This window comes from Hevea brasiliensis, chromosome 18 (assembly GCF_030052815.1).
Source record: "Hevea brasiliensis isolate MT/VB/25A 57/8 chromosome 18, ASM3005281v1, whole genome shotgun sequence".
Lineage (NCBI taxonomy): Eukaryota > Viridiplantae > Streptophyta > Magnoliopsida > Malpighiales > Euphorbiaceae > Hevea > Hevea brasiliensis.
The window spans coordinates 37,807,272-37,941,881 of NC_079510.1; the positions used below are offsets into that span (position 1 = coordinate 37,807,272).

The 134,610-nt window shown below is 32.4% G+C and overlaps 12 protein-coding genes and 3 pseudogenes across 14 annotated transcripts; 9 read left to right on the forward strand and 6 right to left on the reverse strand.

Annotated features, from left to right (window-relative positions):
- Positions 1-17,253: 17,253 nt before the first annotated feature.
- On the reverse strand, positions 17,254-18,116 carry LOC110662830 (BAG family molecular chaperone regulator 3). Its single transcript, XM_021821961.2, has 2 exons — positions 17,679-18,116; positions 17,254-17,587 (listed from the first exon to the last, which is right to left on the reverse strand). The coding sequence occupies exons 1-2, from the start codon at positions 17,935-17,937 to the stop codon at positions 17,376-17,378; spliced, it is 471 nt and encodes a 156-aa protein (XP_021677653.2). The 5' UTR covers positions 17,938-18,116; the 3' UTR covers positions 17,254-17,375.
- Positions 18,117-23,209: 5,093 nt separating this feature from the next.
- Positions 23,210-26,614, forward strand: LOC110662900 (protein LOW PHOTOSYNTHETIC EFFICIENCY 1, chloroplastic). 2 transcript variants are annotated; one of them, XM_058140847.1, is made up of 2 exons: positions 23,210-25,768; positions 26,062-26,614. In XM_058140847.1, the coding sequence occupies exon 1, from the start codon at positions 23,466-23,468 to the stop codon at positions 25,761-25,763; it is 2,298 nt and encodes a 765-aa protein (XP_057996830.1). In that variant the 5' UTR covers positions 23,210-23,465; the 3' UTR covers positions 25,764-25,768; positions 26,062-26,614. The 2 variants fall into 2 exon arrangements, with proteins under 2 accessions (XP_057996830.1, XP_021677748.1); XM_021822056.2 differs by having other exon boundaries at positions 26,053-26,613.
- Positions 26,615-28,949: 2,335 nt separating this feature from the next.
- On the forward strand, positions 28,950-34,018 carry LOC110662898 (uncharacterized membrane protein At3g27390). Its single transcript, XM_021822053.2, has 11 exons — positions 28,950-29,501; positions 29,607-29,781; positions 30,158-30,266; positions 30,353-30,545; positions 30,640-30,776; positions 32,059-32,347; positions 32,448-32,554; positions 32,638-32,770; positions 32,932-33,127; positions 33,333-33,576; positions 33,662-34,018. Exons 2-11 carry the CDS (start codon positions 29,688-29,690, stop codon positions 33,909-33,911), a joined length of 1,752 nt encoding a protein of 583 aa, XP_021677745.2. The 5' UTR covers positions 28,950-29,501; positions 29,607-29,687; the 3' UTR covers positions 33,912-34,018.
- A 139-nt stretch (positions 34,019-34,157) lies between these two features.
- LOC110662899 (early nodulin-like protein 21) lies at positions 34,158-35,367 on the forward strand. Its single transcript, XM_021822054.2, has 2 exons — positions 34,158-34,601; positions 34,684-35,367. The coding sequence occupies exons 1-2, from the start codon at positions 34,418-34,420 to the stop codon at positions 35,043-35,045; spliced, it is 546 nt and encodes a 181-aa protein (XP_021677746.1). The 5' UTR covers positions 34,158-34,417; the 3' UTR covers positions 35,046-35,367.
- A 1-nt stretch (position 35,368) lies between these two features.
- On the reverse strand, positions 35,369-36,432 carry LOC110662829 (protein NOI4). 2 transcript variants are annotated; one of them, XM_058140745.1, is made up of 3 exons: positions 36,185-36,432; positions 35,842-36,033; positions 35,369-35,745 (listed from the first exon to the last, which is right to left on the reverse strand). In XM_058140745.1, exons 1-3 carry the CDS (start codon positions 36,191-36,193, stop codon positions 35,722-35,724), a joined length of 225 nt encoding a protein of 74 aa, XP_057996728.1. In that variant the 5' UTR covers positions 36,194-36,432; the 3' UTR covers positions 35,369-35,721. The 2 variants fall into 2 exon arrangements, with proteins under 2 accessions (XP_057996728.1, XP_021677652.1); XM_021821960.2 differs by having other exon boundaries at positions 35,842-36,036; positions 36,185-36,428.
- An 11,276-nt stretch (positions 36,433-47,708) lies between these two features.
- On the forward strand, positions 47,709-50,160 carry LOC110662897 (succinate dehydrogenase [ubiquinone] iron-sulfur subunit 2, mitochondrial). Its single transcript, XM_021822051.2, has 2 exons — positions 47,709-48,499; positions 49,790-50,160. Exons 1-2 carry the CDS (start codon positions 47,826-47,828, stop codon positions 49,965-49,967), a joined length of 852 nt encoding a protein of 283 aa, XP_021677743.1. The 5' UTR covers positions 47,709-47,825; the 3' UTR covers positions 49,968-50,160.
- Positions 50,161-52,841: 2,681 nt separating this feature from the next.
- On the reverse strand, positions 52,842-54,868 carry LOC110662896 (uncharacterized). Its single transcript, XM_021822050.2, has 2 exons — positions 54,680-54,868; positions 52,842-54,078 (listed from the first exon to the last, which is right to left on the reverse strand). Exons 1-2 carry the CDS (start codon positions 54,706-54,708, stop codon positions 53,076-53,078), a joined length of 1,032 nt encoding a protein of 343 aa, XP_021677742.2. The 5' UTR covers positions 54,709-54,868; the 3' UTR covers positions 52,842-53,075.
- Positions 54,869-59,913: 5,045 nt separating this feature from the next.
- Positions 59,914-61,684, forward strand: LOC110662836 (cystinosin homolog; annotated as a pseudogene).
- A 1,116-nt stretch (positions 61,685-62,800) lies between these two features.
- Positions 62,801-66,451, forward strand: LOC110662894 (cystinosin homolog). The gene is made up of 8 exons (XM_021822048.2): positions 62,801-63,038; positions 63,143-63,275; positions 64,792-64,881; positions 64,977-65,101; positions 65,269-65,311; positions 65,615-65,732; positions 65,820-65,869; positions 66,118-66,451. Exons 1-8 carry the CDS (start codon positions 62,920-62,922, stop codon positions 66,262-66,264), a joined length of 825 nt encoding a protein of 274 aa, XP_021677740.2. The 5' UTR covers positions 62,801-62,919; the 3' UTR covers positions 66,265-66,451.
- Positions 66,452-67,166: 715 nt separating this feature from the next.
- LOC110662895 (uncharacterized) lies at positions 67,167-68,362 on the forward strand. The gene has a single exon (XM_021822049.2). It carries the CDS (start codon positions 67,527-67,529, stop codon positions 68,229-68,231), a length of 705 nt encoding a protein of 234 aa, XP_021677741.2. The 5' UTR covers positions 67,167-67,526; the 3' UTR covers positions 68,232-68,362.
- A 5,500-nt stretch (positions 68,363-73,862) lies between these two features.
- On the reverse strand, positions 73,863-76,866 carry LOC110662893 (protein WVD2-like 7). The gene is given in 10 exon segments (XM_021822045.2): positions 73,863-74,086; positions 74,089-74,262; positions 74,371-74,481; positions 74,573-74,635; positions 74,740-74,842; positions 75,157-75,231; positions 75,326-75,384; positions 75,481-75,843; positions 75,930-76,466; positions 76,608-76,866. Coding segments are annotated over 10 exon segments (1,611 nt in total). The 5' UTR covers positions 76,683-76,866; the 3' UTR covers positions 73,863-74,035.
- A 4,739-nt stretch (positions 76,867-81,605) lies between these two features.
- Positions 81,606-86,824, forward strand: LOC110662892 (DEAD-box ATP-dependent RNA helicase 17). Its single transcript, XM_021822044.2, has 10 exons — positions 81,606-81,877; positions 81,971-82,043; positions 82,194-82,303; positions 82,896-83,039; positions 83,718-83,826; positions 83,912-84,270; positions 84,352-84,425; positions 85,063-85,367; positions 85,521-85,767; positions 86,111-86,824. The coding sequence occupies exons 1-10, from the start codon at positions 81,748-81,750 to the stop codon at positions 86,360-86,362; spliced, it is 1,803 nt and encodes a 600-aa protein (XP_021677736.1). The 5' UTR covers positions 81,606-81,747; the 3' UTR covers positions 86,363-86,824.
- A 1,847-nt stretch (positions 86,825-88,671) lies between these two features.
- Positions 88,672-93,376, reverse strand: LOC110662890 (peptidyl serine alpha-galactosyltransferase-like; annotated as a pseudogene).
- A 7,208-nt stretch (positions 93,377-100,584) lies between these two features.
- LOC110662827 (uncharacterized) lies at positions 100,585-121,062 on the forward strand (annotated as a pseudogene).
- A 3,547-nt stretch (positions 121,063-124,609) lies between these two features.
- LOC110662826 (myb-related protein 315-like) lies at positions 124,610-125,852 on the reverse strand. The gene is made up of 3 exons (XM_021821959.2): positions 125,675-125,852; positions 125,420-125,549; positions 124,610-125,332 (listed from the first exon to the last, which is right to left on the reverse strand). The coding sequence occupies exons 1-3, from the start codon at positions 125,805-125,807 to the stop codon at positions 124,753-124,755; spliced, it is 843 nt and encodes a 280-aa protein (XP_021677651.2). The 5' UTR covers positions 125,808-125,852; the 3' UTR covers positions 124,610-124,752.
- Positions 125,853-134,610: the final 8,758 nt, after the last annotated feature.

Below are 134,610 nucleotides of genomic sequence, written 5' to 3' on the forward strand. Positions count from 1 at the left end.
CCACGACAAAGCAATCTACAACCCCATTAATCGAAATCAATGAGGGAGGTAGCTAGCTAGCTAATGAGTACTCATCCGATCTCAACCTCAACTGGTAAGCCAGAGAGGGAGGAAAATAAACGATCTCAACTCCATAAATGGAGGAGGAATAATGTGATACTGTCAGGCTAAGTGTGAACACCAAATCAATTCAAAACAATTTATTCAAATAATTTATTAGAAATTTGGTAAATTTTCAAAGTCATATTCACAATCATAAATGGCAACACAATTCATAATTAACTAAAAAAAATCAAATTTTCAAGAATCATATATTTAAACAAAAATTACTGTGCACAAACCTGACGTGAGTCGCCTCTAGGCCTTGACTCAGTCTCTCCGAGCTTCCAAGTCTTTTTCAGCTGAAACACACAGTTTCATAGTGTTTCAGTATCATAACTTAACATAAATCCAAAAATAAATTTAACTTCACTTTTAACTAGCTCTATTGTGCTAAACTCGACGTTCTTGAAATTTTTGTGTTTCGGGTTACTATTCACTACACTATTCAAGTCAATTTGTTGACTTTCTAAAGCTTAATAGGTATGAGAACTCCAACTTCACCCACATGCCACATTTTGGTCATTAAATTTGTTGGTTTTGGTCATTTTCTCAAAGCTTAAGTCCTTTTGACAAAATTATCAAATTTTCAGTTTTGGTGCTCCTAGTTGCACTGTTCTATTGATAATTTTACTGTTAGAATTTGGCAAAACTTCCTTCATAGAAAATGTTCCTTATTGTCTTAAGTTTATTCTAATTTTTGGATTACCCCAATTGGAGTTTTGTAGCTCAAGTTATGGCCATTTGAACCATGGCTGCTGGATTGGAAACAACCCAGATTTTCTAGGCAATTTTGGTGCTGGCAGTTTTGGGTCACCAACTTGGGGTGGCCAAATGACTTGGTTTCTGGCAGAATTTGAGTTTGTGTTCTTCATGAAAGTTTTAGGTCAATATCTCATCTAACCACTGGTAAAATTTCAGGTCATTTGGACCTGCCTAGCTCGAGTTATGACTAAATGAACAAACATTGTTCATTTGGTCAGTTTGTACAGGGCAGCCTGCACTTATCCAACTTTGGTCAATTTGTTCACTAGGTTTTGGTCACTTTTTGGGCATGGTTCCTAAATGAAAATTGTGTCATTTTATGTCTATTTTCATTCCCAATTGGTCCCATATCAATTGGACTTGTAAAATTTTATTTTTGGTCCTTCAAAGTTGACTTGGTCATGTGCCAGCAGCATGACCACACTCCCTCTGAATTTAGCTTTCACTCCAACCATTCCAACACAACTCATTTGGTCATAAATGACCATTCTTCACTTCACAATAGGTCAAAGACACCATTTACTCATTTCTTACATTTTTGGTTCATAAACCCTAAGTCTCAAACCCTAACCACACTAATTAATTGCATTTAGCTAATTTCAAAGCTCTCAACCATAATCATTCCACTAATGGAGGTTCATGAACTCATTCAAATCCATCAAACCATAATTCATATAATGGCTGCTGAAATTTAGAAATTTCCTATCCCTACAAATTTCTTTTAATTTCATATCAATCTAATTTAATTTAGCAAACTTGTCATACTTAGAAAAGAAATAGAAATAAATTAGTGCACTAACCTCTTTAAACAATTCTTGAGCTTGTAGAAACTTTGGAATTTCCTCACTTTTTGATAATCAAAGTGTTCCTCTTGGTGTGAGGATAAATTTTCATGAAGGGTGTTTAGGGTTTTGGGGAAGAAAACTTAGGGAAAATCAAGGTAGAAAAAAATAATAATAATAGCATGGAAGAAGAGGGAATCGGCCATGGAAGCCAAAAATGAAGAAGATGACTATTTTTAATAAATTTTGTCTCATTTTAAACTCTTCCTTATCCCTTTTTATTGTGTGTTAATTGCTCATTGGTTACTTTCTCCTTTAATGATGTCATTATAAATAATTCTATTTATTTTTTTTTAATTCTTTCTTTTTCCTTTTCTTTTCTTTTCTTTTCCTTTTTATGTATATTTATCTTATGGAAGAGCAAGATATCTAATTAATTGAATTTATTAATTATGGAATTTATGGCATCATGCATGATGTCATGCATGATGTCATCTCCCTACACCTTTTTCATTTTCTCTCTTTTTTTTTCTATTAGTTCTTTAATTTAATTCCCGACTCCGAAATTTTCTTTTCTCCGATTTTATTTGACAGTTAGGTCAGGAGTCAGCTCTCGGGGTCAATTGACCAAATTGTCCCTTGCCGGTTTAACCCGGTTTGCCAATAATTCAATATTTCTTCCGGCTCCCTGACCTAATTGTTTGACTGACTTAACAGTTCTTTTTCATAATTTTCTCTTTTCCACTGTGTTCATAAGGGTCCTAAGGACCGCAGCGTCACATTTTACGGTTCGAAATTTGAGTTTAAAACTACTTTGCAGTCCTTCCCGAAAAGGTCACCCATCGCTGTGACTCTCGATTCGTTTAACCTCTTATGTTTTGTTTTTCTTACTTATACTTAACTAATTGGCAATTACTAATTATTTGTATTTATGGCTTCTCTAGTTGTCTTAAGTGTGGCTCTAATCCCCGTAATTGTCCGGACTAACTCCGGTCACTGGAACAGTGAAATATACCAGGCTATATAAATAAGGGTGTTACATTTAGGGTTATGGAGTTAGGCTTTTGATGGTATGAAACCTAATTGATGCTATTATATGTGTATTATGACCATTTGAAGTGTATTTGTTGAGAAACAACTTTGGTTTGATCAAGAAATTAATGAAATTAAAATTGTGCTTGATGTGTCATAAATGTTGAATCTGAACAGCTTGAGTTCAGTAGGTTTATTAGCTCGTAACTCCAAATGAGGTGAAACTAACGGGAAATGAAACCTAAGACAAAATGCTAAAACTTTCATGTAGGACACTTGATCAGAAAATGGCCAAAAGGTACCTCAATTAGGGCTAGAATCCGGCAATGAAAACCTGAAACCTGGAAAACTGACTAAATGAACAGTACTTACTTAATTAAGCATAACTCACTCTACAAAACTCTAAATTGAGTGAATCTTGAATCTATGTAATCCTAAGACACAAGAGAACAATTCATATTGAGACCATAATGCCAAATTATGGTTTTAACCCACTCAAATTAGCTAAAAAATGTAGGACTAAAAACCTGACTGGATTCTGGAACTAACCTGGAAACCTGAGAAATTGCCACTTGAATAGTTTTGGCAAAATGACTATAACTAAAGCTACATAGATGCAAATTAGGTGATTCCAAAGCAAAAAAAAAAACCATAAGACATAGAACTACAACTTCTATGTTTTGACCTAGTCCTAGATGTAAGGGCAAGGTGGTTGAAATATTAGAGTAAATCAGAACTTCAAAATTGAGAATTTCCTGCAACTCAGCAATTTTGCCCTGTGACCTCTGTGTGGTTAACAGAGCATAACTTCATTTGTATATCTCCAATTGAGGTGATACAAAATTATTTTTAAACTTAAGATAAAGGCCTAAAACTTTGTTTTAGAGACCTGATACAAATTCTGAGCATAAAAGGTGCTCGATTATGGAATGCAAATTTAGGTGAAAATTTGGAAAAACCTGAGAATCGCAGGGTAACATACCTTGGAGCAGTACCTAGTATTTTGACCATAATTGATGACCTAGACCTTCAAATTAAGTGATTCAAAATAGAAATTAAAGCTAAAACATAGATGAACAACTTTCATGAAGATCACTTTGATGAATCATGACTGAAACTAGGTTAAAATTGAGTTTTAAAGTCAGGTGCAAATGCTGCCCTGAATCTAGAAAAGTTGAAATATGTAGTTAGTTTAGGAATTTTACTAGGGATTTATTTGATTTGTTATTGGGGACATTAGAATGAGTATTAAAGCTTTGAAATTGTGTATTTTCAATGGAGAAGAATACTTGAAGTGAAAGGGAGAATTAAGCCAAATAAAGCGAAATTAAGACAAGGTTTGTGCATAACTTGATTTCCTTGTGTTTTAAATTTCAAATGAAATGAATAAACTTTCTATAAATCAAATTTGAGTTTCCTTTGTAATTGTGAATTATTTATAGTGTTTTGAGAATATTTGAATGCTGAAATGAGTTATTATTGTGTTAAAAAGGCGGATGTTGGTCATTAATGTTATTGTAGTAAGGGGGTGGCCAGAATGAATGTGTTTTAGAAGTGTTTGAGAAATTATTGTGTTGCCAACCCTATGTGTTGAATTATGATTATTTGAAATGCTTGGGTATTTGAATGGAAATTATTTAAATTGTTTTGAAACCACATTTGGCATGACAAATTTATTTGCTTCCCTCATTAGTAATGGCTAGTGAGTTTGAGATTGTTTATATTACCTCCTTCTCTGGCTTGCCAGTTGAGGTTGAGATCGGATGAGTACTCATATTTGCTAGCTAGCCCTCCCTCATTAATAACAGCTAGTGAGGTTGAGATAGCTTTGTCGTGGTGCACAATACGGCATTGATCGTGAAATTTTATATCATGGCTTAAAATGTGTGATTGTTGGCAACACTAATTGTTTCTAAATGTTATTTATGACATTGACTATTTTTACATGATTTGAGAAATGTGTTATTGAAGATTTTGATATTATTTGTGTTTTATGGAATTGTGAATAAGGAAATATTTTGTTGTGAAATGATTTCATGGTTTATGCTGATTTTATAAATTATTAAGTTATACACCACTGAGTGAAATACTCAACGATAGTTGTTTTCATGTTGTCATAAGTAAAGGAAAGAAAAAAAACTGCAGAGTGAGAGCAGTTGAAGCTGTGTTATTTTGGCACTCGGGTATATCTTAGTTATACCCTTTTTGAAGTTTGTTTTTGATGCAATGATAACTATATGTATATAAGAATCATTTGAACAATTGTACAAAAGTTTTGTAATATTATTTTTTTGTAACCTCTAATGATTGTAAATTTGTAAAAAATGTTTCTTTGGGTTGTAAATGGAAAAGTTTTACTCTTTTAGCATTGAATGAAGAAAAGCCCTTACTTGAATGTTGATTTGAGAAATTTTTGATTTGATGAGTGATTGTGAATTATATATGTTGTATAATTTTTGACAGGTTTCAAATTTTTGGTTAATCATGTTTTTAGCCGTCACTACGCCGGTTTTCCACTAAATTTCTTAAAGTTTTAAAATTTCTTGTTTCTTCTTTTAAATAAATTTCATGTTATTATCTTAATCTCAAAACCACTAATAACCTTTTTATTGAAAATTTTAAATTGGAACATGAATTTGAATTTGTTTTAAAATCCCTTGTAGTATGTTTAATGGATTATCGATAGACAGAGTGTGATAATTCATTAGGCATATTACGGGATCATACCATGTCTTACGGAAAGGTAAGGTGTGACAATACCATTCGTAGGTATCGAGTGTCTGATATGGTTATCCCTTATTCATTATTGCTTTGAATAATCATTGGCAGGCACCGAGTGTCCGATATGATTATTCTCATCGATTTTATGCCCTATTATATTGCATACCCAGCAGGCACCGATGTGTCCGATGGCATGATTGCCCAAGGCAACGAGTGTCCAGCGCCAGTAAAACCCGCGTATCCAGTCCAAAGATCAATATTACTTTGGGCACCGAAAAAAATTAAGAAATTTGAATATTGAAATAAAGAAAAGGAAAGATCCTATGAAAATAAATATTTTCAAAGATCATGAAAATATGGTAATATGAGAAAACGAGAGAAAAATATTGTGAAAGGTATCCAAAATTGTTACATAATTAAACAAATGAAATGACTATAAAATTTTGATGTTATAAATTCTATATTCTTTTTAAATGATTTATGAATATTTAAATGTATATTTTTCCTTATTTCATGCAAGCATGAAAATTATTTTTGTTTGTATATTAGACTTTTATTATGTTAGTGCACCACTAAGCAGAAATGCTTAACGCGATAGTTTCTCCTCGCACAGGTCCAAGCTATAGGACCCAGTAGAGATAGGGATTTTGGACTGATCTGCAGTAGTGGTCATTGTCACCTCCGCATATCATTCTGATAGTGATCATTGGCCCACAGTAGTGCATGATCATATGTATTGTAATTAAACACAAAGTTTGTAATTAAATTTTGAGATATATGATAAATGTGCACATTTTGTAAATGAATGTAAATAAAGAAATTTATGTATAGAAATGGATGTGAATAGATAAGGAAATATGAGTTGTGAACTTGAAATTATTATAAATTTGAGACTTTTCAATAGGGATAATTTTAACAGGACAATTCTTCAACAAGTAAAATATTAATAATACGAGGAAACTCTTGCAGTTTTCATTTAAAATTTTCTTAATTAAATTATGATGGAATTAAATTGATCATTAATTTAATAATATAAGATTAGGTGCTTTGGCACAGAATGTGACATTCTTTTGCTCGGCTACACTGTAGATCAAGTAAGGAGGTATTACAAAAATTGTGACTTTTTTTAATCAAATTATCAATTTGTGTTTATATTTAAATATAAATTTATTAAATTGAAGTAACAATACTATATTCAAATTATGATTTATAATGATTTCTAATTTTTTTTTATACATATTCACTATTTACCAAGCTAGGATAACATAGTATTAAAAAATTTAAAAAAAATTATATTTTTTTATATGTACAATATTAACATTTTTAAACTTTTAATAATGTATATTTTAAAATAAAAAAAATAGTATTATAAATTATAGTCATCCTATTAATTATATTAATTTTATAATTAAATTTAAACTTAACATATTATATTAATTATTAATTTTTTAAATAATATATGTTTATTTATTTAAATGTTTTTCTTATATATATAAATTTTGTTTTTTTTATAATTTGTACGTAATTATTTATTATTTAAAAATTTTAAATTCATATAATTTTAATATATATTACATACTAATTAAATATTTTTTATAAATCAACAAATATGAATTTTATAAAGCTTATCAGTTAGTAGTTAGTAGTATTTACATAAAACTTATAAATTCAATTTCAGTTAAAACTAATTTATACATTAATGTAATAATTAAGAATTTTAGAAATATATTTATAATTAAGAAAAATATATTTTTTTATATGAAATTTTTTTAATGAACTAATAAGAAATTAAATTAAATGAGAATTTCAAAACTATTAATAAAAGAATTCATATGTTTAATTGACAAAAATTAATTTTTTTTTCTTTTTTTTATGTAAATTGAAATATAATTGTATTAAAATAAATTTATATAAATAATTATAAGATAAAAATAAAAGTTTATTAGGATTCATTAAAAAAGTTATTCATATAAATAAAATACCTTCTTATTTTTTCAAATAATATAAATTATGAAGGTATTTTTATAAAATTTTATTTAAAATTATATTATAATAAAAATTTAATTAAGTAGACTGTTAAAATTAAGAATTTTAAATTTATATAAACTCTAAAATTAAGTTAAATATTAAAAATATAATTGCAAATACTGTATATAATAAAGACAATTTAATCAAAGCCAATGTTCCCTCCTTCATACATTTATATATTATATAGATAAATATAAACCTTTACTTTGATTGCTGATTATATTCAAAATTTTTAATTTAGAACAATTTAATCATAACTTTTAAAATTGAAGAATTTTTATCCAAAATTCAGAAATCAATTTTGGGATTTTGATTTTTATACATGGATTTGCTATGTGCCATGCCATGTCATATTTTCTAATTATTTTTTATTTAATTCATCTCTTTCTTTCTCACTGTTTAAAGAGAAAGAGGGAGGGGGAGAGAGAGGGATATAAATCAAATAAAAAAAATTAGAAAACTTGACATGACATGTCACATGGTAATCCGGGTTTAAAAAGACAAAATCTCTAAATTGATTTATGAATTTTGAATAAAAATTTTTCAATTTTGAAAGTTATAATTAAATTATCCAAAATTAAAAGTTTTGAATATAATCAACAACTAAAGTAAAAGTTTGTATTTATTTGAGCAATAGGCCTAAAAGAAATAAAAACCATACATAATTATTCAAGAACTCATTTAAAAATTGTTCTTGCAAATGATTTTTTCTGAAGGAAGGTTAGGTTTCCTATGGGGACTTTGTTCCAATTTCATCTTTGAACACTACTTTTCTCCCATCAAACAAGAGGTAAGAAAATAAAAAGGGAAATTTTCATTTTTAATTTTTGTTCAGATTTTCTTAATCTCATCCATTTTTTTAAGGGTGTAAAAGTCATTAAATTGCAATCACATACTCTCTTCCTTCACTTCTATTTATCATCCATCGTTTTTTAAAAATTATTTATTTAAAATTATTTATTATTTTGAAAAAATTAAAGAGTATTAATTAAATTTTTTAATTTTATTTTTATTTTTGTTAAAATAATAATTATTTATATAATTTTTTGAAAATTTTTTTATTATCTTTATTTCTTTTTAATAAGGTTAAATAAAAAATATTTTAATTAAATTAAAAAGTATTTTATTGTAATTTAAATAATTTAATTAATATTTTAATAATTGTAAAAATTTCAACAATAGATAAAAGGTGGAGGGAGTACTAAGTTAACGTTGAAAGTAACTCCCACTAATTAACGTGTTGAGTTGTAGGATTTGAGGATGAGCATTAATTAAGTTATGAAGTACAATTTCTTAATTACTCCCTCTCTTTCAATAGAAAAAAAATATATATATATATATATATTATTTTAAAAAATTAAAAAAGTATTAATTTTTTTAATTTTATTTTTATCTATTATTATTTTTAATGCGTTTATTTTTTTAACACATTTTCTATATTTCAATAATATTATAAGAATATTTTAATCAATTATTAATTTTTTTTACAAAAATAATATTATTCATTTATTTTTTTTTAAATTCTTGTGTAAAATTAAATTATTGATTGAGATATATTTTTTTTTAGAAATATCTTAATTGAACATGAATCATAATATTAAATATAGTGATGAACTTAAAACAATTAAAAAAAACTAAGGAAAAAAAAAACCTTCAATTAAATTACCAATAAATTTTAGGTTTGTAATATTGAAATATTTTTAAGGTGGTAGAGAATAAGTTGGAATCTCAATTAAAATTAAATGAAAAAAAAAAACCTTCAAGTTGAAATATATTCATAATACAATTGTACCTAATTTTGCAATTACTAATGCTTGCATATACGACACTGATCAAAACCACCCCAGTGATCTAAAATCTAATCAATTATGGCTCAGATTATGGGAAACATTTCTCTGCTTATGGTTCTATTGAAAGAAATTGATTATTGCTGCCAAAATCTTTTTTATGTATCAAACAATGAGGATCAGAAAAAAAATATATATATATATATTTTCCAAGGAAAAAATTAAGAAGCTCTGTCTTGTTACCTCCATTTTTTAACACAAGCTGTAGCCTGTAGCTGATGGCCTGGAGTTGAATAAAACAGCACTCGTTCCCCAAGTGACCCCTGCATATCTTGTTAAACAGGGAGGGGAAAAAAAATTGTACACTGAAACTTTGCAAGAAATACTGCTTCTGCTCTTGCCTTAATTGAATTAAAGAAAAAGACGCTAATGATGAGGAGATGAAGATGATCTTGGAAGAAGCACACAAAATTTTCTGCTGACAGAAGAAAAGAGAGCACAAACCTGCACATACACAAACCTTTCTTGGGAATGTTCAGCTGTGCTCTCTATCTTCTGTCAACAATTACATGCTTATGCCTGCATCTTTGAAACCACATAACCCATGCCTCAGCGCTCTCTTCCCTCTTAATTTGTATCAACATATATACAAACACAGTAGTAGCTAGGGAAGGGGGAATATGGAAAATATATAGCAATTAATTAATCGTCGCTGATCAATTAAGAGAGTTGATCCCCACATCTAAACTAAAAAAATTAATGGAATTCAATAGTTAGAGTGTAGCTTGAAGTATAACATTAATTTGAAGTTGCTGGAAATTTGCATTTGGTGACTTCATCATATGCAAAGTTGTTCTAAATTTTGATCTCGACGTGTATGTACGTAATCTTTTGAATTTTATCAAATTAATTATTTCTTTTTAAAAAATATTATTTTAATAGATATTTTCTAATTAAATGAATTAGATCTAATTTTACTCACGTTGAAAAGATCTATTATAAAGATAAAAAACTTTTAATGAATTTTTTTTTATTGAACACTTAATTTTATTTAAGAAATATAATCTTTTATTATTTATACTAATGCTGTTGATAGAAAAGTATTTTTTTTTTTTTGAAATGATAGAAGCGTATTACTTTAGGTGAACGGGAAAGATAAAAATTTATAGTTGAGGCAAGTGGAATCCTTTTGCTGTATCAACGTCACATTGATTGAACAATTACAGTAAAAATTAAATGTTGCATTAGCTTTCATTTTCTGGGTAGATGATGACTTTCCTAGAAAGTGAAATTTTAGAAGGCCCAGCACACTCTGGTGTCAACTGTACAATTATAATCAAGATGATATCATTACTATTAATGTATTATGATTAATTAATGCTATTATTATTATTATTATTATTATTATTATTATTATAATAGTACACTCTACAACTCCAAGTAATTAACTAACCTATGCTACTTATTAGATCCTCATTTTCAAAGAACTGTTGGAGGTTATCCATTAGTCAGTGGCCGCCCTACGTAATATGTCATGAGACGGGAGTTCTAGCACCGTGCGGCACTTAGGTCCGCCTAGGTCAAGGCCCCCAGGTCAGCCTCCTCCTGTCTGACAAGTTTGCATAAGTCCAAATAATAAGCATCTTCGAAGTTTCTGGCACGTACCTGTACAGATTCATACTAATTAGCTCCATAGGGTAAGAGACAGCTTGTGACGGCCTTGTCAACTGCCAATAATAGGAGTGGAGAACTTTCGAACCGTTACAAATAGCTTTGTAAATTATTTATATATATATTTACGATTAGAATATTTTTTAAGTAATTTTTATATATATTGAGATTAAATTTCATCTTTAAATAATTTTAAAGTCATATTAACTACTAGGGCACCTTTATTTTAAAAAATATAATTTATATATGAGTATATAAATATTTTTTTATAGAAAATATTTTTTATTATTTAATTATAATATTAAACTAATGTAATATATCTATATCATATATGTATAAGTATTTTAATAATTTAATAAAATTATTAAAATATAAAAAATAAAAAAATGATTTAATTTTTTCCTTTGATCATGAAATATTTTTGGTTGATTTATTTTTTGAGTATTTCAAATACTAAAAAATATAAAAAAATATTTTTCGTAAAATAAACGAAACCTAAGTTTAATGCAATAAAAAATACATAATAATGATTTTGATGTTAATATTTAAAATCAATGTTAGCATCACCCACTACAATAGAAGGGGGCTTATAGCTACAATTTTTTTTTACCGACATTAATAAAAAATATTAGTGTATTAATAAAATTCTTGACATTAATTAAAAAGTGTTGGCATATTAAAATATTTTCAATGTTAATAAAAAAACTTTGGCCAAAGCTCCCTATGAAAAAGGGTAATAGTGACTTTGATGTTAATTAAATTAATAGTAGGAGTATTTTTTTTCATACAAAATAAAGATGAGGGACCTATTGTTACAATTTATAAAATTAAGATATGATTATGAAATTATAGTAATTTTTTTTTATGAAACTCTAAGAGAAAAAATGAATTACGAATTAATTATATATATATATATATATATATATATATATAAAAGCTGAAACTTAAGAAATCATTTATGAAATTGTACCAACTAATTTAATGAAAATACTTTAAAAAATTGCTACATGGGGCATATTAAAACTCACAAAATTATGCCATCTATAACTTAATAATTATCCTTAAAAAATTGCCACATGGCATATTTATCCTTGAAAAATTGCCACATGGCATATTAAATAAATATAAAATTTATATAATTAAAAAATAATCTACTAGTAAACTTATTTCAAAATTTAAAATTAAATAATATGTATCTTTATATTTTTAGCAAATACAAAATTATAATAACTGCTATTAAAAAAATTATTTATTAATGCTTGAAATTAAATTCATTATTCACTTCTCTTAAATACTGGAATAGGGATTATTAAAATCTTCTTCTTTTTCACTTATGAAATTTTTGATTGGAAAAATAAGATGAAAATCTCAAAAAAAAAATCACAAAGTAGAAAATAATTATGACATTTATTATTATTATTATTATTATTATTATTATTATTATTATTATTATTATTATTATTATTTTATTATTTCCTTAAATATTATTACAATATTTAAGAGTATTTTTAAACATACTTATTATTATATTTACTATCATGTATGCATTTTTTTTTATCACACATATCTTTTTTTTCAATTATATTATACATATATTATGTTGTTACATTCTTTTAGAAGAAAATAAGCAATAACCATTTAAAAAAATTAATTTAATTTTGATATACATATAATTATTTAAAATTTTAATATAAATTTATATTGTATTTAACATAATTAATTAAGAAATTTATCAATTTTGTCTTAAAAAATTAAGAAATTGATCATTAACAAAATTTTATAGTATGATTTTGAAATAAAATATTAAATTATATTATTAAAATAAAATAATAATAATATCATGTTGTGCATTGTGCAAGCACGTAAACTATAAAAAACAAAGCAAATATATAAAATATTAATATTTACATTATTCAACCGTTTTATATATAGAGAGCTACATCCACAAAAATACTATCATCCACTATAATCAAATAATAAATCAACTATTACAAGCTCCAAACTAGCTACTCAATTACATTCAAGAGAATCTTGACATCATAACTACTCATATTAAATATATTAATTAGTCATCTTAGTCTCCTCTAGACATTACTCAATATATTTATAACTTTAACTACTATACTACAAAGGATGTTTTCAACTATATAAACAAGAACCATCTTACCAATGAATAAAAATTCATTTTTTCTCTTAAACTCTATGTTTTTTCTCCACCTTAGACCCAAGTCTCTTGCCCTCCATAAAACTGTAATGGGCAAGAGCCCTCATAAATGAGCAAAGCAAAATCCTAAGTAATTAGTAAAGCCCCTCTCTGTAATGGGCTACAACTCCATCCATAAGCTGAAAGCCACTCTCTCTTCAATAGGCGAAGCCACTCTCCATGGGCAAAGTCACTCTCTTTAATGGGTGAAGCCTTTTTCCATGGGCAAAACTCCTCTCAATGGGCAAAGCCACTCTCCATGGGTAAAGCCACCCTTCATAGGTAAAGCCACTCTCTATAAACAAAGCATTTCTCCATGGACAAAGCGTCTCTTTATGGGCAAAACTAAATAACATTTTCACCATTCTTTTATTTATAATATTAATTCCCTCAATCCTAATCTGATTAGGAGTTTCACTCAATTTATGAACAACACTAAAATAAGAATATTACTCTATATAGGAAATATTCCTTTATCCTATTAAGGAATATTTTTCCCACTCAAATTAGAAAAAGAGTCTTCAAAATCAGCTAGGATTTTGGATCATAAATCTAACAATTTTCACATTGACATAAAATATATTAACCATTGCATACCTCAAATTCTTGGGTATCATTAAATTATCAAATTTTAATGCTTGAGCTTGAATCCTTCAAATCTTTAAATCTTCAATCTTCATCTTGGGTGTAACTTGCTTATTTCTTCAAAAGATCCTCACGTCATCAATTTTTTTGATTTTGCATCAAGAGTTCCACCTTAATTTCAACTTTCCACCATCACCATTATTGCATGTGTGACTTTTTATATTTTGTAGCAACTCCACCTTCAACCAAACTTACTGTGATCATTCCCATGCTCTAATACCAATTATTATGTACCGTAGAGGCATGTAAACTACAAAAAAAAAAAAATTAAAGCAAATATACAGAATACCAATATTCATATAGTTAACCCTTTCCACATAGGGCTACAGCCACGGGTATGCCATCATCCACTATAATCAAATAATAAATCAACCATTACAAGTTTCAAACTAACTACCTAATTACACGTAAGAGAACCCTAACATCATAAATGTTCAATATAAGTACATTAGTTAGTCCTTTCAGTCTCCTCTAGACATAACTCAATATATTTACTACATTAACTATTACACCACAAAGGGTGACTTCAACTACATGAGCAAGAGTTCTCTTACTAATAGACAATAATTCCTTTTTTTTGAACTTTATGTCCTTTCTCCACTTTATGCCCAAGCCTCATTCCCTATATAGGACTGCAATGGGCAAGTGCTCCTCATAAATGGGCAGAGCTAAATTCTCAGCAATTGACAAATTTCCTCTCTACAATGGGTGACAGTCTCACTCCATGAGTTCAAAGCCACTTTCTCTTCAATAGGCAAAGCCACTCTCCATGGACAAAGCCACTCTCCATAAGTAAAACCATTCTCTTCAATGGGTGAAGCCTCTTTCTATGGGTAAAGTCTCTCTCCATGGGCAAAGCCACCCTCTATGAGCAAAGCCACTATCTGTGGACAAAGTCTCTCTCCATGAGCAAAGCCTCTTTCCCTCGGCAAAGTCAATTAACATTTTCACCATATTTATGAATAATACTAAAATAAGAGTTATATTTTATGTAGAAAATGTTCCTCTATCTGAATGTTCCTTTCACTCGAATTAGGAAAAGAGCCTTCTAAATCAATTAGGATTTTGGATCATAAATCTAACATGTCATTTGAGATACCTTATTATCAACTAAGACAACTCATAACCTGATAAAAGCGATATTATCAGAGTTAATTCTTGCCATCTAAGGTCCAAATCAATTGGGTCCCTACCCCCTTAAACTCATAAGGAAGCAACACTCACCTTGAAATTAGGCAAGGATCTTGGGTTGGTCTTTGATGGTGAGGAAGAGATCATTATTGTACATTTGGTTAAGAGGTCAGACGCCTTTTCAACAATTTGAGCTGAGTGCCTCTTTTGTTGTTTTGTTGGCTCTCATCTTTCTCTTGATGCCAAAAGAACTAGATATTTTGTTTTCTATTATAAGCTGATGGGCTTGTTCCTCCTTTGTGTTCTTTCGGGTCTCTCATTTTTTATAATGCGACTTCATTTTTTCAATTTTTCGGCTTTGATGGGTCTCAATTTTTTATTTTTATGGATAACAGTTTTGGTTGATGAGTTATTTTAGAGAGTTTATCTAGTTAGGTGGTTTTAGGTGGCCTAGTTGGTTGTTTGCCTCGCTGTTTTCTCTACGGCAATGTGTCACTTTTTTGGCTTCTAGTTGTTTGTTTGGGTGGGTTAAGTGTTTTGGTGGTATATATTTCTTTTTTTATGATGGTTTGAGTTGGTTTGATGTCACATGCTCTTTCTCCGCAGTGTTACTATAGTCTATCTAATTCCTGTTTAGGTTGGAGTTATTTTGCATCCTTAATTATAACATTATCTTTGTTCTGTCATATTCGTTGATCTTGCTCTTTGTATTTTCAGTTCCTATTGTTCTTGGGTTCCCTTTTTGGCTTCAATTTTTATCCTTATCCTGACGGCACTCCTTTTGCAACTTTGGTGTTGCTTCCTATTTCGAATATTTCTTTCTTGTCTATAACTGCTGCTTAAACTTAATTATGGGTTTTCAATACTTATTAGTTGGAGGTGAATTAATTTTAGTATAGTAGCTTTGCTTGGGATGTGTGATTTGGTCATGATGCTTCCCCTTTGGGATTATTTTTTGGATGCTCTATGTTCTTCCCTTATTGTCTTCTAGTGCATTTTTTGAACTCTTGCTGGTCTTATAGATTAGTGTTTGGGGGCTTATAAGCCTATTGAGTCCTTTTCATATATTGGTTCAACCTGTCTCCTCAAGGTTGTTGTGCTAAGTGGCTTGAGTGTTTGCAATTGCTGTATCAAATCTCCTTCTATTTGCTATGGAAATTTGTTCTTGGAGGCATGGGTTTCACTTTGCACTATTGTTTAAGCATGGATGGGGTGGTTTTGGTTTGATTTTGCAGCAAAGTCTTTGGTTTGATGTTCATTAATAGCTTCTGGCTATTTATCTCTTCCGGGCTGTCCATCTTTTTTGTTCGGTTTTTTCAATTGGTTTTGTTTCTTTTAGGATAGTATTTAATTTTTAGTTCTCTACAATTTATCTTTTGGAATCCTATTTTTGCATTTTTGCTGTCCTGTTTTTATCTTAATCCCTTTGCCAAGTCTCATGTTTTCATTCCTGTTTATATTGTTCAATAAAATTTTTGCTTATGAAAAAAATCAACAAAGAGAATTCTCAATCTAACTTTAATTTATTTATAATTGATGACTAAAAATCTAAATTTAAATCAACTACTGTTAATTTTATTTTGATTTCGATAATCATATAATTATTTAAAATTTTAATATAAATTTAAATTAAAATTAATATAATTAATTAAATTTTTTCACATTAACGGAATTATAGTATATTTTAAATATAAAAATAAATATTAAATTACATTGTTAGCATACATAAAGCAAAATAAACAACACTATTTTGATCCTTGCAGACTAATGATTTAAGGGAATTGGACCATTGGTTTCATTAATGAAAGAGACCAGGGAAGTAGTTTTTTTTTTTTTAAGTAAGTGAAAATAAGGAAAAACTTAACATAAGATATCAGAATTAATCTCCGATCGACAAATCTCCCTAATAAATTCAATCTGATCGATAGATCTTTCTAATAAATTCAATATGAGATTAATATCAGGTGGATAGACCTCTCTTAAAAAACTAACCTAAGATGAATCATGCGAGGAATACATCCAAACCTTTATGTGGGCGCCTGGTAGATCTCTCCCTTCTGGCATAAGCATCATAAACAGGGGAAGCTAGCTCATAAAAATGCCACAGCTCCCTCATTATATTTTCCTCACTTTCTCTACTTTTGCTTCACTAATAAGAATAATAACAATAATAATATATTGCATGTAGTTATGCACGCATGGATCATTGAAATATTAATCTTAGCATGATCACTTTAATAATCCTCACGAAAATATTATATATAATTAATTTTACAATTAGGAGAATCAACATTTTTATAAACATTTTTATAGTAAACTATGAACATGACTAGGAAATGCATTAGCTTGCACATATTAAATTGGTCAAATTGGCAGAATAATAATACAATTAAGTCAATGATCTAATACTCAAGTTAAGAGAGAAAACCATCACCATTTTTGGGCAATTTTTTCTTTGGTGGTTAGTGATGAAAGGGACAGCAGTAATAGGTTCTTTTTAATTAATTAGTATTATACACTTATTGTACAAGGAGTTCCATCTGCTAAGCCATGAAGTTTTCTTTCTTTGATGGCTGGATCCTCTAACAAGAACACCTTGTCCTTGTCCCTAACACCTACCATGTGTAAGTATTCACTGTCTTCTCTCTCTTTACCTTTGAACAATATCCTTTGCTCTCTTGGCTCCAACCCACTTACCAATGACAATACCATCTTTAATTCCCCTACATTAATTCAAGAATTAAACATATATATGTAAGTCTCAATCTCCAGGAAAAAGGAAATTAAGAAAGTTAATATAGTAAAAGGGCTTACCAAAAGTTGAAGTTGCTTCAATGGAAATGTCATGCCATTGAGAAAGAGTTGAGACTCTAACTGAAATCAACTCTCCAACACTATCTCCACTTTCTCTCTTTTGAACAAGCATTCCACCAGGCCTAAGCTCCCATTTGATTTCACTAAGGCCTCCGCAAGACCCTGCTTTGTCACTTCCTTTATTACTATTGCCATTAGCACCATTGCCACCAAGCTTAAAACTCGCTCTGCAGAACATCTTTGACCTCAACTTGATCATACTTAAGTATAGCTTCTCTCAAGAACTAGAAAAGTGAAGGGGCGAGAGAAGCTGTTAGAGATAAGCTAGCTATATAATAGGAGAAAGCATACAACAGGACAAAAGAAGCTTGTGAAGCCGTCCCTGGTGTTACAATAGAATGCAAGACTCATTATAATGAGGGAGAGAGAACAAATTGGATGATGCCACATGGGCTATGGCATGGGCAGATATAGTTTTAGTTTCTTGTGCTAATTTTATGGAGAAGCTGAGGCCTAAAGGCACATGGCAGTGGGTGCATTCTAACACGCTTGCTTGATTAGCGGAACAAACACAATCACATCATGTGGTCGGTTGGTCTTTTTAAAAATAATTTATGGAATTTTGATCATTTTGCTTCCAAGTTTCTTCATGCGTATATATATTGAGTTTGTGCAACAATTGAAACGATAATAAATTTTGATAATCATGAGATTGTGTTTGTGCAAATATAACTTTTTTTCTCTGTCTTTTCTTGTCTGGAGATGGCGTTAATAACATATTTTATTATCTGTGAACTTATTTTACCTTAATTAAAAAAATATACGAGCTTATTTAACTTAAAACTTAATTTTAAATTTATTTAACCCTTTATTGAAAGTTTAAAGACCTATTTTATCTTTTTTTCCTTTACTAATAGTATGGATTTTTCAATTTATTAATAAAATTAAAAATTCATTTTTAAATCCATTATAGGATTTTTATGTCCTGAATATTAATGGGAATGCATGTAAAACATATTTTCATACTTATATAAAAAGTGTATTTAATTAATACCTTCAAATTCTAGTAAAGCAAAAAAAATATCATAATCAAATGTTTGACTATATATTATTACAAAAATACTTTAAAAAAATATATTAAAAACTTTCTTTACTTCTACATTTCCATCTTATCCAAAGTTGTAATTATTAGTATTATTATTATTATTATTATTATTATTATTATTATTATTATTAAAGGCTCTGGATCTTTTACAATGATAAGTGGAATATATGTTTCCATTAAACAAAAAGAGCAAAGGTTTTGGTCTTCATTTGTTAGGCATTGTTAGGGTTGTTGGGTTGGTCCAAAGGGTATCAACCCATGTGGGAGATTAATTAAAAAATTAATCTCACCACTTTCATATTACTTGTCCTTAAATTTTCTAAGCAATTGTATCCCAACTTTCCAATACTAAAAGCTAGCCCTTTAATGCATTCAAGGGATAAGTTCCCCAACTTTAGCTACAAGATTCACCAAGTTTTGGTTTCTTGCTCCCTTAGTGTGTATTATATAAATAACCCACCATGAACTTTTCTTCTTTAATTAATAGAAAGTATTGATAGATAACTTTTAAAGCAAACAAACTAATATAATAATTTGAATATTTAAGTTTTTATATGCAAATATTCAACTAAAATTACTTATTTGATGGCATGAATGATGAAGCTTCTTTTAAAAGATGAGAAACACTGAGAGCCATTACTGCATAATGAATTTATAAAAATCATTGTCAATATATACTTAAATTGTAGCCATAAATTAATAATAGAATAATAGTTTAACAACCTTTGCTTCTGTCTTTATTGTCAGAGTATAAAGTAATAGTTTAAATATATATATTTTCGCAACAATAAAAAATCGCTACCTCAAATAGATATAAATTATTATTATTATTATTATTATTATTATTATTATTATTATTATTATTAAAATTTTGATATGATTTATTAATTAATTTAATATGCAATAGTGGGCATATGCTTTAAAACAGTGGAATATGATCATATTCTCGCAGGTTTTATTAAAAGGCACATACTTTAGTGGCTAAAGTTGTGAGGAACTGAAAGGGGATTGTATATATATATATTATATATGACACCACAAATGTTTGTAGCAGAGACATAATATAACAGAGGTAGTGGTTAGATATATGAGCACTTGTTCATCAAGTGTTGGGGAGAGCAGTTTTCGGTTTAAACCGAAAAATCGAATCGAATCGATTCAATTCGGTTTAATTGGTTCAGTTTTCAATTTTAATCGGTTCGGTTTTGTTTATAATTTTGATAATTTCGGTTAATCGGTTCGGTTCTGTTATTTTCATATAAAAACAAAAAAAACGAACTGAACCGAAATTATTAATATATAGGAAATTAAAGAAAATCGAACCGAATTGAATCGAACCGAACCGAAATCAAAGAAAACCGAACCGAACCTTAAGATTTTTTAGTTTTGATTTCTAATTTTTTTTGGTTTTATGTTTTTATTATTTAGATTTAATGTTAAAAATATGAAATTTTATGAATTTCGATTTGATCGGTTTAAAATCGAACCGAACCGATATTTATCGGTTCGATTCTGTTCGATTTTCTCTCATTAATCGGTTCGGTTTTTAAAATTTTTTATTTTCGATTTTCGATTTTATCGGTTCGGTTCGGTTCAGAACCGAACCGACCGTTTGCACACCCCTAATCAAGTGTATGTGGGATATGGGCCCTAATATTTGGGACATCAGATTTTAATTCCTAATGTTTTGTCATGGGTATATATGCCCCCAAAAAAAGTGTTGTTTCAGTTCATGCAATTTGTTTTTAATTAGATTTTTAGGCCATTGAATTAAGTTCAGTGGCCACAACATCAATTTTCATAATGCACCCGATAAATATATTAGTTAAACTCATAATGAAAAAAAAAAAATCTAGCTCCTTAATAATTTCTTTTCTCTATATATATATATATAAAAGAAATTATTAAGAAGCTAGGCTTTTTTTTTTTTTCATTGTGAGTTTAACTAATATATTATTATTATTATTATTTTTTAAACTGTTTTCATAAATAAAACACTATAAAGTTTAAATATTAACAGAAAGTCTATCATTTATTTTTTAATACAAGTTATAATTATTTAAAATAATATTAATAAGTGATGATGGCAATAATAATCATATGAACTCTATATATTGCTTTGTGAGGAGAATCGTAAGTTTAGTGAAGAATTTTTTTTTTATAAATTATTTACAGTAATATTTTAATATTAAGGATAATTATAAATTTATAATTATAAGGAGAAATTATTACTTTATAAATTTTTTTTTCTTTTTTACTTTATGATTATTATATTTTGAAAATTTATATTTATTATTTTTTTTCATTTATATATATATAAAATTTTTTAAATGAGTAAAATAATATATGTATATATAAGTTAAACAAAAGTTTTAAAAAATATTTATGGGATCGAAGATTTGTGATCCTATATATGTGTCCCTACTCTAGCAGAGAATATCATTTATTAAATCAAGGAAAATTATGGTGGGAAAACGTGGAGAATTGATCGTATATAGAGAAGTTGTTATTAGAAAGAAAACATGCATGGTGAAGTAGTGGAGTAGGGTGTAGCACAAGATGGATATTTGGACATCTTCCCAAAAGATTTGCTTGGTGTTGGCATGCTTAATTAATTTGGAAGATTTACCCTTTTGGGGGAATTCTTTTAAAGGAACGAGAGATTTTTTAAATTTTAGAAATTTAAATTTATGTTTGAGAGAATATAAAATTATTTTAAAGTATAATTTTTAGAGGTTCTTAAAATTTTTAAAAATCTCAATTTTTTAATATATCAAATTAATGAATTAATAAGATTTTCTCTTTAAAACTTTTAAATACTTTAAAAATCTTTCTCATCGATCAAACACTAAAAAATTAAAAATCGATGAAAAATCTTACTTTAAAAATTTTACTTTAAAAAACCTTACTTTATAAACCTTAAAAGAAAAAGTTTTCATAGAAAATATTTTTCTTATTTTTTAATATTTGAGAGAATTTAAAAATTTTGATAAAAAAAAAAAGTTATTGATTAAAAGAAAATAATCTCAAAATAAAAGAAAATGACTTTCTATTTTTTAAATTGGAACTGACATCTCTAATATAAATTTTATAATACTTGATTTGATAAATTTTGTAAATAATAATATAAGATACTAAAAATATGTCAAATAATATAAAACATTTAAAAAAAAATGTTTTTATAAAAAATTATTTTTTATATACAAATTATTTCTAGAAGCCTGCCACATATTATTTTATGCCCATCTAATCACATAATTAATTTTAATCTCAATGAGAAAATTACAGGATGCATTTCTTTTTTTTTTTTTTTGGACTGCTTGCATTTTTTTGTTTTTTTTCATATAATTATAGGTATTTTAATTAATCAATTATTTTTTAAATATATATTCTTTTATATCTATTTTATATATTTTAAATTTGTAAATAATTATATTTTTAAAAAAAATTAAATCTTAATTGATGAAAAAGATATATTCTCACCTTATTAATTATAAAATTAAAAATAATTTATAATCAAAATCTCAAAAAATATTATAATTTCGTAAATATTCATTTGATAATCAATATTTTTAGTTTAAATTACTAATTTATTAAAATATTGATTATAATATACATTGATTTATTTTTATAAAATTCAATATATTAAAATAAATATAAATAAGAAATTAATAATAAATGCATAAAAATTAATTAAGTACAAGAGATAGGACCTGAGAAAATCATACATTTTTTATTTGTACAAATTAAAATAATATATTTAGAATAAAGATAGTATTTTGATGCCTCAATTCTCATTTTTCTTATTTTTTTATAAATTATTATTATTATTATTATTATTATTATTATTATTATTATTATTATTATTATTATTATTATTATGAAATTCATTAAAAAAATTAAAACGGTGATTTCAATTATATATATGTATGCTTATTTTTCTTTTCTTTGAAGGAATCAACATAATTTTTAATTTAAAATGAAAATTAAATTAAATTAATAAAAGTTAAATTTACTAATTAATGAAGATTTTATTTGAGGAGGTACTGTTTTAAATTCTTAAAAATCATATATAACAAATATTAGCACTGGAATTGTGCTAATTTTTCCTAATAATTTTAAACAAAACGAAAGCAATTCATGTGTCATCTTTAAAATAGGAGTAGGAGGAGTAACAGGGCCAGCTCTGGCCCATTACTTTGTCCAAGCTTAGCCCATGGCAGAAGATTGCAGATTGGATTCGCTTTGCCCATTACTTTGTCCAAGCTTAGCCCATGGCAGAAGATTGCAGATTGGATTCGTTTTGCCCATTACTTTTTCCAAGCTTAGCCCATGGCAGAAGATTGCAGATTGGATTCGTTTTGCTGTTGTCAGACACGACGTAGTTTCTTTCTTTTTTGCGCTCCTTATTGTGAGATGTGGGCCATTGTTGTATATCCACACCATACACACTGACAAAAACAAACCTCATAATTTCACTCAAAAATCGCTCCCAGCAATTCAGGTATGCACTGATTTTTTTTGTTAGATGCTGAACCAAATACGCTAGGTGCAGTTCTGTTTCTCTTGTATGCAATTACGGTGCAAAAAATCTTCCATGAGAGTGTACAACACGTTTTCTTGTTCTTTAACTGGATTTTGCATTCTGGGTTTTCTTTTTTGTTGCTGAATTATCTGGAAAAATGCAAGTTTTGAGTATGTGGCCATCGAAAGGTGGCTTATGCACAGTGCCCCAGTTGGACTTTGAACTGTGTTCTAGTTGTTTTCCAAGCATAAGAGGAAGACGGAGAAAAGGATGGGGTCTTGTGGATACTGTTTTTCAAGGTACAAGTTCTGGTCTTTTAATAGTTTCTAGCAATTCCAGGTATTCTAGAAATGAAACTGGTGTGAGTTCAAAATTTGATGTGCAAAGTGGATTTTTCTCTAAGTATTCTGAACTGAAATTTGTTCTCTTTGGTAAGCCAAAGAAAGGTAATTTTGGGTCATCTGTTACTATGGCTTGGGCATTGGAGCAACAACAAATTAGGAGTGAGTGTCATGGAGGAAACTCGAGTTTAGATGATGGATTGTCAGGAAAGAGTGAGAATAATGATACTGATTCTCATAATTTGGATAGAGTAGAAGATAGTCATGACAATAATAATCCAGGAGAAATTAGAGTTTTAGATTATGAATGTGGGGATGAAGTTGAGAAAGGGAGGCATAGAAGAATCGATGTTCAAGCATTAGCTTGCATCTTGCATTCTGCTAAAACAGCAGATGATGTTGAAGAGGTTCTCAAGGACAAGGGTGAATTGCCTCTTCAAGTTTACTCATCCATGATTAAGGGTTTTGGCTGGGACAAGAAAATAGAGTCTGCATTTGCTCTTGTTGAGTGGCTCAAGAGAAAGAAGGAAATTGGCAGTAATATTAGTCCAAACCTTTTCATATATAACAGTTTATTGAGTGCAGTGAAAGAGTCTGAACAATATGAAGAAACAGAGAGAATCTTGAATGATATGACTCAGAATGGAATTTTTCCTAATGTGGTAACTTATAACACTTTGATGGCTATTTATGTAGAACAAGGACAAGCTACTAAGGCCCTTGATATTCTTGAGGAGATTCATAAGAAGGGTTTTACCCCATCCGCTGCATCCTATTCCACTGCTTTGCTGGCTTATCGAAGAATGGAAGATGGTTATGGTGCTCTGACATTCTTTATAGATATAAAAGAAAAGTATCTGAAAGGTGAGATCGGAAAAGATTCTGATGAAGATTGGGAAAGGGAGTTTGTGAAGCTTGAGAACTTCATAATTCGTATTTGCTACCAAGTGATGCGGAGGTGGCTAGTGAGGCATGATAACTTATGTGCTGATGTGTTGAAACTTCTAACAGATATGGACAAAGCTGGGCTGCACCCTGGTCGAGCAGAGTATGAGCGTCTTGTGTGGGCTTGTACCCGTGAAGATCATTTTGTTGTCGCTAAAGAATTATACACTAGGATCAGAGAAAGGTATTCTGAAATAAGTCTTTCAGTCTGCAACCATCTGATTTGGCTGATGGGAAAGGCTAAGAAGTGGTGGGCAGCTTTGGAGATTTATGAGGATTTGTTGGACAAGGGGCCAAAACCAAATAACATGTCATATGAATTGATTGTCTCTCATTTTAACATCTTACTTAATGCTGCTAGGAAACGAGGAATTTGGAGATGGGGTGTTAGGCTGTTAAACAAGATGGAACACAAGGGCCTTAAGCCGGGAAGTAGGGAATGGAATGCAGTTCTTGTTGCCTGTTCGAAGGCTGCAGAAACTTCTGCTGCCGTGCAGATATTTAGGAGAATGATTGAACAAGGTGAAAAGCCTACAATTGTTTCCTATGGTGCATTACTTAGTGCGCTTGAAAAAGGTAAACTCTATGATGAGGCTGTCCGTGTGTGGGAGCATATGCTTAAGGTGGGTGTGAAGCCCAACTTGTATGCCTACACCATTATGGCTTCAGTTTTTGCTGGACAAGGAAAGTTTAGGTATGTTGATGCCATAATTCATGAGATGGTTTCATCTAGCATTGAGCCAACAATTGTCACATATAACGCAATAATTAGTGGATGTGCACAGAATAATCTGAGCAGTGCAGCATATGAGTGGTTTCACCGTATGAAAGTCCAGAACATCCAACCAAACAAGATTACATATGAAATGCTGATTGAGGCTCTTGCTAAGGACGGTAAACCTAGGATTGCATATGAGTTGCACTTGAGAGCTCAAAATGAAGGCCTTAATCTGTCTGCAAAGGTATATGATGCAGTTGTGCATTCCTCTAAGGTCCATGGAGCTACTATTGATATACATTCTTTAGGACCTCGACCAGCTGACAAGAAGAAAAGAGTACAGATCAGGAAAACTTTGATGGAATTCTGTAATTTGGCTGACGTTCCTAGGAGAAGCAAGCCATTCGATCAAAAGGAAATTTATCCGGCACAAGTAGAAGGAAACAAATAATTAATGTGAGTGTGAACTCTATGTCATACTATAATCTTTTGTATCTTTGTATATTAAATTTGGAGGCAACTGCAAATGTAGTGTGAGTTTTAGGTTGTTCAGTTGTTGAAACAAGATGATGTATTTTCTCACATATAAAAATATATAAACTTGATTACTAGCTGAATTGTCGCTTGGATATAAAGTAGCAAAGATTCTTTCCTCGAGTTTACTGCTTCTATATATATATATATATATATATATATATATATTCTGCTATGATCCTACTGGCAAAGTTACTCTCTCACAGACCTAGCAGGATGAGGTTAATAGGGTGAGGTCCACGAACGCCACTGAACTCGGACAGCGCTTCCTGATGATGCAAACTATGAATGCTGCCAAGTTGGGAGCAGGAGCAGAGAAGAAATGTAGGCATTAGTTGCCAGTTTGAGAAATGCAAACAACTTGCATTCGTATGTTGGTGATCACAGAACGCACGGTTGGAGAAAAGCCATGGGGCAGAAGGCAGGGATATCAAATTCTATATCTAAAAGTGGAAGGTGATGAAGAATCCGGTTGCATTATTGCAGAATCTCACTTGCTTTCTGTTATTGGAAGTCTGATTCAACATATGAATTGACTCAACTGAATGGTGATGCCAAAGCCTTAAAGGTATTGCTTGCCAAACTAGCTTTTCCCTACAAGTGTTAACTTGATCATGACTAGGGTGCTCTTTGGGTTTGTTTATTTATTTATGAAAATAAGAGTCATCACTGTCGACAGGGAATATTGCGCTTACTATTACCCATAAAAATTTAGAGGGATTCTATCTTGTAGACTTGTGGCACGAACATCCAATAGAAATACAGAATTTAAACTCAAAGAAAATCTTGTGTGAATTATATTTTATAAAGCCTTTTAATTGTTAGAGAAGAGAAAATTAGGTAGAATGAAATTGATCTGACCTATATTTCTCAACTAGCATACCTAATGACGTTCATAATCATGAGCGAGCTGGCTTGCTTGAAAGGGTAGGTATTGTTACAACCAACAATCTGGCAGTTATGGTTGCAACGTACAATGCCACTATTTACTTTACCTTTTCAATTATTCTTTGACCAGGTTAACAAAACAAGTAGCCAAATTAACATTAATCATTAATCACGTAGTCGTAGTGCCTAAGTATTTATAAGGGCATGTTATCTCTATCCCAAGTTGATACGAGATATTAACACACCCCCTCATAAGAGGTCCAATATCAGTTGGGGAAGTTTCAATACTATTTAAAAAAATGGATCTTACTTAACTCACTTACAAAAAATTAATTGAGAGAAAAAAAGAGTCGCCAAGACTTTATGAGTGACATTATTTTTATCCCAAATTAATATGCTGTATTAACATATAAATTACTTATGTATTGATACATTATATAAAATAATTAGTTAAAATAAATTCCATTAAGGAAACCTAGAGGGATCATGATCATTAAAGTTTGAGTTGCACCAGCCTTTAATGCCTGTAGTAACGGTGTAGCAAGACTCTTAAAGAAGACATGAAATAACTTTCTGCAAAAAGTCTAATACATTAGCTAACCTTCATGATAAACCATGTCCACTTGCCTCACAAGGAAATTACCTGACGAATGTAACATGTATATTCGCCAATGCTTCATTCACTTGCTCTGACATTTACAGGTGGCACACTTTCATTAGTAAAGATATCTAAATCGTGTATGAGGAACATTACTCATTTATTATTTTTCTTATTCATTTCTTATATTTATCTCCCTTCTCTCTCTCTCTCTTTATGCTTTCTCCTTTTCTAATTTGAGCATCAGGGAGTCTTTGCTAAAGGTGTCTTTAGTGGACCTCTGACTCAATGAAATTCCTATATAAGAGGTAGATTTTTGGCTGCATCATGCATATATGTTAAATACAATACGAGAACGCCCATAAGTTTGAAGCAAATTATAACAATAGGAGCAAGAATAAGATGCATTCGGTCTGGAATGAAATTTAAGTAATTTTAATAGTTAATTTACTTTACAAATAATTTATGTTTTATTATTAGTCAAGATTGTACTCTTATTGAGATTGTTATAAAGATGATTCTCAAACTTTATTCGTTATAAAGAAAAGAAAAAAGAAAAGAAAAGTTGTTGGATTGGATTATGGGTAAACCAAACAAAACCTCTACTTTATCATAAGAATCAACTTGAAATTTTATTATTTTAGAGATTAAGAAGCTAAAGCTTATGATTTTAAAGGTTAATTAATTGTTAGTATGGAAAATTATTAATGACAACTCATGCAACCATTATTCGTTCAACAAAGGCAGAGAACACGATGCTAATTAAGAAGGTCTTTAGTTCACCTGTTTAGTGTAGTTGATAGACATTTAAACAGATGAATTAGAGTATTTGATAAGTTTAAAAAAATAAAAATGATAAATTATAGGTAACTAATATAAACTATATTTTTAAAATTATTTCTCGTTAGCTAATAGTTTATTTATTTTTATTTTGAACATATTTTTTTCATTTAATTCAAAAATTAATACTTTTATTTTTTCCATTTATAATTTTAACATCTTAATTAAGCATTTTAACTTTATTAAAATATTTTTTTATTAATAACATAAAATATAAAATATTTATTCACATCTAAAAACTTAAAATTAATTATAAATTTTTTTTTACCAATAATAATAATTATTTTATTATCTTACCTATATTTTTATAATTATTTAATTAATTTTTAAAAAATTTAATTATTTTCTTATTCTAATAATAAAATAAATAATATAATATAATAAATTAATAATTATATATTTATTTTAATAATATAATAAATAATATAATATATTAATTTAATAATTATATATTAAATTTAATAATAATATAATTTTAACAAATAATTATTATAAATCAATCATCATTTATAAGCTAATAGTAATAATTATTAACTAACAATAACAGCAACCGATTAACAGTAATATAATAAGCCCAAAGCTGTTAATAAGCGTTTAGTGTAAGATTGTGATCAACTATTTATTTTTTAAATGATTTTTAGAATTAATGAACTATTGGAACTTTTTAATCTAAAATAAAAAAAAATCGAATGATAATTAATAAATTAAACAACAAATTAAGAAAAGTTTGATGAAAAGAAAAAGCATAAAATCAATGTCCAGAAATCAGTTTAGATGTCTCTCTTAGGCTCAGGTTCTTGGAAATATTCTTGTCCTCGAAATTTCGAAGTTGATGAAACTGAAAGAGATAAGCTACTAGAACTCTCTTTCTCGCTCCACAGCACACGCTTATCTCTGCTACAGAACTCAGCCCTTGCCATTTCCCTGTCTTTTCCCACCCCAACTAGACATGTGTTCTCAACCTCGCACGAGTATCAGGAATTCGACACGTTGTAACAATACCCCACTTTGCTTTGCTTTTAGTTTAAGCACAAACCACAGTAGAGCCTCGCCAAGGAAGCAAGGATTCTTCTTCTTCTAATGTCAGTCTTTTGTTTTTAACTGATTTTTCAGTGCATTATCTCATTTTGAGGCCTTTTAAGGACGGCTATTCAGCACTCAACCGCTTGCCGTTTAATCAATAATTCCCTTGTGTTACGCTTTTCAAAACTTCTTCCTTATTCAAATTCCAACGTCTAAAAAGAATGTGAAAGTGCAGTTTCTCTGCGAGACTATGGTCATTTCGTGCAGGAACTTGAGCAAATTCTAGCCTTTGGGTATCTTCGAGAAGTGGGTTTTCATTTTAGATATCTGGGTTCCTTTTTTGTTGGTTAATTATGTAAATTTTTAGTTTGCTACTTGTGTTGGCTGAAGTTGGGTCTTTGGTGTTTGCAGGGAGCAGTTGGGGCAGTGTTTGAGATGGGTTTGTGGTAAATTTGTGGAGATCTGGTTGGCTTTGGAGTCTACAGAGGGGATATGGAGCCTCCAAAAGGGTTTTCTGCTACTCTGTGGAATCTTATTCGCTTTCTCCCTTTCTTCATTGGCCTTCTGCTTCTGGGTACTATTAAAGGTTGGTGTTATCGATTTTGATTCTTTATTTTGGGCTTGTTTTGTTTCTTTCTTCTGCTAATTGTTCCATTCTACTAAAAAAGGCTGTTATACTGATCAGAAAGGCATTTGCTCATAAAAGTTGTGGAATGTAATCAGTACCTTACTGTACCTATCATGTTTATATTTCAAATATGAATGTTAATTCTCTGCAAGTTAGCATTTACCGGATAAATAAATAGAAATGATAATTATTAGTTTCATGCTTATAAAATGTTTTGAAGGTGTTTACTTCCATAAAATAGAAAGGGCGTCCCTTTTGCAATTCTAATCAGTAAATGCATTTGATTGGAATATAGTCTATTTTGAACTTATTGGGTGCCGAACTTTTTGTGCAGGTATCATTTTCTGCCCATTGGCATGCCTTATCATGGCAGTTGGAAACTCTACTATTGTATTAGGTCTTTGGCCATTCCATACTTTTTGGACATATTATTCAATTATAAGGTGTTTTTTCTGAACCAACAGGAAACTCTCTGGCATCTATATTTGTTGTAGCATTCTCTGATTCTCTTAATTTCTTTAATGGGCAGAGCTAAACAATTAGGGCCACTTCTGAAGATTGTTCTCTGCCTATTCCTACCAGTTCCCTTGATTTTGTGGCTGGTGTTCAGCATTGTTGGAAGTATTGCAGCTGGAGCACTGTATGGCTTTCTTTCACCAGTATTTGCCACTTTTGATGCAGTTGGAGAAGGGAAGACTAAGGAGCTTTACCACTGTTTTGTTGTGTGTATTAGTACCATGTATTAATGATTTTATTATCTATTTGTTCCCATTTCACTCCTCACACATAACACTTTTTATGTTTCTATATTTACAGGATGGAACTTGGGACACTGTTAAAAAGAGTTGCACTATCGTCCGTGACTTTGGAGATGTTTGTTATCATTCTTATTTATCATATATGGATGACCTGCAACAACAACAACCTCCCGATAGGAAATATTATGAGATCAGGTCTGCTCTTTTCCTTTTTCCTTTTCTTAAGAGAAAAAAAAAAAGAAAAAAAAAACTGCTTTATTTCTGTTCCGATTCATTTTGTTCACTCATATAAGCCAATAAATCCATTGCTTCGAGTATGACATTAATAATTCTCAGCAATTTGTGTGGTGAACCATAGCCTTCAATAGAGTTATCTTAGCCAGTAATTCAGGACAAACTCCTAGTCTGTGATGATCGAAGTAATTTTACATTGCATGTTGATGAGTTTGATGACATCTAACTTACAAGGTCAGAATAATTGTAAAAACAATATTTGTGATAGACAGGAGCTTTAGAAGATTTTTTAGCAAACAGAACAGGTGCCAACCCATATAAGACAAAAACTATCTACGACGCAAAAATTCAGAGAATTTTTAAGGCAGCCTGTGCATCCTCAAATTGCTGCCTCCTGAATGAAAATTTTACTTTATTAAGCCACTTTTCTTTTAGAGCCAAGAAAGAACTCTTCCCCCTCAACTTATCTTCTCCTTTTTCTTTATAAAATCTGAATATCAAATAGCGGAATTAAATGCAAGAAATTTTCTCTGTACAGAAATATATGCCTCTCAAACCCTGCAAGCCTACAATTGATTTTCAATCAACTCTGTGGCCACCCATGAATTTCCTATTAAAGAATGAACTAGTTTCCAAAGTTATCTTGGTCAATACACCTCAGTAGTTTGTGTTGCATCAACTCAGTTTTGTCTTTACTATGACAACATATATTGAATATGATATGCCCTCTTTTTTGGAATTTGTCAATGCTCAAGAAGCTTCCCAAATAGAAATAAGTTAACCTCAAAGTAGTAAGATTGTTCCAACTCAACTTTCATCACTAGGGTCATCTTTTTTGACCAGCCCAATCATAGGACTTCACATAAAGTAAATTCCTTTTCTGTTGACCTTTCATCTATTTCTATCTTTTTGCATATATGTAACCACACTATATGACAAGCTATGAGATTTGGAGGAAGTCTATGATTTCCAATCTTGGGCATTCCTGACAGAACTAGTACCCAAGACGTGACATCAGTAGAGAATGGAACACAATCACTCTATATGTAGGTAACAACATAGATGTTAAGATATTGGGATTTCTAATTGGAAATTTTGAAGCTGAAAAACAGAAACTTTCTGATCAAGGAAGGCAATTTCATTTCAGTTGATTTTCCCTTACAATACATTAATTAAGTGTAAATTTTTTATTCCTCAGAGGCAGGACATTGGTTTACCTGCTGTTTTAATCAATATTTTGCAGATTGCTTTATCTTCCTGGTGCTATTATTGCTGGTTTACTTGGTTTCATGCTCGACTTTCCGCTTATTTCACTTATTGCCCTCTGCAAAAGTCCGTACATGCTCTTTAAGGGATGGCATCGTCTGTTTCATGATCTTATAGGAAGGGAAGGCCCTTTCTTGGAGACAATATGTGTGCCATTTGCAGGTCTTGCTATTCTTCTTTGGCCATTGGCTGTTGTTGGGGCAGTTTTGGGCTCCATGTTATCCAGTATCTTCATTGGTGCTTATGCAGGAGTGGTAGTTTATCAGGTCAAAAATCTTATTTTCACAGTGGTTTTAGTTTGTTTGCTGCATTTCTTTTATCTTTTTAGTTTCTAGGTGTGACTGGGCTTTGGGCTCTGGATTGCAGGAATCCTCATTTTGGTTTGGGCTTTGCTATATTGTTGCATCCTGGGCTATTTATGATGAATACAGCAATGACATTTTGGACATGCAAGAAGGATCTTGCTTTCCGAGGTTTTGTTTAGTTTTCAAATACTTTATGGTTGTGATATGGGGCTTATGGACTTACAAGTTCCATAAATTTCTGATGTCAATAGGCCAAGGTACCAAAAAGCTGAACTGACAAAGAGTGCATCTCGTGCATCCTCTTTTTCAAAGCGTAATTCTTTTCGAAATCGTCTCAACCGTGCAGATTCACTAACACCTATGCTCGATCTGAAACCATTTGCGGTATTTTCTATTTGGCCTATTTAGTGAACAAGATTCTGCATTTCATTTTCTTCCATGTGATGATGATTGGTTTAGCCATGCAGTTTTGATGCACTCAAAATGCATCTACATTTAGCTAATAGTTTGCGTACTCAATAAAAATGTGTTTGCCTTTTGTTTAGCTGCTTGATGGCTTATTTAAGGAGTGTAAACACCATGGGGAGAATTTTCTTTCTGAAGGATTAATAACACCAAAAGACCTTGAAGATGCCATGCTTAAAAAGAGTGCCACAGTGGTTAGCATTGGCTTACCGGCTTATTGCCTTCTTCAGGCACTACTGCGCTCTGTGAAAGCCAATTCTGAGGGTATTTTGTTGGGTAAGTGTATGCTTTCTTTGTGACCTTCACAACCCACCCCACCCCACCCCACCCCGCACACACCCCCCCCCCCCAAAAAAAAAAAAAAAAAAAAAAACTCTCCACTTCTCTCTCTCTCTCTCTCTCTCTCTCTCTCTAAAAGAGATATAATTTTTGCTATTTCCTTCAACAGTTCTAAGTTACTTATATATGCTTCATCATTTAGGCGACAATACAACTGAGTTGACAATCTCAAACAGACCAAAAGATGCCTTCTTTGAGTGGTTTGTTAACCCCTTCATAATAATGAAAGATCAGATTAAAGCACTAAACCTCTCTGAGGCAGAAGAGGATTATCTCTGCAAACTAGTATTGTTGAATGGTGACACTACGAAGTTGAAAAGTGCAAATATTGGTCCAGCTCCAGAGTCTGAACGCAGACGAGCTGAACTTGATGCACTAGCTAGAAGGTAACAATGCAAAACTTGTATAAAATCCTGAAGTTCTCATAATGGTGTAATTTTCTTTGAATTCTTCTTTTATGTGACAATTCAGGCTTCAAGGAATTACTAAATCTATCTCAAGGTATCCAACATCCAGACGCCATTTCCAAAATTTTGTGAAGAGACTGTTAGAAGATCTGGTGAAGAAGAATGTTGACAGCAAATCAAGCAATGGAACTCCAGCATTTTCAAGATCAAAAAGTGCCCTTGCTATCTTCCAGAAATCTTTTAAAAATAGATCAAGCTCCAATGACTCTGATCAAACGCCACAACCAATTGAAAGAGACGTAGAAATTGTATAACAATGTGTTAGTAGCGGAACAGAAACCATCTCATTTTCAATTTTGTTTTGGCTAAGTGTAATTATTATTTTAATCATCTTGGCTCAGGGAGCTACATTTTGTTTTCATCTTCCTATTGCTGTCACCTTAGGAGATTAATGCAAGTCCATGCATGAAATCAAAATTATTATTTATTATCAAGTCTCTGAACTTTTGATTTGGTGTCTAAGTTATAGGAAAATTCACAATAATTCGCAAAGCAAAGAAAAAGATTAATTGCTACTAAAAAAAAAGAAAAGAAAAGAAAAGATTAGTTGATTTTAATTGGATATGCGTGTGGATGAAAAGGAGCAGACCCGGCCAAAGAAAACGGTTACCCCCCACTATCTCCATCTTCATTCTCCACTCTTCACTCTCATATAACTGCCATTAACAGTTTAACGCCATTATTAAACCCATAGCTCTTCCCACTTTCGTTTACCTTAAGAGCAAAAGAAAGATATAGAAATTGCTTCCTGTTTCACGCGATGACTCCCACCAGGCTCATTCTTCTTCTCTTCACCATCTTCTCTTCTCTTCACTGCTTCTCTGTTTCTTCCTTCGAGTACCAAGTTGGCGGTAATAGAGGTTGGTTTGTCCCTCCTGCCAATGACACCAGAATTTACAACGACTGGGCCTCAGAGAACCGCTTCCAAGTCGGCGACACCGTCCGTAAGTTCATTACGTTATATAATATTCACGTTTTTAATTATTGGGGTGCTTCATTGCTTCTTTTGTTTCTGTTTCTGTGCAGGATTTAGGTACAAGAAGGATTCTGTCATGGAAGTAACCGAAGAAGAGTACAAGAAGTGCAACTCTAGTCACCCCAGTTTCTTCTCCAACACAGGCAATACAGTGTACAATCTTGACCATTCAGGGGCTTTCTACTTCGTTAGTGGAGTTTCTGGGCACTGCGAGAAGGGACAGAGGATCATCATTAAGGTTATGGCCCCTGAAGAGGATTATCCTTCGCATGGTGGTACCGAAAAATCTGCAGCTTCTCGTTCCATAGTTCTACATTCTGGAGTTTTTAAACTCGCTGCTTGTGCTCAGCTTCTTGCGTCTTATGCTGCTTCTCGTGCCTTTTACTATGTTATTCATTTTTCTGTTAATTAATTTTATGTTGTTTGTTTTTTTGCTTCTGTTCCCAGTTTAGAGTTTTTCCTCCACTCTTTTGTTTAGTCATCTGTTTTCAGATTTTTAGCTTAATTACCCCCTTAATGAACATTTGCTTATTTGGGATTTATTTGGTTTATTAATTAGTTTTTTAATCTTTTCATTATTGGATTGGCAATTTCAGTTGAATTATGGATATTTAGAAGAGATACGCAATAACAAACAACTGTTTATATTATATATCACATATTGTGTGGAGCACGTACATATCTGGTTTAGCCTTTTATTTTAAGAAAAATTAAAAATTTTGCATCAAGAATTGGTGAAGCCAAAATGTAGAAAAGAAAGACTGCCATAATCACTGGTGAATAATACAGGGTTAGCTAAGCTGAACTAAAGTTGTATGAAATTACAAGAACATTAGGAAAGGTTAATCACAGTTATACATGTTTTATGACCAAATTGTTCTTTTCCTAGATTACATATATATATATAAGAAAATACTAGGAGAGAGAACATGAAACAAATCAGTTAAAGATCGGATGGGAGGGGTAAGGTTGTAACCAGCATTTGTTCCCAGGCTGCTGTGAATTGGAAAGTACGAAAAGCTTCAACTTTCATGGCTCAATTGTCAAATTACATTCTTTGTTTTTTTCATCTCCAATGTATCACAGTTTCAGAAACAGCAAAACCATTTCTTCTGCAACAAAAATAGAAAATCAGAAATTGGGTTAGTTGTTTGAAATGTGAACCTTATAGATTTATAGAAAAATAATTAGAAAAAAAAAAGTCATACTGCTGGTGGATCCTGGAATTTTTCTTCAGGTTTGTGGAGATTATTGTTCCTCTGTGAGGCTGCTCCTGCCCCTCCTGTTGCATTAGATTTTTTCTCATCTCTGGCTTTGCTAAATATTACAGTAAATCCTTCAGCAGATGCAGGATTATTCACATCCCATTCTCCAAATTTCGGCAAAGGCCGACCCTTATCCTGCTGCAGATCAAAAACTATATATATAAGTCCATTACACAATATCCATGGCAATTAGCTAGCCACCATTGAAAAGTTCATGTCATGGAATCAATCAACATCTCATTAAAATGGATTCAGAAAGAAAAGATCAGGATATATATAATCTTACCGTCGACATGAAGGATTTATTGCAGCAACGCCTAGCAGGAAGAAAAAAAAAATGCAGATAGAATAGAAAAGGAGAGGAGACAAAAGAAGAGAGAGAGATGGAAAATTAAGCAGGATGAGTAAGACAAAGAATAGAAAGGGTGGAAGGGAAAAAAAAGAGAAGAGAGGGAGCGAGTATTAAGGGATATGTTAATTGACGTTAAGACACTAGCGGATATTAATCATCCCTCATTCTTTCTTTCATGACCTCTTACAGATCATTTATTCAATGTACTGTTATATGTAAACGAATACATTTCCGTTGATTATGGTGAAGCTCGCCATAATCAATAGTTGTAATAAAATTATATTTTAAAATTTATCTAATAATTTTTCTATTTTCCTCTTTCTAATCCTGTATCTGTTTTATAAACGCTTTCTCAAGCCAATCAGGCCATACCTAAATTTGTTTAATTTTTATCTTATTTCTATGCATATACACTCCATCCAACCAGAATGTACAGACAAAATTATTGCATTCAAACATGTATTTCTTGTCTATACTCGATTTATAATGAACTAAAAATATAAATATGTAAAACTTATATATATATTTTGTGCCTTAAATTTATAATAAATCTAATTTGGTCAACAAAAAATCCTTATTGACATATATAATACACATCATTGGAATTTTTTCACTTTTGATTAATGAAGAGTTGTTAAGACTTGTAGCTAATTTTTAACAGTAAATTATCATTTATTAGAGTCTAAAGGTTTATTTGGTTTAATTGTTGAAGCGAGTGGTTGATAGCTTATTTTAGTTAATGTATACTAAATGTTTGATAAATCTATATCCAATTATTACTGATACATGTAAAATGACTAATAAAATTATACTGTTATATGTAAAATGACTAATAAAATTATGTAACTTATTATTTATTTTATTATCGAAATAAATATATAATTATTAATTTTATTATGATGTATAAAAAAATGTAATTATTTTTAAGTGTACATAAAATAAAATTAATTCTTACCAAAAAAACATTATATTATTATATTTATACTATTTTATATTTATTTACTATTTATTATAATTTTAAATAATCAAAATAAGTCATATTATAATAACCAAAATGATAATAAGAGCCAAGTAACCAAATAATGGGTAACATGCAACCCTACTACTAGACAGTTGAAGAAGAAAGTTACTTGCCTAACTATGCTAGCGATGTTCAGGATCACTTTAAAGATAAAGATCCCAATCTATCCGCTTTAATTAGAATCCCATTCAAATAAGAGCCTAGTTAAGCAGATTCTTAACATTACTCAACTATAGAACTCCTAATCCTAATACGAGACTACATCGAAGATCTATATAGAAGCTATCAAGTATGCATCCCATTGGTTATCTAATTTACTAGGTGCTCTTCTTCCTTGTAGATCCAATCCCCATATCCAGCATCCATATGCTGGCAGAGAGAATAACAGCATTAATAAGTTAATATAAACTATAATTGATGGATATCCTATTAATTAGTTATCAGTTATTAGCTCTATAGAATTTTATCAAATATCTTGATTTAATTAGTTATCACCTGCACTTAAAATGTGAACCAAACACTTCATTATGATTTTTAATCATTAATTTAAAGTTTTTGATACCTCAACAATTGAGGTTAAAGTTAGATCATTGTATAAATTGATAATTATAAAGATATATAAGATTTTTTTATAAATATTTTGTGTAAAATAATATTTTCCATATTCAAACTAATTTCATTATTATTTAAAAAATAATTTCATTATAATTTTATTTTTAAATTTAATATAACAATCATAAAATTTAGACAAAAAGAAAAATTAAAAATCTAAAATTATATGCTTTAAAATTAATATTTTTATATAAATATAATAGTTTATAAAATAAATAATGTTATTAAGCATAATTTTAAATTACTAAATATTCATCTAAATAAAATTTTGATTAAATCTCTTAATAATTATGATTTAATTATATTCAGCTGTTATGAATAATTTTCTACAATATAATTTTATATAATTATGATCAAGTTTTTTTTAATCAAATGGTCTAGCATTTCAAAATAAATTAGCATTTAATTATATTTTTAAATTGTTAAATAATAAATATTGAATCGCTTCTTTGGAAAAAAAATTATTTATAAAACATCTTAAATTCAATGGTTTTTATTATTTATTTTAATTAAAATAAATATGTCACGACCCAACCTATGGGCCGGACCGGCACTAGGACCTGGGCCAGCCTAAAGCCCCCGAGGCCCGTAGTAAGCCTAACTGTTCATTAACCCAACTCTAAGGCCCATTTGGGCCCAATTTCAAGAAACCAACCGGACAGAGCCCGACCATAAAGTGGACCTTTCAACGGGGAGTTTTTGACTCACCCGACCTGTAAACAAAATATATCATCAATTGGGGAGCTCAGCTCACCCTCCACATACTCATATCAGCATAAAAATAAATGGGAGCTCAGCTCCCTCATCCAATCCATCAAATATGCATATAATTTTACAGGTCCACATGACAATTTATATTACAGACCCGAATCATTTAAATATTTCTAACACATGCGGAAATTCTAGGAGTAAATAAAATTACAAAACTATTGATAAACAACCTGCGAAGGAGAAAAGCAGGTTAACCACAATAAAATCCTCCTGTAGTTTGAAAAAATATTGAGCAGAGTGAGCGTCGACTCAGAGAGTAAAATATCAATTTTAACCATAATCTCTATAACTATCTAGAACTAATGCAACTGTGGAGTGAAATGCAACAAAGAACCATATTTTCACATCATAACAACAAAAGGTAATTTGGAGCACTCACGCACTCGTAACATCAATCATAATATATGGAGCCGATCCCTATACGACTCTCTTAAATCCAACTGGTGCCAAGAACTCATTTCGGACTTCCACTTAATAACCAAATCGGGGTCCCAGCGAAGAACTCAAGCCGTGTCTACCCCGAAGGACCGGGTCCCAGCGAAGATCTCAAGCCGTGTCTACCCGTCCTATCCATAGTCCACACCACATCACACGCACGCCAACGCACGCACACTGCTCCAAATTACCACAACAACATCCATGGCACGCTAACAGTTATGAATGTAACATAAATCGTGTCTAGAGTTTAACTACATAAATATTTGCATATAAGTGATGCATGGGCATGCTTGAAAATATAATAATATCGAAATTACAATTAAAATTAATATTTTACTCACAGACTTGACGGCAATCACTGTGGTGGCTGGGTGGAGGAAGAAGGCTGTCCCGGCTCACCTGACAATTATATTACAATTATTTAATACAATTGACTCAATACAAATCAAGAAAAGACCCAATATGTCCTAAGTCGTGCCGAAAATCCGGCAGAGTCTCCCCTATACCTAGGACCTACCCAACCTGCAAAAGGGCTCAAAACACACTTCTATATCCACACTCCATATATCCACAACTCAATCACATCACACACTCTCCCGCCCATCAAATCAATCATCCATCACAATATGTAAAATTTCAATTTAGTCATTATAATTGATCATTTTTGCAAAAACTGCTCAAATAAGCTCTAAAAATTATAAAACTCTGCCTCGCGGTCCTTAGAAATATTACTAAGCTATTGCAAAAAGAATCGTAATTTTCTAAGCTACCACGAATATTTTATGGATTTAAGCACTAGAAAATTACGGAAAAGCAAGGTTCGGGTTTACCTTTGCCGATTCCGACTTCGGGAACGCGCTCGGAATGCATGACAATGGTGGGGTAGCCAAAACCTCGATCCAATTCGGAGACTTTTCCGGTAGCTGGTCTGTCTGGCCGGAAATTCACAGATCCGGACAACTGTCGAATTTCCGCGAATTGAGGATACCTACACGAAGCCCAATAATAATATAAAAAAAATCAGGGGTGTTACATTCTTCCCACCTTACAGAAAATTCGTCCTCGAATTTTACACAAGGCAGAATAAAGTACATTATTACACATTGAACAGATAAGGGTACTTGCTACGCATGTCCCGCTCGACTCAGTGCACTCTTCCACTGACTGGCTCCTCCACAAAACCTTAACCATAGGGATCTGTTTTGATCTTAGCTGTCTCACTTGGTAGTCCACTATGACTACAGGTTGCTCCTCAAATGTCAAGTTCTCCTTTAGTTCTATTACATCCGACTGTAGTACATGAGAAGGATCGAGAATGTATTTCCTGAGCATGGAGATGTGAAACACGGGATGAACATGAGAAAGGTTGGGTGGTAGCTCCAACCGTGAGGCAACGCTCCAACTCTATCAAGAACCTCAAAAGGTCCAATATACCGAGGTGCCAACTTGCCCTTCTTTCCAAAACTCATGACTCCCTTCATTGGAGAAATCTTGAGAATACATAGTCGCCATTGCAAACTCCACATCCTCCGTCTGGGTCCGCATAACTCTTACGCCTACTAAAAGTCAAGTTGCTCCTCTGATTAAAGGAACTATCTCTGAAGTGTACTGCACTAGGTCTACATCATGCACATTCGCTTCCCCCATTTTCATCCAACACAGAGGAGACCTACACTTTCTTCCATATAGTGCCTCATAGGGTGCCATCCCTATGCTGGAGTGGTAACTGTTGTTGTAGGCAAACTCCACCAAAGCTAGCTGCTCATCCCATTGACCTCCAAAATCCAAGACACTCATGCGAAGCATGTCTTCCAGTGTTTGGATTGTCCTTTCGGACTGTCCGTCTGTCTGAGGTTGGAAAGCCGTACTGAAGTTCAATTGTGTGCCAAGTGCCTCCTGCAACTTTCTCCAAAACCGAGAAGTGAACTGGGGCCCTCTGTCAGATATTATGGAAGCCGGAACTCCATGCAATCTGACTATTTCTCGAATGTAGAGCCGGGCATACTGTGCCACAGAGTATGTAGTCTTTACAGGCAAGAAGTGAGCTGATTTGGTCAAGCGGTCTACAATTACCCATATCGAATCATATCCTCGCGTGGTACGAGGCAACCCAGTCACAAAATCCATAGTGATCATTTCCCACTTCCATTCTGGGATAGGGAGCTCTTGCAGCTTCCCTGACGGTCTCTGGTGTTCAAACTTCACCTTCTGACAAGTCAAGCACTTGGACACAAAGTCTGCTATGTCTCTCTTCATACCATTCCACCAGTAGCTATCTTTCACATCATGGTACATCTTGGTGGAACCTGGGTGGACACTATACAGTGTGTAGTGTGCCTCTCGCATGATTTGATTCCTGAGGTTGTCCACATCGGGCACACATATCCTAGAACCTTGCACTAGGGCACCATCATTAGCAAATCCAAACTCACCACCTTCATCTTGCTGTACTCTTTCTATGATCTTCATTAATTGTTTATCTCTGTGTTGGGAAACTTTAACTCTATCTCGCAAGTCTGGCCTCACTGAAAAATGAGCCAACAAGACCCCCTCATCTGAAAGATCTAGGATTAAACCTTGATCCATCAACTCATGTACTTCCTGAATCAACGCTTCTTCTCTCACGAAATGTGCGCCAAACCGCGTAAGATTTTCTCGCTTAAAGCATCTGCTACTACATTGGCCTTCCTGTGGTAGTACCGATGGTGCAATCATAGTCTTCCAGAAGCTCCATCCATCTCCTCTGTCTCAAGTTTAAATCCCTCTGTTGGAAGATGTACTTCAAACTCTTATGGTCGGTGTATATCTCGCACACTTCACCATACAAGTAGTGTCTCCAGATTTTTAGTGCAAAGACTACAGCCGCCATTTCCAAATCATGCCTCTTCAGCTGCCTTGAAGCACAAGCCACTACTTTTCCATTCTGCATCAAAACACACCCTAGGCCAACTCTGAAGGCGTCACAGTACACGGTGTATCCTTCATCGCTCATAGGTAGTGTTAACATAGGGGCAGTGGTTAGACACTCCTTATCCTCATCATTATAACTGACTCTATCTAGCTCTCTTCCTGTCCTTTGCATCTTATCCACTTCCCTTTTCCTATTTTTGGTATTGTTGGTATCTTTTTAACCTGCTGTACTTATTCCTTAATTTTAGTCCTATTTCATCCTTACACCTTTTCCTTCAAAGATGTCTATCCCATCATCAACTTTAACTTTCTTTTTATTTCTTAGTCTTATCTTGATTACTAGTTTCATTACTTCGAGAATTCTAACCCTATGATTTACTCCTACCAGCACATTCTTCACCTTATGTAACACTTATAATTACCCATAGAAAATTTTTCTTGTATCCCCTTTTTTCCAACTTAACTATCAGAACATTATCATTCCCTACCAGCCTTAGTAGGAAATTGCTTATCCTGGATGAATATGAGCCCCATAAACTATAAGTTCCATCTGAACTAACACGGCTGTAGGAAATATTGGTCATGCCTTAATTCCAAATAAGATACTTCACGTGTTCATTCTCCTTAATATAATCATATATCGCCCATAGCTTTCTAAACTTCAACCTCAAATTACCCATCAAGAACAATTTCATCTATTGAAACTCATCCATAAATAGTACTTCATCTAGCTCATAGTTTAAAACAATGCAAGCCTTAGTAGCTAACTCAATTTAACTCCTGTCATTACTCTGATCGTCCTTTCATACTTAACACTAGGTATGCACTTACTGTCATTCTCATTTCAGGAAATTGTATATGAATTGGTGCCTATCAAAATCTCAAATAACTAGGTCTCCTTGCCTCAGTCTCTGCTCCTTATATAACGCTCTGGAATCAAAAACACGAGCTAAACTTGAAAAGAAAGAAAATATCCTCTTATATTCAACTACACCCGATTGTCATATTATAACGTTTCACCTAAGTTTCTTGGTCTTTCTCTCCAAATTTCATCATCTCCTAACACAATTATGCTCTACCTATAAGGTATCATCTGCATGAACCCTTTACCGTACCATTTTCCTTCTTGACATAATATTTTATAATTTATTAACTTTACTTATACTCGACCTATGATTCATATCTATCATCGTTTTTATTGTGCCCTTAACTTTTGTTGATTCCTGAAAGATTTCTCTCACTAATAAATTCTTCCAACACTAATTCCACCCTTATCTAGGGTCATTAATTTGATCCTTGAACTTTCTAGTGATTTATAACCATCCAGACTTGTTACTTTTCGTTCTACCCCTACTATTGTCCTGTCGTTATTGCTTCACTACAAAGTGATTCTGTTGATCACACTAAAAATGTTTGCCTGACATTCATAACGAACCTCTAACTACCTTCTCACTATCTCAAAAGTCTAACCTAAAACCTATGTGTCATTATCTATCATTCTTTTCCTCTCATCATACCTATTTGATCCCTTAGACTGACTTTTATTCAACTTACTACTTACTAACTTCTCTTTCTCTACCTATTTAGGTAGTCCGCAATACCATCGCACACCATCTAACATTTACTCATTATTATTGTATTCCATACCTCCACTTTTCTCACTAATGTGGTCCCATTTTGGGTTTTCCATCCTTGTCATTCTCCTTGCCAAGAATAACACTTAGCCTATCCTATATCTTAATTTTGTTCCTTTTATTATGCGCTCTTTAGGTTGTCCTTTCATTTATTTCCTTTGTCTTACCCAAAATAGAACTTGACTATTCTATCCCTGGTTCCATTCTTCTTCCTAACATAACAAATTGTACTTGCTAACTATATCTTTCAGAGTCTCTATCGCGTTATCATATGTCTGTGCTACTCAGATTTGGTCCTTTGACCACTCTAGCTAGTACTCCCACTGGCACTTAGATTATATTGCATCTGTAATCAATTATCCCAATTTTCATTCTACACTTTCTCTATCTACTGGCCTTCTGTGATTTATCTTCGCTAATTTATTACTCTTAACACTATTATAATTAGATTATACTACTGTTTGAACAATATGAAGTCAGAAAGGAACTCAGGAAATTGCAGTCATACCTTTATCGTATGATTTCTATTCATATCCTTTAGCTTACATAATACCCTTACTACCTCGAGAACTGATTCTACAGTAATTTTATTTATTATTATTTTTTTTATTATTATTATTTTCCATGTTTACTCAATTCCAAAACTTAAGATTTCGGGCACCCAAACCCGTCATCCAATTCAAAGGATTTACATCCATCGTGATCTGATTATATATGATTCCTATAATGGAACTTTTATCCTCTCCAGGATACCCAAGCCAACTACTCTCTACCACACTCTACAGTCCCATCTGGGGCACTATTTTGTGGGTCACCATTATTAGTAATAACTTTCGATCCATTCTGAAAAGATAGGACTATACCCTAACTTGCTGCAACAAAGGTACTACATTTACCACCTTGCCCAAAACCATGTCAAACTAATGTCTCTCTTATCATATCATAGCTTTGTAAATCATATATTCATAGTTTCGACCTTCTCTAGGTAGTAAGGTTGTACTTTATTCCATACTGATACACACAAGGTATACTATTCTCACTAAGCTCTAAGCAAAATGTTTGTCATACTGCAAAAACCATCCAAAATTCCATACCGAAGACTAGATGGTCTCACTCTATAGGTGTCACATTTACTTTGCAACTCTTACTGTAACTCTAGCTCATGCTAGGGTAACTGGGTCACTGACTCTAGTTACCACCCAACTGTGACCTTCGATATTCTAACTCTAGATCCCTAACCAGGAGTTCCCAACTCCTTTGCAGATATAGAACTCTGTTCTGGCATTACTGTACCAAAACAGAGATTGCCTGCAACATCCTCATCATAAGCACTACAGGGAAGTACGCAGCTCTACACAATAATCTCATGTCGGTACTATAATCTGCAGCTTACAGAGCAGACATCGAGAACATTGTATAGTTACTACGATACGTCCTGACAGACTAGGTCTCCTAATTTCTTATCTCTCCTGAATCTTCTATTATCACAAACTTATTCTGACTAGGTCATCTACTGATGACTGCCAGTAGTGGTATCCTCATCCTTATCTAGGGCAACTGTACTTTTAAGACTCACTTTTATGTACTTGTGCCTTACACGAAATGGGCACACCATTTAAACCCATACTGACAAAAATATAACATTTCTTGGAGTACGTATCCTCATGATAGACCTCACATGTCTACTAACTCTATTTCACATTTCTGTATACTCTACCAAAATCAAGACACTAACTGAGGTAATCTTATATTTCCCGAGGTATAAAGTATAATCTAGAAACAAAGAATAACATGAAAAGACGAAATGTAATCCTATACTCCGCATGTGACTCCTAGTAGACTCTTCCCAATACTTAGATAATTTTTCCTATGAATGGAGCCTAAGCTCGATACCACATTTGTCACGACCCAACCTATGGGCCGGACCAAGACTAGGACACAGGCCACCTAAAGCCCCCGAGGCCCGTAGTAAGCCTAACTGTTCATTAACCCAACTCTAAGGCCCATTTGGGCCCAATTTCAAGAAACCAACCGGACAGAGCCCGACCATAAAGTGGACCTTTCAACGGGGAGTTTTTGACTCACCCGACCTGTAAACAAAATATATCATCAATTGGGGAGCTCAGCTCACCCTCCACATACTCATATCAAAGATAAAATAAATGGGAGCTCAGCTCCCTCATCCAATCCATCAAACATGCATATAATTTTACAGGTCCACATGACAATTTATATTACAGACCCGAATCATTTAAATATTTCTAACACATGCGGAAATTCTAGGAGTAAATAAAATTACAAAACTATTGATAAACAACCTGCGAAGGAGAAAAGCAGGTTAACCACAATAAAATCCTCCTGTAGCCTGAAAAAATATTGAACAGGAGTGAGCGTTCGACTCAGAGAGTAAAATATCAATTTTAACCATAATCTCTATAACTATCTAGAACTAATGCAACCTGTGGAGTGAAATGCAACAGCAACCATATTTTCACATCATAACAACAAAAAGGTAATTTGGAGCACTCACGCACCCTGTAACATCAATCATAATATATGGGAGCTGATCCCCTATACAGCTCTCTTAAATCCAACCTGGTGCCAGCGAAGAACTCAGCTCGGACTTCCACTTAATAACCAAATCGGGTCCCAAATAAGAACTCAAGTTGTGTCTACCCAAGGACCGGTCCCATAAGATCTCAAGCCGTGTCTACCCGTCCTATCCATAGTCCACACCACATCACACGCACGCCAACGCACGCACACTGCTCCAAATTACCACAACAACATCCATGGCACGCTAACAGTTATGAATGTAACATAAATCGTGTCTAGAGTTTAACTACATAAATATTTGCATATAAGTGATGCATGGGCATGCTTGAAAATATAATAATATCGAAATTACAATTAAAATTAATATTTTACTCACAGACTTGACGGCAATCACTGTGGCGGCTGGGCGGAGGAAGAAGGCTGTCCCGGCTCACCTGACAATTATATTACAATTATTTAATACAATTGACTCAATACAAATCAAGAAAAGACCCAATATGTCCTAAGTCGTGCCGAAAATCCGGCAGAGTCTCCCCTATACCTAGGACCTACCCAACCTGCAAAAGGGCTCAAAACACACTTCTATATCCACAATCCATATATCCACAACTCAATCACATCACACAGCCCCTCCTGGGCCCATCAAATCAATCATCCATCACAATATGTAAAATTTCAATTTAGTCATTATAATTGATCATTTTTGCAAAAACTGCTCAAATAAGCTCTAAAAATTATAAAACTCTGCCCCGCGGTCCTTAGAAATATTACTAAGCTATTGCAAAAAGAATCGTAATTTTCTAAGCTACCACGAATATTTTATGGATTTAAGCACTAGAAAATTACGGAAAAGCAAGGTTCGGGTTTACCTTTGCCGATTCCGACTTCGGGAACGCGCTCGGAATGCATGACAATGGTGGGGTAGCCAAAACCTCGATCCAATTCGGAGACTTTTCCGGTAGCTGGTCTGTCTGACCGGAAATTCACAGATCCGGACAACTGTCGAATTTCCGCGAATTGAGAATACCTACACGAAGCCCAATAATAATATAAAAAAAATCAGGGGTATTACAAAATATATGATTAATCGTTGAAAATTATAATTATAATATTAAAAATTAAGATTTCTTATTATTTATTTATTTATTTAACTCTTCATTAATCTTGCACTAAATGTGAAACAAGCAAATACGAAAAGACATTGGGCTCAAATGGGCCTTTGAGCTTTCCACGTGGTTGTCACTAAATGGACAAGACCGTGGTGGGCACGCGCCTACAAAATATTAAGTTGAAAATTTTAAAAGAAATATAAAAAATAAAAATGAATTAATGACTGGTATTTCAGTCGAAAAAAGGAAGAACAAACGACTGTCGTGTATAGACCCACGTCACACCATCATGTAGCGATTCAAAACCCGCCACGTCATCTAAAGTATGCAGAGTCGAACTAATCCACGACACGCAATAAAATCCTATGAACCTGGAACAAATTTTAGCCCCTAAATCCCCAAACTACCCTTACATTTAGCGTTATTCTCCCTCTACTTTACATTTCATTGCCCAAAAAAGCCCGTCACTTTCTCTCTCTAAAACCATTTCTTGTTCTTTCTTTCTTTCTGTGGCCGCAGCATCAATGGCTACTGGGTTGCTCAGGAGAGGGGTTTCAATCGCGAGGGTCTCCTCAACGACACCGTTCACCTCTAGACTTGTGCCGGCTCGGTTTCACGCGTCGGAAGCGGAAGCGCAGAAGGTGGAGCCCAAGGCCAGCTCCGGTTCGAACCTCAAGACCTTCCAAATCTACCGGTGGAACCCCGACAACCCATCAAAACCTCAACTTCAGGACTACCAGATCGACCTTAAAGAATGTGGGCCTATGGTCTTGGATGCCCTCATCAAGATCAAGAACGAGATCGACCCTTCCCTCACTTTCCGCCGATCTTGCCGCGAAGGAATCTGTGGCTCCTGCGCTATGAACATCGACGGCTGTAATGGACTTGCATGCTTGACCAAGATCCCATCTGGGACCTCCTCGACGATAACTCCTTTGCCCCATATGTTTGTGATTAAGGACTTGGTGGTGGACATGACTAATTTCTATAATCAATACAAGAGTATTGAGCCCTGGCTTAAGAGAAAGAACCCGCCTCCGGCTCCGGGGAAGGAGATATTGCAGAGTAAGAAAGATAGGGCTAAGCTTGACGGGATGTATGAGTGTATATTGTGTGCTTGCTGTAGCACATCCTGCCCCAGCTATTGGTGGAACCCAGAGTCTTACTTGGGGCCAGCTGCTTTGCTCCACGCTAACAGGTCAGTTTGTTGGGTTTTGGTACCATTTTGATTGGTTTAAGCTAATGCATATTCTCTATTTTGTTGTTTAGCTCATGTGGGCTAATAGTTCTAGTGGGATTGATTTTGCAATTGGAATTTTTAGGGGTTTAGGATAGGTATTGTGACTGAGGAAAAATGAAAATGTAAGTGGTAAATAGAACAAATTTGGAATAATGGAGTCTGTTCATGGGAAGGACTAGAAATGGTTTAATTTTCAAGAGAGAGAGAGAGAGAGAGAGAGAGAGAGATGGTTCAAGTAAGTCCGACACTGAGAAAGGATTGAAGAAAAAGAATGAATCCGCATTTAAGATAGAAATGTTTCTATATGAGTTCTTTCATTGAGCGTATTTTAGCTTGTTCATTTTGTTTCTTCAATTTTTTTATTCAAGAACGTAAATGGATAATTGTGTAGTTTAATTCACAATCAACAAAAGAACTTTTTGCTTTGATAGGTTATTGTATTTTATTTTTGGAAAAATGAAGTTTTAATCATGGTTCATAGCATTGAAGCTTTAATCATGATTCATATCATTAAAGCTTTAATCGTGATTCATATCCTTCCTCATATGCTAGATATTGTAACTTGTTTTCCTTGATGTGTCCTGTTTCACAGCCTCCAAAAGTTTTTGATCCTATACAATACAAGAGCTATTTTACAGAGCTTAGTATGTGAATAAGTTATCATAAGATGATCCTTGAAAACCATTTTGCCTGTCTGTGATTGGATTTTTGTGTTTAAACATTTGATGCCAAAGGAACTCCAATGAAAACTGATCAAAACTAATTTGTGATCATAAATTTGACTTCAGGGTCCACTCCAAAGATACTAATACTCCTGAACTAAAATTTATTTTTATGGTTAATGTCAACTTAAATTTGTAAGTGTGTACTAACAATGAGCTCATGTTCTGATGATTAACTTATTTCAACTTATCTTGTAGTCATTGCACTGCCTACTGGATGTGAAACTTTTTAGAGTAACTTGTATATAGATTCTGCATTGTGGAGTAAAACAAATGAATTTATTGGTGTTCCTTCTCTTGTTGTTGTGTCATACACTTCCATACTGGGATGTTTCGAACCAGACTTGTTTCCGGTTACCAAGGTTTGTTTTTTTACCTGCTTCAGCCTGCAAGGGTTGTTTTTATTTTATTTAATTGTTCATGCCTCTACAACATAAGTTACAAATTCACAATGAACATTATTTAAGTTGTTCTCAAGACAGTGAGAGTGAACTGACTTATCTTGTGATTTTTCTGTTCCATGCAGGTGGATCAGTGATAGCCGTGATGAATATACCAATGAACGATTGGAGGCAATAAATGATGAGTTTAAGCTTTACCGCTGCCATACCATATTGAATTGTGCCCGTGCCTGCCCTAAAGGCTTGAACCCTGGAAAGCAGATCATGCACATTAAGCAGCTCCAGCTATCAGGCGGCGCATAAGTTTATAGATTGAAGAATCATGAAGATGTGCATCCGACCAGTTTTTCTGGGAATTTTTTTTTTTTGGAGAATTTTATGTTTAAACTTATAATAATATGTGCACCAAATGTACTGTACATGCCTGTTGTATTTAAATTAGGATTGAAGCGTGTTGCCCTTCTTTCTAAATAAATGTTTATAGAACTTGCGTTTATGATTTTGGATTTCTTTTGCAATGTGCAGTGTCCTGGAATCATCATGTGGCAGATTCTGTTTTTCACAAGTACAGTTGGTACTTGAACTGCGAAGATACAGATATAGCCCATTCGTTGTGCCTGGACGAATTTTCTTTCTGGAATGGTGGTGCTCATTGCCTCTCCAGCGGAATAAAAGTTGGGAATCTTGTTGCATCTGGCTGGATTAATATTAGGGTTTACGGAAAGGGTGGGTCATTACAAGTCGTTGAGTCTGCAGCAACTCTTCTAAAATCTCCCATCATTGGTATGTAATGATGCCCAGCGTTACCTGACAAAGATTCAATAATATAGATCGAGTCCTGCGACTCAAACCTTACCACATAAAATGATTTGAAATCTGAGACATTAATGCAAAGCTTTCGAGCAATTTTTAACTTGAGAGTAATGCAATGCTCATATAAATTCAACATTTGATATGGCTTTATATTACTTTTTATTTAATTAATGAATATTAACTACATATCAAATTCAACTGAAAAACAATCTCCATGTCCGATACTAATATTAACATGTAAATTTACTATATACAAATTTCTAATTCTATTCTAAATTTTTGTATTAAAAAAATAATAAAACTTAATATCAATCCATTTATCAACGCATCGCCAAGTGTAGGCTAAAAAGACTAATTTCTTCTGATATTCATCACCACAACAGCATGCGCTGTATTTGTCGAGGTGCCATTTCTTCTGTCTACTCAAAAGTACGAAGAAGAAAATTCAGCAAAATATTCTCTAAAATCATAATTCTCAAGCAGAGTTTGAAATTAAGAAATACAACAATAATGATAAAGAAAATGACAAGCAGCATGGGAAAGTATTAATCAGAAAGGTTAAAATTAAGTTTATTGATGTAGGGACTGTTCCTGATCACGACTTGCGAGTTCAAACCTCAGAGCCCAATCAACCAAAAATGAAAAATGAAAGGTTGAATTTAGAGGCTTTGATTAAAAAATATTAGGAATTCAACAGGCAGCAAGTAAAGCTGGCAAACAACAAGAGTAAATACACACTCGGAACTTTTTCTGCTCGCAAATATTTTACTAAAAGAGAAATAGCCAAACAGCAAGTAAAGCTGGCAAACGCAAGATTAAATCAACTTGTTTGACAAAAGGAATCAATCTCTGTAAAATGCTAATACCTGGCAGTTGCACAAAACCACCAACTATATAGATCATTACAACAAAGACTTCCACTGCCTCTCAGTTATATCTTATATATATAAAGGCTTTTCTGCTAAATGAACATTTTTTTCCAGCCAACATCCTTAGCCTGTCAATGCTCATAAATCAATTATCTAGGCTGTTCCATGATTGCTATATGCTTCTTTCTTGCAGGAAATATAAGCATTTAAAGCATATGTTGAATATGCAATAAAATTGTGTGGCTCATAACATGGTTGGCCTTGCAATACTGTGAGCAATCAACTTTTCCAGGTCAACAAGCCCAATCCAGTGCTGGCTGTAGCATGTTTGGTTCAGCACCTGCCTTTGCATTACGAGGGTCTAGTTTGTGGCATCATTTGCCAACACAGTACCAGCACCTGTAAAGTGCAAGATATATTACACAGACAAACAAAGTAGATTTCTAAACATAAGAAGAGAAATCTGCAAAGAGCATCAAATGACTTAATTTCCCTCTCACACATACCTACATAAGGCTGGCATATCAGACACTACATCTTTACTATTGGGCTTGCATAAATAAGCATAACAAAAGCTTTCGTCCTGATGCAGATTATCATCACCTCTCTTTGTTCTGTTTTTAGTGTTTATATTATTTTCCACTTCCTTTATTTAGTTTTGGTCAAGGGTGGTTTTTTTTTTCATTTTAAAAAGCTAAGGTGAGAATATATTTATAAGAACAGAATTACATAATAACCCCAGTTGAAAGGTTCAAACACAAAAGAACCCACAACCAGCAGGAAGATGCACAAAAAAAAAAAAAATCAACAGCACAAAACAAAGACAGAAACAAATTAAATTGAATTTAAAAAATTTTAGCAACCACCCTATCTTGAAGGAAGCAATTTAGCAGTCTTAACATCCATACCTCTTGCAGCGACTACCTCATTTGAAATTTAATCACAACAAATTATCTGCAAGTTCAATGAGAAAACAAAAATCTAAATGATTCTATCCATTAAAAAAAATCAACAATATCTAAAGGCATACATCGCAATAAATCAATTTAGCTCTCAATTATTGATAAAGTAAATTTAACAAAACTATAATATTAAAATTCACTGAATGGTATATGCCCTCATATTCCACAACCCCCTCTCCTCCCCTCTTCTCTTTTGCTTTTCTCTTTTCATCACATCCCTTCACAAACAATGCAACAGTTGCCCACTCTCCACTTCCCTATACAAATTGACAATGAAAAGAACAAATTTTTTCTCTTCAGTCAAGTACATACTAATGTGCCCTAAAACCTTATAGAAACACAAAACCAAAAACCATCATTCATTTCCTTAAATGAAGCAGAGAGGTGGTGAATTCCAAACCGTGCAGATTCCTTAAATTGAAGGACATTTTGGTGCAGTGAATTCTTTTGAGAGAAATCAAATTACAAAATAATTATTCCACCTATGTAGTTGAATGAAAAATCAAGCCACAATACATGACTATCAACACAAATTTGCTCACCCAAAAAGTTCCAACTATGTGTATTCAGTTTTTGATCAAAATATGTTGGAAGGGAAAATTGGACACAATCACTGGAAATTTCTCAAGTGGTACAAAATTAATAGTAGCAAAATGCACACATACTCTTGAAAGCTTTATCCCAACCACTTACCCTCTTTGAACATGAATTCCATTAGCCTTACACCACATAAAATGAGAAAGCCAATATTTAGACATCTAGTTGCACTAGTTCTGCAGTATCCCATGAATTTCACGTATCAACAACTTTGAGCTATCAACAACGTGTTTGCTTTCATAGACTATATGTCTACAGAAATCATGCCTAGGAGCTGGCTTAAATGGCTGTAATTGTATGAAGGGATCCGATATCACAGATTTCTTGCATATCTCCCTTGCTGGTTGCACGTGATTCAACCAGAAATCAGCAAGTGCAAATTTCATAATATCCCAGTATTCTACATCTCGATATAACCTGAATAGACTACTCCCTTTAGGAGTCCAAACATAGAAATCCATCCAATCCCTATCCAGTATTTCCATTAAACCTTGAGCTTGTGGAATGTGATATAAGGGAATCCGCTTCCAAGGTGAAGCGTTGCTCATATCTCCATTGAAAAAGGGACATTTTATTTCCAAAACTCCTCGAGAAGGCAACCCATATACCAATCCGTCAATCACCCCATCAGGTGAAGCTCCTAGCCAATCATCTTCTGGATTCCTCTCACCATAGACCTGAAATTCAGGAAACATAACCGTATTTCCTGTAATCAACTTGTATCTTTCAAGTGCTTCCTCTTCTTTAATGTTGTTCCAACAAGTAGCCAAGTTTCCAGAAAATGGATCTATTGCACCAATTTTCTCTAACCAAAGTTGGACTCTTCGACCAGGCCAAAAACCAATAGCCCCAGCAAAAGTGCTTGCTGTCAGTTTATGCTTTCTTTGCTCTTGCCAGTTTTTGAACCAATGCTGAAGACCACTTGATTGAAGAACTGAAAATTTTTCACCAGTTCGAGATTTAAGATGATGAAAATAGCTTGAACCTCTTATAGAGGTATGTTTGATCTCAACATTGGCAGTGGAACTCTTGCTTGTTGGGTGTAATGAGCTCTGCCTTGAGTAGTTCCTTATCTTGCCAGAATCCACAACACGAGCAGCAATCGTAAAGCTATAATTGCAGCTATTATCAGACAGATGGTCAATGTTTGAAGAGCAAGATACAAATTCTTCACTGCCTACCAAAAACAAATGTCAGTAAAACCAAATAAAAGAACTTGATCACATATAGTGCTTAATACACAACAAAAACATGGATGTAAGACAACAAATACTAAAGGAAACTATATCTGGAAACAATATATATGCTACCCATATCTCCATAAAAAGACAGATAATCACTAGGATCTTTACTTATGCAAACTGACTGAATAAAAGATGTACAAAGACACGATTTCCTCTATTAGACGATTTTACACTTCTACAGTACAATATATCAATATCCACCGTTGGTAACATTTACCATTTACAATTGAAATTTAACACGAACCCAAAAGAAAAAAAAAAAGTGTCGTTTAAATAGGCAACAATAGGATACAAATTTGCATGCTCAATTTTCAAAATTTAGCTCCAAGCTTTTCCCTTTCACAGACCCACAATTGAATTACAATTTAATTTGTCTACATGACTCGATTAGCGATTGAATTTAGCCAACATAAATCCAACTAAACCTTCAAAAATAAAACACACACACACACACACACAAGCAAATACAAACACTTGTACGATTACAGGTTTGTGTATCTATATATGTATGAATGTATACAAGGACTCACCGGGTAATCCTCCAACGAGTCCGAAGCATAGAGACGCCAATGGTCCTTTTGCGAAGAAATGAGAGAAAATGGAAATCCTGCGTTTGAAGTGAAAGATTATCTGACACCTTCTGTTGTTTTATATATGAGGAAATGAGAACCCTAGAATGTAGAGGCTCAAGGGCTTTAGAGGGTTTTAGAGAGGGGGAAAAGACGAATCAAGGGGTATTACGATTCAGTACTCAGAACATATGAAATTTACCAATCAATCCCTATAATTTTAGAATAAAAAACTACAAGATCCCTAAACATAAATAATTTTAGATTATAAATTAATCAATCCATTTAAAATTTATAAAAAAATAAAATAAAATAAAATAAAATATAAAAAAGATTAATTTATGTAATTGAAATGATCTGTTTAATCTAGATTTAATATAAATAATTTGGTTAATTTAATGTAATTAAAATGAGCAATTCACGAATTTTCCTGACTATTAATTCTTAATTATTATAGTATTATTATTATCTTTTAGATTATTTTAAAATAATTACAACAAAAATAAAATTAAAAATATAAATGAAGGATAATTACAAGTTAAAAATTATAATTTAAATATAAATTAAATTGATAAAATTTATTTATAAGTATAATTTCATTTTTTTTAAAAATTACTTTTCAAAACAAAATAAAATTATGGTAAAAAACTATTATTAATAATTAAAAACTACTAAAGTTTTAACATTGTAAATATTATAAAAATTAAGAGTATTTTTTTCAATCGCTATTATAATAAATTAAATAATAATAATAATTAAAATATAATAAATTAATTAATAAAATTAATCAAACTAAAACATGGATATTTCACTCTTTTTAAAAGAGATTTAAGCCTTTTATGATAGATAAAGCCCATAAATGCAACAGATTTTTTCTATTAATATATGAAGTTAATTTTAATAAATAAATTTAATAAACTTAAGGTTTTTAATATTATGATTTTATATTGTAAAATAATGTTTTCTAACTATCATTTTATCATAATTTTTCAAACTATCAAATTAGTTGTTTGGGATAATTTAAAATTTTTATATTCTCATATTATGCAGACATAATTTATGAAATTTCAATTATCCCTTTTTCTTATAAAAATATTATATATTTATAAAGTATATTTGATGATTACTTAAAAAATAAATTGTGTCTTTAATTACTATTATGATAATATTATTTATAAATTAATATTTTATTTAAAGAAATATATTAACTCATTTATATATTTAAAATTATAATAATAAATATTTTAATAATATTTATTTTTATTTTACTATATTATAAAAATCATATCATTCAATACAATACGACATGCAGTATTTTAATTATTGAAATGCATATGTAAAATCAAATATAGATGCTACTTTGAAAATTTAAACTTGGAGAACTATAAAAAGTGGGGATCAAGATCAAGATCCGCATTCAATGTAAGCTAAAACATCTGGATGAATAGACCCTTAGAAGCATCCTCATTCAGGAAACCAAATGGCAAATGCCCTGCCAAACTCTTATCTGTTTCAGCGTGCAAGGTTTTTGCAGCAAACTAACTCTTCCACTTGAATTGCTTGACGCTAGTGCTCTCTCTCCCTCTCTCTCTCTCTCTCTCTCTCTCGTCTTTTCAGACTTGAACAACACTTCCAGCTCCATATATAAACACAAGAATCTTACAACGATCTGTTTCTACCATATTCTACTCTCTCTCTCTCTCTCTCTCTCTCTGTAATATAAATCAAGATATGGCTCCCTCTCTCTCTCTCTCTCTCTCTCTCTCTCTCTCTGATATAAATCAAGATATGGTTGCTTGGAACTCATTTCCTCTCAAGATCACATACGAGGTCTATCGAAACCAATCCCATCTTGGACAGATTGTGATGAAACAACGGAGTAGTGACCAGTGTAGCAAGCAAGTTAGCAAGTTGGTCTTTGGCTGGAACATACGCCGTTGTGATAAACTTGTCTTGCACCTACTGTCGAACAATATGACAGTCGATATCCAGGTGCTTTGTTTGTTCATGAAAAATCGGATTTTCAAATATATGTACGACTGCTTTATTATCACAGAAGAGAGGAATAGGCAAAGTAAGGGGCACTCGCAAATCACGTAACAAATAAGAGATCCATTGAAGTTTACACACTGTCATAGCCATGTTACGGTATTCAGCATCAGCCGAAGACTTGCTTACTGTGGATTGTTTCTTCTACTTCAAGTAAACAAGAGATGGGCCCAAAAAAATGCAATATCCTATTAAAGACATCCTGGTCATGGGGCATGTTGCTCAGTTCGCATCACAGTAGACATGAGCTTGCAAGTCCACATTTGCGAGGAAAAAGAGACCTTTAGTTGGTGTCCCTTTTAGATACCTTAGAATTGACTGAAGTGCTTCCCAATGATTTTTCCATGGTTGTTGTAAAAATTGGCTAAGATTTTGCTTGGCATAAGAAATGTCAGGACGTGTGAAATTGAGATAAAGCAAGCGACCTACTATGCATCTGTATCTTTCTGGTTCCTTATAAAAATCCCCTGTTGTGTCATATAGCTTTAGATTATTGCTCATGGGAAATTCTTTTGGTTTGCAGTCTAACGTTCCTACATCATGAAGAATATCTAAAGTGTATTTGCGTTGGTTCAAAAAAAAACCAGCAGGTGATCATGCGATTTATACTCCAATAAAATATTTTGCATAACCAAAATCCTTTATGGTGAATGACCGACGGAGGAAATCTTTCACTTCTAGAATACATGATTCCTGGGCACCAATTATGAGAATGTCATCAACATAAACAAGTAAAGTGTTAATATCCAATTGATGAATGACTCAATTTCTTGCTGCAGCAATAGTCAATAATAGTCGAACAGTTAATGTTTTTGCTACAGGCGAAAATTTTGCCATGAAATCAATGCCCGATAGCTGGTTTTAGCCTTTGGCAACAAGCCTAGCTTTATATCTATCAATAGAACTATCTGGCTTGTATTTCACCCTATAAATCCACTTTGAATTAATAGCCTTCTTGTGAGATGGCAAGGTGGTAAGTTCCTGGTAAGTTCCTAAGTGCCATTGTTTTCCAATGCTTCTAATTCTTTTGACATTGCTTCAACCCAATGGGGGTCATCTTTAGCCATAGAGTAGCTAGTAGGTTCGGGAATAACATACACATTTGCAAAAAATTGAAGGTAAGTAGAATAAAAAACAAGTTGAGATAAAAGAATAATACCTTGGTGTGAGGAAGGAACTGATGAACTATCAATTTGTAGTTGATCAGAATCATGTGTGGTAACACTATGTGGATGGACAGTAGCAACAAAATCATGAAGCCATGTAGGCTTAGAAGAAATTCTGGTGCTGCAACATACTGGTTGAGGAGTCGGCGTTTGATGAAGGATATGCGAATCGAGAATTTGAGGTTCGAGGGAAGGAGATTGGGTTGGTGATGAGGTAGTTGGTATAGCAGGTGACTATGATAAAATATTGGGTTCACTGATATTGCTATTGGTGGAGGGAATGTTGAATGGCTCCTGTTGATCATGGATTATGTTGGGTATAGTGATATGGGGAGTAGTGGGAAATGTAGCAAGTGGTGGAATTTGGTTAGAGAAAGCGAAAACATTTTCATGAAAGAAAATATCTCGTGATACACAAATGGATTGAGTCTCAATGTTGTACAGCTTGTAAGCTTTTTGTCCAAGTGGGTAGCCAAGGAAAACACAGCGATAGGCTCTCGGTGCAAATTTTGACTTATGAGGTATAGTATTGGTGGCATAGCATAAGCATCCAAAAGTCTTAAAAAAAGAATAATCAGGGATCTTGCCATTAAGTATTTCAAACGGAGTTTTCTAACCCAAAATTCTGGATGGTATTCTGTCAATGATAAACGTGGCAGTAAGGATTGCTTCTCCCTAAAATTTACTTGGTGGGCTTAATTGAAACATTAGAGAGCGGGCAACTTGAAGTAGGTGTTGATGTTTACATTCTACAAACCCCTTTTGTTGTGGGGTGTAGACACATGTTTTCTGATGGATGATACCTCGAGATTGAAATAGCTGAGTGCAAGCAAAATTGAGAAACTCACTTTTGTTGTCACTTCTAATGGCCTTGACCATTACTTGATATTGTGTTTGAACCATGTTGAGAAAGGTAGTAAGAACTATGTAAGTTTGCGCTTTGTTGTGTAAAAGAAATGTCCAGGTTGCTTTACTGTAGTCGTTAACTACTATTAACATGTAGCTGGCATTTGTTATTGCTTTCATGTTGTATGGTCCCCATAGATCAATGTGCAACAGTTGAAATGGTGCCCCTATTTGTGATTGACTAATCTGAAATGGTAACCTGTGTTACTTTGATAGGTGGCATATGTCACAATCAGCAATATCGACATCAGATGAAATTTTGGAAATATGAGATATAACAACTTTTGAAGCATGGCCTAATCAATAATGCCACAAATGGTTTGTCATAGGGAGGTTTTTATTTATAGCAGTACACACGTTGTTTGATGACATACAAGAATGCATTAACTAGATCTTTTGAAATTGAATTTAATATCCAAGAAAACACCATACAATCAACACGTCTCCACCTTTTAAACATAGGAGAGTTCATATCAGGTTTTTAAATCTTACCGTCAATGAATCCTAGCTTGTCCTTTGCACATAGCGCTATCACCATTAAGCAACTCGAGGAAAGATAATTTGTGCCTTTCAGCGGTGCACTAACGAGAATCATTCCCAGATTATCAGATGTTTCCAGACGAAATTCTTCTTCCAGAGATTGATCTGCAGGAACTTTATTCATATTCACTGGGTTGCACTTGTATTTGCAAGGACTTCGCTTGTATTCTCTGATTCCATACTTCAAGTCTATTAGGTATTTCAATGAAAAAAAAAAAAAAAAAAAAAAAACCTTATCTACACAGGAACAAAATGCTCTGATACCATGTTGTGATACAAAGTAAAACAGATAAAGAAAAATACAGAAATGAACTGCTCAGAATACGTCATTGATTATTCGTCTTTTCTTATATATAGCAAGTGTGGTTGGAAGTTACAACAAACTCTTCTGGAGGCTACAACAGCTTTGTAACAACTTATATCTAGCTCAGCAAAAACTGTTTACAGCTACAACTAATTCTTCCCGCCACATAACTTAAATATTTCCTACACTTTTGGGTCAAATCCAAATCTTAATCTTCTTTGTTATCACAGATGATACCTGTAGCTACCAATGATGTTGCATTTTCAATACATGCTATTTTGTTGGCAGCAATTACATTGTTCCAAATTGCAATCTACCAAGTAAGTATACAATTTTATTCATCTTAATGGCTGCATTTTTTTGAATCTTTCCTAATAAAATCAAATTGTGGACAGTGGGGACATCAAAAGGTATCTAAGATTGTTATGGCCATTATTTGTATTGCGTGGGTAGTTGTTGCAGTTTGTTTCTTTGTAGCATTGCATTGCCATTCTTAGCTCTGGCTCATCTCTATCTTCAAGTAAGTTGCTGTTTTGTGTTTGATTTGGTGTTTCTTAGGCTACTTCACATAATAAATGCAGTTAGTCCCCAGTTAATTTCTACACCCTTACCTCTGCTCCCACCCAACACACATTGATTGGTTGCAATTTGTCACTAGGAGGAATTGTCTACTTCCAGTAGGGATGGGCCAACTTTATCTCTTGTTGTGTAGAAGTTGGTATGTTAAACAATAAAAGTCAATACATTAACATTGAAACCTTTGCCCTTGGAGGACAAACTTAATGAATACTTTGGTTATTAGGTATATCTCTAAAATAAATGGTGGATTATTATTATTGACAAAAGTATACCTTTTTAATGTTGTCACTTAAATTTTTCATGCAGCTCAATTCAAGTGTGTATGACAGTGGTCAAGTAGATACCCCAGTCAAAATTGATGAATCATTATTGTCTTCTCATTCATTTCTGTATGAACTCATATAAATAGTTTGGTCCTTTGAAAATCTTCAAAACCATCTACAAAGTCAGTAATTTTTAAAAAAGAAATCTTTGATCATGGTGGATTTCATTATATTAGCTAAAATTTAACCGTTACACATACAATAATTGCATTATATAATTTCTCATACCCTGACATAAAATCTATTTGGAATGGACAACATGAAATTACATTGTTAACCCATTGTTTGTGTTATCATAGATTTATTTACTTGTAAATTGTCTGTTGAGATACAGGCAATAATGAATTTCATGAGAAAGAGCACAGAAGGGTTCAGCATTGGGAACATTTTGCTTGATTTTCTTGAAGGGTTGACCAATTATGCTCAGATAGCTGCACAATCTATAGACTAACATAGGCCATATCCACCTGAAACACAATTTTTTCATCCTATTCTCAATTAATCTTCCTTGCTTATTAATGTTAAATGCCTATATTTTATTATTTTTTCTGTAGATTACTGGGTGAACTTTTATGGCAATATATGGAAGACAATGCTATCTTTGGTATGTAACACTTTCTGTAGATTACTGGGTGAACTTTTATGGCAATATATGGAAGACAATGCTATCTTTAGTATTTAACACTTTGTAATTATTTTTCATTTTTTATCTCATACTTTTTTTAGGATTAGGAATTAAAAGAATTGAAATTCAAACCTGATACCTGCTAGATAAATGATATACTTTTAACCACTAAACAAAAGCGGGTTAGGGGTTCACTTTTTATCTTATACTAACACATTATTGAAATAGTAATTCAGATAATAATAGATCCTTTCGATATTTTGAAGCAATGGATTGTTTTGATTGATACTTGCGTATAGAGTATTGTAATTTGTTGGTTTGGCGAAGGATGGTTTTGACATAATGCATATTTTGCAGGTTTCCATATTCTTTGACCTTGCTTTCATGCTGCAACATTATATCCTTTATTCAGCCAAGAGGAAGCCACATAACTCCTCTGAAATCAATAGCTCTTTATAGTCTGAAAATGTTTAGAGTGTACTGTACAAAAGTATGCTGGAGAGAGATTTTGAATCAAACAAGGCATGAGTTTTGTAAAATGCCTATGTCCCATTAGGTACTTGTTTATTGGTATACATTGTACACAACATTTAAATTTAAGGATTCAACAACAAACACAAAGTGCATTGTATTTAAGTTTAGGAATCAATGATGGAATAAACATTAAACTTCATTATTTTTTTTTATTGTATTTCATTCACAATTTTAATTTTTAAAAATTTATTTTTTTATTATTAAAACCAATTTTAGAATATAATATTTTTAATTAAATTAATAAATAAATATAATTATTTTAAACTTTTGTTAAATAATTTTTTAACAATTTATTTCATTAAAATTAATATCTTAGATGAGGTGCCCTGCCAGCCCCACTTATCCGTCATTGCCTTCGTTTTTTATTTTTATTTTATTGTTTTTTTCCAACTTCGCCTACGTTAGCATTGAGTTAGAATTTTATTTATTCATTTATTTTAGTCACGAATATGCCCCTGATATTGGCCGTTGCGTCCAGAATAACATTGCAACTAATGAATGTGGCCGTATTCACGTCCTGGTTCATGAGCTTTGCCAGAAAGAAGAGAAAAATCACTCCCGCCAATACAGACCTATCCTATCCTATCCTTTCAGATTCATCTATTTTTATTTTTATTTTTATTTTTATTTTAAAATATCAGATTCCTCTATTATTTTGTTACAGAAAAATAAAATAATTTAATAAAATTTTAAGATTTGTATTTTTTTAAATAGTTATTTTTGAAAAATTTTATTAATTTAATAAAAAAATATTAAAAATATTACATGTAGACCAAATAAATAAAATTTTCTAATATTTCATATTTAGAATTTAAAATTTTAATTAAAATTTAAGATATTATGACAAATGCAATAATTTACTCATTTTTTTATGTAAGAAATTTTATTTTTAATTAAATTAATAAATTTTTTATAATTAACTGTTTTAAAAAAATATCAATTTGGAAAATAATATTAATTTACACAAATCTTTTAAAATAAATAGTTAAATTTTGTTAAATTATCTATTTTTTTAAATAAAGTAATTTTACTTTGCGTCACCCCTTGTCACGGTCAGACAAAATATCTGTTCGTAAAAAGCTCTGTAAAGAAGACTATAATATTTATCACTGGGCGAAAGGCGCTCTGGCCAGCCAATTAGGAAACGCAGGCGGATTCTCGACGGAGGAAGAGAAATGGCGTCCTGGAATTCGGTTCCGCTAGAAATCACATACGAAACTTTTGGATGGATCGCCTTCTTTTCTTGGTCTATCAGTTTCTACCCGCAAGTTATCTTGAATTTCCGCCGGAAAAGGTTTCCTTTCCTTTGGGATTTCAGTTTCATGAATAATATCTCATTCTTCAACACATCTTTCTTGAGTTGATCATGTTTTATTTTTACTCTGGCTGCTGCTACAGTGTGGTGGGTTTGAACTTCGATTTCATGGTGTTGAATTTGACCAAGCACTCCTCTTACTTGATTTACAACGCTTCTCTTTTCTTCAGCTCTGCTATTCAGAAGCAGTATTTCGAAAAGTATGGTCATGAACAGGTTTGTGCTTTGCTTTTTGTTTCATACATATTTTACTAGCATTTTGTTTTAGGGATTAAATTCACTCATTTTTTGATAAACCCAGAAAAAATATTTAATTTGGGATTTGTTTAGTTTCCATCCAATGGTTATTACATAATCATATGCTGATCATGCGAAAAGAATGGATATTATGAATATCTTTTACTTTCTGTAATTTTTGTTAGTGCTTCCTTTTGGTCATCTGGTTTGGGTGAGTATTAGACTGGAATTTTGATAACAACTATGTTGAGTTGCTGACATGAATATATCAGAATCACAAGCAGTCTTAGCTGCAATTATTTAAATTGAGCTGGGCTTCTAAAACTTGGAGGAGATGACTTGCCTATAATTAAGATGTAAATTCCATGTTACTTGTTTTGCCCTCTCTTAGTTCTATAAGTTAACTGGTTCTGAAATTGGTTTATTTTTCATTGCATACGAGAATTTCATATAAAATAATTTACATGGAATGATAAACTAATAAAAATTATATAAATACGTATAGCATATATAATATTTAATTTTTTGTGTTTAAGATAATTTTTTTAAATAATAATTGCCTATTTTATTTAGATGTCATTTTTTAATTAGTAAATTACTCTTTTATTTTTATTTTCTATCATGTTATCAATAATGGTATTATTTTTCAACTATTTCAATCAGGGGCCACCACGTGGTGCACATACAGTTCAAGCCCCCTTATCTTTGTTTTTTTTTTCCTTCACCTTGTAGAAATATATAGCATTTGTTTTCCTTTAATATTAAAAAAAAATTATTTATTATTTTCATCAATTTTAATATATTTAATATTTATATAATTTCAATTTTCTTTATTTTTATTTTACACTTCATTATAATAAATTTATATATCAGTAAAAATATTTTTTTATATGTAATTTTATTGAATTTAAATTTTTCAAGAGTGTTGATACAAAATTCATAATAACTTGAATTATGAAAAATCAAAAACCAGTTGAAACTATAACCGTCAAAAAACTGGAATCAAAACGGTTTCAAAATCAAACAATAACTGAATTATAATCTGACCAAACTGAAATTGAGAAATTATTACTCTCCACGTTATAAGGATGACTCACTTTTCTAAAAGAGAGGAAGCACAATTTTTTAGTGTTCCAGTGTATTTAATAATTAGCCATTGAAACCAGTTCAAATCCGCAAAATCTAAGCTGATTTCAGTTCGACCCCTCAAGGGCTGAGGAACCACCAGTTCTAGGCCGGAACTGGCCGTTGGCCGGGTCAATTCTAAGGTATGGGTTCTATAAACTGGCTCTCTATTAGTTATCAGGCCTAATTAACTGGCTAACTACTAACTTGCATTATGACCGACTAGGCATAAACTTGAACTACTTCTTTCAGATATATTGGAATTATGTTTGTTTGGTGTTCATGAATGCACTCTAGTGGAGTTAAATATACAGAATTTGGATATCTTTATGCTTATTTTTTTTTTATTTTTTCCCCCTTCTTATTGCAGATGATACCTGTAGCTGCAAATGATGTTGCCTTTTCAATACATGCTGTTCTGTTGACAGCAATTATGCTGTTCCAAATTGCAATCTATGATGTAAGTGGTTTAGTCTTCTTCAAAAGGGTTATTTTCTTTCTGTCTTGTATATTGAACCTCGAATGTCTGATGCAATAATTTTTCATTTTGAGCAGCGTGGCAATCAAAAGGTCTCTAAGATTGCTATAGCTATTGTCTGTGCTGTGTGGCTAGTTGCAGCTGTTTGTTTTTTCATAGCTTTGCCTAGCCACTCTTGGTTGTGGCTGATCTCCATCTTTAAGTAAGTTGCTCGTTTGATTCAACTTTATGTGAACAAGACATGAAAGGGTCATAAATGCTGGTTAATGATTGCTGCGAGTATGTGAAATTCTGGCATATATACACTTGCTGATGAGTCACTGGTTTAAATTTCTTTATAATGCTTTGGTACTTTCTCTCCCTCTGCAGCTCAATTCAAGTTTTTATGACAGTAATCAAGTACATTCCCCAGGTCTGAATTGGTTCCTTTTACTTTCCTTAAAATGTCCATTTAAGATTGGTTCCTAATTGACCCATTTGTATGGCTTGGTTTCAAAATAGTATGCATCCGTTCTAGTGACAGCTAACACCGCACGACATGATAATAATACATTACAATCTCTGAAGGGCTATCCTGTCCTCACAATCAGAAAGAACTTAGCATTGTTTTAATGAACTTATATTGTCTAATAATAATGAAGTTATATTTTAATGAAACTGGATACTGACATGATGTGGCACCTCTAATATTGTTTGTCATTGCTCTGAGATACAGGCAGTAATGAACTTCATTCGAAAGAGCACTGACGGCTTCAGCATTGGAAGCATTTTGCTTGATTTTATTGGAGGGGTGACAAATTATGCGCAAATGGCTGTGCAGTCTATAGACCAAAGTGCTTAAACTCTTCCAAACTGAAAAATCTTTTTGGCTGAAAAGATACTTCATGCATAATGTTGACTTAATCTCATTTTCCTTCCAGATTCTTGGGTAAACTTTTATGGCAACATAGGGAAGACATTGATATCTTTGGTACGCGACATTTCTGTTGTTCCATATGGCTTTTTATTGATACTTGGCAATTTTTTTCCATTTTGAGCTAATAATCATCAATCCCATACTAGCATAGTTTAAATATTTTGCCACAGTACACTTTGTTTGAAAAATGGTCTTTCTTGGTGTAATTTTTCTAAAATAAAATTAACTTGATGGCCGTCATGTTTATCTCTTACTCGTCTTTGTTCCTCTTTGTACTGGTTTTGACATGATACCTTATGCAGGTCTCTATATTCTTTGACCTTCTTTTCATGTGTCAACATTATATCTTATATCCTGCCAAGAAAGCTCACATCCCTCCCAAGCCAAATAAAGAGGGGGCAGAGCCGCTTATTAAGTCTTCCGATGACCCACTGTCAGAAAATGTTTAAAGATTAGCTTGGGCGATAACATTAGAAAGAAACATATACATTTGTGTAAAGATAGTCTATATTTGCCTGTTGTGCAAGAAGAATGCATCCATAAGCAGTATATTGTAAGTAGCTGAAAGATAAAGCATTTGTATACATGTAAAGAGCTATTCATTCCATAAGTAATTTAAAGCTTTTGTTTTAGTCATTTGATATGGTTATGAGGACATGAGGGCTGATATATGCATACAAATCTACAGAACACAATGCAGAGACGACCTTAATTTTGTGTTCATGTGATCACATCCTGTTCACTTGGTTCAATCAGGAGGACATGAAATTCTTAGATGAACTTTGGTCCTCCATAAATCATAGAAACAAGCACTGTGTAGCTTACATGTGGGTTCATTCTCTTACCTCCATTTTTGATGGAAAACATGTTCTTGTAACTTGGCTTAGAAGTTGACAAGGTAGTAACTTTTGGGTATACCAGAAGTAATAAACCAAGATGGGGATATGCTTGTATGCAGTCCAGCACTCAACCTGCAATTTGGTTCATCTGGTCATTGTCTAGTGACCTTCAAGAAGAGGATACTTAAGAATATAGGCTGGAAAGTTAACAGAAAATATCTTCCAAGTCATTAGAAGATAAAGAATCAGTGAAGTAACTCAGGTCACCCATTGAGATTTGAGATGAATATTGCATTGCCACGGTGGATTCAGTAAACGACAGCGTTTAGCAGTTGGCTTGTGGATGAAGGCGTGCTTGGTTGCCTTGATGGATAAGGAGTCAAAAGAGCATCAACCACCTTACTTTTGCTCATAAAGATCAACCACATGGACTCCATCATAGGCCAATCAGGCAGAAAAGAGCAAAAAATGAGCATTTTACCTTTGAGAAAAGAATAGCTTACCCATGAAGAAGTTTTACCATTAGAGCATAGAGTTTCAGAAGGTGTTTCTACTTTAAATTCCTGTTATAAAAATAGAAATAATTTAAAAAATAATCAAATTTACATCAATTATATTCTCTCAATTTCTTAATAAATCCTAATTAATTAACTAATTTTCCATGACATGTACATATTTTTTAGTTTCTTTTTTCTCGTTAAGCTGAGTTGTCAATCCCTATTAGCTTGGTTTCCAAGTACTAAGACCAATCAAAACACCTTGCTTCCCAAGCTTGTGCCTATAAATAGAAACTCTTCTTCTTCATCATCATCATCATTTCCAGTAGCCATTTCTTATTTTTCTTTTAGACCACAAGTCCATTTTTGTCCAGAATGAAGAGAGAGGGTAGGCAGCATGGGTTGGTCAGGACCTACAGGATCTTGCCTTCTCCATGGAACCCCAAGCCCAACTCCAGGTTCATCAACAGTTTTGACTCTCCCCCTACTGCTGGATTGTTCTCCAAGGTCCACCCTCGCCCCACCAACCACTCCAAGTTCACCAGCAAGTGCGCCAGGCCTCGCTGCAATGGTTGTCATATGCATCCTTGTTACAAGTCCAAGGATAAGACCAAAGGTACCCAGAAGCTCAAGTCCCTTGACGTTGCTTCAAATTATAGATTGATCAATGGGCGGTTGGTGAATAGTGGTCCTGGCTTGAAATTTTCTGGGTTTTCTGCCTCTGGGATTTTGGATCATTTGACTAATATTGAAGATGACTATGTAGACGATGAAATTGGCGGAGACTTGGAGAATTCGATTTTGAGCTCACAAGAGAAGGAGGCAGCGCATGAGATTGAAGAAATCACTGCTGCTAATGTTGATGATGACGAGAACAGAGATGATGTTAATGGGTTGGTTGATGATGATGATGATGACGAGAATAGAGATGATGTTAATGGGTTGGTTGATGATGATGACGAGAATAGAGATGGTGATAATGGGTTAGATGATGATGATGCGATGAGTTTTTGCGATCTGAGTTACGTGCTGGATCAAGTTGAGGAAGATGAAGGTTGGTGTCTGGTGGCAGAAATGTAAGTTAATTGTATTTATGGCTAATTATATATTTATGTAATATTTGGAGGATGAAATTTTAAATGCTTCCTCTCAAATCACAAGTGTGTTTATTATTCTAAAATAAACAATGTATGCATGTGTCTTATGTTTCATTCCGTGGATTTGGTTATATATATATATATATATATATATATATATATATATATATATATATATATATATATATATATATATAACCGTAAGTACCTTTAATGTGATATTCTTTTTCAAAATATTGCCATCATAAAGAATTTACTTAAATTCAATAATTATTCTCTTTTTATACTAAATTTGATTTTTTTATTATTATTATTATCTTAATTTTTATAATTTAATGATTATTTTTTCAATATTAATCATTAAAACTTAAGATTTTATTTAAATTTATTATTTATAAATTATTATATTAATTATTTTATTGAAAGATAAAAATAATAATAATTTACGTAATATATATATATATATATATATATATATATAATAAAATTATGACAAGTGATAATTTATTTATAAAATATAATTTATTTAATTTTATTAAATATTTTTTATTTTTTCATTAATTAGTTATTTAATTATAATTAAATTACTAATTTTTTAATTATGTATATAAAAATATAAATTATCTTAAAATCATAATAAGTAACTATTATTATAAGGTAAATTATAATATATTAACATATATTTATTACATATCTATATAAAATAACATATATATAATTTTTTTTCTTTAAAATTATATTTATGCTCTTCAAATTATTAATATTAACTTTAAAAAATATTAATATTAATAAATAAGATAATATTTAAATATATTATATTTTTTTAATATATTAAGAGCATATACAAAAATTTGATATTTAAAAAATAAATATAATTGAACCAAGATTCTATACCTTTAATCAATATTCTTATATTTTTATTATTTTTATTATAAAATCTCTTTATTGAAAAGTTTAGTTTATAAAAAATAATAAAAATAAAATACAAATTAATTAATAAATTAAAATTTTAAAATATTACTTTATAGTAATTTCCTATGTCTCTATATATAAAAATTAACTTAGAAATCATAGCATAAATTGATTTCTTTTATGTATTTAAATATAAAATTTGTGTGTTGAAAAAAAAAATGGCAGTATGGAAATTATTAGATTAACCTCATATAATGTGGCAGATTGATTATTTGGTACTTCTAACAAACACATCAATATATATATATATAATTTTATTAATGCCCTCTTTCATCAACTCTCTCTAAGTTTTTAATTTAATATATGACGTGTTACAATTTTACTAGTTGAGAGCACTGAATCATTTTGATGATTTGACGTACGAGATCACCTAATAAAATCCTCTGGAGTGTATGTGGAAATCATTATATACAACCTCGATTTAAGTAATTATTTTATTTTAATCATTTAATTTTAATTTATTAAAATAAAATTCATTAATTTTCATTTTATTTCAAAAAAATTCTCCTTAATTTACAATAAAGAATAAGTTATTATTTAATCAAAATAGCTTTATAAATTATTATTTATTTTTTTTATAAAAACTAAAAGATTGATAAAATAATAAAATATTATTTTAAAATTTAAAATTTATTATTATATTATTTTTTCAGATTATTACAAATTAAATTTTAATTAATAATAAATATAATATATAATTAATAAATTTATTTAAATTAAAATAATTTTATTGATAATAGTTATTAATTAATTTAAACATAAAAAAATAAAATGGTAATTTTATTTTTTTAATCTGAAAAATACTATTACAAATGAGAGGAATTTTTTCTAAAATAAAATTAAAATTTAGAGATTTTATTTTAATAAATTAAAATTAATAATCAAAATAAAATAATCATGTCATGACTCAATCTATGGGCTGGACTGGCACTAGGATCTCGGCTAGCCTAAAACCCCCGAGGCCCGTAGTAAGCCTAACTATTCCTCAATCCAACTCTAAGGCCCATTTGGGCCCAATTTCAAGAATTCAACCGGACATAGTCCGGCTATAAAATGAACCATAAAATAGAAAGTTTTTTACTCATCCGATCTGTAAACACAATAATATAATCATCTGGGGAGCTCAGCTCACCCTCCACATAATCAAATGTCATGAAAATAAATGGGAGCTCAGCTCCCTCATCAAATCCAACATACATGCTTTTAATAAGTTTACAGATCAAATATGGCAATTATATTATAGACCCAAATCAAATAAATATTTCTAACACATGCCAAATTCTAGGAGTTAACAGAATTATACAAACATTACAGACATTAATAGACAACCTGCGAGGGAGAGAGGCAGGTTAGAACTCAATAAGAAATTTCCTGTATCCTGGAAAAATAAGGTGAACAGGAGTGAGCGTTCGACTCAGAGAGTGAACGTTCGACTCAGAGAGTGAAATATCAATTATAACCATAATCTCTATAGCTATCTAAAACTAATGCACCCTGTTGAGTGAAATGTAACATCGTTATAAATTTCATATAAATCACATCAAAAAGGCAATTTGGAGCACTCACACACCCGATAATGTCAGACAATACATATATGGGAGTTGATCCCCTATACAGCCCTCTTAATCTAACCTCTGCCAGCGAAAATCTCAGTCGTACTTTCGCTTAATAAACCAAATACGAGGTCCTCGCGAATATCTCAAGTCATGTCTATCCCGAAGGACTGGGTCCTAGCGAGTATCCCTCAAGCCGTGTCTACCCGTCCTGTCCATATCCAGTACCATATCACACGAACGCTAACGCACGCACACTGCTCCAAATTAGCATAAACAACATCAATGGTAATTCATCAATTAAAAATGTAATATAAAACGTGTCTAAGTTTAACTACATAGATATATACATATAAGTGATGCATGAGCATGCCTGAACATATAATAATATTGAAATTATAATTAAAATTAATATTTTACTCACAGACTTAATCACAGTCACTGTGGCAGCTGGGCGGAAGAGGAAAGTTGTCCCGTCTCACTTGACAATTTTATTATAATTATTTAATACATTTAACTCAATACAAATTATGAAAAGATCAAAGATGTCCTAAATTGTGTCGAAAATCCAACAAAGTCTCCCCTATACATAAAACCTACTCAACCTGTAAAAGGGTTTAAAACACACTTCTATATCAACAAACCATACACCCACAACTCAATCACATCACACAGCCTCTCCTGGGCCCATCCAAATAGTCATCAATAACAATATGTAAAATTACAGTTTGGTCCTTATAATTGACCCTTTTGCAAAAACTACCTAAATAAGCTCTAAAAATTCTAAAACTTTGCCCTGCGGTCCTTAGTAATATTACTAAACTAATGCAAAAGTAATTTTAATTTTCTAAGCTACCACGAATATTCTATGAATTTTTAACCCAATTCAAGCACTAAATAATTAAGAAAAAGTAAGGTTCGGGTTTACCGATGCCGATTCTGACCTTGGGAACGCGCTTGGGACGTTTGACAATGGTGGGTAGCCAAAATCTCGACCCAATTCCAAGATTTTTCCAGTAGTCTGTCTGTCTAGCCCGAAATTTATAGACCCAGGCAACCATTGAATTTTAGCGAATTGAAGGTACCTACTCGAAGCCCACAGCACGGGGGTTAGTACATAATTTTTACGAAATTTTCTAAGCTCATTTAGTACTCGGAAAAATACTACGAAGTTTCATGGGACTCGCTGAAAAACGGTGTCGAAAATTTTTGAAATTTATATTGTCGTGAAGCTCTCAACGTGTGGAGCACTTTGGTACTCTTGGTTTTCTCGTGGGGTTCACGGTTTGTGAGAAATCTAACCCAAGAGTCGAAATGGGCTAAAATTTCCCGGACAAAAATTGGGCAAACTGCTTAATGGATTTTGGTATTATTGTTGTCTATGGAAAGCTCTCGAGGTACAGATGAGTTTAGATACAAGACCTGGCCCAAATGGTGGTCGGATCGGCCAGATTTTGGCCGGAAAGTCTAAACGGCACGCGAGCGCAGAGGGAATTTCGCGCTCTTTTTTCGGCCGCTTGGAGCATTGGCCGGCGGTGGGGAAGGGTTGGGGCGGCGCGCCGGTGAGTGGGGAGGGCTGAGGTGGCGGTGGCCCGGCTGGGGGAGGTGAGAGGAGAGAGAAAACGGGAGAAAGAGATGAGGAGTCGAGCGCGGAAGAAGAAAAAGAAAGGCCGGTCTGAATTGATAGGTCCGATCTGGTTTGGTTCGATTCGATCGGTTCGATTCAAATATACAAAATTTTGAATTTTTTACTCTGCCTTGAGACCAAAAACAAGGCCCAAAAATTTCGAAAAAATTTGAATAAACTAAAAAAAATTCGTAGAGTCCAAATATATTTTTAATTTTGCCACGTGGTCTTTAAATTAATTTTTAAAAATCATCAAAGTTTTATATTTTCGGAAAATCGAACCCGATTTCTAAAATTCAAAAATTTCAAATAATTTTCTAAAATTTAAATAAAATAAAATATTAATATTTACCCACAAAATAATAAATTTAAAAATTAGGGGTGTTACAAATCACATAGTTAGTATAATTTACTCAATATGCGTAGGGATGGCAACAATCGGATTTTTACGGGTATCCAATCAGATCGAACTCTAATAGGACGGGTTTAAGTACTATATAATCAGGTTTAAAATGGGTTCAGATTTTAAAAATAATATTCGTGACGAGTTCGAGTTTTACATATTGGATATTCATTACTCGAACCCGTTTATATAAATGCTTAATTAAATATAAAATATATATTTTTTATAATAATATTTATAAATTTTTATATATTTTATTTTATATAAAATGAAATTTAAATATTTTATAAAATTATTAAATTTTTAAAATATAAATTATTAATTAAAATAATTTTTTATGTAAAATATTAATTAAAATACATAAAATTAAATAGATTTGAGTTTTTTTAGGTAATAATAATCTAATTTGAAATGGATTTAGATTATCAATTTTAAATTTTAATTGAATTTAAGACATAATCAAATTTTAATAATATTAATTAAATTTAAGTTTAAATAATATAATTTTTACAGATACGCTAAACGTTGTGATCCTTAAATATATGGGACTTAAGCGTATGAGGCAGATGAATGCGTGCAAGTCGCAGTTCAAGAAAAGAAAAAAGCGTGCAAGTCAATAGTTAGATGTTAAGCAGGACTTTCAACAATTCAAGCCACCCCTATGGTTTTTGCCTTCTTATAAGGACGTAGAAGAAGAGGGCTGCTAAAAAATAATTTTAAAAAAATTTAAAAGTATGATGATTTGCATCTTTCATTTAAGTGTTTGTTTGACATTGCGTTTAAATTATCAAAATTTTTTTTTTTTTACTAAAAGCACTATTCTTGATGTTATTGAAAAAAAAATAGTTTGAAAAAATTATAAATTTAATTTTAAATTATTTTTTAATAATTTTTAACTATTATATTTAAAATGATAATTTTCTCAGCTGCTTTTGTTGGCCCATTTTGTTGGTTCTTGCATTTACTGAGCTGACTCTCAATTTTTTCTTTATAATTGTCCAGATATTATAATAATAATCGATGGTAATGCAGAAGCCATTTTCTGTTTACAGATCCAAATGGTGGCATTCTTTCTTTGGTTCTGCGTGGACTACATTTATGCAATTAGTACATGGGGTACAAATTAACTTTACAACATCCCATTCCTTCTAATATTACAAGAGTACTGCAAACAAACATGTATGAATTTGCTATAATTGGAACCCTTGGAAAATTAAATTTGGTATGCAGTCTCACCATGCACTTGTGAGCTTTTCATCGTCCAAAAATGCTGAATATTTGGAGAAGTATTCCCACGAGTAATCGATCTGAGTCGTGAAGTTAGAGAAGGTGAATTCTCAATTTTCTTTCCCATGGAATGCTTAGAGTTGCCATTCTTGAATGCAGACCTGTGAGGTGGTTGAGAGTTGCTCTGTACCATGCTGGGATTGGGAGTGGATGTTCTTCCTTGTTTGGCTGACTGAGGATGTGTCAATGGAACCAGTAAGCAGATATGGTAGAAACACAGACACAAAAAAAAGTTCTACGTTGCTATGAATAGAGCAAAATGGAAAACCACAGAAGATACCTTTTCCACCTGATTTTTTGGTGTTGCTCTTTCCCTATAAAATTCAGGCAGCGGCCTGGCCTTGAAGCAAAGGGTTTGACGCAGTCTTTTAAGTTCTGTTTCTGCCTTCTCCTGCTCAAAACAGTAATTTAATTGCTTGAGAGGGATCTAACATCTCAATTGTTTTCTCATCACAATGGAAGTTGGCCAATTCCATATTTACCTTAAGCGTTGCATGCAACTGCACTTTTTGTGCCTGATTAGCATTGAATTTCTCTTCAAGCCTCTGAAAGTAGAGAAAGAAACGGGTGGAATATGATTAAAAATCATGTAACAACGTAGATTACTTTTTTAGCAAAAGAAAATAAGGAATTTAGCTATATGGCTTGCCTCCTTTCTTCTTGTAGCTCTTTCTTCAGTCCTCAAGCTAAAAGGTGTACATAAATTTGGGGATCGAGATTTGTTTCTGGAGGGACTCATAAATTTTGAGCAACTGGAATGAAAAAACAATAATCAGAAAGAACTCAAAATCCTTCCTAAGAAACTTCCACTTCCAACTTGGTGGAATATCTATGATCGTTGGCGTATCTAAGAAGACCCTGTTAACTTGGCTCCCAGATCTTACATAACCAACAACTAATGATGATATAAAGAACTCAGTACAGTTTCTTTTTCCTCTCCTAGGCCTGAAATGAGATAGAAAGTGTAATATCTAATGTGTTATCCTATTCTTTTCTTCCCCATAAACAGAGATACAATTATCTGAAAACAATTCAATGTGTTCTACATAATGTCAAAAAGTATTACTCTGTTGGGAGGAAATGCCATTTCGGGCGAACTGCTTTGCTCCCAGATGCTGAGGGTTGAAGAGGTGTTTTTGCCCTGCATTTTGTTCATATCATACAGACATAACCTGACAAAATCAGAAAAATGGAATTTCCGTGTGTTCTTGATCAAATTTTATAAGACTTCATACCTTCTGCTTTCTGACAGAGGAGTGGCTAGAGGATGTTTAGGTTCTCTTAGCACAGATACCTGAAGTTCAAAAGTGAATCTGTTATTAGCGTGCATGAACAGAAATTCCCAGTTGGAAATTTGCAGCTAAGAAGCATCAGGACAAGAAATAGGCACCGTGGTTGGAGTCCTGAGAGGAGTTGGGCAATCTTTTAATGCTTTTGAATTAGAAGTAACTTTAGAACCATCAATCTTCCGGATAATTGTTGAAGTTATTCTATTTAGTTCTCTGACAGGAGTGAAATTCATTGACTTGTAAGTTGATTTTGGAGTTGATTTCTTTTTATCGATGAAGCCTATTGCAGACTTCTTGCTGATTGGAGTGACATTGTTTTCTTTTCTGGCACGAACTGAAGCTGCAGGCTTAGCTGGTGAACATGGCAGGTTAGATGCTCTCCCAGAAATCAAGGACTTGGAGGAATAAACTGCAGATTTATTCTTGTTCGTTGAACCCAAATCGTCTCTATCAGAAATAAAATCCTGCAAAAATGGTGAGGTAAGACATGAGTGCATGTAAGTTTAATTGAAGGGGAAAAAAATTCCTTAGACATGATGATATTAATTACCTTTAACAAAGGTTTCTCCATTAGTTTTGTTCTACTAAGCTCTGTTTCTTTCATCTCCTCCTCGTTATCAGAAACATCAGGTTGGCTTAAAGACTCAACTTTAACAAATTTCCCTATAAAAGCTTGGTTTTCTCTTACAGGATCAATTTCTTCCACCTTTCTGCCTTCAGATTTTTCCATTTGAACATGCGAATTATGTCCATTGTCATCAGGAACAAAACTGGCCTCAGTATTTATTGCTATTCCCGGATCTTGGGTTGCATTTTCTTGAACTTCACCTTCTTGTGTCGGTTCAGGCACATTGTTTGCTGCAGTATTTGCTTGCCCGAGCAAAGCAGCTGCCTTTCTTGCAGCAAGATTTTTGTAGTGTGCTTCAAAGAAAGCTTTCTTCTGAGCAACTGAACCAGGGCGAGAGAATCTTTCAGCCTCTTCAACATATCGATTATGAGAGAAGTTGGACCATTTGTCCCAAGCTAAAGACTCGGACATGAACTTTCCAAAAGAGATGGACTGCCCAAGAGCATGAAGAGGGTTACCCTGTCAAAATGACATGAAGTTTCCACAGTTTTAGTACGAGTATGAATCAAAATGGCAGAAATCAGAGAAAACATTATGAATTTGAAAGAGTTATACTTGAAAGACAAAGAAAAAGCTGAGAAAGCAGAGTGATAAAGTGACCTGATTGGCTTCATTGGGAATGCCAGCAGCATAGGAGAAGGGTTGTTGTTGCATGTGACAGGTTGGTACCCCCATGAGTAAGTAGTTGGCACTTGAAAATCTTCCAAACTTTGAGCTCTTCCTTTGGTCTTGCTCTATATTAATGAAAGGTGAAAATTCTTTGTGGTCGTCTCATATGGGAACCGTTTGAATTTAAATTTCAAATGGAAAAGCAGGGAAAGAGAATGGAGTGGAGCAAGCTTTTCTTGTTCTGAAAGTGAAAGTGGCAAGTGGGGGCTCTCAGAGGCTGAGACACATTATTTTCAACTTCAATTGGGGCCCACGTTGTGAATTCCTCCAACGTACAGAAACAGTGGATTTGGATTATTTGAATTTGAAGAACACAAATTCGGCTCCAGGCTCTAGGCTAGGTGTGCACGAAAGCGTGAAGTCAAGAAATAGAAGCAGGGAAACAATTTGCTCAGGCGCTGTTCTCTAAGAACCTGAATGTGCATTGCAAAAAGTCTGCGCTTAGTTTTTTATTATATGATAATTTACATCAAGTTCGTGAGGTATAGTACATCACACAAATTAGTCCTTAATATATTTTTTTAAGTAACAATTTGATCTCAAATAGGAATAGCAACGAGTTAGATATTTGTCGATATGATCCAACTCTAATAAGATAAATTTAAATAGTATATAATTAGATTTGAAATTGATTTAAATTTAAAATTTAATATTCGAGACAGGTTTTGATTGAGATCGAATTTTGCTTGTAAGGTATTTGTTATCTAAACTCGTTTATATAAATATTTAATTAAATATAAAATATATGTTCTTTATAATAATATTTATAAATTTTTATATATTTTAGTTTATATAAAATAGAATTTAAATATTTTATAAAATATTAAAATTTTAAAATATAAATTATTAATTAAAATTATTTTTTATATTTATTATTAATTAAAGTATATAAAATTAAATGAATTTGAATATTTTTTAGGTAATAATAATCGAGTTTGGAATGGATTCGAATAAATGAGTATAAATTTTAATCAGATTTGAAACGATTTTAAATTTTGAAAATATTAAAGGGTTTGAGTTTAAATAGAGTGATTTTTATAGATATCTTACTTATTGTCATCCTTAATCTCAAATTTAATTATTATCGTTTAAATTGACCATTAATTGCTTTTCAATTTGAAGACAATAAACTAATCATTCTCGGGTGCTAGACGTGCAAAGTAAGATCATCCTCATACTGTCGACTCTATAGATCGAACATTTGACTACTTCATAATGTGTAATGCGTGTTCACTATACTAAATTTGCTTGGATTTATTAGTCAGTTCTTAATTATTAATCACTCTATCCCATAAAGATAATATTTTTTTTATTTGTTTCAAATTATACGTCATTTTTCTTTTTAAAATAATAAATTATTTATTAATTTATTAATATGCTCCTATTTAATATACATTAAAAAAGTAAAATATATTAATATCAAGAATAATTTAACATAAATTATTTAATTTTTAGTATATTAATACGAGTGAAAGATATATTTAAAAATGATTAGATAAAACTTATTGAGTTTAACCATATTAATTATAGTTTTTTAATCATATATAAAAAAAAAAAAAAGTGAGTCTACCTTTATCTTATAAAGAGGATGGAGTAATTTTCTATTTCATCTATTAAGAAATCAATCTTTCCAATTTAAAGACAAAAGGCCCTTAAAAAGCCTTTAAAAAATTAGTAAAAAGTCCCTTAAGCCATTATCAAATATAAATCGCTCATTAAAGTCTCAATTTCTGAATTAAATAAAATAATCATCATTTAAATCCTATTGAATAAATAAATTTAATTTTAAAATTTTAATAATTAAATTTATAAATAAATTATATTAATTTATATCATTAATATATAAATAAAATATTTTTATTATAAAATAAATAAAATATTATTTAAATTATATATATATATATATATATATATATATTTTTTTTTTTTTACTTCACCCAAATAATGAAAAAGAATTCAGATTTTTCATTTTTTCTTTATTAATCCAACACTAAACTTTAACATCAAAATGTCCTTTAAAAATATTTAAAATATTATTAAAGAGATGAATATTATTAATAGCTGATATTCTGCTGTGGCCAGTATGTAATTGGCGTTGTTATAGCTGTCGATAGGCATAAATTCTCGATGGAAAGAAAAGAAGGGAACAAAATCTTGATATTGAGGAGGCTAACACCAAAGGGAAGGAGAGGTTGACAATTGCTATGTTGAAAATATGTCTCAGTTGCTAAAGGGATGGTATGCAGATAGAGAATGAGTTTTCAAGAATCTGTTAATTTCTAAAAATACGTAAACAATTTGTTATAAATTTATCAGATAGCAGCTATTAAAATTTAGTTAGAATTTTTTTTATTTTGCTTAAATTTTCAATTATATTTTAAGTTATATAAAGATCAATAAATTCAATAGATCATTTTAGTCTCATTATATATTTCCATATCATTTCTTTAAAAAAACCCCAATAGTAGCATCATAGTTAATTTTTTAAAAGTATGTGAATATGAAAAATTTAACCTGAAAAAAAAAAAGAAAAAAAAAAGAATGCTAAAAAAAAATGCTTAACAATTGGACACAAGCCAAAAGCAGGATTGAGTCAATGTAGCCCATGGAAGGTTATTGCTATTCAGTCTGCATATGAAGAAAAAAACACAACATCAAACCAAGTTAAGCTAAACCGAGACGAGAATAAAAGGACTTTTTAGAAAATAACAAAGTCATGCTAAGAAGAAGAGCAAGCCATAAATGCATATGCAAGTGACAATAAAATAAATCTTGATGTTCATTAAAACAATAATAATAATAATGTTATGACCAAGATCATGACCAAAGCCATGCCAAATATGCAAGATGCCAATATTATGATTAAAACCATAATTAAAAAAAATGCAAGATGTTGATCTTATCACCAAAACCATGCTTAAAGCCAAATTCAAGGAGAAGCATTGAAAATATGTCTCATTGCTTAAGTTTGAATTAGGGGTGAGCACTATTCGATTTAAATTGAAAAATTGAATATAATCATCTTAATTCAGTAATTTGATTCAATTTTTTATATAACTTGATTTAGTTTGGTTCAGTTTTGTATTTTAAAAAATTCGATTATTTCGGTTAAGTTTGATTTTAGAGAAAAAAAATCTGTTTGAACTGAACTGAATCGAATAATATTTTTTATTTTTGAATTAATTTATTTTTATGGGAAATTAATAAATTATATATAACTATATATATATATATATATATATATATATATATATATATATATATATATATATATATATATAAATCGCTTAATTTTATTAATTAATGGTTATTATGTTCAAACTAAGGTTAAAATCAAATCAAATATCTTGAAAATTAAGTCTAAATTAAAAAATTAAGCAAAATTCAGAATCAATCGATTTGAACTGAACCAAATCGAAATAAAGCAGTTTGGTTCGATTCGATTCGGTTCAAAAATATAGTAGTTCTATTTTGATAATTTAATTTGGTTCGATTTGAATTGAATGCTCACCCCTAGTTTGAATAAATCAAAATTTGAATATGCTATTAGAGAATATGTTTTCAAGAATATGTTAGTTTCTAAAAATAAGAAAACAATTTGTTATAAATTTATTAGATAGTAGTTATTAAGACTTAATTAGATTTTCATGATTTTATTGATATTTTCAAATTTTTTTAGGCCATATAAATTAGTGTTATTAAACTTGAATCAAAGGTTAACCTAGCGAAAGAACCAGGTAAATGGATCAATGTTTTAATAAGTAGTCATTAAAAATTAATTAAATATATATAAATTAATTAAATAAAATATTTATTAGTATAAATAAATAAAATTAATTAAATTTTAATTATTTAAAATATAACTTTAACATTTATTAAGTTATGTTTAATAAATTTTAATAATATTTCAAATATTGTTTAAAAGTATTTGAGTAATTTAATTCATAAAAATTATTATAAACGTATAATTCTTTTTGTATTATTTATAAAATATTAACTATATGTTAAAAAATAAATATATTGAAGTAAAAAAACATATAACTACCAAATTAATCTAATTGATTTTGATTTTAAAAATTTTTTATGGGATTTTGAATTCAATTATTTATATCAACATTAAAAAAATTATTAAATAATTGAACTAGCAATATCAACTGAGTTACACTAATTCAATCACTGAATTAATTGAATCACGTCGAATCACTTTCTTATCTAGTTCATTTATAAATCTAAATTAATTTAAGAATTAATTTATCGATTCACTTATTCAATTAATTGATTCAATCTGAATTTAATAACTATGATATAAATACCAAATTGATAAATGAATTCAATATACCATTTTAGTCTTGTTATATATCTCTATATCCTTTAAGGATTTTAGGGATGAGGGATTTTGGCCAAGGCATTATAGGATAAAATATTCTCTCTCATTGGAATACTTTTCTAAGAATATATTGAAAAAAAAAAAATGGAGAGACAGATCTGACTATTGATAAAATCAAACTACATAAATAAACTAATGTATTTTTAAAAACAAGAGATTGTGAATAATAATAATAATAATAATAATAATAATAATTAAATAATAATTCTTCATTTAAAAAAATAAAAATAATATTCCCTTCAATTGTTGTTACGTGGTTAGAAGAAAATTTTTAGATAAGTAATGTAATTTTATTATTAGTATTAATTGCTTGCGTTCGCGTGTCTTATTATTTTTAATAAATATTTTTTTTTATTATTATATTTTTTATAATATTATAAACCTCTAATACTATAAATAATAAAAAATTAAGGAAATTTTTGCAAATTCACAAATTTACCCCTTATTCATACTTTTATAGGATTGTCGAGTGAAAAAGTGTAAGTTGTTGTATGGCATATAATTGGAAAATAAAAGGCCAAAGTAAAACATTTGAGATCAAGAAAGCGACGTGTCGTTTAAAACACTGAAACACATCACCTTGGGCCCTGATAAACCCTAATACAATAAGTGGAGCAACAAAACCCCAAAGAAGGATTCGACGATTAATTATAGGGGAAGAGAACAAAGAAGAAGAAGAATCTCATGGATAGAAAGAAGAAGATAAAAAGCGAATGTGTTGAAGAAAAAGAAACAAACAATAATTCAGAAATATTTGCATCTTGCTCTTTCTCCAGTCTCGGCCTCCACCCCACCCTATGCAACGAGCTCCGAGGTCTCTCTCTCTCTCTCTCTCTCTCTCTCTATACTTATTTATTTTGAATTGTGATTGCTAACTTTTGGGTAGCTTAATTATATATGCAAACAGAAAGAATGGGCTTTGAAGCTCCAACACTGGTACAGGCTCAAGCTATTCCAGTTGTTCTCTCTGGTCGCCATGTGTATCCTTTTTGCTCTACTTGTAATCTGACAGATTAAGTGTCTCAGTTTCTTTTAGTAACTTATGCAGTTTTTAGCTTCTGGGTTCTTGCTAATTGTTCTTCTAGCATAGATGCTTCCTTTGTTTCTCGTTAATGTTGAATAACTCATAGACTTGTTAATGCTGCTACTGGCACTGGAAAAACTGTGGCCTATTTAGCCCCAATTATCCATCATTTGCAGAGTTGCAGTCCTAAAATTGAACGCGCTCAAGGAACGTTTGGTATGTGCCTTTCTCCCAGTTTGAAACCATGGAACAAGTCTATATTGAGCTTAAGATTGAATACAGACCTGCTAGATTTCTATTTCCCTTTTAGTTCTGTTTAGTGTCGGTAAGTGGTTGATCTAAAAAAATTTTTTGGGGTCAACATATAAAAAAATTATTCATATTAAAAATAAATTTTTCAAATTGATTTTCAAGTATTAAGACTTTAACATCTAAAAACTTAGAAGGACGAAATTGAGTCCATCTAATCAACATTTTCACTGAAAGGAAAGGAATAGAAGGAACTACTATATTCAAGCAAGTCATACAAATAAGCAATTTATTTTAATGTTTATCAAAAGAGGTTTCAATAACTAAATTTATGAGGGATCTATGTGTGTGTGTGTGTGTGTGTGTGTGTGTGTGTGTGTGTTTTAATATAAAGGAGGGAAGGGGGGGTCGATTGACGCCTCATTGTTTCTGCAAGTTGAGATTTGTTCCAAAGGGTTTCACTGAAACTGCTCGTTTAATATTTTGTCATTGATGTCGTTGTTTATATGTTATCACTTATCTCAATTTATTTTAATTGATATGTTGGTGTTGGTGATAGCGTTGGTCCTTGTACCAACGCGGGAGTTGTGCATACAGGTTTATGAAATTCTGCAAAAATTATTACACCGTTTTCATTGGATTGTTCCGGGTTATGTGATGGGTGGTGAAAACAGATCAAAGGAGAAAGCCAGGCTACGCAAAGGTGGAAACTTTTATTGTTTTATTACCTTCTCTTTGGCTTTGAGATGTGCATTTTGCAACATTTTCATTTCTTGAAACTATGTAACCTATTGCATTTGCTTTAACTAAACCTCAAAAAAAAGTACTTAGGTTATTGCAGTATTATATATGAAAAATTGGCATTTAGTGACAAAAGAAGGGGTTCAATTCACAAGCTATGTGCCTAACTTTCTCCTTGAATTTGACAGCTTATACCTTTTTTTTTTTTTCTGAATATTATGGCATAGATTATGTATTGAATTATTTATGACACAACTCGTTAGGAATATTTTCATTTGATTTTCCTTTTTTGTTATGGACAATGCTTTAAAGATGAAGACTCATTATGAAATTGATTGAAACAATTTTTTGTTTGCCTTCGACTAAGATTCGAACTCAAGACCTTAAAACTTTGAAGACAACTCTAATATCATTGAAGTGCTTTATTTTATCTCTTTGGATCAAATTGGAGTGGAGAGTTGTCTTTCCCAACCAGTCTGATTTATGCAACAATGTGTATCATAAATGTAGTTTATTTTAACAAGGCCATTTACTTTACTTCAAACTAAAGGTCTGGAAGAAAATCCTTCCTTCACATTAATATCAATATAGGTGCCTTTTCTTTGTTGAATGTACTAACAAACGTTCTGTGTCATTTCAGGTATATCTATTCTTGTTGCAACTCCTGGGCGCCTTTTGGATCACTTAAAAAATACATCATCATTTGTGCACACAAATTTGCGATGGATAATCTTTGATGAAGCAGATAGGTATGCTTTACAATAAAAATTTGAGTTGCTAACTTTTGCAAAATATTCACGTGCTATTATTAATTATAGCTTAGAATCTTTACAGAATTTTGGAATTAGGATTTGGCAAGGAAATAGAGGAAATACTGGATCTTTTGGGCTCTAGGTTAACTGGGTCAGATGGCAAGGAAAATCAAGTTTCAAGCATCACCAATGTTCAGAGGCAAAATCTGCTATTATCAGCTACCTTAAATGAAAAAGTAAATCATCTTGCTAAAATTAGTTTACAAAATCCAACTATGATCGGTCTTGATGACAAGAAGATGCAGCCAGATCCATTACTTGAACATGCTGAATCTATAGAATCTGATACGGATGATGAACTTGAACATCCCAGGAAAGTAACAAAATCTTCAACTGGAGATTATAAACTTCCAATTCAGTTGGTTCAGAAATATGTGAAAGGTATATGCTGACAGAGTTTGTTTTGTGAACCTTTGTAGCTGTTTGTTTGATGTGAGAATCTCTTGTTAAATTTCTGTGCAGTGCCCTGTGGTTCACGGCTTGCTGTACTTCTTTTCATTCTAAAGCATCTTTTTGAGAAACAAGCTTCCCAAAAGGTTAGGTTTACTTTTCAAATTTGTAGTCTTTCACTTATTTATTTATTGTATTTGCCTTTGACTTGTCCTATGCAGCTTTAAGATGGAATCTGTTTATATTAATATATCTTCCAGTTGCAATCTTTGTCACTATTATTTTTGCCCATATCTTATTAGGTTCTTTTCCCATTAGTTAATGGGAAACCCTCATTATAGTTTATCGTAATTGACATAGACAAAGATACCAACCAGTATAATATATTGCAAAGCTGTTGTGGTCTATGAGTTCAAGCATTGAAAGGATTACTAGTTATGGTTGGTACTTACTATTATAAGTCTGGCCACTGTTATGGCTGTTTGAATTCAGAGGGTCAGTTATCTTGAAAATTATATTCACACCTTTTTATCTCAAGTAGCTGCTATGTTTTTATTAGCCTTCACTTCATTGTGTTTTCTCTGGAATAATTACCCATCCTTATTCTTTATAGTAGCTAGAAATGTAATCGCCCAATTTCACCACTTGTCTCTGTGAATACCCTATGCTTGGAATTGTGGACATTATTTCTCTTAATCTATTGGGCAGTTAGTCAATCTACCATGCAACTATTTGGTTACCTTTATTTGTCAAGTTACTCATATTAACATACTCAATTTACAGATTGTGGTGTTCTTTTCAACATGTGATGCAGTAGATTTTCACTATTCGTTGTTGAGTGAATTTCACTTGTCGGCCAATTCACAATCAGATGCAGAGGTTACACAGATGTTCTTGAGATGCAAAACTTTTCAGTTGCATGGGAATATGAAGCAGGAAGATCGGAGAAACACTTTCCGAGCCTTCAAAACTGAGAAATTAGCTCTTCTTTTGTCCACAGATGTTGCTGCTAGAGGCTTGGATTTTCCAAAAGTTAAATGCATTATACAATATGACTCTCCAGGAGAGGCTACTGAATATGTTCACAGGTTTTTGGCGACTAATTTCTGCTGTTGTTCTTTTGCATGTTTTCTATTTGTTATCTTGATATGTGTATGTGCTCAGACTTGCATGCTCATATTCTTGTTAAGATAGAATAGAGAGTCCATTGCATCTTGATTTGACCTATAATCATGATGCAGGGTTGGTAGGACTGCTCGTTTGGGTGAAAAGGGGGATTCCTTGCTATTTCTACAACCAGTTGAAGTGGATTATATAGAAGATTTGGAGAAACATGGAGTGTCACTGGCAGAGTATCCCATCCTCAAAGTGTTGGATAGTTTCCCATTGAATGGACATATGCACCGTATCAAGAAGTTTGTTTCTTTAGATTCACATCCTTGGCTTGTATCTCTACAGAAGGCACTTGAATCATTTATCTCAGCACGGGTATGAACTTCCCATACTGATTTTGTTTAGTCTGAAACTTATTTCTTGCATCTTATAGCAGGGACTTTGCTTTTGACTGCACTTGACCTTTTTTTTTTTGTTTCTAGTTGGTTGTATAGTGAAGCTTTCAATCCATTTCATCAGTGCATTTGACACCTATTTATTGACCATTTATATGCTTTCCTGAGAAATTGACATTTCAAGTGATTCATATAAATTTAGCAAAAGCTCATCAAATCTCAGGGTATATTTTGAGCAAGATAAATTAGATTCCATTTGAATGGATCTGATTGGCTTCTTACGTGCTTCAATTTAATATGTTACTTTTCATATCTTTCCTCAGCCAAGGATGAATAAACTGGCCCAGAATGCATTTATCTCTTGGGTCCGAGCATACACAGCCCATCGTGGAGAGCTGAAAAGAATATTTATGGTGCAGAAACTTCACCTGGGGCATGTTGCCAAAAGCTTTGCCTTGAAGCAACAACCATCATTGGTTGGAAAATCATTCCAAAAGCAACAATCAAATAAGAGGAAGAGGGACCAGAAGCAAAAGGGCCAGTCAAAAAAGAGGAAGATAAATGGTAAAACGTGAATGCAAAACATGTGAAAGCTAATTATGGGACGTGAGTAGATGACGGATAAATGCTGATATCTGTTGCAATGCAAAACATGTAAAGCTAATTATGGGACGTGATTAGACAACGGATAAATGCTGATCTCTGTTGCAAACTAAGGGCATGCTAACCAACACAGATTTTGCGGACATTTGCAGCTTTGAAATGGTGACTTGGTAACTTGGAATGGAGAAATAGAAGAATTGAGCAATTTTGCAGCATTTTGTGTGGTTCATTTGCAAGTTGCAATGGACTAATATGAATCTTATGGATATATGTTATTAATGATTATTTTTTACTCGAAATTGTACTAGGATAAAATACTAGCAACATGTGTGTTGAGAACTAGTGATTATACATGTGGATTGCTTATTACAGTTCTAATTTCCTAGAACTATGTCATCAGTTTGGAATGCACAAGATTTTGTTAGGGCACCCAATATTTTGCATTGCCTTTGATTTCAGAAGTTCCGGCGACTCTTTTTTTTCCTTTTTTTTTTTAAAAGGCAATTCCATTGCAAAAAGCTCAAGAGTGAGTACCAGACAACAAAATGAACTGCAGCACTCTAGGAAAAAAATTGAGCCAAGAGTTTGGATACAAAGAAATTTCCTCTCCTTTTTGCTAGTCAATCTGTTGCCCTATTGGCAGGCCTACTAAATATGGCAGGCAGACGTTGCTCCTAAGGGTTGAAGACTACCATGGATATCACAAACCAATACCTCAATATCCCATGTGCCTTTGGCTGTTAACCACTTGTGCCAGCACCTCAAAATGGCTTTGGGTTCTTCCATATGATGGCAAAGAAGACAAGCTTCCCTCAAAACCACTGCTTATCCAACAGCAGTTGGATTGCAGAAGTGGAAGGTACGACCCTCAATCACCTGCCCTAACTTGTTCCTAGCAATAGCAATGATTGCTCCCCAACCCTTGCACTTGGATGATTCCCATGAGACATTCGTATTAAACTCTTGCAAGTAGTGCTGGGTTTTGACGTTAGTAAGCCACGGATCAGGAGACTTGTGCCTGAAAATGGACTCATTCCTAGTTTTCCAAATGTTCCAGTAAGAGAAGGTTGTTGTAGTGACAAAGTGATCAGAGTTTCCTCTAGGAAGGGATTGAATAAGATCATGCCACCAAACGTCGAAGTTGAGGAGGTAAAGGGATCAACTCTAAAGCCAGTAGGATGTGTGGTTCCATTCTAGTTTGAGTTTTCTTAGAAATCAGAATTAAATCAAAATTTCAATACATTTTTGGTTCTCAATTATTCGATTTTCAATTTTTAATGCAATTTTATATAATTATTTTTCATAAAAAATCACATTTAAATTAGCATTTGAATTTTAAAGTAGATTATTAATACACAAGTTATTATATAATATATTTTTTAATTATTTATTAATTATATAATCTTTAACTTTAATATATAAATATAATTATATATATATATATTATAATGATATATTTATAATTAAAAATTATAAAGTAATTTAATTTATTTATAACTAAAATGTATTAAAAAAAGGTAAAAAAATAAAAGATAACATTATATATATATATATATATATATATATATATATATATATATATATATATATATTCTTAATTCCATATAAATATATAATTATATTGAATATATATAACACATTTAAAACAAATCATTAAAAAAATATGTATAAAATTGATTCTTAATTTAATTTCAGTACAATTAAGGTTTAATTCTTAGTGAATAATTAAAACTAAATCAAAGTATCAAAATAATTTTGATTTAAAATCCCGTGCACATCCCTAAAAGCCACAGCTGCCTTATAATCAAGTGGTTCGTGCACGGTTGCAAAAGATTAAATGGTCAGTTGATGCACATCCCTAAAAGCCACAGCTGCCTTATAATCAAGTGGTTCGTGCACTGTTGCAACAGATTAAATGGTCAGTTCATTCCCATTTTGTGTGGAATGCAAGGGATAGGGGGGAGGGCCATTGGTCTTTTAAAAAGGTTGGACATGATAGGAAGGGAATTTGTGGAGGCTCTCAAAATGAAGTTTTTAACTTTTGGGAGGCGTTACCAAATATAGTCGTGATGAATATAGGAGCCATCTGATCTTGTTAAGGACTAATGAACTAGCATGGTTTTCTTTTTTTTTTTTTCCTAAGGCCATCAATGCAGACAAGTATTCCATGTTTCTCCAGTTTAGGTGCTGTCAATTTTAATTTTTTTTTTTTTGCTGTTTTAGGCATAGTGTCTCACTAACAATTTAAATTGGAATTCATGTGAGGTTCTTGTAGCACTTGCTCTGCTCTCTAGGATAGTCTCACTAGCATGGTTTTCATTCTTTTAGCATATCCTCCCTCAGACCTCACAAGAAGATACTGTATTCAATAGAATGAAAAGGCTAATAGAAACATGAATGATAGAAGATATCCAGGAATATACAAATCTGATCATCATTCATTGGCAAACTTTTCAGGACTGCAAGAGAAATAATATGCAGAAAAAGTTACTAGTTGCAAAGTTTTAGAGATCATGAAAGAAAATGTTTTCAAGCTTTTCATAATTTCTTCTATTACATTGAAAGAAAACTACGGACAGGTCAAAGTTAAAGCAATAGAAAGAGCAGCTAAAACTTTCTGTGGTAGCGTCTTTCTGACTGCGAAAATATACTACACTGTTTGTTGTATCCATATACTCCTGAACTTTGCCATGAGACTTTTCATGACAGTTTGGAATGTCCAATCCTCTAAAAATCATTGCGTGTGTTCTTGTACAATTTAAGGTTACAAAGATGACTCAGCGTTGAGGAGAAGCCTTTCCCGGCCATTAATGTCCAAGAATCCCGAATATGATTATCTTTTGCCCCTTAGTTCCCTTATTTTTGCGACCTAAGAATACCATGAACATGACTGCCACAAAACCCAAACCAGAATTTGCCCATAAAATAATAACCCGGAACCTCAAAAAACCAAAGAGGCCATCATTTGCAGCATGCAGAGATGATTCCTGAGAATGTTTTATAGACAAAGGGTTGCTTCTTACAGCATTACTTCCATCAATCCTGCCAAATTTCCTTGAACTTACAACTTCCTTTGCAGTATCTGAATTTGAGTTGGATAAGGATCTAGGATCAGGGCAATTTCTCTTCTTATGATGCATGAGTAGTGCTTCATTCAGTGTCTTTCCAGTTTCCACATTCTATGCTAAGCAAGTCCCTCTCTAAGATATCCTCATCAGTCCAATTGAGTGTTGATGGATCAGGTGGGTCTGGAAACTTAGTCCAACATTTGTTAATCAAATCAGTATCTCTCCAGTTTGCCTTATCAAAGCTCCAATTCCCATCCTTAAATTCTAATCCATAGTGAAAAACTCTGTACTTGACACCTGACTCAGGGACATATCCTGGGTATATCAATATCTCCCTGCTTATGAGGTGTCGAAGTTGCAGCTGTTTATAAAATGAATAAGTGAATAAAAGGCAACAGAATCTATGATTTGTAAGGAGAACTAAAGCATAATAAATCCATCGGAAACAGAAGAAACAATTCAATTGATGTTCATATTCTCTAAAGGCGGGTGCGCCACCCCACCACCCCACAAAAAAAGGTAAAAGAAGTGATGGATATTGAGAATGCACCCTTGACAGGATATGAAACACATTCCCCTAGAAAAGTATAGATATGCAAGTTTCCCCGCGTAGATAGGATCTTTTCTCTACAATTGCATCAGTTGGTATGTCTAGACTACGAGATTACAATCTATGTACAGAAGAAATTCATAGGAAAATGACATACCTCTGCTGCACCAAAAGAGTAACCATACATCTCACTAATCCAGCCAGATTCATATATATCCCCAGTGATATTTGTGGCATAATGAGCTTTGTCAGCTCGAACCTTCTCAGTTTTATGCAGCCATAGCAATATAGCATAGCAAATTTTCGAAGGTCTTCTATATGCATGATGATTACACCCCCCACCTTGTCAAAAGCCTCAGGATGGCTTGTATGGAGTTTTGCAAGGACATTGTCGCAACCAATAAGGTAGCTGACATCCATAAATCATAAAATTTAAGTCAAAATATCATTTCTTAAGCAGCTAAAGATGCACATGGACAACACTATCTACAAATGAGAGAGAAAGGGAGAGATGCAACCACAACCAGAATCATAAATAAACCTCCCTATACTCAAATTGAAGGGAATAGAAGCCTTTGTCTTACTCATACGGTGTTGAAACTGGATGGCCACATGCTGCTTTGAACTCCCATGGTGTAATTGGACCTCTCATGACCATGTTAGCATCAAGAATAACTATGAACTCGGCATCAATATTTGTATGATTAAGCCAATGAAGGACAGCAGCTGGTTTATTAATTGCTGGATACCTGACATAAAATAAAGGCCATATTTAAAATTATATTCCATGAAATCTCTTTTAATCTTTTGGATTTAACACAATAGTTAGGTTAAGGGAGGAGGACTATATCGGCTGGTGCAACAACATAATCTCAGACAGACATTTAAGTAATGACTGGTTCAACATTTCAGGACAACCACTACAGCAGGAAATGCCAAAAGACTAATCCTAGATTTTCCCCCCCTAAAACCCTGCTTGGGCAGGACTAATCTTTTTTGGTTTGTTAATCATTTCCATAAAAAAAAAAAAAAAATCGCATTCGTTACCAGTGATTTTCAACTAAAATTCCTAGAATGGTTACCTTCAAAGACTAAATACTCAACATTTTGTGTAAAACAGCATATGACATTAACAATCAAATGAAGGGCAGGGACATTAAGGTTTCTACAACAAATTATACAATACACTGGGAGCATGTGCTACTTTACTGACATAGATGTGGGACCCATGTCCCACAATTTGTGGATGGATCTACATTTATTTGTGCGTAAGGGACACTGAAATTTAGTATTCTGGGTGCACCCAATAATTTCCACTTAACCTACATTATGAAAAGAACCAAAATGGTGACATGTAAGTTCTGGAATTAACCTAAAATGACCAGCATTGCTAACTAATTTAGGCAAAAGATACATACGAAGATAACAAAATTACCAATCTCCTCTTAGTGGATGCTGGCTCATAGAAGGAACATAATGGGTGGGAGCCAGATCATAGCCTGTATACTGCTTTAAGTCTTCATCTGCACAACTGAGAAGTGTGATGTTTCCAGGCTCGCCACTTAAGTGGAAACCATGTATAAGGCCTACAGTCTGCCAATCAAAATAAGTGGTACATTCTGTGGAAAATATGGTGTGGATTTTTGGATGTGTTTTCTGAGGTTCATTGATGACCTATGCCTGTATTGCAACCTCAGTTTTTATACTGTCAGGAATACCAAGTTTTGGCCGAGTTAATTCTGCAAAAGTTCTGCTCTTTAAAAAGCTCAAGTATTTTGATCATTTCGGTTTAGAGCATCCATTTGTAGCATGCTGTAATAATAGACCTTCATTCAAAGTATTCATACACTCTATACTTAAAAATAGTCCTCGTCTTTTATTTGGATCAGATTCCATCAATTTTACCAGCAAAATGAATGATCATAGGTTCAACAATACCACCAATATTAGCCATATAATATCAATACATAATGAATGCAACCTAGATATTTTGGCTTAAGAAAACATAGTCTTTATAATGAAAAAAAAAAAAAAAATTCACATATAGTGCATTATCTGGTTATGTATCCAAAAGGCAGCCTTAACATATTGATGCTGATATTCGGAAAACAATGGAAGAAAGGGTAAAGCATATGCTTGGGAAATGCAGAGAAATTTTCTTACGAACAGAAATAGTTTCATTTGTTAGAACATATAACTAAACTTTTGCATCTTGATCCACATACCCCTCTAGGGTAAGGAGGCTCAGGAAATAGCCGACCACAGTCATAAACAATATCATCTTCATGGTGTTCCAATTTACTGAAAGACCAATTTCCCAAACTAAAAGGCAAACCATAATGAAGTAGAATAGGCTGAACACCCTCTCGTGGAGTGTAGCCCGGGTAGATCATTAAGTTGTCATTAATCCTGTGCTGAAGTCCAAACTGAAAATGTGAAAACAAAAGAAAATAAATAACTACAGAAATTTCAAGTCCAGAAAGAATAAAAATGAGATCAGAACTTTGTCCTTGGACAATCAAACCAACTTACTTCTGCAGCACCAAATGAGTAGCCATGCATCTCATTAATTCAACCTTGCCCATAGATATCCCCAGTTATATTGGTTGCCCAATGAGCTCTATCTGCACGTACTTCTCCCTTCTTTGAAAGCCACATGGGTGCCAATGCTCGACCTTGTCACATAGTTCAGGGGGCCTCGTGTGCAACTGAGCTAGAATATTATCACATCCAACCAAGTACCTGAACAGAAATTGATTACATAACTACAATTGCTACAAGGGGTATCCATAGTGTCACAGGCAAGACATATTTGTCACTAAAAATAGGCAATGAGATAAAAATCTGATCTGAAAATTTCTATGAAATAAGGAAAAATACATCATCCAATAGCTGGATTAAAAAAATTCTGAATTATTCATGTTCCTCAAAAAGTGTGCTTCACTCCACGCCAGAAGAAAGTCAGATGCAAACAGTATAGCCAAACTATAGTGCAGAAGCATGCACAATGCTATTGATAGGTCAGCCAGTAATAGTGGCCAATTCAATATAACGAGAAACAAACTTAGTACTAATTTTTTAAGTAATCCATCAAGGAAGAATGCTCAATTTCAGTAGAAAACAACTTTGATTGATAAATAGAAGTAATTACCCATAATATGCTGCGACAGGCTTGCCTTTCTCTGCACCGAGTTCCTAAAGTATAATTAGACCTCGAATGATCATGTCTGCATCTAGAATGACCACCCAATCGACATTATCTGCATCTTCACTATGTTGCAGCCAGTGAACAACTCCAGCAGGTTTGTTGATTACAGGGTACCTGCAAAAAACCAAAAATAGCACTTCATTTTTCTTCTGCATTTTAAGGAAACTCCAAATAAAAGCATAGAAATTAAGGAGAAACTTAACTTGTTACGATTAATGAGAAGAAATTAGCGTTGTGACAGCCATCTGACTTCCATCCTTATAAGATAAGTTAATTCATAATCAATATTGTGATGGCGACAGAATATGGGGAACAGGGTAAAACATTTAATGCACATTGCAATGAAGATAATGAAACTTGAGATTAAACAAAGATAATTTGCAAAGCAACCCAGGAATACAAAGCAGTTAATTTTTTAAAATGCTGTTCTATCCAAGAGACTATTATGTTTTCCAGTGTCGAGCTTATGAGATGCATTATTTCAAGACACTGCTAGCTCTTTCATTTTTCCCATATATCCAACTTCTACTATATTTAAGCACATATAAGCATTCTTCATAACATGAGATGCCCATGATATCATTTATTTAGGAAAACTAAATGATATCACATTCAAACTTTTTGTGCACCTTTCTCCTAATAAAATTTCGCTTTCTCAGGCAAGATAAGTAAAATGGAAAAGTATATGTTTTGTTCCAAACTCTATCTAAGTAATTTGTGCTTAGCCAGTCCTAAGCACAAATAAAGTAGAAGGGTTACGGTAGGTAACAATCAGCAAAAAAATTTCGTCACACCTCATGATATGGATTCTTACGATATAAACATTGGGACGTCCTCTATTTACGACGAGCTACATCGGAGCTCAGGTGTAATGAGAAATATGCAAGAGTATAAGGGTTCACTGAAAGCAACAGAAGATATCATAGAATGTCGGCACTCGGATGTGGTGTTAAATGAGCAAGGATTCCCACATCATGAACGGGTATGAGTAAACAAGTTAGCCCATATAATAGATAATGGAACAGAACACAAGATAGATATAGAGAACAATAGAAGATATCATAGAAGTAGATCAATTAGGAATGAACATGATAGAAGAAGAATCATGGTTGGTACTTGGAATGTTGAATCACTTACTGAAAAATTAATAGAACTTGTGGATACCTTAGAAAGGAGAAGGGTGAATATTGCTTGCATTTAGGAGACTAAATGGGTAGGAGAGAAAAGCTAGGAAGTGGGTAATTCATGATACAAGAATGGAGTGGGCATGATCATAGACAGGACATTGAAAGATGACATAATAGCTGTGAAAAGAGTAGGAGATAGAATTATATTAGTAAAGCTAGTACTAAAAGGAGAAACAATAAATGTAGTTGGTGCTTATGCCCCGCAAATAGGACTAGATAGTAAGAGTAAACAAAAGTTTTGGGAAGATATGGATGATCTAATGTAAAACATACTGAGTGAAGAGAATGTTCTCATCAGTGGAGATTTAAATGGACATGTAGGAAGTGATAGGCAATGTTATGGGAATGTTCATAGAGGTTTTGATTTTGGTAGCCGAAATGAGAAGGGAAAAAGCATCCTAGATTTTGTCATGACGTACGATCTAATACTATCAAATACCTACTTTATAAAAAGGGATTCGCATTTAGTGACTTTCAAAGTGGACAACATAGAAGCCGAATTGACTTCCTCGTAACCAGGAAGACAAATAGAGCTCTATGCAAGGATTGCAAGGTTATTCCGAGAGAGGCTTTAACAAGTCAACATCAGTTAGTAGTCTTAAATGTTAAGTTTAGGAACAATTCAAGTAAGGCTAGAAGAAATATTGTAGCTCGAACAAAGTGATGGGAGTTCAAAGGAGTAAAGCAAGTGAAGTTCAAAAATGAGCTTCTCAAGTCCAAATCATGGAAGTTGGAAGTGTAGGCTAATAATATATGAATACAGATGGCATCAAAGATCTGAGAAGTAGCTAGAAAAGTATTTGGAGAGTCTATAGAACATGGACTACCCTCAAAAGAGAGATAGTGGTGGAATGAGAAAGTATAAAAGGCAGTGAAGAGAAAGAGGGAATGGTATAAGAAATTAACTAAGTATGATAATAATGAGGCTTATGCATAGTATAAGATATCAAAGAAAGAGACAAAAAAGGCGGTTAGTTAAGCAAGAGAGCAGGCTTTTGAAAAGTTATATGAGAAACTTGAAACTAAAGAAGGGAAGAAAGATATTTATAGATTAGCAAGGAAGAGAGAAAAGAAATGTCAAGATCTCAATCAAGTTAGGTGCGTTAAGGATAAAGAATGAAAAATATTGGTGAAAGATGATGACATTAAAGAAAGATGGATAAATTATTTTGATGATCTCTTTAATAATGTCAAAGTGGTAATAACGTGAATGTAAACTACAGAGTAATAGAAAAGAATGTGAATTACACTAGAAAAATTAGATCTTCAGAAGTAAAAGAAGCACTTAAGAGAATGAAAGTGAGTAAAGCCTACGGACCCGATGGAATACCAATTGAAGTGTGAAAGTGTTTGGAAGATATGAAAGTGGCATGGTTAACTAAATTGTTTAATGAGATTCTAAATTTAAAGAAAATGTCTGATGAATGGAGAAGGAGTATTTTAGTACCTATTTTTAAAAATAAAGGAGACATATAGAGTTGCTCAAACTATAGGGGAATTAAACTCATGAGCCATACCATGAAGTTGTAAGAGAGAGTTGTGGAACATCGACTATCATGACACTTCTATCTCTCCCAATCAATTTAGCTTCATGCTCGGTCGTTCAACAATGAAAATGATTTTTCTCATTAGAAGCTTGATGGAGAAATATAGAGATGTAAAGAAAAATCAATCGATTTGGAGAAAACTTATGATAATATTCCAAGAGATATCTTATGGAGAATGTTAGAACAAAAGAGGGTATCCATTAGGTACATACAAGTGTTGAAAGATATGTATGAAGGAGCAACTACTATTGTGCGCATAGTGGGAGGGGACACAAGAGATTTTGCTATCTCAGTTGGATTACACTAAGGTTCAGCTGTGAGCTCTTACCTTTTTGCATTAGTTCTGGATGAATTAATGAAACATATACAAGAGAGTATCTCTTGGTGCATGATGTTTGCGGATGATATAGTTCTGATAGATGAGACGCGAGAAGGAGTCAATAGAAGCTAGAACTTTGGAGAAGTACACTAGAGTCAAAGGGCTTTAAGTTAAGTAAAAAGAATATATAATACATACATTGCAAGTTCAATAAAGGCTGAACTGATGATAGGGAAGGAGTTAGTTTGGATGGAGTGGTATTGCCTCAAAGCAATCACTTTAAATATCTCGGCTCAATCCTTCAAGTAGATGGAGAATGTGAGGAAGATGTTAGTCATAGAATTAAAGTTGGATGATTGAAGTGGAGACGTGCTACAGAAGTTTTATGTGATCACAAGATTCTCAATAAGTTAAAAGGAAAATTTTACCGTACAGCCATACGACCGGTCATGTTATGTGGTAGTGAGTGTTGGGCAATGAAGAAGCCGTATGTGTCTAAGATGAGAATGTTAAGGTGGATGAATGGTCATACTAGACTAGATAAAATCCGTAATGAGAGTATTAGAGAAAAGATATGAGTTGTGTCAATTGAGGATAAGTTGAGAGAAGAGAGATTGAGGTGGTTTGGTCATATGAAGCGTAGACATACAGAGACTCCAGTTAGACAAGTAGAATACATTGAGTTATTGAGTTAGAGGATAGAAAAGGGGTAGACCTAAACTGATTTGAAGGAGAATAGTACAACATGACTTAGAAGCATTATACATTTCCGAGAATTTAGCCCAAAATCGTTTAGAATGGAGAAAATGAATCCATATAACCGATCCCAATAAATTTTTGGTATAAAAGATTAGTTGAGTTGAGTATATGTTTTGCTCCACATGATCAAATTAGCATAGGCAATAGCATTTTATGAGAGCAACACTAACAAGCTGAACCAACTTTTAGTGCCAACTACAACTAGAAACTCACCGTTTAATGCAGCAATCAAGCACTGATTCATAGAATGTTTGAATAAACAGGAAGTACATTTGAATAACCAAAGAAGCAATTGAATATTAATGTGAACAATAAAATAACCATTAATATCTGAAAACAAGCCATAAAGTAAGGAAAACACCCCATTTGAGAGTCAAAACATGATGATTACTCGACAACTTCAATAGTTCATAGTAAGCAATAAAAGAAAAACAAACTCAGTAGTCTCCAGTTCTCGGCTGTTTGCTCATGGAGGGCACCTCAACAATTAGAGCCAAATGCAACCTTTTATACTTCTTCTTCTCATCCTCTGTACAGCCCATAAGTCGGGTAATGGGCCCGGGTTGTCCAGCCTTCTTGAAGCTATGCATGAGCCCCACAGTGATAGAGTTTGCCAATCAAAGTAATTCTAGCATTCCATAGAGAACAGAGTATGGATCCTGAACGGTGCCTCCTGACCCGTTTCCACACCCGACACAACATCAATACATAACCCCAACAAAAACCAGATCAAAACTGTGAATTTAGCCATCACAGCTCAAGTTCAAGGCCTGATTCGAAATGGGTTGATATCAAATATCTAAATATCATTTATTGCAGATAAATTGCAAAAGCAAAACACTGAAAATCTTAATCTTCCACTTAATAGGTTACTATAATATGATTAGGCAGTGGAGGTAACCAGGAAGTGCCTATTGTCCAGTGATGACAGCAAAGTTTATTAAACAACGATTGATCGTGATACTATGGGCAATGAATTAATTTTTTTTTTTTTAAGTTCAGTGCATATATCTAATATCTGTATTGAAGAATGAAGATGATTGTGGAAGGCCAGAACTATTTTTGTCGCAGAACTTGACGGCTAACCTAACAGGTACAATAGAAACGACACCGTTTTGCTTGAGATATATATATATATATATAGATATATATATATATATATAGATATATATATATATATATATAGATATATATATATATATATATATATATATATATATATATATATATATCTATATATATATAATCTTTTGAAAAAACAAAATATATTAAAAAATGTTGGTCAAAATGAAATCCATAGTATCTGACCTGGCAACTTTTTATTGGTCAATTGCAGCTGGGGAAACATGGCGCTTTCATTCCTCCTCGCCAGGTAAGGTCCAAAAACATAGGCATGGCTGCTACTGCTAGGCATTGAAGGAGCGGAAGCATGAAAAACACAAGTTTATATCATTGAATTCAAAAATTTTTCACCTAGGGTCGCATGCATCATGTAAGATTCATTTTTATCTATTTGATTTCAATGATAAACAACATATTAAAAATCTTTTAATATGTCTTTGGATCTGTATTTGCCATTTAAGATTTTAGAATTAATCAGATTAATTTTAGAACCCTAGATTAGATCAAGAACAAGTGCACTAACCTCTTGATGCACTGCAGTGTGTTTGGCACCTTTGGGATGCGTCTTTAGGACACCAGATGTTGTCCCTCTAGCTTGTCCACACCAAGATCACCTATGGCAGCCCTTGAATAGCTTCTAAAGCTTTTTCTATGAATTAGAAAATCAAGTTTTGCCTTTTGAAAGATTAGATATGTAAACAGAACACTAGAAACAATTTCTAGTATTTTTAATTCAAGAGATTGATGGCTAATCTCTTTGAATTGATGAGAGCTGAAGAAGAAGAGAGAATGGCAGCCTCAAGGGTGGCGGCACAAAGGGAGGCAGTAGCTGGTTGTATTTTGTTCTTTCATCCTTACACTTATATAGCTAGGTCACCACTTAAAACCCTTGCCACATGTCACCTTCTGATTGGCTCTAGGTTTAATTGACCCAATCACATTGTGCCAAGTGTCAAACCTATATTTAATCTTAATTTTAATCATTTTACATGATTAAAAGACATTTGGCAAGCTTATATGTAGTACCATGTGTCACCATCTCATGGTGCCACATGTCACCCTGTGAAATGACTAAAATGCTCCTGTGTCTTAATTTTGAGTTCTTAACCCAAAATAATTATTTCTCTTCTTCTAATCAATTTATATCTAATATAAATTAATTAATTAATCTCTATTAATTAAATTCATATTTAAACACTTTAAATATAAATTTAACTCATACTATACATCCAATAACCTAGATTTGGTTTCAAGTCATGCTAAGGACTTTGCAATCTAATTGCAAACTAAACCTATTTAATTAATCAATTAAACTCTTTAATTAATTAATTAAATCATATTTAATTTGGTGATTACTTTTGTTTATGTGTGACTTACTAGGCTCATCACTAATTGGCAATGAGACATGATATCAACTCTTAATATCATCAGAACTCTTTCTTACCATAAATGATTTCTCTAAATCATTTTATGCACCTCATAGACCATGGTTAACACCTAGTATAGCATGTCATGGCCACCCAATCAGTAATAAGGTTTACATTAAATGAACCTATAATCATATGTTATCATGCACTAGAATCTCTCTATTACAAAATCCCAATTCAAGCTGGAGTCATGGTTTATGTCAAACCCCATTTGCTATGAATATTATGTTCTCTTTTAATTCCAGTTCTTGATTAAAAGATTTTCTCATCAGAAACTCTTTTCTGATTAAATCTATTTGTCCTGGCCAGGAACTTGAAACATCAAGAATAATTAAATGAACATAGAATTTTATCCCTATTTACTTAGAGGAACATATTCCATCTTGATTAACACCTACCTCCATATATAACTAGTAGGAGCCAACACATGCCCATATACCCATACACAGTACAAGCATGAAAGCAGTATCAAACTCAAACCACCTATATACAAGATAACTGTGCTATCTCAGGTCTAAAGATTATATGCACTGATATGATTTATGACAATACATTGACAAGAGTAAACTCTATGTGCTTGTCATAAATGTCACTGGTTCGGCCTACTTATCATGTATAAGTGCCTATCATGTTTGTTATATGGCATGAGACTCACCATTTCATCTTATTTACATCTCATATAAATAACTTGGAAATAAACATGATTACAATCTTTCTGGATAAGTCATGTCCTTATTATGAAGTATCCTCGATTGTGAACCTATTTATGATACTTTGTGCTAGAAATACTGTCACTCATATTCTTAACAACTTAAGAATAATATTTCTAACAAAATATCAATGTACCTTTTCTATTACACATAAATATATTATGTAAACGGAAAAGTGAAATGCCTTTTATTAATAAAATATATACAAGATACATACTAAATGATATGCTCTAGGGCATACTACTAATAGGCATTACTCATACTTCTGGATTTAGACTCAGAGATGCCAAATATCATATGGCGAACTCTTCGAAACGGCTTGTCGTTTTTCTTTTTCTCTGCTTAACAAATTCCTTTCAATTCTTTACTGTTTCTTCTTCTGCTTCACCTCGGGTACTGCTTAGCTAAATAAGTATATACCGCTTCAATTTCTCTTGTTAATCTTATTTCTTCTTTAACAAAATGAAAAAAGCCCTAATCTATGTGCAGTTCTTTTCTTTCTTTTTTCGTGATAAATTGGAACGGTAATAATTGATTTGGCTTCTGTTCTTGCTTTAGGGTTATCAAGAATATGCAGCTGCAAGGTAATATCGATTTTATTCCTAGATTTTTCTTTTTTTTTTTAGTTGGGAATAAATTGGCATTGTTTGTTTGACATTTTCACTCTGTTGCCTGGAATCTTTAATTGGGTTTCTTTAGTTTTTGGGATTAATTAGATGACGATAAAAATACTATGGATAGTATCTTTGTCGGAGTAATTTGGCTTCTTGTTGGTTTCACAATATTATAAAGCAATGCGCATCGTAGTTAATTTATAGAATTGATGTTCAGAACTCTGAATCAAGAGCAAGGGAATGCTCATGATGTGCATTGTTCAAGAGAAAGGAGTAGGGCAGCATGGAAGATAATTGAGGAGGTACCAGAATTGTACAACTATAAATTCGGGCTTTTTACCAGACGGGTGTAACGGGAAAAAAATTTAACAAGAAAGGGGTAAGTTAAAGTTAAATTACCAAAGGGGGTGAAGTTGTACTGAGGTATACTTTTTTGCAAGCCATAAGATAAAAATTTTTTATGACTAACGTCCCAAAGCCAAAACTTTCCACCTTTGCACAACTTCACCCCCTTTGATAATTTAACTCTAGCTCACCCCTTTCTTGTTTATTTTTTTTCCTTTATTGTTTGATAAAAAGTCCTATAAATTCAAGAGACGTGCTTGTTTTGTATTTTCTGAGTATGTTATTGTTTGATGTTTGGTGCAATATTTGATGCCCTTTGTTGAGAAGGAACAGTATCAGATTTTGACAAGTTGTAGGCTTCACCCTGAAAATGACCTATACAGAGATCAAGAACAGCACAAGCTCCATGAAGATATAAATGAATGGCGATGTGGATACTGTAAAAAGACTTTTTATGAAGAGAAATATCTGGATAAGCATTTTGATAATAGACATTACGATTTACTGAACATGGTAAGAGTGAAGTACTTTTTTTTATTTGAATTATTGGGGTCAATGAAGTTTTCTTGCATTGCATTTTTGCACTTGGTTTTGAGTAGCCGTTGCATCTCTACATAATAATTTATGATGTATTAGAACTTTTATGAAAACAGCATGATCATAGATTATTGAAAGCTGACTTGGTACCCTTGTTGGATGGTTTCTTAATATGGATGAATTGTTATTTGTTAACTCATAATGTATCTTATTTGGTTAAGGAAAATAAAGGGCATGCCTAACCTTGCTAAGTTGCTTATTCCAAAAATATACCTTTCTAATTGGTTATTGAAGTGAATATTTTTCTGTGTATTTTATTGAATGAAATACAAGGTATTTATACATAAAAAATCATATAATTAAGTATTCTAATTAGGAAGATCCAATAATTATGCTAACTAATTAGCTAACTAATTAAAAAGAATATTATTTACATAATTATAGGATTGACTTCCTATAACACTCTCCTTCAAGTTGGAGCATAAATATCAATCATGCCCAATTTGTTATAAATGTAGTCAACCCGAGCCCTATTCAGAACCTTTGTGAAGATATCTCCTAACTGCTCTCCAGTTTTGACATGTTCTATTAAGATGATCTTCTGTTGAATCTTTTCTCAAAGGAAGTGACAATCAATTTCAATATGCTTAGTACGCTCATGAAACACTGGATTTGAGGCGATATGGAGAGTGGCTTCATTGTCACACCATAGTTTGGTAGGAGATGATGTCTCAAGACCCACTTCTTCTAATAACTGATGTAACACCCCTAAGTTCGGTAGTGCGTTCTACTGTTCCGGTGACCAGTGTTGTCCGGACAGCTAGAATGCCTAGAACTACACTTCGATAGGAGTGAGGAGACATTAAATAATGAAATACAAGAAAAAAAATTCAAGAAAAATAAAGGAAAAATAATAGTAAAGAAATGCAACTAAGTTAAGCGAGCCGAGAACCCTAACGATAGGTGACCGCACTGGGAAGTCACGGCGTGGACCGTTGACTAGCCCTGGACCGCGGGGAACCCTGGAAAATATTTTTTAAGACTTAAAGAGACACCTATTGAAGTATATATATCATTAGAAATATTAAATAAAAATTAAATAATTAGTACAAAGAAAAGTGAGAAATCGAAAAACGGACAAAACCCGGTGTTACTGAAAAATCGGGAATGCAACCCGAACAGGGGCATTGTGGTCATTTGACACCCTGAGTTGTCTTTTGATCTAAATTTCCATTGAAAACACATGATATTATATTTGGAAAATGTCATGAAAATTAAATTAGTGGTACCTAATGTAAATAGCAAAAATGGGAAGCTTAATGTGAGAAAATAAAATCTTTGATTAAACTAATGTTATTTCTACATTAGTGGACCACTAACACCTTGTAAATCAATTAAAAACCTGTCATCTTCCACTAACTTTTGCACAGCCATCTTCTTCCTCAAACTTTCCCATGGCCAAGCCAAAAAGCTCCCAAATTCTCCCATGGCCGTCCAAGCTCCAACCTCCATGCGTCCATGATCTAAGCTCCCAATGGTTAAGGTTTCTTCATTAAACTTGACCACAACACCATGGGCAGTAGATAGGCAGCAAGAAGACCAAGTTTTGGAGAGGTTTTGAAGAGTTTCTAAAGTGGTAAGTTTGAGTTTTTGGTTAGTGCTTCATTAAAGTTAGTAAGGAGGTTATGGGTACTTGAATTGTGAGAAGAATTTTGGAGTTTGATGTTCTAATGGTGATGTTTATTTTTAGCAGCCATGAAAACCCTTTAGAGGCAGTTTATTTTTGCTTGTAAATGGTGAATTAAATGATTGATTAAATGTATATTGTGTAGGAAATTATTTGGGTAATGTATACTTAGTATATGTAAATGTAAAATGAGATTTAAAGCTTGGAAAGTAATAGAATGTAAGTGTACCATTGTGGCAGTTTGCTAACTCTTGAGGAATGCTGGAATTCATACTTGGTTTATGGAATAATGATGTTAATTTGTGATAGGAGTTATGACAGTTTGAGTGCATGTGTGATGATGTGAAGTTGGACATGTAAATGGGCATGAATTGGTGATTGAATTGTTGTAAATTGAGTTGGACAAATTCTGCACTTGTTGGTGCACATTGAATGTAATTGTAAGCTGCTAAAATGACCTATAATATGTTATAAATTATGTTTAGGTTGTGGTACAACCAGAATTGGTTTGAAGGTTAAGTTTGGTGAGTGTTAAAAGTGATGCTTGATGTGTATGCAAGAATTTCAATAAGGCAGTTTGAGTTTTAGGCCTATAACTTTAATTGTGTGGCTCTAATTGGTATGAGACCAATTGGAGGTGAAACTAGGCACAAAATGTGCCAACTTTCATGAAGGAAGCTTGCCAAAATTCTGCTTGCAAGGTAGCTTGAAAAATGACCAAATCCGGATTAAGTGCAATTGAGGCCTGGAAACTGACCATTTGGGCAGCAGTTAGTGTTTAGGCCATAACTCACTCAAAACAGGTCCAATTGACCTGAAATTTTAACCATGAATAGTTAAGACCCATATCTATAATTCTTATGAAGACACCAAAGCCCATAAATGACCATAAGTAAGCCAAACAGCTTGCACAAATTCGGGTCCAAAAACTGGCCGAACCTAAAGTGACCTAAAGTGACCAATTTTGGTGCAATTTGACCAGCAATAGTAAAATGACCATAACTTGGTCTACATAACTCAGAATGACCTGAAATTTTGCCCCGCTTGCAATAAGACATAGATCTACAAGTTTGTAGTTTTGACCGAAATCTGAAAACCGACGGAACTAGGTCGTCCGGCTAGGTCAAACTAGTATCCCGGAATCCAGCAAATCGCAAGAAAATGCAGTATACAAGGAAATGAATTTGGTAACATGTACCAATCCTAAAAGACTATCGAATGTGACATATTAATGACATTAAAACCTAAATTACCTAGAATGTACCAAGGGTCGACATAGTAGGTTGACTAAGCGAATAAATGAATTCAGTGAATTAATTATCAAGCATTATCGTTAGAGACAGTTTAAATGAGTACTGAAACACTTCAAATTGTGTTTCTCAGTTAGCAAAGACTCAGGGAGGGGAAGGAAACACTGAGTCAGAGCCAAGAGACAGTTATCAGAGGTTTGTGCATAATAAGTATTTCTTTTGAATTTTTCAATTGAAATAAATTATGATTATTTCTATGTTATTATTTTAAATTGTGTTTGTGCACAATAGCTATTTCTTTTGAATTTTTCAATTGAAATAAATTATCATTATTTGTATGTCATTGTTTTAAATTATGTTTGTGCAAAATAATTTTGACTTCTCATTTTCTACTTAAAAATTTAATTCAACATTATAGTTTTAAATTGTGTCCGTGCACAATACTTTTATATTCACTGCTTTCACTAGCAAATTTATTTGGAGAAATGAGTTATGAATAGTTTTTTATTATTTTTGCTATGGGAATATTATTTGAAAATTATTGTGTTGCCTACTTTGCAAATGGAAATTTTGAGATAAAATGTTATTTGGGAATTGTATGAAATATTGTGATTTGGAATTGTTTTGATTCACAATTGGCATGACACTGTTACTATGTTCCTCCTCCATTTATGGGGTGAGTGTGATTATTCCTCCCTCTTTGACTTATCAGTCTGGGGTGAGTGTGATTATGTTCCTCCCTCTTTGACTTGCCAGTCTAAGGTGAGTGTAGATGAGTACTCATTATATAGCTAGCTTCCTCCCTCATTGATTTCGATTATTGGGGTGAGTGTGTCTTGTCGTGGTGTACAACACGGCATGTGTGGAAAAATTGTGTCATGGCCTAAATTATATTATCGATTGGCAACATTGTATTATTCAGTTATTTGATCGAATTGTGTTATTGATTTGCAAAACGGTATTATTCAATTACTTGATCAAATTTATGTTAGATGAATTTTGTAAATTGTGAAATGGAATTGTGAATCATTTGATTTGTGAACTGTCAATAAAAGATTTATATATCGCATTTCAAATTGTTATTGTGTACCACTGAGTAAATTTTACTCAGCGATAGCTTTTCATTGCTGTCGCAGGTAGACAGACTGACAGGGCAGCAGACTAGGCTGCTAGTACATTCAGCGAGAAATCATCGGGTATATTGAGTATACCATATTTTTCATTTTATATTGTAATGTATGTTCACTGTATGTATATAGTGTTCTTGGTTTTGAGCAGTTGTAAATTAAAATTGTACATTAAAGTTGTAAAATAAATTATGAGTTATTTGGACTTGTAAAAATTGTATTATATTTTTTGTATCTCAGTCTTTGAAAAATTATTGTGGATTTGTGTTGAGAAACATGTTGGAGTTGAGATTTGGGAATATATATTGAAGTGCTTTTTACAGGTTTTTCTGAAGAACTGTTTTATCCAAAATATAAATGGCACTCTGCCAAAATTTTTTTTTACAGAAATTCCAAATAATTAAATGTGTTAGTTCTATCACTTCAGTTCAAAAAGGTTTTTAACACCTGTAAATAGTGCTCACCACTGTAAAAGAAGTAAAAAAAGTTTTTAAAATCCCTTGTAATGTATTTAATGGGTTATCAGTAGACGGAGTTGGTAATTCATTAGGTATACTACGGGATCATGTTATGCCTTACAGAGGGGTAGGGTGTGACAACTGATGTGTCCACATTACTTCACACACAGCTTGAGCCATAGCTCGATATTATGATATAACACTCGAACGAGATACATCCTATTTCTTAATTCTCCAAGATACTAAGTTTTCTTCAACAAAGATACAATATCCTGTAATGGATCTCCTATCAATCTTTAAACCTGCCCAATCTGCATATGAAAAGAACTCAATATTTAAGTGCCCATGATTGCTATATTAAAGACCACGACTTGGAGCATTCTTCAAGTAACATAAAATTTTCCCTAAAGCTTCCCAATGGTTAACAGTAGGAGAGGACATAAATTGACTTACAACACTAACTAAGTATGCAATATTTGGATGAGTCACTGTGAGATAATTAAGTTTGCCAACTAATTTCTTATACATCTCAAGGTTCTCAAATAGTTCACCATCTCCTGTTGTGAGCTGAAGATTGGGAGTCATTGGTGCACTGCATGGTTTGATATCTAATTTTCCTATTTTCGCCAATAAATTAAGGATATACTTCCTCTAAGATAAGAAGATGCCTTTCTTACACATTGAAACTTCAATGCCTAAAAAATATTTCAACAAACCCAAATCTTTTATTTGAAACTAAGTCTAAAGGAATAACTTAAGTGATGAAATGCTTGCAGAGTCATTTCCAGTAATGACAATATCATCAACATATACTATAAGTAAGATTAGTCCAGCTTTAGAATGTTTATAAAACACCGAATGATCATACTTGCTCTTCTGCATACTAAACTGCTTAACTACCTCGCTGAATCTGCCAAACCAAGCTCGAAGACTCTGTTTCAAGCCATAAAGGGATTTTCGAAGCTTGCAAACTTTGCCTAACTCCCCTTGAGCAACAAAACCTGGTGGTTGCTCCATATAAACTTTCTCCTGGAGATCACCATGAAAGAAAGCATTTTTGATATCTAACTGATGTAAAGGCCAATTATATCTAACAACCAAGGAAACAAATAAGCAAACAGAAGCTAGTTTAGCAACAGGAGAGAAAATGTCAGAGTAATCAGTCCCATAAGTCTAAGCATATCCTTTGGCAACAAAGCGAGCCTTAAAACGAGCCACAGTACCATCGGGATTCACTTTGACTATAAAAACTCATTTACATCCAATAGCTTTCTTATCCAGAGGCAGATGCACAAATTCCCAAGTACCATTAGTATCTAAAGCCACCATTTTCTCTTCCATTGCAGCACACTCGCTAAGATAGGATAATGCCTCAACAACAATTTTAGGAATAAAAATATTGTCTAGGGAGCTAACAAAACAATGAGATGAAGGAGATAAGTGATCATAACATACAAAGGAAGAGATAGGATAAGTACGTTGACGCTTATCTTTGCGAAGAGCAATGGGAAGATTTAAGTCAGATTGAGGAGCAGTGGATGGAACTGAATCTTCTGACGAAGAAGCTGGTGGAGGATCTGAGTCAAGGGTCTCCAATCTCCTGGAATAAACATGAACAACAGGTGGGCGAGGGGGTCGAGCAGGTGTTGGTGTAGGAGAATTCTGAGGACTTGGTTGAGGACTTGACACTTGTAACACCCCTATTTGTAGAGCCTGGTATATTTCATTGTTTCGGTGACCGAAGTCGGTCCAAAAAATTAAGGGGATTAGAACCACGCCTAAGACAACTAGATAAGCCCTAAACACAAATAATTAGTAATTGCTAATTAGTTAAGTATAAATAAGACAAACAGAACATAAGAAGTTAAACGAGCTGAGAGTCACAGCGATGGGTGACCTTCTCGGGAAGGATTGCGATGTCGATTTAAACTAGAATTTCGAGCCGTAAAATATGATGTCGCGGTCCTTAGGACTATTACAAACACAGTGGAAAAGAGAAAATCACGAAAAAGAATTGTTAAACCAGTCAAATAATTAGGTCAGAGATCCAGAAGAAATATTGAATTACTTTCAAACTGGGTCTAACTGGCGAGGGGCAATTTGGTCAATTGACCTCAAGAGCTGACTCTTGACCTAACTGTCTAATAAAATTGGATAAAAGAAAATTTCAAAATCAGGAATTAAATTAAAGAACTAAAGAAAAAAATAAAGGAAAAATTAAAAGTTGAATTATTACATCACACATATGACATCATGGATGATGTCAAAATTCATTTTAATTTTTCCCCAATAATTGACTAAGTCAAATATAATTATTAAACACATAAAATACAAAAAAATTAAAAGAAATTTCTCTCTTCTTCCCTCACCATTTTCAGCCAACTCTCTCTCCCTCACTCACCTCCATTTTTACTCCTCCATTAAAGCTAGAGCAAGCTTTTTACTCCCATCAATTAACCCTAATTCTCAAAAATTTCCCCTATAAACCTTACAATCTCAACTAGAAAAGGAGATTGAAGAAACAAAGAAAAGGAAAAAGGGAGAAAAATTGAAGATTGAACTCCAAAGTTGAGGTAAGGAATTAAATTGACATTTTTAGTTTAAAATACATGTTATGAGTTAAATTAACTTAGATTTCAACTTTAAAATCAAAAGAAAACATGGTTGAGGGACCAAACATAAATTTCAGCTAGCCTTAGTTAGGGTTTGAAATAGGTGAATTTGATGTATTTGAATGGTTGCTTAGGTTGAATTAGGTATGTAAATTATGGATAGATGTTTAGAATGCATTAGGTTTGAATTTTATGAATTAGGGTTTTGACACCTAGGGTTTTGGAAGCCAAAAATTGGAGAATTGGTCAAATGGTGTATTTGACCTAGTTTGAGGTGAGAAATGGTCATTTGTGACCAATTGGAGTATGTTAGAAGTGTTGGAACCAAATGCAAATTCGGATTGCTTAGAGTCATGCTATAGGTAGTAGGACCAAGGTCCCTTTCAGGAACTAAAACTGAAAATTTACAAGTCCAATTGGTGTGAGGCTAATTGAGAATGAAACTAGACACAAAATGACACATTTTTCATTTAGGAATCATGCCCAAAAAATGACCATAGTATAGTGAACAAATTGGCCAAATTCGGGTGTGAGTGTTCTGCCCTATACAAAAATGACTAAATGAACAGTGTTTATTTATTTGGCCATAACTTGGACTAAGCAGGTCTAAATGACCTGAAATTTTACCAGTGAAAATTTGAGATATAGACCTAAAACTTTCATGAAGAACACAAACCCAAATTATGCCCTTAACCAAGTCATTTGGCCACCCAAAGTTGGAGACCTAAAACTGCCAGAACTAGAATTTGCCCAAAAATCTGGGTTAAGTCCAATCCGGCAGCTATGATTCAAATGGCTATAACTTGGGATACAAAACTCCAATTGGAGTGATTCAAAAAGGAGAATAAATTTAAGACAATAGGAAACATTTTCTATGAAGAAAATTTTACCAAATTCTAAAAGTAAAATGACCAATGGAACAGTGCAACATAAGACACCCAAAACTAAAAATTTACAAATTTGCCTAAAAGACTTAGAATTTGAGTAAACAACCAAAACCAACAAATTTAGTGACCAAAATGTGGTATATGGGTGAAGTTGGAATTCCCATACCTATTAAGCCTTAGAAAGTCAACAAATTGACTTAAATAGTGTAGTGAATAGTAACCCCGAAACACAAATTTTAAAGAACGTCAAGTTTAGCACATTAGAGCTAGGTAAAAGTGAATTTAAATTTATTTTTGGATTTATGCTAAGTTATGATACTAAAACACTGTGACATTGTGTGTTTCAGTGAAAAAGAATACCGGAAAGGAAGCGAGGTGTCGAGTCAAGGCCAAAAGGTGACTCATATAAGGTTTGTGCACAACATCAACATGCTTTAAAATTCATTTACAAAGTGCATGAAATGTGCATTATGCTTTTGCTTTGAATTGTTGAAAGTTTATTTGTGTATATTTGAAATGGCAATGAATGTTTAGTAAATTGTTAAGATAAGTTTTAAAACCACAGTGTCATGACCATATATTTGTACACCTCACTAGCATGACTAGTGGGGGTAATCAGTTTCGAATTTTGATTCCTTCTCTGGCTGAAGTGTTGAGGTGTGTACTAGTAGAAGAAGAAAAAGAATGGGTTCCCATATATTTGAGCTAGCTAGCCTTGTGATGTGACTTCTCCTTAGCTTCTGGCTATTGAGATTATATTTGTTTCGAATGGCATGATATAACTGTGGGTTTTATGAAATTGGTTTTGACACTTCGAAATGAAATTATTTAGATTAAAATCTCATAATTCATGTTTTGTATTTAATTCTCATGTTCAGTTCAATTTTTGAATAAATATGATTTAAATGCCGTATAAAGTTTATTTAGTATATTGTGCACCACTGAATCTTAGTACTCAGCGATAGCTGTTATTACTGTCGCAGATATAGAGACTAGAGGAGCAGCAGATTGAGCTGCTAAGGATTGAAGAGCTACCTGCTTTGAAGTTATCGGGTATATTTTATACCCTGACTGTAAAAATTTATTTTGATGTATGTAATGTATGTAAAGGTATGGACATGTAAACCTGGTCTTGAGCAGTTTGTATAAAGTTTGTAATAAATTTTAGTTTGGATTTTTCCTAATATAAATTTTTAGTATGATGTATATAAGTTGTTTTACATTTAATTACATATGAATGGAAGTATTTTATTTTAATTTGAATGAAAGTAATTAGTAATATTTTGGATAGTATTTAAATTGGAAATTGTGGATTTGAATTTTTGCAAGTTGATAAATGATGTTGAAATTGATTGGAATGATTGTGAATTTAAAGAAGTTGTTGAGACAAATTATTGAAAGTGTTTTTTATAGGAATTTAAAGAACTGTTTTCTCAAAATACAGACGGTACTCTGCCAAAATTTTTATAAAATTTATGGAAAAAAATGGGCCAAAAATTTTAACTAGTTTTCAACTTTAATTAAATGTTTTAATATCTATTTAGAAATACTCACCACTTATAAAAGTAAGAAAATTGTTTTAAAATCCCTTGTAGGGTACTTAATGAGTTATTAGTAAATGAAGTTCGGTAGTTCATTAGGTATTCTACGGGATCATGTTATGCCTTACAGAGGGGTAAGGTGTGACAACACTGAATAGACAGAATAGACTAAGAGATTATCTTCCTTCCCCTAACTCTCATAAATATATGAGGGAGGAAAGAATGGAGTAGATTCAAAAAAGATAACATCAGTAGGCACAATATAACGATTAAGGGTTGGAGAAAAACATCTGTACCATTTTTAAAGTAAAAAATATCCAAGGAAGGGACATCTAAGAGACTTGGGATCCAGTTTAGTAACCTGTGAATGAACATCTTGCACAAAACAAGTACTACTAAAGACACGAGATTCAATAGGAAGCAAAGATTTAGAAGGAAACAAAATGGTATAAGGAATGTCACCGTTAAGGATAGATGATGGCATATGATTAATTGGAAAACAAGTTGTGGAAACTGCATCAGCCCAAAACTATTTAGGGACTTTCATTTGAAAAAGGAGTGCTCATGCTACCTCAAGAAGATGTCTATTTTTTCTTTCAGCAACCCCATTTTGGGGTGGAGTATCAACACAAGATGTTTGATCAAGAATGTCATTTTGTGACATATAGGTTTGGAATTTGCCAAAAACATATTCCTTAGCATTATCACTTCTCAATATATGCACAGAGGTATTAAATTGAGTTTGAATCTCAGCACAAAGTCACAAAAAATAGAAAATAATTCTGAACGATTCTTCATTAAAAACAACCAAGTGACACGAGAATAATCATCAACAATTGTAATAAAATACTTAAATCCAGAGTTTGAAATAACAGGACATGGACCCCATACATCAGAATGAACTAACTCAAAAGGGGACGAAGCTTGTTTATTGACTCGAGACACTTTAGGCAAACGATGATGTTTGGCAAACTGATATGACTCATAATCTAAAACTGACAATGACTGAAACTGTGAACATAACTTTTTCAAGACAAATAAAGACGAATGTCATAACCGATAATGGACTTCAAGAGGAGTTAAATTATTGGAACACACAAGAGATCTTGGAACCTATTTATTAAGGATGTAGAGACCTCCAGACTCATATTCTCTACCAATAATTTACTTCGTCGTAAGATCTTGGAACAAACAATGATCAGGAAAAAATAAGACACTACAATTTAAGACTCGAGTGAGTTTACTAATAGAGAGTAAATTAAAGACGAATTTGAGTAGAAATAAAATAGATGACACAGAAATGGATTATGTAAGATTTGCAATGCCAGAACCAATGACACAAGACTTAAACCAATCGGCCAAAACTACAAAGGATGAAGGATGATGAGCTTGAAAGTTAGATAAAACGCTAGAATTACCTATCATGTAGTATGTAGCATCAAAATCAATGACCCATTTGGAAGAGATAAGGTATGTATTAGATTTACCTGACTCGGCTATTAAAGTGACTAAGGAACTAGAAGACTTTAGAGATGCCTGATACTAGGACAATTGGTGCATATTCTTTAGCTGACACTAAAACTGCTTTCTCAGAAGGAGTTACTAAAGAGTCATCAACTACCATATTTGCCATCTGAGATCGTGGGTTCTTATTTTAAAGTTTTGGACAATATCTTTTTGTATGAACTGGCTCATGGCAATAATAACATTTAATTCCTCTTGAGTCACGATTAGGGGCAACCTCCCCACCATGCTGGTGATTAGGGGCAACCTCTCCACTACACTGGTTATCCCTATTGCCACTATGCCTTCCTTTATTGCCTCCTCTATAACTTTGCCTTCCACTATCAGTACGACTAACAAGAGCACTATTAACAGATTGAGAAAATTGGGGAGCTTCAGTGCGGAGTACTCTTGAGAAAGTATCATGTAGAGATGGAATTTTAGAACCAAAAAGAATTTGAGATTTAGCAGTCTCAAACTCTGGGGGAAGACCTGCCAAAAAACTCATGACAGCCATTTATTCTTTTTGAGTTTGCTAAATTTTCACGTCAGGACTAAATGGCATCAAGAAATTAAGTTTCTCATAGATTCTTTTAAAATCCATAAAATAGGCTGTGAGGGACCTATCTTGTTTCTCTGCACGATAAAATGCCTTACATACCTTATAAATATGAGAGATATTTCCTTTACCCGAATATAAGAATTCTAAATAATCCATCAATTCTTTAACAAACTCACAGTGATTAATTAAGCTAATTATCTCACTGTTAATGGAATTTTGAATTTGCAAGAACAAATGAGCATCTTCCCTCATCCAAGTTCGTTTTGTATTATCAGTAGGTGGATCTTGGGTGAGATGATCATCCTTATCGATACTTTGCAAATAAACCCTAACAGTCTTACTCCAATCCAAATAATTAGAACTATTAAGTTTATGTTTTGTGATTTTAGTCATCACAGGAATCACATCAACTACTACACTTTAACTTTTCGCTATTAAAAAAAAATTCACAACAGTAAGTCACAGAAATCTCCTTTCCCAAACCAATAAACACATAGCAAACACACCTCAAGACACAATTTTAAAGCAGTTCAGTGTAACAGAAGTCAGAAACATACCCAATAGGTGGACCAAGAAAAATCACCTCCGCAAGAGCACCCTGTGACAAAACAGCTAGCAGGGATGTAGTATACACCCAAGGTGATGCCGGCAAGAGCAATCAGAGCGGTAGAGGAAGGCGGACGTGCCTTCACACGCCGGCGAGTGGGACGGCTACAGGAACTTGTACCGGCATGTGAGACTCACTCACCGGCCTTCTGGTGACCGAATTTTCTGGGTGAGGTCGCCGGCAAGGGGTATTCCTTCCTAGGTGGGTGGTGAGACATAAATGTCACCTTGAGACGGTAACTTAACTCCACAGAAATGATTCTGATAGTTTCTTCTCCAACGTGGCTCTGATACCATGAAGTGAATATTTTTCTGTGTATTTTATTGAATGAGATACAAGGTATTTATATACAAAAAATCCTATAATTAAGTATTCTAATTGGGAAGATATCCCAATAATTATGCTAACTAATTAAGAAAGAATATTATTTACATAATTATAGGATTGACCTTCTATAACAGTTATACAGATGGAAAATGTTGGCAAACTATACATATGGTTTTACTTCTTCATTAAGCAATTTTCTGAATTGCAGGCCTAAAGCAGTTGGCCTATTACCATTATGAACTCATGGCCAAGTCTAAAATTTTGCCTATTTTAGTGTAACCCTGTAAAGTGGATGTGACTTTCCTAGCAAATGCAAGCCAAGGAAATGGTGAAGCATTAATTTTCCACCTTCATTTATTTATTTATTCATTTATCTTTTGGGGTGGGGTGGGGCAGGGAAAGGTTAGAATAAATTTTTTGCTTCAAATAGAGATGTACAATAAATTATGCAAAGTAAACTATTTTTCTATCTTTGTTTTCCCTTTCCATCTTTAGGACCTTAGTTTAGATAATGTCCACAATGATAAGTGTGACTTGTCTCTACACCTGTGAGAATGAGAGAGTTTGAACCAAAAATAGAAAGATAAAGACTGAAAATATAATCAAAGCAATTTATTAGTGGGTAGAAGAAATGAGCTAAGAATCTGATGATGTTATTCTACTGAGCAGCAACACTTATATACAGAATGACCTTCAACAAACTCAGAAAAGTTGCGACCCATATCAACACTAAATCAGGTCCAAGGGAAGAAATAAAATAGGCCACAAAAATAGGACTTACTTCTAACAACTTAGACTTATTCAAAATTAATCTAATTTCTACATTATTTCTTAACACTTCCCCTTAATGCAGAAATTTATAATTCCTAACATATTTCTTAGATGCTGAAATTTTACAAGTGGGAGGGGCTTTGTAAAAATGTCAGCTAGTTGCTCATTTGTGTTGCAGTACGTGATCTTGATTGCTCCTTTAGTCACCAATTCTCTCACAAAATGATGCTGAGTCTCTATGTGCCTCGTATGGCTATAAAAAATATGATTTTTTTGTCATGGCAATTGTTGATTGATTGTCACAATAGATGGTTGTAGCCTCCACTTGTGTGAATCTCATATCTTCTAAGTTTTGATATAGCCAAATTGCTTGACAACCTGCTGAAGTTAATGCCATATATTCAGCCTCTGATGAAGATAATGCAGTAGATGGTTGCTTCTTTGAGCTCCAGGAGATAACACCGGACCCAAAAACATAGCCCGTGGTACTCTTTCTATCATCAATACAACATGCTCAATCACTATCAGAAAATCCACATAACTTAAGAATTTTAGTGTTTGAGTACCAAATACCATAAGAACTAGTTCCTCTCAAGTATCTTAATATTCTTTTGGCAGCCCCAAAATGGATTTTACTTGGACTTGACATGAACCTTGATAAAAGGCTAGTAGCATGCATTATATCGAGTCGATTGAGTGTAACATAGAGTAAACTGCCTATCAAACTTTGATAGTCACTAGCATCAACTTTCTCTTCCTCATCATCAAGGTTGAACTTTTGGTTAGTGTCCATCGAAGTCTTTACTGGATTGCAATTTTGCAGCTGAAACTTTTCAAGAAGATCGTTCACATACTTTTCTTGTGAAATAAAAATTCCACCATCACATTGCTTCGCTTGTTGCCCCAAAAAATAACTCATCAACCCCAAATTAGCCATTTCAAACTCAGCAATCATTAGCCTTTGAAAGTCATTTAGCAAAATTATACTATTTCCGGTATAAATCAAATCATCAACATAAATACATATAATGAGTACCTCAAGCTGCTCTTGTTTTGACATAAAGAGTAGGTTCACTTGTACTCTTTTGAAAGCCATGCTTGTTGAAATGTCCATCAATTCTCTCATACCAGGCCCTTGGGGCTTGTTTGAGGCCATAGAGCGCCTTCTTCAATCAATAAACCTTGTTTTCTTGACCCGCAACTTCATAACCTTGTGGTTGTTGCACATACACTTCTTCATCCAAAAAACCATTTAGAAATGCAGATTTTACATCAAATTGATGAATATTCGAATTATTATGAGTAGCTATAGCCAAAACAGTCCAAATAGTGTCAAATCGATCAACAGGGGCAAAGGTTTCTTGAAAATCAATACCTTCTCTTTGCATGTACCCATGGGCGACAAGACGAGCTTTGTATTTTTGCACTTTACCATCAGTCCTGTATTTGACTTTGTAGATCCATTTCAACCCCACAACTTCTTTCCCATGTTGCAAATCTACTAGTTCCCATGTCTTGTTGTGCTCTAAATCTTTGATCTCAGCATCCATTGCTTCACACCATTCAACACTTTTTGCAGCTTCATCAAATGAGATTGGTTCTTCAATTTGTGCTAGTTGACACACTTGAGTCCTTTAATATATTTGCTTCAAGGAACCCCCATTTTCTTGGTGGTGTTTCTGAGGAAGAAGAGCTTAGAGAGGTTGAGTTTGATGAACCGGATGGACTGCTTTGAGATGAGGGAGAGCTGGTACTTGAAGGACTGCTATGTGGTGTTGAGGAACCAGAGCCACCATTATTGCCTTGATCCAATGCAACATGTTTAACACCCAATTCTCGATCAGCTTGAATAAAACTTGGATTGTTCTGCATATCATTCCATTTCCAAGCATTTTTTTCATCAAAAACAACATCACGACTGATTAGTAACTTTTTGGTGAAAGGATTATAAAACCGATATCCCTTAGTTTCAGTGCTATAACCCACAAAAATGCATTTGATGCTATTATTATCTAGTTTTTCTCTTTTTTGTGATGGAATGTGCACAAAACCGATGCAGCCAAAGACTTAAATCAGTTACCTTAGGCTTCCATCCATGCCATGCTTCAAATCGTGTTTGGCAAGTCAAAGCGGTTGTAGGAGAACGATTAATAATATAAGCAGCTGTGTGGATTGCTTCCGCCCAAAAATTGTTTGGAAAACTTTTGGCTTTCAACATGCTTTTTCCCATCTCCACAAGGCTACGATTCTTCCTCTCGGCGACTCTATTTTGTTGCGGAGTATAACTGGCTGTTAGTTGTCTTTGGATCGCGAACTCTTCACAGAAAACATCAAATTCCTTAGAGGGAAACTCTACGTCGCGATCTATTCTCAGGTTTTTTATTGGCTGCTCACCTTGCTTTTCAGTGTGTGCTTTGAAATTCTTGAAGATAGAAAAAGTTTCTGATTTTCCTTAAGAAAATAAACCCACATCATTCGACTAAAATCATCAACAAAGACTAAGAAACACCTGCTGTTATTTAGGGAATGCATCTTCATGGGCCTGCAAATATCTGCAGGTTTTGAAGCTCTTCTTGCCTTCCCTTTTGGAAAAGAGTCATGATGTTGCTTTCCAACTATACGACGTCTCACATACTTCATTTACATCTTTAATCAGAGGCAAAACATTAACATAATTCTGTTCTGACATGAGAATCAAGTTCTTAAAACTCAAATGACCGTATCTATGATGCCAAAGCCGGCTATCATCAATCAATTTTGCCTTCAAAGCATGCTTTTCATTAGAGGTGAGGGTGTAAGGGAAAATCTTATTTTTTGCCATAGGTACACTAGCAAGAAAAAGTTTCTTTGATTTATCTTCAAACACATAGCAAGTTAAATCCTCAAAAACAAGCAAATAACCATCCAATAGAAATTGCCCCACATTTAACAAATTTTAATCCATATCAAGAACGTACAAAACATTTTGAATACAATTTAGACCAAGAGAGTTGAGCATCACAGTACCTTTTCCTTGTGCCACATTCCGTTCCATCGTCCATTGTAATTCGATTGGTAACCGAGTCATCAAATTTGGTGAAAGCTTCAAATCACTTGTCATGTGATTACTACAACCACTGTCAATGTACCAAACTGCTGGAGGACATTCTTTGACAGAAAAACATGCAAGTAAAAGACTTTCATCTTCATCTTCCTCTTCCTCTTCCTCTTCCTCTTCTTCTTGGGCTAAGTTGGCTTGTTTCTCTTTAAGCTTACAAAACCTCTCTATGTGCCCATGTTTCTTACAATAATAACATTGTATTTGGCTCCCATTTTCTCCTTTGTCAGTGCTTCCATTGGATCGACCACCTCTTCTACCTCCTCTTTTTCCTCATGACAAACCTCCACGCCACTTGCTGGAGTTTCTTTTGCTATTGGATTCACCAACACCTTTTTCACTTTGTGATGGCTGCATTTTACTGTAAAAAGCATTCTCAATAGGAACATTATCATATCTCTTCATCCTCTCTTCATGAGAATGAAGAGAACCCTGCAGCTCAGCAACAGTTAGTACTTCCAAATCTTTTGACTCTTTAATTGCAGCCACAACATGTTCATATTTCTAAGGTAAACTCCTAAGAATTTTTTCAACAACTTTCTGCTCACTCAAAAATTCACCACATTTTCTAATTTGATTGACAACATCAATCATGTTTGAAATATACTCTGACAAAGAATCTTCATCTTTCATAAAATAACTTTCAAATTTTCTACAAAGAGTCTGAAGTTTGACAGTAATCACTTTTCCAGTGCCTTGGTAGACTGTTTGTAGTGCATCCCAAGCTTCCTTTGACTTTGTTGCAGCAGCAATGCGATGGAAAATCGCCTCATCCACAGCTTATTGGATGAAAAACAAGGCCTTGGCATCCTTCTTTCGAAGGTCTCTGACATTCTCAGCTGCCACTCCATCTTCGGTGTAGCCATTCTCCACCAAATCCCATAGTTCTTGGGATATAAACAATGTTTTCATCTTGGTACTCCACACATCATAGTTGCTGCCCTGAAATACTGGAATTGAAGGCTGTGAGAGGTTAATTCCAGCGTGATTGTTGGCCATCTGGAAATGGAAACCAGGCTCTGATACCAAATGATAAGAGTGACTTGTCTCTACACCTGTGAGAATGAGAGAGTTTGAGCTAAAAACAGAAAGATAAAGACTGAAAATATAATCGAGGCAATTTATCAGTGGGCAGAAGAAATGAGCTAAGAATCTAATGATGTTATTCTATTGAGCAGCAACACTTATATACAGAATGAACTTCAACAAACTCAGAAAAGTTAGGACCCATATCAACAATAAATCAGGTCCAAGATAAGAAATAAAATAGACCACAAAAATAGGACTTACTTCTAACAACTTAGACTTATTCAAAATCAATCTAATTTCTACATTATTTCTCAACAAACAATGGAGGAAAAGTAAGAACATGTCAAATTTTGTTGGTCTATATCTCTTAATTTAGCTCAGGGAAAGTCATGAATTACTGTGTTCTGCTCTTATTTTGGCAGAAAATATTTCTTGTCTTAAAAGTTTTATAGCTGAATGAAGCTGCTATACTAGTTTTATTTGATATTATGTTTACGTTTCAGCTTGTTTGCCTAAGTTTATATCCATGCCTCTAGTTTTCCGGCCCTGCTTCAAGATTGCCTTTCTCCTAACTTGTTTGAGGAAACATGCATCTCTTGGGGCATTGTTGGCCTTCTAATGTTTAATTAGTAAATAGTAATGGAAACATGCCATGCTTTGTACTGAACCCAGAGTCAAGGCAGGTGCTTGGCAGATGTATGTGGCGCATTACATTGTGACCAAGTGATGGATTCTGCAACACGCAAGACCAAGTGCAATCCTGCGGCTGCTGCAAGGAATAAACATCTGTGTGAGGTTGCCTCTAAATGATACTTGAATTTTTATCATTTCCCTGGTTGTTTATCTCATCAATATGATGATTCAGTGCAGAGTCTAGCTCAAGGTTGTTTTCCGGTCAATGAGGGTCCTTCAGCTCATCGCCTTAATGGTAATTTTTCATTTTCTTTATGTAATTGGAGAAGTGGTAATGTATTTAATAGGTTGTGGAGCTTATCATATTGTTAATTGATAATTTCTATTATCAGAGTTCTTCCTGCGTCAGTTTTGTGACGCCCACACTTGCACTGGACGTCAAAAACCATTTTCTAAAGGGGGCAAGGTAAATTGCTGCTCTTTTGGCTTGTTTCTGCTCTGTTTTAGGATATGACAAGTAACCAAACAGCTCACGTGAATTGTTTTGAGTGATGTAATGCAAGGTGAGTGATAAGTAGAGCTGCATTCACAAAGCAAAAGTTCTAAGGTCTAGCAAAATGCACAGGTGATGAAATGGGGAGACTCTTTTATGTCTCAATTCCTCTTCTGTTTTGAACTTATAACTAGTTAAATTTTTAGTTACTGGAAACATGTCACCGATCAACTCATGCCTAGATCAGACAAGTGAAACAAGTTAAAGTTGATTTGTCTGTAAAATGGAATATCTCACTGTGCCACACAGCACGCATTCATGTTATAGTCAGAATCACACATGCTTGTTAATATGGTTATACATTTAGCGTGTTTCTAACTTGAAGTTCATGCTTGATTGAGGTTTGATGATTATTTACTGATTCCATTGTGTCTTTGCTGTTTCATATGTGCAGAAGGAAATGAGTATACTGTATATTATAATATCTGTCATGATTGATTTTGATGCTGTTGGTGATTTTCTATGGCTTCTTGTACTTGTACAGAAGGTATTCATTTTAACGCTTGAAGTGTCTAATTTCCTGTTGCTTTCAAGTGAATTCACATGTTCTGTTATTATGCTGTAGGGGAATAAAAAGAGGCACCCAAGGTCTGAAGCGCTTATCAAAAAGTGGACAGAAGAAAAAATCTTCCTAGATGGTGAACTTTTCAATGTCATTTTTGTTATGATGTTTGATTTAATTACCTTTCTTTTTTTTTTACAAGTAAAAAAAAAAAAAAAAAAAACTGTCCATTTTTGCACTTAACCATGAGTGTTATCAGCACTATTTTGTACCCTGAAATTTGGGGTAAAGAAAAACCAGATAGGAAAACAAGCCAGTGGAAAGAATAGTATGGGCTGCTTGTGATGTAGTGAAAGATGTCCATGACTTTTCTAAATACGATTGTGCCGATAAGGTGTTTGAGCTAAAAATAATACTTACTAAACCTTTTCTCCTTGAATTAGCCTTTAGGGTAGAGTTAGGTCTGGTCCACATTTTCTTTCCAGAATACTTTATACATTGATCTTCTAGTTAGATATTTGTGATAAGCAAAATCTTTAACTATAAGGCAAAAAAGGGTAATAACAATAATAATAAAAAAAAACTATGGTTCCGCAAATATTGACAAAGGAGGAAGTATACATCATCCCATGGTGCGCTTATATTGTATTTGATGGTTGATCTTGCTTTAGGAGAAATATTGATTTACAAGGCCCCATCTTTCACCTCTGCTTCAATCCTCTTGAACTCTGTTCTGTGGCAATGCAATTCTGCAGCTGTAGCCCTTGGTTCGCCGCTCTTTATACGTAATATGTTCATCGGCATTCACATTACTTTCTTCAGCTGTACTAGGAACCTCCTCTGACTTAACTGCTAACATGTCCTGAACCCACAGCTCAATGTCATTTCTGGTGCATATTGAATCTCATCTTGTAGTCTTTTTCTTCTACCTTTATTATATTCTAAGGTTCCTCATCCATCCATGGCCCTTTGGAAAAATAAGTACATTTGATAATTTGTTTTATAAATCTTATGAATTATTTTATAAATTTAGAATAAATTATAATTTAGTCTCTGAGATTTGATAAAATCTACAATTTAATTTTTGTATTTTTAAAATCAAACAATTTTGTCCCTTGGATTTGACAAAACCTATAATTTAATCCCTTCCATTAGAATTTAAGTTAAATTACCATTAATTCTAGTAAAAATAATTAAAATGTCCTTAATTCTATTTCAATCTAAAAACAATTAATCTTTAAAATTTTATTTTATTGACAATTTAGTTTCTGGGATTTGGTTAAACATATAAATTAGTCTCTATAGTTTTAAAATCAAACAATTTAATCTTTGACATTTTAATGAACTTACAAGTTAGTCTTACTGTTATAATTCTGGTTAATTCCCAATTAAATTTATTAAAAATATCAAAATATTTTTAACTTTATTTTCAATATGAAACAATTTAATCCTAATTTTATTTTAGTAACAATTTATGTTCATATTCATTTTTTTTTCTTTTTTATATATAACAATATAATATAATATATAAAAATATTATAAATTGATGTGTGTATATATATATATATATATTATTAAAATAATAATGAGAAATAGAATTCTACAAAATTATAAGGGCTTATTTATAAATAGTTATAATATTTAATGATCAATTTATAAAATATATAGATGATTTTGTAATTAATCAAAATTTTTAAAGACTTTAAATAAATTAATCCATATTTTAATAATTTAAATTTAAAATTTTTTAATTTAATAAGACCCACATTCTAAAAATACTAAAATTAAATTGTTAATAAAATAAAATTTTAGAGATTAAATTATGAAAAAAATAAAATCTTATGAAATAAATTGTTTTTAAATTAAAAATAAATATAATGGTATTTTAGTCATTTTTATTAAAATTAATCATAAATTCATGGAATTCTAATGATAAGAGTTAACTCGTAAGTTTTATCAAATTTCAAGAATTAAATTGTTTGATTTTGAAAATAGATGGATTAAATTATACATTTTGCTAAACTTTAGGGACTGAAGTGTAGGTTACCCATAAATTTATAATTAAAAAAAATATTAATTTGTTGAAAAGCATGGAGCCCTCTTAATTAAATACTTAATTGGATAAGTTACGTATAATAGAGCAACTTGGGTCAGAAATCATAAAACAATGAATTGAGGCTGATTGGGTCAGAACCCTCATCTTAATGTCCATCATTATCCGATCTCCATTTTTTATTAAAAATTTTTATAATACTGAATTGCATAAAAGTCGAACAAGTATAATATAATAAAGGACAACAGTTCCAGTTAAATAAATAAGCAGCTTTCCAATTGTCATATAATAAATAATCTGCCTCATAATTATCTTCCTAATTAATAATTATGTTGCTAAGCGATAGTGTTTATGGTGAAGATAACCATTTGTTTAATGTGATATTCTTTCATTTTCAATATTATTTTTCGTGAAAATGACATTTAATACATAATTTTTGCATGCTTCATAAATCCTCAACTTCATAAAGCTCTGCATTAACTAGTTTAGTGACCGATTACCAATAGCATTTGTTTGTGGGTTCGGCTATAAAGTTGAACTTATATGAAAATAAATTTAATAACTATTAAATTAAACAGTTGCATCAAGATTTGTTCATTTATTATATACAGTTTAATTAATTTTATATAAACTCTTTCTTACATGAGATTGAGTTTAACAAGTATAATTCTATTTGTTTATAGTGAGTAAAGCATGTGGATTAATTATGATTTCGAAGTTTGATTAAATCATTAATTAGTTCATTGGTAATAAGTAAATTTTATTCATTATATATACAAAACTTAATTCAGCTTACATAGCCTCATGTATTGGCCTCATCTCATATTATGTCTGTTGATTGCAATGAGAACACATATTTTACTTTAGATTTAGCTTCATCTTATATTACTCCTTTTATATAAAAATTCAAATTTTCTTTGATTTGAAAAAGGTTAGACTCGCTAATTTAGATAGTACACTGAATAATTTCTCTTTCTTATATATGGAAAAATGAGAAAAGTATAATTTAGTATTATATACTTTCGTGCTTTTTCAATTCAAAAATTGAAGAAAGTTTCATGATAAATCGAGAATTAAATTATTGCGCTATTAGCATTTTAGTATTTAGTAGCTAACACCGTTAATTACGCTGATGTGGTATTGATATGACATGTTGATATCAACACAATATCTAACATGGCATGCAGATATCAACATGCCCTAATAATATGGTGTTGACACCAGTATGCCATGTTAGACGTAGCATTAATGTCAAGATGATACATAAGCGCACTTAACGGTATTAATCACTTTTTCCTCGATTATTAATCACTTTTTCCTCGATTTGCCAACAATGCGATAGTTTAATTCTCAATTTGTCATGATCTTCAAGAGAAGGGCGGAGGGGAACATGAATGATTTCCAAGGCAGGCACAAAAATGGAAGTGAATTATAGACGCTTCATAATGAAGTGTGACACCGGTGGAAATATGCAGTTACATATCAAGAAGACAAACATCAGTACTGTATGTAATGGTCAAGGTTCAAGACCTTTTTGGCCCACCGTGTCAAAAATCTCAAATCACTTTGACGGCAAAAGAACAAGAAATTACAATGAATAAAAACAAGATTAAAGTTGACTAATAATATAAGACACAGAAAAAAAGATAAAAAATTTGAAGTTCAACTTCAAATGTTGAACTTAAGGCAAGGGGTAAAGAAGTAGCTACAGCACTCGCTAATGACAATCATCATATTCTTTTAACATAATGTGTTTGCTTGATCAAGAAATTAACAGTACTTGGGGACAGAATCTGCAGGTATGTTACAATATTGGCTATTTTCCATGAAGAAAATATCATCGACTAGATGATTGTTGAAGCTATCCCATGAAAGAATAGAATCCATATCTTGAAGCGAAGGAGATTCACCAATGGAAGGGTTGTTGTATTCATCCACAGGCAATGAAAAGCTATAAGAACTAGTATTATTGTTTTCTAGCTGCTTAATCCATGACCCCAAATCCATGGTTCCACACAGCATTTCATAATTATTGCTCAAAAGATCAGATGTTTCATCCATTGAAACTAACTCCTCATCATCATCTTTCCCACCTCTTTTTTTGTCATCTGTTTTTATCAAGTCACTCTTGGCTTGATCATCCTGTGACTTGATCTCCATGCTTTCCTCTCTTTCCTCTGCAATTGTTATATTATTCACACCACTAGTACTCATTTCTGTTTGCTCAATAGGCTTGTGAGTCACAAGGTCTACACCAAGTTGCTTTAGCCTCTTCTTGATTCTAGTATTCCAATGGTTCTTGATTTCATTGTCTGTGCGACCAGGAAAATGCGACGCAATCTTGGACCACCTACAGAAAAAATAAATAGAAAGAATAATCAGCATCATCTAGTTGCTATCCAAACGGTTTTATTTAATAATGGTAATAGAGATTTACCTATTCCCAAGACGAGAATGAAGCTGAATAATTTGATTCTCTTCCATTTCTGTAAAGCCTCCTCTCTTAAGATCAGGCCTCAGATAATTAATCCAACGCAGTCTACAGCTCTTTCCACATCGTAGTAAACCTATCAATCACAACCAAATGCCACCAGTTTAAATTTAGCTAAATATAGAGTACTATAAGCTTCTGTGTGTGTGTGTGTACGCGCGCGCGCGCCTTTGCAGAGAGAAGAAAGAGAAGAAGTAAAACCTGCAAGCTTGGGAACCATTCGCCAGCAATGGATACCATTATGAAGGATAAAGTTCATGAGCTTTTGATCTTCTTCAATAGTCCATGGACCTCTTTTTAGACCAATCTTATCACAGCAAGGCTGTCTTCCCATTTTGGCAAAACTTGTCACCGATTAAGCACAAATGATGATTCTTGAGAATTGAGGAGCCAAAAGCAATAGGAGAGGGTGGTGCCTTATAGGAACTTATAATCCAAGCAAAGATGCTGCCAGTTCATTCATGGCATGAAAATGATTGAAAGGAAAAGCGCCACACAGAGAGAGGAGAGAGAGAGAGAGAGAGAGAGAGGGTATGCAATAATAATAATAATAATAATAAAATGGCAAACAGTAGTACTCCGATTGGAGACAATGGAAATGGTCCTCCTGTAAGGCAAGAAAATTTGTTCAGGGAAAAAGAACCAGACGTGGGTCGTCTTGGTTGACAAGAATTAATATTTAGTGCTAAAAGTCTTCTCCTAATGGGTTTCAAATTTTATATATGCTAAAAAATTAGTGAGACTGGTAGGATTCTTTGGCCCCTTGAAAAGCTGGCAAGTTTTGTCGTTGGAGGCAACTCTTTATCATCTTTAGGAAAGAGAGAAAGATGCTTTCTTCTGTGTATTGTGAAAGAAGTCAATAATAAAAATATATGGCTTCAGAATTATTTTCATAACTGTAATTTAAAATCCAATACAATATGCTTAATCTTCTGTGCAGATTGGTCAGGTGTATACATCGGAGTGTAGATAAGTCTCACTCGAAAATTAAAAGAGTAAAACCTATTATACAGGAGGATCTCATTTGCAAGAAAGCATATATATAAATCTATTAAAAATAACCTTCTAAATTTTATCAATTTGTTATTTATAAAAACATCTTATTAAATATATTAATTAAAATATATTAAATTTTAATTTAAAATTTTAATTTAACATATAAAATATGAAAATTTTAAAATAATTAAATTGTTTTTTAATAACACCTAATATTTTTCTGATATATATATATATATATAACACCTAATTTGATAGTGGAATCCAAATTTTACTAATAACATAGAAATAATTAAATTCTTAAAATTAACAAACAAGTTTTACTTCTAAATTAGTCTTGTAGAAAGGTGTTTCAAGTTTGAGTCTCCCCTAAAATTGAGTATTCGATTCAAACCGAACTGAATTGAATCGTCAAAATCGAATTAATCAAATTATTATATTTTAGAAATTAAACGAAATCAAAATGCATAAAAATTGAAGTGAATCAAATCGCTTTGATTCTGTTTAATTTGGTTCAAACTGATTGATTTTTTTATTTAGACTTGATTTTTAAATTATTAAGTTTGATTTTAATTTTGATTTGAACCTAATGACCATTAATTAATGAAATCAATATATATATATATATATATATATATATAATAAAGCAATTCGGTTTATTTTGGTTCAATCAATTTTTCTTTAAAAATCGAACTGAACTAAAATTTTTAAAATTTAAAACCAAATTGAAACAAATTAAATTATTTTTAAAATCAAACTAAATTACTAAATTAAGGCGGTTTAATTCGTTCTTTTCAATTCAACCCGAATAGTGCTCAACCCTAGTCTCTCCAATTATATATTTTAAGATGATATGGTAAAAAATAGAAATAATTATCTCCCATCATATAACCTATTAATTATTATTTAGCCCATTAAACTTTTATTGAGTAAAAAAAATATTTTTAATTTAATCTAAAATTATTCTCAATCAATTTAATTTCAGTAATAAAAAGAAAGCCTTTTTTTTTTTATTTGAAAATTTTGTTTCTAGCAAAATAAGTGCAATTGGATGATGACATGGGTTATCACACAAAGTGCCAAGCACTGATGGGGAAGGCCAAGAGACTTGTAAGATAAAACTAATGAATGAAATTGAAATGCAACCATAGAAAAGATAAAGCACTCCTAAATTCTATCACAAATCCTTTCCTTTCCCACCGACGCTACTCTTCCCCCTTCTCTTTATCTAAAAGATGCGTTTGCATTGTAAGGTTCCTAATCAACACGAGGCTTTTTTTTTTTTATTCGATGATAAAATATTTATATTAATATTTAAAAATTATGAGAATAATTTATAAAAAAATTATTTTTTTTTAATTTTAAAAATTGAATAAATGTTTTCACTATAGTCAATAAAATAATATCATTATTTTTATATTTAATAGTTAATTAAATAATTATTTTTATCAAATATTTTTATTTTAAATTATTATATAAATAGTTAAAAATTACTCAACTAATAGAAATTGATAGCTATTAAAATAGGTAACAGTATTAGAATAGTTAATATTTTTTAACGTTGTCTAATAATAGAAAATATTAGAATTTAAATTTTAATAACTTATTTTTAACATATAATAATAATTATTAAAATAAATAAAAAATTTTAAGTTTTATCTATAACTTTTTTTTATTTCGACTAAATTCAATAAATTAAGCTTACAATATCACAACATTTTAAATAAAATTTAAAAAATTGCATTAAGATAAAACAAATGTGATGAACTAAAATTTAAAGTTCTGTAAAATCATTAATTTTTTTTATTAGATATGTCTGTAAAATTATTAATTTAGTCTGTACATGAATATATAAATCTAATATAAGTAAAAGTTTTCAATGTTAAGCTCTTCTTTATGTTCAACTTCGTTTCCCATTAAGTAAATGTTTTTTTTTTAAATATTTTCAATAATTTTACAAAATTATTTATTATTTTAAATTTCTTATAATTAAAATATAGTAACAAATTTAAATTTAAATTAATTTTTAAACACCAACTTTATCGCAATTACAAACAAACCCTTTATCCGTTTCTCAGTTTTTAGATGGTCGAAGTCGCATCGAGGATTCCAACTTGGATTATCACCAGCTACGATGACGTGGCGAGTGGAGAATTGTGAGCTATTTGGGTCCCACCGCGCAGAATTTTTTTTAAATTATTATTTATTTTTTATATTTTAATAAAATTAATTACATAATTAATATATTTTAAAAAACACATTATTTAATTTTTATATTTTATTTTTTTATATTATTTAATCAATTAATTAAATTTTTTATTAATTAAAAATTTAATTTTAATTAAAATATTATTTAATCTCTTTATTTTAATAAAATTAATTAATTAATTTTTATTTTATTAGGTTAAGTCATTATTCTCTTTTATTATTTTTTTATATTTAAATTATTTTAATTCTCTGTCTTACACCTCTTTACACGTAATTATTTTTTTTTATACTCATATTGTTTCTCTCATTTTTTATTTATTTTTTATTTTTTTATTAAAATTTAATATAAATCATACACGTAAAAAAAAGATTAATTAATTTCTCTATTTTCTAAGTAATTTAATATAAAATAATTATTTTTTAATAAAACAAATATAAACATAATAAAAATATTTAAATAATTTTAAAATTTTAATAACTTATTTTTAACATATAATAATTATTATTAAAATAAATAAAAAATTTTAAGTTTTATCTATAACTTTTTTTTTATTTTGGTTAAATTCAATAAATTAAGCTTACAATATCACAACATTTTAAATAAAATTTAAAAAATTGCATTAAGATAAAACAAATGTGATGAACTAAAATTTAAAGTTCTCTAATATCATTAATTTTTTTTATTAGATATGTCTGTAAAATTATTAATTTAGTCTATACATGAATATATAAATCTAATATAAGTAAAAGTTTTTAGTGTTGAGCTCTTCTTTATGTTCAACTTCGTTTCCCATTAAGTAAATGTTTTTGAAAAAAAAAATATTTTCAATAATTTCACAAAATTATTTATTATTTTAAATTTCTTATAATTAAAATATAGTAACAAATTTAAATTTAAATTAATTTTTAAACACCAACTTTATCGCAATTACAAACAAACCCTTTATCCGTTTCTCAGTTTTTAGATGGTCGAAGTCGCATCGAGGATTCCAACTTGGATTATCACCAGCTACGATGACGTGGCGAGTGGAGAATTGTGAGCTATTTGGGTCCCACTGCCCATAATTTTTTTAAAATTATTATTTATTTTTATATTTTAATAAAATTAATTACATAATTAATATATTTTAAAAAACACATTATTTAATTTTTATATTTTATTTTTTTATATTATTTAATCAATTAATTAAATTTTTTATTAATTAAAAATTTAATTTTAATTAAAATATTATTTAATCTCTTTATTTTAATAAAATTAATTAATTAATTTTTATTTTATTAGGTTAAGTCATTATTCTCTTTTATTATTTTTTTATATTTAAATTATTTTAATTCTCTGTCTTACACCTCTTTACACGTAATTATTTTTTTTTATACTCATATTGTTTCTCTCATTTTTTATTTATTTTTTATTTTTTTATTAAAATTTAATATAAATCATACACGTAAAAAAAAGATTAATTAATTTCTCTATTTTCTAAGTAATTTAATATAAAATAATTATTTTTTAATAAAACAAATATAAACATAATAAAAATATTTAAATAATTTAAAAAATATAATTTTATATTTAGTCATTAAATTAAATCAGACTATCCAAGACAAAAATAAAGTGTTTAATATTGTAAATCATACACTGGATTAAGCATTATTAGCCGACCACATTATAAAATACGTTCTAGTGCATTTAGTGGAAGCTTTGGAGGGTAGTTTTTTATTGTTACATTTTCAACTATTTGAAGATTATTTAATTTATTAATTATTATAAATTGATTGATAATTTTCATCAGCATTTTAGAGTTTTTTTTTTTATCAAATAGTACTTGTTTTGACTATTTTTTTTATTTAATGTGATACCTCTACATTTAAATTTATTAATAATAAAATAATAATTATTTAAAATTTATTTTTGTATGTACTTAATAAAGAATTATTTAAATTACTGTTTAGAGACTAATTCTCTTGAAACTAATGGTTTAATTTGTTCAAAACAACTATGATTTTAAATTGCTAAAACCTTTTGACAAATGCGCATGAGACTTTTAATGCCTTATTTTCTAAGTCCGTCTATTGACTCTAATTTGGTTTTTTGGAGTCATCTTCGAGTGGAGGAATCATCTTAGCCTGCCATTGATGTAGTAGGAATTCATTTCCTGCACGTCTTTCCATTTCTTTATATATATATATATATATATATATATATATAATTTAAATATTTCTCGGTCACTGATATTACTATTTGACTCTTATTTTTCAACATGACGTTATCTGTATTATATATAAATAAATAAAGAGGAAATTTTAGCTTTTTTTTTTCAAATTACTTTTTATTTTTAAAAATAATTATAATTATATTTTTATTATTTAAATTAATTTTAAAGTTTTTATAAATTTAAAATTTTTAATTTTAGAGTTCATATAAATTTAATTTTTTTTTTATCAAAGATAAAAAAGATATGAGTCAGATACAGGATTAGAGCATCTAACTCACTCACGGACCTCAATTAAGGCCACACCATAGACTCTCACACCTCCTTTGTTTTTCACTTGAGTAGTTACTTTTTTTTGTCCAAGGTAAAAAACATACACACCGATCAAAGATAGAATTGGATCGCTATTAAAATCATAACAATTTTAACAAAATTTTTAGTCCTAATAAATAAAAAATATTATTAATCTATCTATTATTTACAAAAATATAAAAAAAACTATATTTATAGCAATTGATAAATAAATCGTTACTAATAATATATATTGAATATAACAATATGAAGCTAATCCATGTAAATTTGTTGCTAATACTATTTAGTGACAAAAAGAAATGTCACTAATAACTTTAGCAATTAACGCCTTTCAAATATTACCGTCACTAATTTTTAGTGACAAAAAATTTGTCGCTAAATGTTAATTCTACAATATATTATATTGTCACTAATAACTTTTAGCGATGAAATACTTGTCACTAAATATCTAATAATTTTTTTAATATTATAATTTTAATATTATTTTAATAATAATTATACTTATACTTAAAAATATTTTATAATTCTTAATATATTAATTCTATAATTATAATCCTAAAAGTATTATTAATTTATTAAAATTATTTTAATTATTTTAATATATATATATATATATAACTAGAACGAGGAGAATAATTTGAGGAACAAAAATATCTGTAGACACCATATTTTGACCGATCTTCGAAGGCAAGGTTCTTTTTAAATTGAAACTTTATTATATGTTCTCAACTGATGTCCTAATCACAGGTAGCTTTTCCGAACTTACCGATGGCTCGTCTCTGGAACAAATCGATCTCACGCTCAAGTTAGATTGCTTTCCGATCCTTTGGTCTTAATCAAATGAGTTCGAGTCAATATTGGATATCCGGACCATCCAATCTTGCTTGTTGTTGTTCTCTGATCTCTCTATGTACAAATACCGCAAAATTCCATTTGACTAATGTTGTGATTGGGCTTCTCACTTGAATTGCCTAGATATTCCTCAAATGAAGTTAAGGTTTTTATCCGGTCTAATAATAGTTCAGACCTTAAAAGTTCAAGTCAGTGTCAAATCTTTGCAATTCTAATATTCTAAAGTTCCATTCGATATTTGGTCATGGCTCCGTCTGATTTCATGTTCGCGTGTAATGTTTTTCCGATCCCTCAGAGTAATTTGATATCTTTTGATTGATTGTCACTCTCAGGTTTAATGTTCAACTGCATTCAATCAATTAAGTACTCAGACAATTTGGTTTGGATGCTTTCCGATCTTATCAAGAAATTGAATATAAAAGACTTCAATTCATTTCAAAATAAAAATGTACAAGTCATTCAGCAGGAGGGTCTCCCCTAACCTGCTCTCCAAGTACATTGTCAGTTCTATCATCCTCTCTCTCTCTCTCAGGCTCCTCCTCGCTCTCCTCTTCACCTCTAAGGACAAGATCCACCATCCAGGAGAAGTCTTCCTCAGGATAGTACCTTACAAGCTCGGCCAGAAGATCGCCATGAGCATTCACATAAACAACAGCTTCCCTCGCCACGGCCTCTTCTTCTTTCACTTTGATCTCTTCGATAAGGCGAGTGACATCGGCAGTTCTGCAGGCCCGAGCTTCTTCGAGTTCCCACTCCAGTTCAGCTATCATATCCTCATAAGATTTCGTCCGACCCTTAATATAGGCGATGTGGTCCTGAGCAGACGAAAGTTGGGTTTTGGCGGAAGCAGCGTCCTGGACCGCCTTCAAAATTTCTTGTCTCAAGAGATGAGCCTTTTCTCTGATTATATGTTGATTCACAAGGCTCTCTACGCTCAAGCTCATCGTTTGAGCCAGGAGGTCATCAATGCTATCCGGAGTTAGCCTATTCCGATCATCGTGAAAGCAGATGGTGGCACACAAAACCTTGGCCAGGCCAGGATTCCCCCGAACCGAGCGATTCTTCTCTAGCGAGTGGATGAGGACCTGGGCACCACGAGAGAGGGTCCTCACAGCAAGTTTGGAATACCCTCCTTCCGCGCTTGAAGAAACCGGCGAAGGCGGTAGTTCATCTTGTCGAGGAGGGGAAGGAGCGATCTCTAGCTCTGGGGACGGCTGTCCTGAAGGTCGGGACGAAGAGCCCAGCACTTCTACTGAGTCTCGCCTTAGCGTTTGGGATATAATAGCAATCTTCATTTCTCGCACTTTCCAAGTGACCTCCCTTTTTCCCTTACGGCTCTCCTTCGCGTCCTCGCCTCCAGCCATACCTACACAGAAAATAAGTTAGTGAGATCACCTAAGTCAGGAGGCTAAAGATTTAGGTTGTATCGATCCCGGGTCTAAGGTCAAAGAGTTGCAGCTCATAATCCTCATGGGCGATCATCTACATTAGCCACCACTTCAGTTTGGCCATAACGACATCTAAACATGAATACTTGTGAGTAGCCGCCTGATCCTTCAATTCCTTTACCATGACGTCCTCGTCTCTATATAGGGCGATCTTCTTTGGAACTAAAGGGACCAGGTACTACCAACTGCGCAGGATACCCTCAAAGCCATTTGAGATCTTACTCAATATGAAGAACCGATTCTTCCAATTCTTCAACGAAGAAGGGAGATAGGTAAAAAGCCTACAGTGCGACTTGACTTGGAAAAACTAATACTCGTCGTCCTTTCACTGAGCGAGCCTATGCAACTCAGCGAAAACCTTTACTGTAGGCTTGAGCTTTTTAGCTCGACATAAGCCCTTGAAAACCACAAGAGTCCTCTAAGAGTTCGGGTGTACTTAGGCTACACAGACATGATGGAACTTCAGAACGGCTCTAAAGAATTCGTCCAAGGGGAACCGAAGCCCGACCTTTAGTTGTTCTTCATATACCATGATCATGTCATTTTCTTCAAAGAAATGATCAGCTCGAAGATCACCATGACATCTGATGAGCTCAAAGGAGTCAGTCCGAAGGTTGTATTCTTGACTAATGGACTGCAGATCGGTTTTCTTGAGGACCGACGGCAACTCATCCACGGGTAAGTTTTCTTTCCCAGAAGAAGATGCTTATTTTGACTTAGCCGCCCGACCGTGGGCTGAGACAGAGGTTGTAGAAGGTTCGGGTCACCTGCTCGGCCTGACCACCTCAACTTCGTCCGATGGCCATGAGATATGAACGGAGGAAGGACTAGCAGCTCTTTGACTGTCGATACCACTCATTTTCAGAAAACAAAAGTGAGAACCAACTGAGAAAAGATCAAAACCCTTATTAGAGTGTGAATTGATGCCTGAAAACCTTAGAAAGCAAGAGGGAGTGTTGAAATCGTCTGAAAATGACATAAGGAAACAAATGACTAACCTTTCCCCTATTTATACCTGTCTGAGCATTAAATGCTCATGAAGTCCTAAGTGACGCATCGGTTAGCGGGACTGGGCTGCCTCCATGACACATCACAAGAAGATTCTAGAAAC

Coding starts and splice junctions, on each gene's coding strand:
- LOC110662895 (XM_021822049.2), top strand. CDS start 67,527: ATGAAGAGAGAGGGTAGGCAGCATGGGTTGGTCAGGACCTACAGGATC.
- LOC110662892 (XM_021822044.2), top strand. CDS start 81,748: ATGGATAGAAAGAAGAAGATAAAAAGCGAATGTGTTGAAGAAAAAGAA. Junction 82,044..82,193: donor GTTCTCTCTGGTCGCCATGT/GTATCCTTTTTG, acceptor AATAACTCATAG/ACTTGTTAATGCTGCTACTG. Junction 83,040..83,717: donor GAAAGCCAGGCTACGCAAAG/GTGGAAACTTTT, acceptor GTGTCATTTCAG/GTATATCTATTCTTGTTGCA.
- LOC110662897 (XM_021822051.2), top strand. CDS start 47,826: ATGGCTACTGGGTTGCTCAGGAGAGGGGTTTCAATCGCGAGGGTCTCC. Junction 48,500..49,789: donor GCTTTGCTCCACGCTAACAG/GTCAGTTTGTTG, acceptor TGTTCCATGCAG/GTGGATCAGTGATAGCCGTG.
- LOC110662898 (XM_021822053.2), top strand. CDS start 29,688: ATGGAGCCTCCAAAAGGGTTTTCTGCTACTCTGTGGAATCTTATTCGC. Junction 29,782..30,157: donor GCTTCTGGGTACTATTAAAG/GTTGGTGTTATC, acceptor CTTTTTGTGCAG/GTATCATTTTCTGCCCATTG. Junction 30,267..30,352: donor ACATATTATTCAATTATAAG/GTGTTTTTTCTG, acceptor TTTAATGGGCAG/AGCTAAACAATTAGGGCCAC.
- LOC110662896 (XM_021822050.2), bottom strand. CDS start 54,708: ATGCTTCGGACTCGTTGGAGGATTACCCG. Junction 54,079..54,679: donor ACTCGTTGGAGGATTACCCG/GTGAGTCCTTGT, acceptor TTTGGTAGGCAG/TGAAGAATTTGTATCTTGCT.
- LOC110662894 (XM_021822048.2), top strand. CDS start 62,920: ATGGCGTCCTGGAATTCGGTTCCGCTAGAAATCACATACGAAACTTTT. Junction 65,312..65,614: donor TAATCAAGTACATTCCCCAG/GTCTGAATTGGT, acceptor TCTGAGATACAG/GCAGTAATGAACTTCATTCG. Junction 65,870..66,117: donor GGAAGACATTGATATCTTTG/GTACGCGACATT, acceptor TACCTTATGCAG/GTCTCTATATTCTTTGACCT.
- LOC110662826 (XM_021821959.2), bottom strand. CDS start 125,807: ATGGGAAGACAGCCTTGCTGTGATAAGATTGGTCTAAAAAGAGGTCCA. Junction 125,550..125,674: donor AATGGTTCCCAAGCTTGCAG/GTTTTACTTCTT, acceptor TGTGATTGATAG/GTTTACTACGATGTGGAAAG. Junction 125,333..125,419: donor CATTCTCGTCTTGGGAATAG/GTAAATCTCTAT, acceptor TTTTTTCTGTAG/GTGGTCCAAGATTGCGTCGC.
- LOC110662899 (XM_021822054.2), top strand. CDS start 34,418: ATGACTCCCACCAGGCTCATTCTTCTTCTCTTCACCATCTTCTCTTCT. Junction 34,602..34,683: donor CCAAGTCGGCGACACCGTCC/GTAAGTTCATTA, acceptor GTTTCTGTGCAG/GATTTAGGTACAAGAAGGAT.
- LOC110662830 (XM_021821961.2), bottom strand. CDS start 17,937: ATGATCAAGTTGAGGTCAAAGATGTTCTGCAGAGCGAGTTTTAAGCTT. Junction 17,588..17,678: donor TGAAGCAACTTCAACTTTTG/GTAAGCCCTTTT, acceptor GAATTAATGTAG/GGGAATTAAAGATGGTATTG.
- LOC110662829 (XM_021821960.2), bottom strand. Junction 35,746..35,841: donor AATTCCAGGATCCACCAGCA/GTATGACTTTTT, acceptor TTTTTGTTGCAG/AAGAAATGGTTTTGCTGTTT.
- LOC110662900 (XM_058140847.1), top strand. CDS start 23,466: ATGCAAGTTTTGAGTATGTGGCCATCGAAAGGTGGCTTATGCACAGTG.